At 40.6% G+C, this 144,179-nt stretch overlaps 9 protein-coding genes and 1 non-coding gene across 12 annotated transcripts; 5 read left to right on the top strand and 5 right to left on the bottom strand.

The window, feature by feature from the left end:
* Positions 1 to 60,293: 60,293 nt before the first annotated feature.
* Positions 60,294 to 60,366, top strand: Trnak-cuu (transfer RNA lysine (anticodon CUU)). The gene has a single exon. It is a non-coding gene; the product is annotated as a tRNA-Lys (tRNA).
* Positions 60,367 to 61,004: 638 nt separating this feature from the next.
* Positions 61,005 to 63,629, bottom strand: LOC128737226 (zinc finger protein 260-like). The gene is made up of 4 exons (XM_053831817.1): positions 63,579 to 63,629; positions 63,340 to 63,515; positions 62,475 to 63,286; positions 61,005 to 62,417 (listed from the first exon to the last, which is right to left on the bottom strand). The coding sequence occupies exons 2-4, from the start codon at positions 63,481 to 63,483 to the stop codon at positions 61,376 to 61,378; spliced, it is 1,998 nt and encodes a 665-aa protein (XP_053687792.1). The 5' UTR covers positions 63,484 to 63,515; positions 63,579 to 63,629; the 3' UTR covers positions 61,005 to 61,375.
* Positions 63,630 to 71,748: 8,119 nt separating this feature from the next.
* LOC128737212 (39S ribosomal protein L3, mitochondrial) lies at positions 71,749 to 73,166 on the bottom strand. The gene is made up of 5 exons (XM_053831802.1): positions 73,060 to 73,166; positions 72,914 to 72,995; positions 72,603 to 72,857; positions 72,240 to 72,535; positions 71,749 to 72,186 (listed from the first exon to the last, which is right to left on the bottom strand). Exons 1-5 carry the CDS (start codon positions 73,116 to 73,118, stop codon positions 71,760 to 71,762), a joined length of 1,119 nt encoding a protein of 372 aa, XP_053687777.1. The 5' UTR covers positions 73,119 to 73,166; the 3' UTR covers positions 71,749 to 71,759.
* A 5,042-nt stretch (positions 73,167 to 78,208) lies between these two features.
* On the bottom strand, positions 78,209 to 80,329 carry LOC128736536 (PRA1 family protein 2-like). The gene is made up of 5 exons (XM_053831020.1): positions 80,205 to 80,329; positions 80,111 to 80,131; positions 79,128 to 79,326; positions 78,630 to 79,045; positions 78,209 to 78,551 (listed from the first exon to the last, which is right to left on the bottom strand). Exons 4-5 carry the CDS (start codon positions 79,039 to 79,041, stop codon positions 78,469 to 78,471), a joined length of 495 nt encoding a protein of 164 aa, XP_053686995.1. The 5' UTR covers positions 79,042 to 79,045; positions 79,128 to 79,326; positions 80,111 to 80,131; positions 80,205 to 80,329; the 3' UTR covers positions 78,209 to 78,468.
* Positions 80,330 to 81,285: 956 nt separating this feature from the next.
* On the top strand, positions 81,286 to 82,314 carry LOC128736535 (uncharacterized). The gene is made up of 2 exons (XM_053831019.1): positions 81,286 to 81,447; positions 81,502 to 82,314. Exons 1-2 carry the CDS (start codon positions 81,286 to 81,288, stop codon positions 82,312 to 82,314), a joined length of 975 nt encoding a protein of 324 aa, XP_053686994.1.
* A 6,390-nt stretch (positions 82,315 to 88,704) lies between these two features.
* LOC128737879 (myoneurin-like) lies at positions 88,705 to 89,954 on the top strand. Its single transcript, XM_053832622.1, has 2 exons — positions 88,705 to 88,804; positions 88,864 to 89,954. Exon 2 carries the CDS (start codon positions 89,207 to 89,209, stop codon positions 89,852 to 89,854), a length of 648 nt encoding a protein of 215 aa, XP_053688597.1. The 5' UTR covers positions 88,705 to 88,804; positions 88,864 to 89,206; the 3' UTR covers positions 89,855 to 89,954.
* Positions 89,955 to 90,435: 481 nt separating this feature from the next.
* Positions 90,436 to 91,852, bottom strand: LOC128737508 (PRA1 family protein 3). 2 transcript variants are annotated; one of them, XM_053832160.1, is made up of 3 exons: positions 91,749 to 91,852; positions 91,239 to 91,666; positions 90,436 to 91,157 (listed from the first exon to the last, which is right to left on the bottom strand). In XM_053832160.1, exons 2-3 carry the CDS (start codon positions 91,660 to 91,662, stop codon positions 91,015 to 91,017), a joined length of 567 nt encoding a protein of 188 aa, XP_053688135.1. In that variant the 5' UTR covers positions 91,663 to 91,666; positions 91,749 to 91,852; the 3' UTR covers positions 90,436 to 91,014. The 2 variants fall into 2 exon arrangements, with proteins under 2 accessions (XP_053688135.1, XP_053688136.1); XM_053832161.1 differs by having other exon boundaries at positions 91,239 to 91,687; positions 91,749 to 91,829.
* A 3,830-nt stretch (positions 91,853 to 95,682) lies between these two features.
* Positions 95,683 to 124,943, top strand: LOC128738498 (tyrosine-protein phosphatase non-receptor type 61F). 2 transcript variants are annotated; one of them, XM_053833688.1, is made up of 8 exons: positions 95,683 to 96,343; positions 106,267 to 106,440; positions 107,146 to 107,408; positions 107,654 to 107,879; positions 107,936 to 108,082; positions 108,141 to 108,817; positions 118,091 to 118,216; positions 124,011 to 124,943. In XM_053833688.1, exons 1-8 carry the CDS (start codon positions 96,221 to 96,223, stop codon positions 124,033 to 124,035), a joined length of 1,761 nt encoding a protein of 586 aa, XP_053689663.1. In that variant the 5' UTR covers positions 95,683 to 96,220; the 3' UTR covers positions 124,036 to 124,943. The 2 variants fall into 2 exon arrangements, with proteins under 2 accessions (XP_053689663.1, XP_053689662.1); XM_053833687.1 differs by lacking the exon at positions 124,011 to 124,943 and having other exon boundaries at positions 118,091 to 120,099.
* A 2,787-nt stretch (positions 124,944 to 127,730) lies between these two features.
* Positions 127,731 to 128,337, top strand: LOC128737766 (immediate early response 3-interacting protein 1). Its single transcript, XM_053832471.1, has 3 exons — positions 127,731 to 127,991; positions 128,052 to 128,156; positions 128,213 to 128,337. The coding sequence occupies exons 1-3, from the start codon at positions 127,904 to 127,906 to the stop codon at positions 128,266 to 128,268; spliced, it is 249 nt and encodes an 82-aa protein (XP_053688446.1). The 5' UTR covers positions 127,731 to 127,903; the 3' UTR covers positions 128,269 to 128,337.
* A 140-nt stretch (positions 128,338 to 128,477) lies between these two features.
* Positions 128,478 to 129,158, bottom strand: LOC128737585 (biogenesis of lysosome-related organelles complex 1 subunit 2). Its single transcript, XM_053832257.1, has 2 exons — positions 128,843 to 129,158; positions 128,478 to 128,777 (listed from the first exon to the last, which is right to left on the bottom strand). The coding sequence occupies exons 1-2, from the start codon at positions 129,137 to 129,139 to the stop codon at positions 128,649 to 128,651; spliced, it is 426 nt and encodes a 141-aa protein (XP_053688232.1). The 5' UTR covers positions 129,140 to 129,158; the 3' UTR covers positions 128,478 to 128,648.
* Between the last annotated feature and the right edge of the window lie 15,021 nt (positions 129,159 to 144,179).

The following is a 144,179-nucleotide window of genomic DNA, read 5'->3' as shown; positions in this document are numbered from 1 at the left end:
CGTTCGATTTTGGTTTCGGCCAATCTGAACTCGGTTTTTCGGCGCATGTCAACGCCAGTCAGGTGGCAGCACATCATCACGCCGTTGCGATATTTAGCATTCATGTGACGACAATTTCGCTAACCCATGATGAAAGGTGTAAAAGCGACCGAGGGGACATCGTTGCAAATGTATGCTAGGTTAGATTGATTAATTATCCTTTATTCAGTAGGCATTAAGTAATTTTTAAGCGAAAACAACATTTAAAAAACAAAAATATGATTATAACTGGCAGAGTGTTGGTTTACCCCAATTAACCCTCCCGACAACAGAGTGTATGCTATCGACTGATTCAAGACAGCTTTTGGCCCAGAATTCTTTTAGATTTCTCAAAATAAAAAATTAAATTAGCGGAGGTAAATATCACTATCATCTGATGAAGAGGTTTTATTTTTAATAACATGAATGGGTCGATGCAGACGTCGTCAGTTGGATGGCCGGTCGGTCGGTGTATAGTTAGAGTGTTTACCTCACGATTCTGTGCCGGATGCAAACGGTACGGTTGATACGCTATTGGTACTAGCCGGTGTCCGTTAGCATTTTGCAAAGTGGTTTTTCCCGCTGTAGTTCGAAATTTGCCTTCCGAGAAACGACCACTGACTGGTCAGTGTTTCGGAAAAATGCTCGCGCTTGGTCAGTGGTTTTGCCGCAGCGTGAATCTAAAATGCCAGATAGCGTTTGAAACAATATGAAGATGATGGTTTCGTCGGAAACGGTATGGCAGCTGCAGTTAGTTGGCACAAAGGCTTTGTCATCATCGCGAAAATGCTTGCGTCATTGTACAGAATAATTGCTTTTAGGTAAGCCGGAAAATTTATGTAGGGAAATCAGAACTAGTTAGGCATTCTGATCGGGATTTTAATGTAATATCAGCCGACCCGGGAAATATCATTCTGCCGCGCATTAAATTCCATGTCAAGTTGTTAACATTCACTATTCAGACTTCCAAAAAAAGAAACGTTTAATCATCGTTTTGGCAGTTTTGAGAAGAAAAGTCCATCTTTCTTGTGACTGAGTTTCGAATATTCACGATTCCGTCCGAAATTTATTGTTTTGTTCGAACATTCGTGAAAGATGATAGATGGTACCAAACGATTTTCACTGAGTTATTTAATGAAACGTTTATGCTTAATCCTGTGTTCTGTAGACTGGGACCGTTAGCGGAGTCCTTCGTCGGCGAGTACCAAGCTGGTTTTTGTGAGAGTTGCTCCGGCAGTACAACGTGAGTCTATAGACTCATCACCTGTTTGTGAATTTTAAGGCGGCGTACGATTCAGCCAGACGAAATGAGCTGTGGCAGATAATGCTAGAAAATGGTTTTTCGACGAAACTAGTTAAGCCGCAAATTACGTAGTCATCTATAGTCCCGTAGTTTACAAATTCGCACGAAACTGGCGCTCTATAGAAAACTATTCCTGTCGATGGCCCTTTACAGACATGAATCATGGACGCTAATGGAAGCTGAGTGACGAGTGCTTGGTGGTTTTGAGCGTAAAATTTTGCGATTGGTTGGTGGCAAAATGGCAAATGGAGTGTGGCGCAAACGCATGAACCACGAGCTATATCAAGTATACAAATATATTGATATAGTGAAGATAGTACAATGTGGCAGATTGCGGTGGGGTGGGCTCGAGGCCAGAATGCCCGATGAAAGCGTAGACAAAACGATTTTCAGTAGAGCACCAGGAAGATGCCGTCGACTTCGAGGCAGACCCCGCATCCGCATCCGATGGATGTGCGCTATGGAGGACGGTGCGTGTTCAGCTGGTGTTAAAGAGGATTGGAAAACTGCAGCCCAGGACAGCCAGTACTGGAGGACCATAATTCGGATGAAAATTATTGTAACAGTAGGATAAAAAATACAGTAAAAACAATAAAATTTATCGTCAGAAAAGAGATTCTACCATGAAAATGACGGGTTGTTAAGTATCTTAACAACAAAAAAATCTAGTTTTTGGCGAACAAAAATTTTCTTTTACAGTAGAAGTTATCGTCATTTTATGGTAATTCTTTGAGGCAAAAAAAAACAAACATTATTAAAAAAGGCAGTAAATTTGTGATGAACTACACTCAACCCCCGCTAATATGAAAAACCCGAATTAATCCACCTAGCGGCGTGACTTAGCCTTTCTACTGCCACAATAATCATTATTTAATTTCTCAGGAACATCTATGTATAATTAACTTGACTATATTTTTAAATATCCGTTCCGTATTCCTGAAAATCCTTATTTGCCAGTAAAATTACCAACGTATTGCGTAGAATAATTAAATTTTCTTTCCTTGGGTGCGTAAATACTTGTAATACCTTATTTAGTTTTATAATCGGTCGGCCTTAACTTTCGGGCTTCAGAGCCACAACGAAACTTGTTTTGAATTGACAATATGAAATATGTGGTTATAACAGATTTTTTGATAATTAATTAATACCATGCGTTCAAAAGTGAGCATCTTTGAAAAACAAGAGTTCAGAAAAATTATTATTATACTTCGCTTTTGAAGACAAAGGATATCGACAACAAAATGATTAATCTCAAAATTTTACTATTAGTTTGCTTGGCTTCAATTTTGCAATATATTTGAATTAGAAAAAATAACTGAATAGAGCATTAGATATGAAAAAGAGAAATTGAACTTTTTCTTAGCTGGCGCTCCTTCAGATAATTATTTTGCATGAAAATCAAAACTTAAGCTTCTTTTGAATGTACTTTCATGAAAAGATAGTCATTAGCTTGATCGCATCGTTTTTACAATGTTAGAGGGTTAGGAAAACAAGATGAGGTCGAAAAATAGTGCAAGCTGCGCCTTAAACATGCTTGAGAATGGGAAATATGATCGATATGATTTCCAGTGCTTGTCATTTTTGATTTATTTGTTCAAACATGATACATGACATAAGACATCTGTCCTTTAAAATGTCATTAACGAAAACAAATCCTAAAAAATTACTACCGTGCAAAGTTTACTTCCTATTTTTCATATAACATTTCTAAGCTCCAGTATCTATTGATTAAAAAGAGCGTCTATTGATGCGTAAAATTTGTTTGAAATTTGTATAAATTTATTTGGAAAATTCATTAGTATTTTTAATCCTATACACCACTATACCTACATGCTTAAATTAACTGCTTCTTTTCGCTGTTTGCTTTTCGTGTACAATTGTGAGTAACAGCAAGTGAACAAAATGACAATTGAAATCTGAAATCAAAGAAAAGAAATAGCTTTTCGATTAAATCCCACTATTTAATATTTATTTGCAACAGATACGTAGTTCGTCTACGACGTGCAGGCTTCATCAGTGTCTTATTTCAAAGCGTATACGTATTTGTCACAAATAAATATTAAATTGTGGAATTTAGTCGGTAAAAGTTTTTTCTTTTCTTTGATTTCAAATTTCGTATTCCACTAAGAGGCTTCAAAAGCTTCAGACAATTGATTCACAAAAGTGAGAAACATCTTTTCTTGAATTTCAATGCAAATTTAAAAATTGCAAATTGTCATCCCAAATAACAATTTGAGTTTTATTACACTCCTATGATGGCATTCAAGACCAAAATTGGTCATGAAAACCACCACAAGAGTACAATCAAACTCACATTGTTGCTTGGGACCACATACACACACACATACATACATACATACATACATATATACATACATACATACATACATACATACATACATACATACATACATACATACATACATACATACATACATACATACATACATACATACATACATACATACATACATACATACATACATACATACATACATACATACATACATACACACATACATCACACACATTGACTACAATCAACATTTGTTTTGATTTCACGCGTTTTAACAGTTTAATATACGGTGCTTAAGTGTTAAAGTTTAAATAACTTTTGAATGAACCGTCCGATTTTTAATAACTCGGTTTCGTTTGATAGATCTCAGCAGTAATTTTCAAATAATAATAAAATGTGTGATGTTTTTCATTGAATTAATGTTTATATGTTTCAAAAATATGTTTTAAATACTATTTTTTCACATTTCTTTATGTAACTTTCAAACTACAAGCCCAATCGTCATGAAATTTGGAAGTTAAGGGTTTGCAAGGCTCCTCTTTCATATGCAATCAATTTGGTTCAAATCGGTTAAGGGACCTATGAGATAATGAAGTCCCATATTTTTCATATTTTTATACATAACTTTTGAACTAAAAGTCCGATCAGTATGAAATTCAATAGCGACCAATGGGACACCTAGACCTTTCATTTGACACTAAGAACATTAAAATCGGTCCAGCCATCTCCGAGAAAAGTGAGTGAGATTAAAAGCGTCACATACACACACACACACACATACATACACACACACAGAAAATGCTCAGTTTTCGAAACTAAGTCGAATGGTATATGACATTCGGCCCGCAGGACCTTCTTTCCATTTCCGGTTTTCCAAGTGATTTCTATACCTTTATACTATATATTTATATAGTAGAAAGGCAAAACACCTCGTTCAGATCAGGCGAATAAATAGATAATCTAAATATTTGGTAACTCTATTCATTTTCACATACACGCAAGGCGCGCACTCTGTGAACTTGTTGTTTTGATTTGATGAAAACAAACGTTTTGAAAACATCCAGATTGTAGAATAGGAAATTGGCTCGACAGTTTTAACTAAAATGGTCTATTTAGAGTACTGGAGAGAGATAAGTTGCATATGAGCTATATTGCCAAACCTGTTGAGCAAGAGGAAACGTATTATGTTTTTTTTTTGCTTTTTTTCAATTTGCTCGGTCAACTTAATCGTCAAATAAGTATGACGCTTGATCAGTTTTTAATGTGAACGTATTCATACCAACGGGGTTCGGATTAAAAATGTTCAGATTAAGGAAGGTCATTCCAATTCTATCCCAAAAAATAATTACATTAAATTTCGAAGTAGAAACAATGCATCTACAACAGTTTTTATTGTGAGCATCGAAACTTGTGGTATTGTAAAAGTGCCTCAAATTAAGTTTTATTCATTTTTTTGTATCTTATTTTATGCTATAGAATTAGCCATATTTCATCATAAATTTGCTACCTTTTTTAATTATATTTTGTTTTCTCGCTTAAAAAAATTACCATGAAGAGGACGATAACTTTGGTTGGTAAACGGCTAGATAATGCGGAATATAGACCCCATAGTGGTCGTTAGCCTCTTATCCAGCAACTCCGATCCCGACCTCCTCGTGGTACCAGCCGGAATACGAGCAACCTTAGCGGAGATCGGGTAACCAATCCCGGTGGAAACTAAGGTCGTATACTAACCGGGAAGGAGGTAGTGAGTCTCGGCACTATAAGATGGCAGCCCCATCACGAGACTCGGTAGTGTTGCCCCAGTACGGCTACACACCTAAACAACACAAACTAACAACATTCAAGCATATTCGGAGCGGAATATTCGGCATCGACCTAGGCGACGAAATAAGGACGACGAATGGAGACTCGGGACTTGGAACTGCAGATCGCTAAATTTCGCAGGTTGCGAGCGGGTGCTGATTGAACAGCTGGAACCCCGCAAACTCGGCATCGTAGCTCTGCAGGAAATCTGTCGCAAAGGAGAGAAGGTATGGAAGATCCGTGGCGGAAAGGCCCGGTTTTACCAGAGCGGTGGCGCTACCAACGAACTGGGAACGGGCTTTGTAGTGCTGGGCGGAATGCAGGATCGCGTGATAGATTGGAAGGCGATCAACGAGAGAATGTGTTTATTGAGGATAAAGGGCCGTTTCTTCAATTATAGCATCATTAACGTGCACTGCCCGCACGAAGGTAGACCCGACGATGAGAAAGAAGCGTTCTACGCGAGGCTGGAGGAAACGTACGACAGCTGCTCGTCACGGGACATCAAGATCGTCATCGGGGATATGAACGCCCAGGTCGGTAGGGAAGAAATGTATAGACCGGTGGTAGGACCCCATAGCCTGCACACCGACACAAACGATAACGGCCAACGATGTATAAACTTCGCAGCTTCCCGAGGCCTGGTGATCCGAAGTACCTTTTTCCCGCGCAAGGATATCCACAAAACCACCTGGAGATCACCTGACCAACGTACAATGAACCAAATTGACCACGTTCTCATAGAGGGCCGGTTCTTCTCTAACATCACGAAGGTACGCTCCCGTCGGGGTGCGGATATTGATTCTGACCATTACCTAGTAGCAGTACATGTGCGCTCAAAGCTGTCCACCGTATACCGGACACGTCAAAGCCGCCCTCCTCGGCTGAACATCAGGCAGCTAGATAACCCACAAGCTGCCGAGAACTACGCGCGAGTACTGAATGAGGCACTGCCTTCTTCCGAGGAGTTAGGTGCTTCAAACCTCGAAGACGGTTGGGGCAGAATACGCTCGGCCATCGGAGAGGCCGCTACCGCGGTACTAGGTATTGAGCCTCGGAGTACACAAAATGATTGGTTTGATGGGGAATGCCAACAAGCGGTGGAGGAGAAAAAAAATGCTTGGAGAAATTATCTAAGTATTGCCACTAGAGAGAACCTGGCCAAGTACCCACGAGCTAGGAACCAGTTGACCACGATCCTGAGGAGAAAAAAGCGCCAAAAGGAGGACAGAGATCGTGAAGAATTAGAGCAACTATTCCGAGCTAATGACACGCGCAAGTTTTATGAGAAGGTGAACCAAACTCGGAAGGGCTACACACCGAAACCTGACATGTGTAGGGACGAGGGAGGGAATCTAATTACAAACGAGCGCGAGGTGGTCGACAGGTGGAAGCAGTTCTTCGATGAACACCTCAATGGCGAAGTCGCAGAAGGAGGCGGAACGGAAATTAACCTAGGAGCGCCCATGGAAGATAGTGATGTCCTAGCACCTGATCTCCAAGAAGTCAAACGAGAAATCAGGCTGCTGAAGACCAATAAAGCCGCTGGGAAGGACCACCTACCGGCAGAGCTTTATAAACATGGCGGAGAAACGCTAGCAAAGGCTCTACACTGGGTTATTTCGAGGATTTGGGAGGAGGAAAAGCTACCGGAGGAATGGATGGAAGGAGTGGTTTGTCCCATCTACAAAAAGGGTGATCGGCTAGACTGCTGCAACTATCGCGGTATTACGCTGGTAAATGCCGCCTACAAGGTACTCTCCCAGATCCTGTTACGCCGGCTGTCACCGATAGCACAAGGTTTCGTAGGGAATTATCAGGCGGGTTTCATGGGGGCTCGCGCAACTACGGACCAAATGTTTACTATCCGACAGATCTTGCAGAAATGTCGGGAGTACAACGTGCCCACGCATCACATCTTTATCGATTTCAAAGCAGCATACGATACAGTCGATCGAGACAAGCTATGGCAGATAATGCACGAATACGGTTTTCCGGACAAACTGACGCGACTGATCAGAGCTACATTGGATCGAGTGATGTGTTTCGTACGCATCTCTGGGACACTCTCGAGTCCCTTCGAGACGCGACGAGGGTTGAGACAAGGTGACGGTCTATCCTGCATGCTGTTCAACATCGCTCTTGAGGGGGTGATCCGACGAGCGGGCATTGAAACGAGAGGCACGATTTTTACCAAGAGTAGCCAACTTCTAGGCTTTGCAGATGACTTCGATATCATTGCCAGGAACTTTGCGACGGCGGAGGCAATCTACGCCAGACTGAAAGCGGAGTTTAGGAGAATTGGGCTAAAAATAAATGCGTCGAAGACCAAATACATGAAAGGAAGAGGCTCAAAGGAAACAAATGCGCGCCTCCCACGGACGGTAACCGTTGACGGCGACGAACTAGAAGTGGTAGAAGAGTTCGTGTATTTGGGATCGCTGGTGACCGCGGACAACAACACTAGTAAGGAGATCCAGCGGCGCATCCAAGCGGGAAATCGGGCCTACTTTGCCCTTCGTAAAACGCTGCGATCAGGAAGCATACGCCGCCGCACGAAGCTAACAATGTACAAAACCACTATTAGACCGGTAGTTCTTTATGGACTTGAAGCCGTGACGCTGCTTACGGAGGACATACGCGCCCTTGCCGTATTTGAGTGGAAAGTGCTGCGGACGATATTTGGCGGAGTACAAACTGAAAGCGGAGAGTGGCGGAGGCGTATGAATCACGAGCTACAGGCACTGCTTGGGGAGACTCCCATCGTACATCTAGCGAAAGTTAGCAGGCTACGGTGGGCCGGACACGTCGTAAGGATGCCGGACGACAGTGCGACGAAAACGGTCCTCTTCAACAACCCCACCGGCACCAGGAACAGGGGGGCCCAACGTGCACGATGGCTCGATCAGGTCGAAAGCGATTTGCGACTTCTGAGACGACTAGGAAATTGGCGACGAGTGGCCCAAGACCGAGTTGAATGGAGACGAGTGCTTGAAACAGCACGAGCCACCCCGGCTCTATGCTGCTGAAGAAGAAGAAGAAGGACGATAACTTCTACTGCAAATGAAAATTTTTGTTCGCAAAAAACTAGATTTTTTTATTGTTAAGATACCCGTTATTTTTATGGTAGAATCTCTGGAAACCATGAAAGTTATGGTGGAGAACAATAAGTTTGATAGTTTGATTATCGTTGCGGACGATAACTTTTATTGTTTTTACTGTGTTTTGAATCCTGCTGTTACCATAATTTTTATCTTCGTGTTATGGTTATTTAGGCACTTTTACAATAAATTTACCATAAGTTTCAATGTTCACAATAAAAACTGTTGTAGATCCCAAGTAACAATTTGGGTTTTATTATACTCTTATGATGGCATTTAAGACCAAAATTGGTCTTGAAGAACATCATAAAAGTACTATAAAACTTACATTGTACAAGTTCCAGATTTTATCAGAACTAGAGAAATACTAGTGAAACTTAAAGTTAAGTAGAGATACTCCAATCCAGTCATTTATGGGGTTTTCTGCGACTCGCCAGTCCAGAGTTAGAGATTGTTCTAAGCGTCCAAATTTATTTTTAGCCAGGCTTTATCCATATTCCAAAGCTGATGCTTCAATGAATCATTGATGACTTTTTTCTGCGAGACGTCGCTAGATGGGAAAAGCAATTATGAACACATTCTGCACATGAAAAGCACATTCTGCTGTGAAGTGAGCTGTTCGGAACATACAAGATGTTTTGTCTTGAATTAACAAAAGATATTTTGAAAAGAATTGCAAAAAACTGTCAAAACATGTCCCCTAAGAAGTTTTTGCTGAATCTCATGAAGAACATTGCAAAAAGGTGCGCCAACTTGCATATAATCGATAGATAGCAGAACACTGGACTGATAATATTTTTCCAATACCCATCTATATCTATATATATAAAAGTGAGCGGGAGTATGTTTGTATGTTCCACAATAACTCCAGAACGCCTTGACCGATCTCCACCAAACTTGGCACAAATGTTCCTTGATATAAGAGAATTAACACTGGGGGGTTGACAAAAGGGGGTTCATAACAGAGGGAGGAGCCCTTAACTCCGAAACGCCTTCATCGTTCTTCATCAAACTTGGCATACATTTTCCTTGACATAAGAGAATCAGCACTGGGTGGTCAACGAAAAGGGGTAGAGGTTCCGTAGTAGGTGGGGGAGGGTCCCTATTAGGGGGAGGCCATAACTCTGAAACGCCTTCATCGTTCTTCATCAAACTTGGCACACATGTTCCTTGACATAAGGGAATCAGAACTGAGGGTTCAACAAAAGGGGGGGGGGGGGGGTGAGAAGTTCCTTAATAGATGGGGAGGGTCCCTAATAGGGGGGAGGCCATATCTCCGAAACGGCTTGACCGTTCTTCATCAAACTTCGAACACATGTTCCTTGACAGAAGAGAATCAGTACTGAAGGGGTTGACAACAGGGGGACCGAAATGTTTAGACGGTTCTCCCTAAAGAACAGGACAAAAGAAGGAGCTGATAACCAGAGGTTACTGACGAGAAGGGGGGAGTAACGCCCACATGACTGTAACAATTTATCCGTACAACAGAAAAAATCAAAATACGAAACACTAAACTGCAATGCTCTCAGCTGCAGATTTGTCAAGTGTAATTATGCACCGAATCAAACTTACATGTATAAAAAGTGTTCGATCATTAGTGCTAATTGTTGTTGACCGACTCTGTTTGAGTCCCAGGGGCAATCATTTAAACGACGTGGAGTTCATCTGAGAACACCATGTTTTTCCCTTGGTAAACTTTATGTGGCATGCTGCAGAGTGGGCTCAGCCAATAATTTGTGCATACTTGCTCCTGGTGGTCCTGGTGGTAACACTAAAAACATTGTTTACAAACAAGTTATGTCTTGAAGTGAGATGAAAGGATTGACAGGTTTGTTGTATCCATGGAAGAAACACTGTTGCACTTTCTACTTTTTTTATTAGGATAGCATGTAATACTAAACTAATAAATAAATAAAAAGTTGTGTTTAAAAAAGTACAATAATAAAACTATTCATTTCTATGGGTGGGGTGGCCATTGTTAAAAGCGGAAGGTGAAAATAGGAAAAATGGCTTTGTTTTTCTTTCTTTATAGGGTTTTATAGGGATTTCCGTAAAGAAAACAGGTGTGCAGGTGGCCGGGTAGACAAAAGAGGGGGAGCTGACAAATGGGGAGAAACGGCCGAAAGAGAAACAAACGTTGTATTTTTGTATTATAAGCATTTCGGTTACAATAACCGATGTACAAGTGGCTGTGAGACAAAGGCTCCCCGAGTAAGATCGGGCACTCAGCTAGTATCTAATAAAAAATAAATGTGACATAATACAATTTACCGACTCAGAAAAGACTGTTAAAGTAAGGTAATTAATGTATGTATGTATGTATGTATGTATGTATGTATGTATGTATGTATGTATGTATGGGGTTAGCCACCATCACCTCAAGGGTTTCCCATTGTATGCAAGTAGAATTACTGCAGAATCGATTTTATCTACCCAGCAACTTTCATGTCGGTTCGTGAAGGACCAAAAGGGGTTGGGTGGATTTATAAGCAATGTCGCTTACATGATTCCACGGGAATATAAGACACTCCTTCCAGCATAGACCGCCAGTTTCTAGATACATAACTTCGCCGTGCAAACTTATCTTGCGTGTTGATTTGTGTGCTAGAAGGGCGCGTCAAAATCCTCTCCGACCTTATATAACTTGGGCTGGTTACCACATCCCTCATCCAGTATTTGATTCCCTCCGCTTTACTATAATGATGGTATATGGCAATGTAATAAGGCCATTACAAATATTCTTTAAAGTTTTTGTTCTTCCGATGCTAGACAACTGAAGGTGGGGAGGAGGGGGGGGGGGGGGTAAAAAAACGAAGAGATTTTTTTAATCATGCGTTAACACTCCGTACACTCTTTTTTCGAGTTCTTTAGGCTGTAAAACCCACAGATAATTGATTATATACAAAAAATTTTGTACTCAAGTTTAACAAAAAAAATTTTTGCCCCCCGATTTTTAGAGCCAATTTTGAAGGGCGGGAGTCAAAAACTTTAAAATTAATTTGCAATAGCCCAAAATATGTGTTATATGACTATACAATATATGAAGATATATGGGCAAAAATAGAACAATCTCACCAGCAGTCCTTCGAATGGAATAGAGTTGCATCATTTGAGTTTCCATAAGTGCTTCCATTATAAATTTAATTTTTCTTCTGGTATCCATGGGCACTATTTAAATTTTTTTCGGCCAGAGTTTTTACTGTACAGTAGGAGGTGCTTCATGAGCTAAAACGAAACAAATAATTAAAATAACTTATATTAAGCTTATCTACTAACAAGGTCAAGCGGCTCAGACGTCACCCAAAGCCGCAGTTTTGAGATCAGACAGCCGGGAACAACCCAGCATCGCACCTCCCAGCTTAGCTACTCAATAGAGCATTACCAGGTAAGGCCACGTGGAGGCGCTAGGTAGGGGCTTGGGATGGCTGGAGCTACGTTGGACGCTTCCTCATTTGCATTCCCCATTTTAAACCCTGTTAAAGTAAGGTAATTAATGTATGCGGAAACAACACACAACTGGTTACTCCAAAATTGTATCACTATATGGCAGATAACATCAAAAGTCACTGCTAGCTGGAATCCATAAAACACCGCAAATAGAATCATCACGGTTTTCTCGAGCCGGCTGCTGCTGCACGGATTGTACCGGCACCAGGTTTCGGAGCGCATTCGAATACAGCAAACCTCCCGAATCATTTTCATTATAGTTCATTTACCTATCTTGCTACTACAACAAGTTTCCTCACGGCGTCAAATCTAAAACACATGCCCAAACCTAATTTCCTGCTTCGACAGAGTTCAACAACCCGGTGATGTGTATTTTAAAATAAACATATGCAACAGGCACGCTTCCTGTTCATCAAAACGGTAGTGTATATTAGTGTTCTTTTCCTCCGCTTTCCCATCCAGCTGGGCCTGTACTGTGCTGTGCCATGCCAGTACCACCAACATCGCCACCGGTTTTCATTTTCCGCGCGCGTTCTCTCTGTCCCTCTCACTCTAAACAACACCCCATCGCATCGCCCGCCAGCTAGTGGCTACAACCGGGCGGCGACGGCACTGTGCAACATACATGATGGCAGTGATACCTGCTTCCACACATTTCAACAAGTGATTTCATCGAACCGCGGAGGAAAACGTCGTTTCCGCACCTTATCTTTTATGCTCATTTTTCTTGCATTTCCATGTTCATTCACTAGGCCCTGCCAATGGATGCTTCTGCTGCTGCCGGCTGAACCCTTCTGTAGTTTATCCTTTCACACAGGCCGCTGGCTGGCTGGCTGGCTGGCGTTCGAATGTTACTATACCTATCTAGAGAACAGCAACAGTGCCAGAGCCAGTGGTGGCGATGAGAGGTTGTTGTCCGTGCATTTTTATGCGCTTTTAATAACGCGTAAACTTTAATAGCCGAACAGAATCCCGTGCAGTGAGTGGTGCACAACGTTCCCCCAAAAGTTTGAGAATGGGGTTAGACTAATTAATGTACCACCGAAATACGGAACCTGTTCGCTTGTGCAGCTTATGGATTTTCCATGCAGATGGATGCATGCTACTCGTAGGTACTGGCATGGCACAGAGTGCGGGTAAAGCGGAGCGGTAAACGGAGGTCAACTCATTATTCTTGTTCCGCCTGCTGCCGGCATGTGCCGATGCTTGATGTGCAGCTTATTTTCTTTTAATTTCTTCCTGAGTTTGTGCAAGCGAACCGCGCACGCATGAAAGCAAACAGTCCCTTTAAATTTTTTTTAATTATGTGCAGTTTGGTGCGTGCCACTTCATCTGTCAGCTGTGATTGGAGCAGCGTAGGGTATTGCGTTATTTCACAATGGGGCGTGTGGATATTTGTCAAAACTATCGTACAAATCCAAACTTCCAAATTACCATTTTTACATATTTAGCGATCAAAAAGCATTAAGAATTTTAAGAACTAAGTATTAAGAACCTATCGTATAAACAATACACTAAAACGACATGGTTAGACAAATGAAACAAATATTTTTCGTTGGTGGTGTGAGTTATATCGAGCAACACGACTCGATTCGACTCAGTGATTGTCGAGTGACCAGTAAGGGGGGTTCCGGACAGCATAGCAACTCGATGCACAACCAAAACAAAACAAACTTATCGCCATTTGCTAACAGATGAGTCACCGGCTTCTTTTTAGTGGTCGACTCAGTCGAGCTACTCGATAAAATCGTATCGCATGTGACTTACCTTGAACGCAGGTAGGCTTTATTTCTAACTAGCTGACCCGACAAACTTCGTATTGCCACAAATTAAACTATGTTGTACATAAATCGTGAATCTCGGATGACCTTTGTCAGAATCTCGAGTTTTGCAAGTTTCTGAGGAGTTCATGGGTGTTTTAATATACAAATTTTCCTCATAGTAAAGTAGAAAACAACTCCCCCCATCGCCCAGTCTGATAAAATAAAGCGGATAGCATTTAAATATTCGCCATCATTACGAACCATTTCGCCGAATACCATTTTGCGGAACACCAATTCTCGGTTGACCATAACGCGGAATATAGAGTTTCGTAGAATACCATTTCGCGAAAAACCTTACGCGGGATGTACCATTTCACGGAAAATCTTTTCGTAGAAAGTACCATTTCGCAGGGGTGACCCAACTGAAGGAAAGTAATAGAGGTCAGTAGATCTAGGAAAATAAATAAACCTAGATAGAGGTGATCTCTATGGGGGGCTGCCCCCCGCAGTGGCCGGCGCTTCCGACGGCAGGTCGCCGGCAACATTCGCGGCCTATGGCCGACTCGCGCTGAATTATCTAATGTTACTATTGATAGTTTTTGGTGGTCTTGTTGTTGACTAATGTTTTATGAGTCTAAAATTTCTCGAGTTTGATTAGTTTTTGGGTTACACAAAAATTTCTGTTTTATTTGTATGAGTCTTTATCCCCCTACCACAGGGGTGAGGGGTCTCAAACCATCATTAAAAAAATTCCTGCCTCCAAAACCCCCCACATGCCAAATTTGGTTCCATTTGCTTGATTAGTTCTCGAGTTATGAGGAAATTTGTATTTCATTTGTATGGGAGCCCCCCCTCCTAAAAATGTAAGGGGTCCTAATTCATCATAGAAAAAATTCATGCCTCCAAAAACACCCACATGCCAAATATGGTTCCATTTGATTAATTAGTTCTCCAGTTATGAGGAAATTTGTATTTCATTTGTATAGGAGCCCCCCTTCTAAATTGGGGAGAGGGGTCATTATTCCCCTTCTATAGAGGGGAGGGATCTCAATTCACCATAGAAAAAAACTTGCCTCCAAAAACACCCACATGCTAAAAGTGGTTCCATTCGCTTGATCAGTTCTGGAGTTATGAGGAAATTTATTTTCTTATGTATGGGAGCCCCCCACCTAAAAAGGTAAGGGGTCCTAATTCAACATAGAAAAAATTCATGCCTCCAAAAACACCCACATGCCAAATATTGTTCCATTTGATTAATTAGTTCTCGAGTTATGAGGAAATTTGTATTTCATTTGTATAGGAGCCCCCCTCCTAAGGTGGGGAGGGGTCTCAATTCACCATAGAAAAAAATTGGCTACAAAAACACTCACATGCTAAATTTGGTTCCATTTGGTTGATTAGTTCTGGAGTTATGCAGAAATTTGTGTTTCATTTGTATGGGAGCCCCCCCTCTTAGTGGGGGGAGGGATCTCTAACCGTCATAAGAACCTTTCCTGGCACCAAAATCCCCTACATGCAAATTTTCACTCCGATCGGTTCAGTAGTTTTCGATTCTATAAGGAACATAGAGCAGACAGAAATCCATTTTTATAGGCATAGATTTGTATGGGAGCCCCCCTCTTAATGGGGGAGGGGTCTTTTGCCATCGAGAGAACCTTCCCTAGCCCCAAAAACCTCTACATTCAAATTTTCACGCCGATCGGTTCAGTAGTTTTCGATTCTATAAGGAACATACGGACAGACAGACAGACAGACAGACAGAAATCCTCTTTTATAGGTATAAATTCCCGCCGTAGTAAGTAATTCCATTCTAATTTTCATCATTTGTTGGATGGATTTAATGAATACTCCAAAAGTTCTTGTGCTGATATAACTAAAACACACTTACCTTAAGGTCAGTGAGCTATGAAATCACTGAAAAGCGATTATTAAAGCATATAATTGAAATTACGCAACTGACTTTATTTTTCAAATTCGTCGTACTGTTTTAAAATCCGTCCATCAAAAGTTTTCATCGTCCGAACTAAAAATCATAACAATGTTTACGAAGCGAACGCGCATGTATTTGTGTAGGACGGCATGACAAATGTTATTCTGCAAAATGTCTGCAGGTCAGGCAAGTTTTCCTGGCTGTAGAATAACGATAATGTCTTGCATGAGTTATTTTCATTTATGAATGACGCAAATTGAAACGATTAATCGACATTTTTTTCTTCGTCGCACGAAAAACCGTAGGAAATTTGGCTGGTAGGACTTCTTTAATGATAAAAAGCATTTAAATAGATCTCAGCTCAATTTGATTGATCGCGTATGATAGACAACAAACTAAAATATTAGGGAATAACTAGGTTTGCATTGTGTGTCATAAAAATGCTGATATTTTTAATAATTTGTGTTGGATAGGACGGGAATAGGCAATTACGACGATGTAGCAGCATACCCTATTTCCCTTTCTCAAGCACGTATATGGCGCTGCTTTTGCCTTATTTTTTGATCTCATCTCGTTTTTTAAACCCTTTATCGGGCTACATCATATAAACGATGCGATCAAGCTAATGACTATTTTTTCATGAATGTACATTCAAAAGAAGCTCAAGTTTTGATTTCCATGCAAAAATAATTATCTGAAGGAGCACTGACTAAGAAAAAGTGCAATTTCTCTTTTTCGTTTTTCATATCTAATGCTCTACTCAGTTATTTTCCAAATTCCGATATATTGCAAAATTGAAGCCAAGCAAACTCATAGTAAAATTTTATATACATACTTCTTCTTTAACAGAGAAAAAGGAAATATTCGCGCAATACTTTATAGATGTTCCTGAGAAATTAAAAAATAATTATTTTGGCAGTAGGAAGGCTAGGTCACACCGCTAGGTGGAATAATTCGAGTTTTTTTTTCTATATATTTACTCTTTTTCTCTCTCGTTTTTCCTGTTTCCGTACGCTGTGTCCTCTTTCTCTTCTATGTCTGTCTCGTTTTTCGTCTTTTTCAATCCTGATTTTCCTCTTGTTACTCTCTTCTCTGATCCGTTTTTCGTCTTTTTTCTCCCATTTGACCTCATTTTCAGGCCCATTTTTCTATTTTTCCAGTCTCGTTAACTTCTTTTCTATTTTTGTTTTCGTCTGTTCCGTTCTTTATTTTATTATGTTCGGATCTTTTTCCTTTTCTGTCACGCTCACGCTCTGTTTTCCGTTTTATTTCATTTTCATATTTTCTCTCCATTCATTTTTTTCTGTTTTCGTTTCTCAATTTTCTGTTCCTTCTTTTCTATCCCAGGTTTCCCCATTTTTGTTCCGGTTTTTTTCCTTTTCTGTGCAGTTTGTTCTCATTTTCCTTATTGTTTTTCCTTTTTTTTTCTCATTAGTTCTCTCTCATTTTTGTCCAGTCGCCTCATTTTTGCCTTGTTGTCCATTTTTGACATAAGACTACGTTTTACGGCAAGGTATGGCTGGATAGGGTGTCATTCCAAACAATCACTAAAAGTTGTCAGGTTTTGAACGCTAATAGCTCAGCGGTTTTCCGATCGATTTTCAATATTTTTGCACCAACCGGAAAATCTTCTATGTGTTGGCCCAAATAAAAAACGCTATTAATTCGTAATTGTACACATTTGAAAAATGGAAAATACTAATGTAGCATTGCCCAACTAGAAATCCTCGCATCCTGCTTGGTTGAAAAAGACGTCTTCAAAGTTTTAATGTGTTGTTTTTACAAAAAAGGAACAGAAATTCCCCATCACAACAGGTCGAAGATTCTTTACGACGTTTAAACCTATACCAATTTGATATCTGTGCTTGAGAAGTACCAGAGAAGTGACCAGAAATAGTTCAGTTCCATAAAATTGACATTTTTCTGTGTATGAAAGTCATTACGTAGCATTTAGTTATACTGAGGATCAGTTGATTATAGGAGCACCATTCAAACAAATCATCAAGTTATCTTTGCAGTTCAATACAGTCTGTTATGGATCGTATCAGAAGAAACAAGCATGACAAAGCAGAAATCGTTGGGAAAAATAGAGAATAGCAGTGGTCCGAGATTGCTCCTTTGAGGTACGCCTGATAAGCTGACGAAGCTATATGATTCATTATTTCCCATCCGCACAGTGACAGAACGTTTAGTCAGGTATGATTTAAGCCACTCAAAACGAAGTTAAACGCAGCGCCCAGTCGAGCAAGCTTCGCCATCAAAATAGAATAATCGACTCGATCAAATACAGCCTTAATATCTGTATAGATGGTATCTATTTGGGCGCCGTTTTCCATATGTTTAATGCAGTGTGAGGTAAACTGAACCAAATTAGTAGTTGTCAAGCTGGGAGGATTTAGCTTCGTGTAATATAATTTTCCCTATTAATATTTTGAAAAGTTTAAAGGTAGTGCACAGAGAAGTGCGCGGTAGCTTACGATGTTCTGCTTATTAGCTTTTGATGCTATACTTCTTTGCTTGATGCTAGTTACTAGGGCCACATAATTTAATTCCATTTAACCTTTTTGAATTCATTTTGTTATGAAATATTTTACATCGTTCAGTTTTTAACTAATTAAACTGGCTAGCATACGAAATGCTGCATGATTATTGTCGCTTATTACGAATTGATGTCAGGTTTATGTTGCGCCGGTTCTACGATTGAATAGGTTTGATACATACAATAAATTCTCAATGAATTTTGAGAAATTTAATGTTTCCGTAGAGAGGAAGTTTACAAACAGCCACCCAAACGGTGCCAGGCTCAATCAGTCTCCCCAGCAAAAATGCTGTGGAATTATTAAGTATTGTATCACGTTACCTTCCGCCAACAGCAACGGGCGGAAACAAGTTGCAAGCAAACGGTCATAAATTACCATCCGTCTCCGCTTGCTTTCCGCACTACTACTGGCACTGGTAAGTGACTAACTGTCTGATCGTGCTGCACCATCAACAACATGGCGTGGCGGCGTCCTGAGAGAGCGTAGCGGACCAGCTGATTATTGTCTTGTTTAACAAATTAAATTTCTTTGTGTTTCTTTCTGAGCAGGCAGGCGCCCCCACCCACCATGTACGGTGGTGGCGGTGGATCCGTCGGATGATGGTGGCTGTGCGCCTGTAGGAGAATTTCACATTGCGACAAATGAAATCAAAACAAAACATTTATACTGTGCATTATAGACAATTCATGGGCGGTCGTCGGAAAATACGACACAATATTTGACGGTCGGACATGCGGATGGTCGGTATTTTCACTAGGATGGGAGATGTGTGTAGCCGCTGCTACCGATGCTGCTGCTGGTACTGGTAGGTAAGCCGGCGAGCGGAAATGTCACTTACTGCCACTTGATAGGTTGCGGAAATGCATTAAAGAGATCAAAGGATCAGTTGCGACAGATTGGTTGGTGAAGGATATTGCTTGAGAGAATGTTCCCTAATTTGGTAATAATTCATCTTAGCAATCGAACAATTTACGGCTACTAGCAACTACCTACATAAATCAGATCGGAATAAAAAGTAGATAAAAATACCCATCAGTTTCCTGAATTACCCATCATTATAATTACAACTGACCATTAATGAAAAAAGACAAATTGTTTGATTTAGTCATTTCTTTTAATAATTTTAGAAACATCGTGCTAACATTAAGAGTAATTTCATCGTTTTGATTTTAATGTGTTGGAAATTTGCAAGCATTTGAACGTTACGGCTAGAAAATAAAACTTTGGTAGAAAAACCATTAAGCGCCACAATCTAGCGGATTCGGCCAATTAAAATTCGCCATACGCCGTTCACAGTCCGTGGTGTGCAGAAAACCCACCGTCATCTGTTTGGCACGCGACAAAAATCCTCTTCCACAACCAGAGTGGATAAAAAATAAAACGACCGACTGAGAAGTGTGAAGCATTCTGCTGCAAATGATATCGGATCTATTTTGGAAAGAATAGCAAAATCCCGGCGGGCTACTTGTGATACCGCTTTAAAACGTTCTTTTGAATTTTTCCGGTGCGTCTGCAAAAGTGAGCCTTTCTTTCCGAGAATCGTTGACAAGATGTAGAGCGAGATGAACAATGCTACATGGGAGGGTAAAATGTTTATAGAGCGTACAATTGAATTTTGTGGCCTTTCTTAGTATGTGCCAAATATTGGTTCTATGTTCTATGTTCTATGCCTTCACTTCAATCAAAAAATGAGTTTAGTTTCGAGTCAACACTAACTGTAAACTCTAGATACTTCTGCCAACTTAATAGAACAAAATGTTCATCTTTCCCCAATATTTTTGATGAATTTTTTTAATTATAATTTTTAAATTACAATTTTTAAATTTTTGTTTCTTTTTAGTTTTTATAATTTTCATAAAAATGAGCTATACTGATCAGAGCGAGTTTCCTACGCTTTTTTGTATTTCTGTGTAAAACTGCTAAACATACACAAATTGTGGCATTAATATAATAAATAATAATATACTGTATTAATAAACTGTATTACAAAAATCTCCATCACAATCGTGAAATTATTTCGATCTTAAACTTCACCACTAGGAAAATATATTTTTCATCCCAACCAACCCCAATCCATCACTCGGCAACATTTGCCACATGTAGCGAGATTTGCGCATTTTTTCCCGTCTATGAATTTCTAGAGACTTGATTCGAACCATTGAAAACCCACCGGTACGGCACGGCACGGCAAGCATCGGAAGTCCACGCGAAAAAGAAAATGATGGCCAAACGTTCCCCCCCCCTCTGCGTTCCCTCAAACGGTTCATCCTCCGAAGCGCGGTGATTCAGCTGTGGTCCCTGCGATGCAGTTACCACCACCGCCGGAAAAAGTGCACCATCTGTCTCAAATCGCAGACCGAGTGCTAAGTATTAGAGGACTCGATAGATTCGCGTGATTCGCCGCCCAACTTGTTTCGTCGTTGATGGTGGCAGTCTCGCGGCAGTGTTTCTGTGCACTCTTTTCGGGCCTGCCACTTTTTTGCTGGAAAAGCTAAATATGTATAGATTTATCTTCGAGTTGGCCTTCACAGTCTGGTGTGGTACGGCACGCCACCGCGATAGGCGCATTTCCCGAAACGCTTTCCTTTTCTTTTTTTTTTTTCATTCCCGAAAACGATGTGCATTCTTCGAAGGAGAAACTCAAGATTCAAGGTGATCTATAATTGTTTTTCACCGAGCTGCCTGCAGCATTTAGTCCCACTTCGAGGCGAATGGAAATTTTTGGGAACCGCTAGATCTAAGCTGACACGTTCCAGGAACCCACCAACAAAACACCAAAGTTGTGTCTAATTTTAGCTCGCGGTGACACTCCGATGTGCAGCGAATTCATACTACCCAAAACAGTAATAAATAACGCTTTAATTGCTCCCGAACTTGAACATGATTCCACCTCGGATCACGGTACTTTTGGAGAGAGAGAGAGAAACGAGTCAACCAAAGTGTGAAGAGTGACGAGATTTAGGGAAAGCAGAGGTCCTTCTTTGTTTGCATCCGAACCTGGAATTGCTTGGGGCGAATGATCCCGTTCAAGGGAAAAAGGGTTGCATCCAGCACATGGTGCCGATCATACGAGCGGAAAGTGAGATTGACAACTGCATGCGGAGAAATGTGCCGAACGGAACGGAAAAGGAACGGAGTGGAGCGTAGCGTTGTAGCGAGAAAATGCAAGTGATTATGATTGATGACAACTGTGGCTTCTGCCGGTAGACACGGGGCAAGGATAAACTTCTGACAAATTACTTCTCGTGTCTTTTCGATGGATGAAGTTCCATCATCATTTCCTCGTGAGTGTTGAAAAGTGATTGAACATTCAATATTTTCAATTCAACTCACGCGTACTCGGATTTGTTATAATGAGTGTTACAATGTATAGCACTGATTTTCTTTCAGAAACTCATTATTCATTCAGATTGACAGACAGAAGCAAATGATGGTGCTATGCTATAATGGACTGCCACTGGAAGTAATCGAGAACGAATTATAGAAAATCAATTTTGTTGAATCATTCGAAATTTGTTTCTTGTGAAATAAAAGTAGAGTCAATATACCGTGGACCCCCGTTCGTTTGACCGTTTTTAATCTGAACACTTTTTAATTTGAACCCCATTGGTTTGCACGACGTGCAAACTAAAAATGGTTCAAATGTCATTCTCAATATGACATCATTTGCTAATGCGGACAATGCACATAAACACGATTTGTTTGTACTAATCTAGCGTGTTTAATCTGTTTCACATTGCGTTTTCCCGCGTTTTCCCAACGGTTATGGTAGAAATTCGATCGGAAAATGAAATATTCGCTGCTTGCAACTGCCAACTGAATCACACCACCAAAACAACAACAAAGAGTAGGGCGGCCAGTTCACACAAACTTCAGCATATTTAGGGTTACTAGTTGTTCAAAATAAAAACTAACCCCGTTAGTTTACATGAGGAATCGTCCACTGTATATATATATTGATATATACTGAAATATATATTGATTATACTGAAATAAATAACGGTATGTTCCGATTATTGTTTATCGTCAATTTTTTTTTCCTTGTTGAGTACATTATCCATTCTCAATTTACTATACATAGCAATTCTCTGCGAAAGGTTCCTGAAACAGGAAATTGGATGGACCTTTCTGATTAGGATTAAATTTTATCTATATTTTTGATAGGAAGAATATGCACCACCCGTAGATATTGGCGCATTGTGACTCCAGAAACATTTTGAAAAAGGGCATATTTATATTCTTAAAGAAATCCTTAGTCGCTCGGTGATCAATAAGTTGCTCATTGAGGTAACATTCACGGTCGACGGAGCGTCCATGAAAACGCTATTTGAACGAAACATGTGCATCAATTACCTATTTGGACAAGTTACTGTTAAAAAGTTCAACATAGGCCAAAGTAAAACTCAAACTGAATACTTCAGAACAGCCAACTCTGGACAAGCTGGCAAGACGCATTGCATAGACCTAACGGACTATATCGGAGTGCTAATGAAAACAGAACGGATTACCTACGAATGGCCGAAACACAAATGGCTGAATCATGAATGGCCGAAACACAAATGGCCGAAATAACAAATGGCATAATATATCTAAAGGCCGAATCACGAATGGTCGAATCACACATGGCTGAAACACGAATGGCCGAACGTCATATTCGGTCGAAAATAATCACGGGCTTCAGCCTGCACAAATGTTGGGTATATGCTGCCCTTGCTGTTCGGACTTAACCGGTGACGGCGGGTCACCGTCGTACACTCGCGGCATGCGGCCGTCTCGCCCTGAATCATTTAGGAAATATTTGCTACTAACACGATCAATAGGCCCCGCACCCTGTAATAAACGCAAATCATTCGCGCTTAGGGGAAGAACCAACTATCAATCATCTATACTATATCTACCAAAATAAAAAATAAGACGCAGAGTATGTCTTGTTTTTCTGAAATTAAGGTACAGAATTTTACGAAAAGCTTTTTTCCTTCACTTATTAATGACGCGAATCATCACAGAGCTGCGAGTGGATCAAAAGGCAATAGAGGAGAAAATTTTAAAGGTTTTTCGAGGGGATGTTTCAAATTCGCGGAGAGAAATAGATGAAAAAATTTATTCAATATGTGTAAGGTCTAACAAAATGACCAATAATTTTTTTTTGTTGATTTAAGCATTCCGGGGAAATTCGGCTTTTCGTGATTCGGCCATTCGTGATTCAACCTTTTGCGATTCAGCCTTCTGAGATTCGGCCTTCTGTGACAGTTGTTGGAATTCGGCCGTTTGGATTTCGACCAATTGTGTTTCGGCCATTCGGTACCAGCCCGTGATTGGTACTGCTAGTCGTTTTGCAGGCGTCAGTCTCGGCTATGAATGCTCTAACAGCAGCTCTTATACAGTAATATATTGAATTTATTCCTGTTACAGATTTATCAATAGATCAAATCGTAGAAATACAATTGGAGGGTCCTAAAAAACTGATATCTGACAGATGCTTCGGATTTCTTTAATTCATCGGTTCTGACAGATGCAAAGAAAACAATGATAAATTTTCGTGAACATATCTTTTGTTTCGACCATAAAAACTGCTTCTGAAAACTCATAAATCAGTGACGAGTGTTTGACCTTAACAGGGTATGAAATGGGCATCAAATATTGCTCTAGCTCTCTATAGCCCCTACCTAGCGCCTACTCGTACTCGTCTAAATCAAACGATGACAATCGGTGGCCATACCTGGAAATGATCCATGTAAATACTGTAGCAGCTAATAGACCAAACTCGTGGTTTTTAGTCCTTGACCTTGAATTGCGGTCAGGCATTAATATTAATATTTTTTTGAAACGGTGGTTCTACAATTGATGGAGGGACGGTAGGAGAAAGTAATGAAACTTTTTTGGAGTGGAGGAGAAAGAGCGGGAAGATGAGGGGGGGGGGGCGGTTTGGTAGCTACGCTTAACAAGTAGTCGTTATGACTCCTACCTTTTGTCAAATGCTGGAAGGTGCATGGGTCGAACGAAGTTATAATCTAATATAACCGGATATGAACCCACAACATCCGCCAGGGCATGTGGCTCGCTGGTACCCGTCCCAAGTAACATTTTGGGTTTTATTGCACTCTTATGATGGCATTCAAGACCAAAATTAGTCTTGAAGACCGCCATAATAGTACAATAAAACTCACATTGTTGCTTGGGCGTGTACCTATGAACCGCAGAGGCGTTGGACAAAAGGAGACTGCAAAACCCTCTTTATTAAGGTAGCGACGAGAAATGCCAGCAGATACTGGCTGAGAAGACCGCAGCGTGGGTACAAATGCTGCGTAGAGCCACCCGTCAGAATGTGGAGCGATACAATCAGAAGCGGAAACAGCAAGCCCGACTCTTCAAGGAAAAGAAGCGCCACCAAGAGGAGAAGGAGTGCGAAGAACTCGGGCAGCTGTATCGCTTTCACGACACACGGAAGTTCTATCAGAGACTAAACGGATCTCGCAAAGGCTTTGTGCCGCGGGCCGAAAATTGCTGAGATAAAGATGGAGATATCTTGACCGACGACCGTGCGGTGATCGAAAGGTGGAAGCAGTACTACGATGAACACCTGCATGGCGTGCAGGCGGAAGACCATGATAGCGGAAGAAGTGACCACATTGGTGTAGCAAGCAAGACCGCATTGGTGTTGCGGAAGTTAAAGAAGCCATCCAGCGGCTGAAGAACAACAAAGCAGTGGGAAAGGATGGCATTGGAGCGGAACTTATTGAAACGGGCCCGGACAAGTTGGCCGGCTGTCTGCATCAACCGATTGTCAAGATTTGGGATACGGAACGACTACCGGAGGGGTGGAAAGACGGGGTTATCTGCCCTATCTACAAGAAAGATGATAAGCTGGATTGTAAGAACTACCGAGCGATCACTATCCTGAATGCCGCCTACAAAGTGCTGTCCCAAGTCATCTTCCACCGACTATCGCCAATAACCAATAGATTTATGGGAAGTTACCAGGCCGGCTTCATAGAGGGTCGGTCTACAACGGACCAAATCTTCACCCTGCGGCAAATCCTCCAGAAGTGCCGCGAGTTCCGAGTCCCCACGCACCACCTGTTAATGGATTTTAAAGCCGCATATGATAGCGTTAACCGACAAGAACTATGGAAAATTTTGGACGAAACCGAACGGCTTTCCGGGTAAGCTTACTAGACTTATCATGGCTACGATGGATGGGACCCAGTGCTGGGTGAGAGTCTCGGGTGGATTGTCGGACCCATTCAAGTCTCGTAGGGAACTTCGACAAGAAGATGGTCTTTCCCTCCTGCTCATCAACATTGCGCTTGAAGATGTTATAAGACGAGCGGCGATCGAAATGCGGGGCACGATTTGCAATAAATCCAGTCAATTTATCTACTTTGCTGACGACGTGGATGCTGTCGACAGAACATTTGAGGCGGTGGAAGATCAGTATACCAGCCTAAAACGCGAAGCAGAAAAGACTGGATTGAAGATAAATACGTCTAAAACGAAGTATATGCTGGCGGGCGGGACCGAGCACGGCAGGGCACGCTTAGGCAGTATCGTGGTAATCGACGAAGATGAGTGCGAGGGAGTCGACGAGTTCGTATACCTTGCCTCACTGGCAACAGAGGACAACAATACCCCTGAGCCCCAAGTGCACACTGTACAAAACGCCAATTAGAGCGATTGTTCTCTACAGGCATGAAATGTGGACACTGCTAGAAGAAGACATATGAACATTCGGAGTTTTCAAACCATCTTTGGCGGAGTGCAAGACATCGGTGTATGGAGGCGAAGAATGAACCACGAGCTCTTGCGTCTCTACGGCGAACCAAGTATTCAGAAAGTGGATAAAGCTGGACGGATACGTTGGGCTGGACATGTTGCTAGAATGCCGGACAACTATCCTGCAAAAATGGGTTTCGCATCGAATCCGGTAGGAACAATACAAGGAGGGGCACAGCGAGCTAGGTGGCAAGACCAGGTGGAGTGAAATCTGGCGAGCACTGGGTGCCCGCGAAACTGGAGACCAGCTGCCATGGACCGAAATAGAAAGAGAAATTATACTGCACAGGCCTTGTCGTAAGACGTTAGGCCAATCAAGTAAGTATAGTAAGTGCACTCGGTCCTGGGCTACTCGTCGCCAATTCGTTGCGCGTCTCGAAGCATGCAAGTCGACCTTAACCTGGTCGAGCCATCTAGCACATTGAGCCCCTCTATTTCTGGTGCCGGTGGGGTTCTTGAAGAGAACGGATTTCACCGCACAGTCGCCCGGCATCCTTGCGACGTGGCCGATCCACCGTAGTTTCCCAACTCTCACCAGGTGTACGATGGGAATCTCTCCAAGCAGTACCTGTAGCTCATGATTCATACGGCTCGGCTACTTTTCGCTTTCCGTTTGTACTCCGTCAAAAATAGTTCGCAAAACCTTTCGTTCGAATACGGCTAGTGCACGTATGTTTTCCGTAAGCAAAGTTACTGTCTCAAGTCCGTAGAGGATTACCGATCTGATTAGCGTTTTGTTCATCGTCAGCTTTGTGCGGTGGCGTATGTTCCTTGATTGAAGCATCTTGCGGAGAAAAAAGTAGGCTCGATTTCCAGCTTGAATGCGTTGTTGGATCGCCTTACTCGTATTTTTGTCGGCGGTGACCAGAGATCCCAAAAATATGAACTCATCAACCACTTCCAGTTCATCGCCGTCAATAGTCACTGTCCGTGGAAGACAAGCGTTGCTTTCTCTGGAGCCTCTGCCTACTATATATTTGGTTTTCGACGCATTGATTTGTAACTCTATCCTCCTAGCCTCCGTTTTTAGTCTAGCGCAGATTCTAGAAATGATGTCGAGGTCGTCTGCAAAGCCTAATGTTTCGTTAGCTACTCTTGCTGAAGATCGTTCCTCGCGTTTCGATGCCCGTTCGCAGGATCACACCTTCAATAGCGATTTTGACCGTACTCGTGCGTTATCTACCATAGCTGTTCGCGTTCAACTGTATCGTATGCTGCTCTTAAAGCCACGAAAATATGATGCGTGGGCTAGTTTTACTCTCGACGTTTCTAGAGGATTTGTCGGAAAGTAAAAATTTGACCCGTAGAAGCAAAAAGCAAAGCAAAACCTTGGGCTTGAACGTCTTTTCTAAGACTCTTGACATGACTCTTCTTTATCGACAGACTTCGCAGTCGACTATTAGAGTACAGGACAGTTACGGAGCTAGTGCAATAATCCTACTCACTTCATCTAGCAGCAGCACCGCCTAGTCGAGATTCGAGAACATACGACGATTGGCTTGTTAGCCCAGCGTCGTACCTCGAAACCAACTAAGCGGTTGATCCGTAGTAGTACGGGCCCCTATAAAGCCCGCCTGATACTGCCCCACGAATTTTCTTGCTATTGGGGATAGACGACGCAACAAAATCTGGGAGAGCACTTTGTAGACGGCGTTGACCAACATGATGCTGCGGTAATTACAGCAATCTAGTCGATCTCCCTTTTTGTAGATGGGACAGACTACACCTTCCATCCACTCCTCCGGTAGTTTCTCCTCCTCCCAAATCCTTGAAATTATCCAATTAAGCGCCGTTGCTAGTGGTTCTTGGCCTTTTTTTAGAGTTCTGCCGGGAGTCGATCCTTTCCGGTGGCTCTATTATTCTTCAACTGACGAATTTCTGATCACTTCGAGTGCCGGTGTTTACTGCCGTGAGCTGGCATTGGAGAAATCCTATTTACTACTGGTAGTTACTGCACCAATTTTCAAGCTGAAAACTTCACAATTATGTGCTGAGCTCAGTTTTCACTTCAAAAAGAACTGATAGGCAGGCTTATCTACCTCTGTTCAGATAGCTAGGCCGCTATAAAAGCACATTGTGCGGCTGATTCAAAATCTAAAACAGTCAACGCCTGAAACACCGGACTAGAAGAACATTCAACAAGCATTCTGATTGCCGGCCGTCTGGTTTGGGTTGCTGGCCATTCTGGTAAAACCAGAAATGAATGGGCTGATGAACTGGCAAGATCTTGAGCGCGAAAGTCAGTTTACGGTCCAGAACTTGCATTACCAATTGCGGCATGTCCGATAAAACAGAAGCTTTTATCTTGGTTTTTATCTGAGCATGAACGTGATTGAAAAAATCTTGGAACAAGTCGTCAAACAAAAAATTTCATTGTAAAACCAGGTACCTAGCAAAATTTTATTTGCAGCACTCTAATTGCTTGTCAGATCACTGCAGACTTAATTATCACAAGACAACGATTGAACTAGCTGAATGTGGGCTCCGTAGCCGCAAGGTTAACGAGTCTGCTTTGACAAGCGAGTGGTCGTGGGTTCGAATCTTAGTAGAATTAAGCCATTCGATGTCAAGTGACTTTAGCATGGGTTAATTCTCAGGCCCCTCCATTTACCCTTCCTTCATGCTGAATTCTATATTTACCCTCTGAAGCCTCTTGACAGTGCAAATGTCCCTCCTATAGTTAAGTGTACTGGTCAGAGGTATGAATGAGTCCTCGCTAGGGACGGCTATAATATGGGATAGTAACTGGCAGCGAGGAATAAGTGGGTAAGTAGATCAAGCTTTGAAGGAAGGGTAAACCCCAATACACACAAGCACGCATAAAATTTAATAAGCATATCGCTCATTCAATAGCGATTATAGCAAAAAGAAATGCAGTGCAGGTTTATACAGCAAACACCCGGGCGATATCACAATAGATCAACTATACTGGTCGTAGTGATGAGTCCACACATGGAAAAAAAAACTAGCTGAATGTGGGCCCGTGATGACACGGGCAAGATGAGCACGGCAAAAATCTTCCACACGGATCCTGGTCGCTTTTATTTAAGTTATTATATTGTTCGAACTTCGAACAAAATATACGTCAAATACGTGGAACTGCTCTTTAGGAAACAGAATCAAAAACTTCTCAAGTGTTCAATTGCATTAAAATTCGGACCAAATTCATGCTGTATTACGTCAATGTAACTAATTAGCAAAACAAGTCTAGTGCGTATGGCAATTCACCAAGGTGCAACATGCGCTTAAGTCATTTTCAATCATTTCAACTTATATTGTAGTTTATTTATAAATTCATAAGTATACAATTCTTCACCACAGAGAAGAAAACGGAAACTATGGTATATCCAGATCTACATGGTCTAAAGTTCGTTGTGCGATTAATGACATTTGACAAGTACAAATCTTGCATTTCCCACTAAGTAAGTTTCCATTTCCGCGACACCATACTTGCATATTTCTCAAACGATCATTTCTTATTAATCTTACCTACGATACATGCTAACGACTAACGCACCGTGGCCGTCCAATGCTCCATTCTATATGTATCGTTCAACAGTTCTACTTAATCTTTACAGTATGACTTGCTGTCTAGTGTTTTCCGTTTGCCATTTTTCTTCCAGCAAGTAACGAGAGTAGTCAACAGAAACTACTGTGCTAACCGGGCTGCGTCGTGAACGTTCAGGTAATGAACTCATAAAATGTTAATTTTCCTCCTGAAAGAAGCACGCCGTGCATGACACGCAATGTGACAACTTTCCCAGTCATCATAATGCGTTGATGCTGCTGCAACGCGGCTGCCAATTCCATACCGAACCGACTCCAAAGCATGCGTTCACTAAAAATAGTAGTCGATTCGAATGTGTATGCACTACACACCGAGTTCGAAGTTCTATGTACCGAACAGCCAGCGTACAGGTTTTTGACCTTGCGACGAAAACGACCATGTTTTCGGATTCGAGCGCGACTGCATTGGAGGAATGTTCATTGAACACACCGAGCACCCTTCGGCCCTCCGGAGTCCTCCCGTAGGAGGTGGACTCCGATATCCAGAAGTGTGATCAACGAACTGCACGCCAGCGCAGCGGCACTATCCGGCACTACTGCTGAAGAATGCTATTTTTGGGAAATCTTCAAGTTGTCAGAATGGTGATTGCCTTTCCATGTGGTGGCCTTTCTGCGCCGGACAGTGTATGGCATGCCATAGTTTTCCTTTTTGACTTTTGGAGGATGAAAACTGTTTCGATAGGTGCCACCTAGAACAAGCGAACATTGGCACCAAATTACGAATTTCTCGAGCATGAGTCATCACTCATTCACAAGGTGTCGATTTTGTTTTTTTTAGCAGAAGGGTTTGGTTAGTCATAGAAGTTATCTGATTGCAACTAAAAATAACAGATCTCCTAGCTTTTAGAGTTTTTTCTAAAAGGACAATGACATGAAAAGTATAAACATAAAATAGTTGAGATACTTCCACTCTAGTGATGCGGTTAATCTGTAGTTCGTTGAACGTAGCCATAATTAGAAACGGTTTGGCAACAAAACAATGCAAACATTTCACGTATGCATAAATTAGCGCACAAATTAGTGCATCATAATGGTTTAATATGACAGCAGCGCATTAGCGAAGCTTGTGGAAACATTTACAGCTTCAAGTGTTCCTAGTTGTGCAGTAAAATAATGTGTTAATTCTCCGACAGTTTACACAATTTAAGTTTACACTTTATGGCGTGTTCTTGACAGGTGCCGCGTTGAATTGAGACGAGCCGTTTTAGTCCTGCCGCGGCGCGGCGCGTCGGTAGGCCATGATTCATTTCGCGTCACCGTAAATGGATGTCTAGCTAAATATGCAACAACCCGTTCCTGCTATGATTCCACCATACCGACTTACATATAATTAGAAATCGAATGTCCGGCTCAAGCCGATTACTCGGATGCTCGCTCGGCTGGTGTAGAGTTCGTTAACCTTCCCGATGGGTGCAATAGCCAGTACCCATCTCAATAGTATGTAGTAGGTTCAACAGCATTTCTTTCCGCCTCGGTTCAGTGGTACTATTCTCTGTGCGTTCCCCGTATCACAGCACAGCACAGCAAACCGTCGTTGGCCACGTAACCGTCCGAAACTATTTTTAGCGTCCGATTCCAGGAGTCGATGCACTAAACTCTACAAACATGTAACGCGATTGCATAGTTTTCCATCAGACGCATGGTCGATGGCGACCGGTTGCTGCTACTGCTGCTGCTTTCCACGGGGTGTGCTTTCTAGCACCGTTCTGCGCGCGAAACCGGGAGATGCTCATCGATTGGAAAATGCATTTTTCGCTGCATCTGTGGGGGCACTCTTTTGGCCTCATCAGGCCGCAGCTTTAGTTTAGATTGCAAACAGATTTCGTAAACAAGCAAACAAATCGCGGAGTGCCAAACGAAAAATTCCACGTTCCAATCGACCGGCAACTGCGTAAGTCTTTACCGCATTTTAACGGAATGCTCCGGCTGCGCTGCAGAAGTTCACTAAAACAAGGTCCCATTTCGAGCGCAGTGACTGTGTTATTTGTTTGCGGGGTTTCAATTAAGTAGCTCGACAATTGACTGGTTCCAAAACTAGTTCCCGTATAGATTGTCAGCTAGAAACTCCCAGAAAATAAACATAAATGTAAGCCGATACGAGCCCATTAGGCGACGGTTGACGGATTTCAAGTAATAGGTAGGTAAAGTGGCAATTTTGCTGTCGCGATGAGACATTCGAAATCCATTATCTATACAAACAGTTTAGGGTTTTGGTTGCTAACCAGTTATAGATGTACTCAATGGGGGACCACAAATCAGCTCCATTAGATGCATTTCTTCCTCAGTATTAGCCCAGTGTCGATGATACCTGCTGAGTTGGGTTATCACCAGGAGTTAAAATGTTACCCGCAGGGTGCCATTCCATAATTTTAATTCTAGGTACCGTCACGAAAATATAAAAGATTTTGAACGCTAAAAGCTCTGCCAATTATGATTGAAAACATTTTCTTCGTGGATTTAATAGCAAAATTGAAATTCGATTAGAAATTAGACTTGAAACTGGACTAGAAATTAGCGTTGAAATGGAACTTGGAATCGGACTTGACATTAGATGCATTAGACTTTAGTTTGGATATTTTGGGACTCGAATTTGGATTGATTTGGGCTTAAAGCTTTATTTCAAATTGAACTAGACTTCGACTTAGACTTGGACTTGAAATTAGATTTTAAATTAAAGTTGAAATTGGATTTGAAATTATGTTCTAAATGAAGCATAAAATTGGAATTGGAATTGAACGTAAATTAGATTTAAATTGGGTCCTAAAATTTGTGATAAAAAGACGATTTTTTTAGAAGAAACGATAAAGCTTCCCATTATGACTACCAGAGTATAGTTTTTTCTTTTTTGAAAAGATGCAGAGCACTAAAAAATTAAAAAACAAAGATATTATAATTTATTCTCCCTTGACATTAGAGATCTTCCTTGACATAACGAAAATAACACGTTTCTGGCAACAATGATAACTTTTTCTCACTGGCAACTCTGGTTTGACATTAGAGCAGTTGATCGTTTTGACAGTTACAGCTTCGCAGTTGTCTCTTGTGCTTGTCTGCGTTTTGCTGGTCGTGAGGAAGCGAAACATCAAATTTGTACTAGTTATCGGATAAAAGTTTTGATTCGGGCAATGTATTCTAATCTATCGATTCACGGTGCTAGACTTTGTCCAAATCTAGTTTGCGCTAAGAATGACTAAACGATGTCAAACTGATGGCCAACAGTATAATCTCGATACAATCGACCCCGCAGAACAGTATGAAAAAAAACGCCAACCGAAACTGGCACCGTATTATCAATCAGATTGGTATGTTCTGCTACTCCGATGTGAATCAGCAGTAGGGCGAACGGCAGACCAAAAATTTCTTTGCGTTTCTAACCAAACACGGTCGCATCTCGATGGCGGGTGTTGCATCCGAAAACTGAAGCCATCCACGCTGTGACCAAGTGCAGTCACTACGCTTATTGCTGATTTTGACAAAGGCCTTAATTAAACTGCGATGACCGGAACCGGAAAATGAGCTGTAAACTCAGAAAATGTTTTAGGTCGCGATTGCCAAGCCATTTCCTGACTGCAACTTTTGACTTTTTGACACACTATCACATGAGCGTGAAGGTAAACAAAAAGTTTTCCGTGACATTTCAAGATATACTATGGTTTCTTTTTATAATTCGTATTGTCTAGACACCGCTTGACACAACCATGCACAACTATAGTTTGTCTATATAAGGTTGCCCAAATGTTTATTTTTTGTTCAAAATTTCACAAAATTAAAAAAAAGGTTTTTAACGGCAATAGCCTAAAAATATAAAATTGAATATCAAAATATGTGTTCTCAACCCTAACCTCATCGATTCAAGATAAAAACGACATAGGGCTTTAGCACCCAATTGGGCTTGAGTTTAGACTTAGAATTGAAATTCAAACACGTTTTACTACCACTCGTTTTTACAGTTTCCTTTACTTTTTTTCTCTTTTCCAGTCTTGTTTTTTTTTCACTTTTGGTTTCGCTGAACTTTTTTGAGCGTCTTACGAAGATTGAAATTAAAGCAAAACTTTTTTACGATTGAATTCCACTATTAATTGTGTTTTGATATTTATATACATAAATTAAAAGTGGAATTCAATCGTGAAAAAGTTTTTAATTTCGAGCAACTTTTTGTTTCGTTTTTTCTTCTTTTTTGTACTGTTCTCTTGCGTTTTGCTTACATATTTATTCTTTTTCCTTTCGTCTTTTACTTCTGTTTCTTTTTCTCCTTCATGTTTTTTGTTTTACGATAACGTTTTTTTCGTTTTCTGTCCCATTTTTTGCAAATTTTCGTTTCTATTTTACCTCTTTAGAGGGCTCATTTTCTTATGTTTTCTTTTCTGTCAAGCTTATTCAGGTTCCCTTTTATTCTTTTTTTGTCCCATTTCCCCTTTCTCACCCATTGTCTTTCACCTTTTACATTTGACCTCTTTTTCCCGTGTTCCTGATTTCCCCTCTCTCTCTCTCTCTCTCTCTCTCTCTCTCTCTCTCTCTCTCTATATATATATATATATATATATATATATATATATATATATATATATATATATATATTTATATATATATATATATATATATATATATATATATATATATATATCTATACCTATAAAGAAGGATTTCTGTCTGTCTGTCTGTCTGTCTGTCTGTCTGTCTGTCTGTCCGTATGTTCCTTATAGAATCGAAAACTACTGAACCAATCGGCATGAAAATATGCATGTAGAGGTTTTTTGGGGCCAGGAAAGGTTTTAGTGATGGTTAGAAACCCCTCCCCCCACTAAGAGGGGGGGCTCCCATGCAAATGAAACACAAATTTCTGCATAACTCGACAACTAATCAAGCAAATAGAACAAAATTTGGCATGTGGGTGTTTTCGGTGACAAGATTTTATTCTATGGTAAATTGAGACCCCTCCCCTCTTTATAAGGGGAATTATAACTCCTCCCCTCTTTAAAAGGGGGGGCTTCCATACAAATTTCCCATAACTCGAGAACTAATCAAGCAAATGGAAACAAATTTGGCATGTGAAGGTTTTCGAGGGCAAGAATATTTTCTATAGTAAATTGGGACCTCTCCCCACTTTAAAAGGGGGGGCTCCTGTACCAAAGAAACACAATTTTCCTCATAACTCGAGAAGTAATTAAGCAAATGGAACCAAATTTGGCATGTGAAAGTTTTCGAGGGCAAGAATATTTTCTATGGTAAATAAGGACCCCTCCCCACTTTAGGAGGGGGGGCTCCTATACAAACGAAATACAAATTTCCTCATAACTCGAGAACTAATCAACCAAATGGAACCAAATTTAACCAAATTTGGGTGTTTTTGGAGACAAAATTTTTTTCTATGATGAACTGGGACCCCTCCTCACTTTAGGAGGGGGGGCTCCTATACAAATGAAATACAAATTTCCTCATAACTCAAGAGCTAATCAAGCAAATGAAACCAAATTTGGCATGTGAAAGTTTTCGAGGGCAAGAATATTTTCTATGGTGAATTAGGACCCCTCCCAACTTTAAGAGGGGGGGCTCCTATACAAACGAAATACAAATTTCCTCATAACTCGAGAACTAATCAAGCAAATGGAACCAAATTTGGCACGTGGGTGTTTTTGGAGACAAAAATTTTTTCTATGATGAATTGGGACCCCTACCCGCTTTAGGAGGGGGGGCTCCTATGCAAATGAAATTCAAATTTCCTTATAACTCGAGAACTAATCAAGCAAATAGAGCCAAATTTGGCATGTGGAGGTTTCTGGAGGCAAAAATATTTTCTATGGTGAATTAGGACCCCTCCCAACTTTAAGAGGGGGTGCTTCTACACAAATGCAATACAAATTTCCTCATAATTCGAGAACTAATCAAGCAAATGGAACCATATTTGGCATGTGGGTGTTTTTGGAGGCAACCATTTTTTCTATGATGAATTAGGACCCCTTACCTTTTTAAGAGGGGGGGCTCTTATACAAACGAAATACAAATTTCCTCATAACTCTAGAACTAATCAAGCAAATGGAACCAAATTTATCGTGTGGGCGTTTTTGTAGGCAAGAATATTTTCTATGGTATATTTTCTATGGATTTCCCCACTTTCAGAGGGGGGGGGGCTCCTATACAAATGAAAAACAAATTTCCTCATAACTCGAGAACTAATCAAGCAAATGAAACCAAATTTGACATGTAAGTGGTTTTGGACGCAAGATTTTTTTCTATGATGAATTGAGACCCCTCTCTTCTTTAGAAAGCGAGTTATGGCCCATCTCTCCTTTAAGAGGGTGGGCTTCCATACAAATGAAATGCAAATTTCCTCTTATCTCGAGAACTAATTAATCAAATGGAACCAAATTTGGCATGTGGGAGTTTTAGATGGCAGATATTTTTCTATGGTAAATTAGGACCCCTTCCCCTTTTAAGAGGGGAGCTCCCATACAAATGAAATTCAAATTTCCTTATAACTTGAGAACTAATCAAGCAAATGGAATCAAATTTGGCATGTGGGAGATTTTGGAGTCTTGAATTTATTTTACGATAGTTAGAGACCTCTCACCCCTATGGTAGGGGGATATGGAGAAATTTTTGCGAAACTCAAAAACTAATCGAACTCGAGAAATTCGAGACTCTTCCATAAAACATTAGTCAATACAAGACCACAAAAACTATCTATAGTAACACTAGATCATTCAGAACGAGACGGTCGCGAGTGTTGCCGGTGACCCGCCGTCGGAAGCGCCGCCCGCTTGGGGGCTTGCAAAACTCGAGATTGTGACAAAAATCATCCGAGATTCATGATTTATGTACAACACAGGTTAATTTGTGGCAATACGAAGTTTGTCGGGTCAGCTAGTATATATATATATATCTTTCTCTAAAGTAGACTAAAATTTCATTTTTTTTCAAATTTTGATTCTGCAGTCTTTTCCGCTTATTTTGATACTAATTTTGTAATGATCCGACCACATAAAGTGACCGAAAAAAGATCATACACATACGTGTCCCAGTGCGGTGAGGAACAACCTCGATGGAATAAAACGCTGCTCTTGAAAAACCAGTACTTTTAAACTTTATGTACCGTCATCCGGGGTGAGATTGTGCCAAAAACCAAAAATGTATTTGTGAAAATTTATTATATCTATAGATACTGGTGACCTAAATTCAAAATGATCATGAGCATAACATATTTATTTATAACTTAGAATGGAACATAGATAATAGGCCGTATGAATAAAAGATATAGAGCAAATGCTCCCATACGATTTAAACGGAAAAAGCAAAGTAAACTGTTTTATTCATACGGCCTAATATTAGCTATCTATTTAGCATAAACAAGGTTTCAAAGTTCGCGATCAAAAATACTTGGACGCTTGTAAAAAATGTCCCGCATAAACCAACTCAAACAAGAAATCGCAACAAATTGCTATCTTGAAGGTATATAAACTAATCATTTACAATGTATTGAAAGGTTATTATGCGTAGGATAAGTTTTGATTACGATAATAATATTTTTCGAAACTTTGTACTTTTTGAGCTTCACGGGGGTGAGATTGTGCCAAGCCATAATGATTGATCCAATTTGTGGATTTGACATACACAACAAAAATACGTCAGTATACACCAGTGCGCTTCCATTCTTTACTATTGAGTACAATATTTTGACAGATTAGATTGCATCATCCATTTTGGAGCAAACAGCATCATAGGTCTGCTAAATAATTTAAACTAATTTTTACTTTTTCTCTGGAAATTTCAGATGCTTTGAATAAAGACTGAATATATTATACCGTGTATAAACTGTCAGTTTTAAGGAAGGGGGGGGGGGTGGAATGGGCCACATGTTCGTCGGCCGCGGGTTATCGAACGAAGTAATGGTTACTTTCGTTAAATGATCAAATAGATATGCCCCCTTAGGATACACGCCCTCCATATATCTTCTTCTTGTTAACCCTAGCAACGCTACTGGCTATATAAAGGCTGTTCATTGACTATGAACTCATTTTTAGTTATTTCAGACCTTCCCGGGTTATTTTCGTTCACACTTTTTGTATGATGCGTTGTTATTGGCCTTGCCAGCGTTGCTGATATTGTTCAGGGTTTTGCGTGAGAAAAAAAGATAGGGAAGTATTGTTGCTTTTGTCAACACTCACGCGTTGACAGTTCGGCACGAGATAAGTGATATCCTATAAGATCCTGTAAGTGCGAGCAGCCTACGAAATCTCTTTCAACGCTGGCAAGGCCAATAGTCTGCTTAGTTCATGGACGGCCCCATATGAAGTACTTTATACTGACATTTTTGTGTATTGTTTATAAACATGCTAATGTTCACTGTTTAGGCATTTACCTTCACTTTATGTTTTGGCACAATGTCACCCCCTAGAAGGGGTGAGATTGTACCGAAGTTCATGCACTTCCAGTAAAATCTCTACGGTAGTTATTAATTGAACAATTTAGTATATATGGACAGGTTTGAAATCAACTTAGTTCCTAAATTGTGTGTATACTGAGCTAAAGAACAAAAACATATGCTTTTTTGGCACAATCTCGCCCCGGATGACGGTACCTTTTACTCAGAAACTACACAACGTATTGGAAAGAACTTATTTTTGTTTTGTTGGTAGGAGCTTGGCAAAGACCTTTATAACTTTTGAGCTTTGTAAACGAAACACAGCTGGAGAAAAAAGAAAAAGAAAACAAAAGCTTTTTTAGCTGCTGATGTTTTCTCTGGCGGTTAATTCTCTTTCGTTCTCTGGTTCGTTGTATGAAATGTCAGCTGTGGAAGAATTAAGCAAAATGCTCACAGCTGAATTTGGTTCACATCGCACATCAACAGAAAATTCACGTATAACAGCGAGAGAAATTCATATGTGAGTTCGGTGCTTCTGATCAAGGTTGAAATTTCATGGTGCTTAAAATCTCATTGAGTTTTTTGCTGCAATGAATTTTGCAACACTGGAAGAATGTTCGAAAACAAACACTGCTAGAATGTTCAAAAAGCCTGCAAGTCGTGGCATAGTAGAATTTAATTGGAAAGTTTTTTATTTTTTATTTAATTTCAGGTTTCGTATTCTACTAAGATGCTCCAAAAACTTCAGACTTAAAAATAGACTTGAATTTGAACTTTCCGGTTGAGAAAACGGGACATGAAAAGAAATAAAAGTGGAAAAAAGAAAAAGGAACAGAGAAAGAGGTTGACTAAGCTGCGTCGTCATGGATCTCCGGGGCTGCCTCTTGACAGCGGCCAGAAAAAAATGAAGTCGAGAGAGAGAGAAAAGAGGGAAAACAAAACAAGGAACGGAATAGGAAATAAGAGAGAAACCAAAAGAAAAGAATAATAGCGAGAGAGAAAAAAGAAAACCGAGACTAGGACAACGGGAAAAAGAGAATGGAAAATGGGAAAATGGGATAGAAAAAGAAAAAAAAACGAAATCGACGCACGAAGCCCGAAATCGACGCACGAAGACGAAACGAAGCAGGAAAATCGGACTAAAGAAAAAAGTAAAATGGAAGAGAAAAAGACGAACAACGGGAGATAAAAAAGGAAAACTGGAAATGAAAGGAAAAAAATGTAATCAAAAACAGAATAAACGTGTCGTAAAAAACGGAGAAACATGGCATCAAAAAAGGAAGAACGTAACACACGAAGACGAAAAACAAGAAGGAAAGATGATGAAATGAGTTAGAAAAGGAAGAAAACTGGAAGTAAAAAAGGGGATACTGAGGAGAGAAAACACGACGAACGGGAAAGACTATAACAAAAACGAGTGGAAAACATAAAGAAAAACAGGGTTAAAAATAAGAAAAAACGGTACAGGAAGTGAAAAAACGGAACAATGAAACAGAAAATACGAAGCAGAAAAAAGGGAAAAACGGAAGCCACAAAACAAACCAACAAAAACGGTACAGAAAAGGAGAAAAAAGGAAAAAAAAGTGGAAAATGGGACTGAAAAGAGAAAAATGTTACGTGGTGGAAAAGTGGTAAAACGTGTGAGAGCATAAGATGAAAAATGTTATTTCTAATTGCAAGCAAAACTTCGTGTCTAATGTCCATGTCAGATTTGAAGTAAAACTTCAAATTCAAAATAGTCAAATTAAAGTATATTGTCAAGTTTAATTGCATGTCCGATTTTACGACCAATTTCAAGTCTAACAACAAGTCTTGCGCTTAGAGGTCTTTCTAAGAATTGATTCTTCTTTAACGAGAGACTTCGCAGCCAGCTATAGGAGTACAGGACAATTACGAGGCTAGTGCAACTCTATCTAGCTGCACCGCCTAACCGAATTTCGAACATACGACAGTCAACTTTAAACTCTAATTTCAAGTCAACTTCTAGTACAATTTGAATTGCAGTTTTAAATATAATGGTTAATGGCCTCTTATTCAGCAACTCCTATCTCTACCTCCTCGTGATACCATCCGGGATACGTTCCTTAGTAGAAATCGGACAACCGGTGGAAACTGGGGTCGTATGCGGACAGAGAAGGGGGCACTCATGCGAAGGCTGAAGTGTAAACTCTCCGCCTGCAGAACGGTTCTTCTTGACTTCCAGGTCCAAAGCCCCTAAAGGAGATGGTTGTAATAGCTGTTATCCATGGCTATTATGTAAAAACTTGAATGGATAAACCCCTAATCCAAGGTGTGACGCGACCCGTGCCGATGGATGAATGGTGGAGGAGGTTCTAAAAATTCTCTCAACGCAACGGAGCCTGTGGAGTACCAGGACGCCCACCACAGAAATTTGCCCTTGCTGCATCAAGCCGGTCTGATGCAGCGGATGATTTCTTACCGTGCAAGCTCTCTCTGCCGAAAAACAAACAAACGAATGAGGCGGAGAGGAAAGTAGGGGAGAAGCAGGACTTGAACGATGCGCTAGCGTCTATCCTCAACACGCCGACTCGCTGTGAGTCGACAAACGAAGATGTGGCTCAAACTCTCTACTCACGGGTCGAGAATCACTCTGCCTGATCTCTGACTGTGTGCTAGAGGGTGAGCTGAAACAAAAGGAGAACCGAACAGTTATGGCCAGTAGGATGGCTGTACAAGCGCTCAAACAATCTAAAAACATATAACGTCGAGTATCCGCCCCTGGGTTACTCAAAAGTTGCTGAGTCTCAATAAGAGAGATCTCAGCAAGCTTACCGGTCTTGCGACAGGACATTGTCCGAGTAAATATCATCTTCGGAATTTCAGTTTCGTACAAGATGATATTTAACCTCGGAACACTTGCTCTGCAATCGTGGAGCACAAATAGTACGCAGACTCACAAAGGGGAGATCTTGGCGTCGCCGACCAGAGTACTAAGTTCGTAAACCTAGTCATCCCTGATTGGCACATGTCTCGCTCCAGCTACCAGCCTGTCACTTCCTCAATAAGTGATAGGTAAGCTTCAAGCGTATAGTAAAATAATAAAACGGGGCATACCACCAGTGGCGACTCGTCCGCATATTCAACCTGTTCATAGGACATTCAACAAAATTCAGTCCGACAAAATTGTTTTCATCGCTCGTTCATGATTTCGTTTGCACCGACGCATATGCAATACGAATAATTCGGTAAATTAGTTTAGTTTACGAAGCTGATGAGCAAACCGTTCAACATGACGTTTGAACGTTGCTTCAGAGATCTCAATGCACAAGCATACCAACACATTATTCCTGGTGTTGATTCTTGATACTGAATTAGCACCAGGAACAATGTATTGGTACGAAGGAGATAAAAAGAGAATGTGAAACAGCTTTTACTCGAAAGCGCGGGCACATTATTGTCTCATTAACTCGTTCATCTTCTGCATTGAACAACTTACTACCATATATCCCTATGACCTGCGCTTTGATTCCATTTTATTTAGTTACGAAGCTAATAAGCAAAACGTTCAACACGACGTTTGAACGTTGCTTTAGAGATTAGCACCAGGAACAATGTGTTGGTACGAAGGGGATTTGAAAATAGAGCGCGGTTGGTATGCATTATTCGCAAAATTTTCTCATTAACTCGTTCATCTTTAGCATTGAACAACTTACGCATGTTGCTTGCGGTGTGGGCTTGTGCGTGCATCGCAGTAAGTTGGTTATTCTTGAATTTGGTTCAATAGGTAAATTGAACGAAAAGTTTTCGGTTCGTAGTTAAAATTCAGAGAGTTCTTATTTAAATAGTAGGGGTATTCACGTAGCGCTGGCTATGTTGCGTATACGGAGTATTACGTATTTATACTACCACTACTCGCATAACAGTTCCATTTCCATACAAACCGGAACTGCAATGCGAATTGCGGCAGTATACACGAAATACACCGTTTACGCAACATAGCAAGCGCTACGTGAATGCCCCTAATGTTTGTTTTATGATTAAAATATAGAAATGCCATAATAAAAAAGCTCCGTATTAATTTGCATTTTTCGCTGGTTGAACAGGTAAGCTAAACCACGAGTCGCCACTGCATACCACAATAGTTCAAAATAATGGACGTACCCCACAGAGGGGGGAAAATATAATTACAAATGCAATTTCAAGCTCATTTCAAGTCTAATTAGGGGGGCTCCGTAGGCGCAAGGTGTGCCGATTCTGCTTTGACAAGCGAGTGGTCGTGGGTTCGAATCTTAGTAGAATCAAGCCATTCGATGTCAAGTAACTAAAGCATGGGTTTATTCTCAGGCCCCTCCATTTACCCTTCATTCATGCTGAATTCTTTATTTACCCTTTGAAGCCTCTTGACAGTGCAAATATCCCTCCTATAGTTCAAGTGTACTGGTCATAGGTACGAATAAGTCCTCGCCAGGGACGGGTGTAATATGGGATAGTACTGGCAGCGAGGAATAAGTGGGTAAAGTAGATCAAGCTTTAAAGGAAGGGCAAACCTCAATACACACAAGCACGCATAAAATTTAATAAGCATATCGCTCACTCAATAGCGATTATAGCAAAAAGAAATGCAGTGCAGGTCATACAACAAACATCCGGGCGATATTACAATAGATCAACTATACTGGTCGCAGTAATGAGTCCACACATGAAAAAAAAGTCCAATTAAAATCTAATTTATGTCCAAATTCAACCACAATGTCAATTCTAATATACAGTTCAATTTCGAGCTTAATTTTAAATCCAATTCCAAATCTAATTCAATTTCAATTTCAAATCAAAAATTTCAAGTAAAAACTTCAAATTCTGTTTAGAGTTTATCTAAATTGTTTTATCTAAATCAGGGATGGTTCGATCACTTTGACTCAATTTTGATTCATTTGACACTACCGTCTCAGCCGAGCAAAATTTGACAAATTGATGTATGGGACGTTTGTAGATAATAACTAGATCTACAATTTTGCTAAATAAAGTGTTGCTGTAACTTTTGTAGTTACGGCGCTACAATGCTAGTACCTCTTTAATAACTAAATGAACGTTCATTTAGTTACTAATGAGATACTAGCATTGTAGCCCCGTAACTATAAAAGATACAGCAACACTTTATTCAGCAATATTGTAGATCTAGTTATTATCTACAAATGACCCATACATCAATTTGTCAAACTTTGCTCGGTTAGGACGCTACTGTCAAATGAATCAAAATTGAATCAAAGTGATCGAACCATCCCTGATCTAAATTCCGAAATAAATTAAATAACAATAAGTAAATTACTGTTTTTGTGAACCTATAACTAACGGTACTGTCCACATTTTGTTTTCCTTCCATTGAACACAATAATAAAACGCATAAATCAACAATATCTAATTTTTGCTGACATTGGATATCATCCATGATGGAAGTACCGCATTCTGGCCGCTTAGTTAAATAGTACGCTGACATTTACCCTCGACGGGGTGACGAGTGTTACCTGCTAATAAAAAGAAAAGACTGATACCAAGAGTCGAGTTTCCTAAGACACCGTGATTTGATTTATGTGTGACAGTTCACGCATGGAAGCAACATTTTGCCATTAGGTACGGTATGGCTGAACTATCAAGTGCAGATTTGGTCAGGTCATTTCTAGTATGATAATTTAATTTAATAATAATGAGGCTCCCAATGGATGTTTTGGGAAAAAGCTTTTTTTATTCGTCGGAACAGTGAAAATCAAAGGTTACCGTATCATGTTAAGGTGCATTCTTGATGCGTCATGGAATGATGGTAATTCGCACCGTTAAACTGTAGACTATAACTATGCGTATTTCTGACGAGCCGCCTTAGTTAGTTCGGGTTGAGAATGGCGGATCTGAGCATACTACTGAGGGCAGCATCAAACTGACTCGCGGTACGTTGCCACACACCGTGAACCTAGCGTAGCAATGTACATTAGATTACGTTAACGAGATGACGTCCCGTCTGACGGCGGCAATGTGAAGGTTATTTATGACCGAGGTGAAGGCACTTTAAGATAGATTGAAGGTGGACCACGATAGATCATACTACCGGGTTCCTGTACCTAATTTGGATGAAACTTATTTTTTAACTTAATTACGGTTTTATATTATATTTAGAAATTCATAAAACAAATTAGTTGGCAGTAAATTTACTAACCCAAGAGTGCCTACGCTAGACAACTATCCTCTACCAACTTAAAAGGCTGCTTATCGTGGACTTGTCACCCTTTTCCTGACTTCAAGCAATTTCCAGTAAACGCATAAGATGGGTGCACCGGATTTGAGCGACTCGCGTCAGCTGCAGCTTTCATGAATGCATGCACACGGTCACACGTGCTAAAATTGTATCCGCTCGGTTCGTTGACGGTCGCAAAGGCAAAGGAGTTTCGCGCTGCATCCAGGCTGCGATGTCGCATAAAGCATACGCACCACGCGCGTGTCCTTGATTATCGCATGGCCACCGCGTCGTCCCAGTGCAGTACCCAGCCCGCCTCCACCACGGCCGAGGTCTGTTGGAAGCTTGAGTCGGCCGACTGGCCGACGCGGCGCGGCGATGCGTACGGACTTGCTGGCAAACGACACGAACTGCAAATTGCGAACCAAAGAAGATGCATTGCAGCCGCGTGCAGCCACAACTCATTAAAAGTGTGTTTAATAATAAAACCCAGCCATGCACATTTGTTCTAATATGTTCCAAACAAAGAGGTAAAACGACAACCACGCGGCACCACCATTAAATCGTGCAAGCAGAAAACGGCAGATGATTATTGCAAATGTCAGCTAACTGTTGCCTGTGCCGGTCTTTACATTAAACATCGGACGAACGACGGTAAGGTTGAGAGGAAAAACTTTGCATGCAAATTTCAGTTGCTTCCTTTGCAGCGGATGTTTCAATGTTTTGCTCTACAGCCGCGATTTATTTCAGCTGCCGAGCTGCCTGAGACTGCATAGGAGCAAAATATGCTCCTCTAAAACTATACTCTAAAATGGTGTCCATTATTGTAGCAAATGCACCGGGCGGCGGAAACAATCCACACGATGACACCGATCCGACTTGAGAGACCTTTCCAAAAACAAGCTTTGTAGCACAGAACTTGAAAACTAAATTTAATCCGTTTCAGTTGACCGATATGTGCAGTTATATTGGGAAACTGGGCCGGAATGCTGCCTCTGGGTGGACCAGTGACTGTGCTATTGAAATTTGTTTACTTCTGAATAGTTTTTAATTGTTGAGATTAGCTTTGAAGTTTCAATATTACATTTAACAAACTAAACGTTCATTTTTGTCAAAGTTTATTAGTTATCAAGAGTTAATTGTTGACATAATACACATCTTTGTTATTTAATAAACGAGTGGGATCATAAAAGTTTAGAATTTCAATTTCTGGGTTCAAAAAGTTCGGTTTGAAACTGGTCATAATAGGCTTCCATTATAGCTTGGTTCAATCTGCAAATCCCCCAGCTTGAATAAAGTGGAACGTTATACAGACTTAGTAAGCGGGACTTCATTGACCCTCCCTTACCTAATTTTACACTCTTTACCCTTCACACCTTATCTGACACTGTTTGGATACTATAAAGATCTTTGATTTCATTACTTTCTTTTATTGTACCCTCAGTCTATTGCAAAAGAACACCACTATAAAAAATATTCAATGCCTGATTTGATTATAGAGGTGAAGACAACAAAACAGGTAGGAAGGTCTAAATTTTCCTATCAAAATATCACACATTTTAGGAAAATTTCAATTTTAAAAAATTAATAGACTAAATTCATACTTAAACTTTCTGACCACATTTTTTTTACAAACGTCTCTACTTTGATGTAGAACTAGATTAGATCAATCGACTACCGCAAACCTTTGTAGGGGAATGAGATGGGCTCCATCATCATCATCATCAAAGGAAAAAAAACTACATAACATAATTATCAAGCACTGTCAAAGTTCACCAGTCAACCGTACAACCGCGAAAATACAATAAAAAGACAACGAAAATACGTCAAAACAACTTAAAAAGACAAAAACAGCAAAGAGATGTTCAACAAGTGCCTAAAAGTGACGATAAAATATGCAAATAAGGACGACGAACATATGGCGCATATACGTTAGAAAGACAACGAAAAGGCAATATATTCCTTGGAAAAAAAAGAAAAAGAAAACTTATTCAATTTAATTTTACTATGTATACATAGTAGAATTAAATTGAATAAGTTTTCTTTTTGTTTAATTTCCAGGTTTCGTATTCTAGTAAGACGCTCCAAAAACTTCAGTCAAATTATTTCTTGTTTTGTTGTCTTTACATAATACAGGACGTAAGATGACGGAAAAAACGAAGTAACGGTAGTAACATATGACGACAAAAAAAAGACAAAACAGCAATACAACGACGGCCGCCGAAGCAGCGAAATCAAGTGACAAAAAATGTCAAAAACGACAAAAATATACAATGGAAAGTTTCCATGAAGATTATGAAAAGACAAAAATAATACGACATAAAGGTGCGACGGATACGAAGAAAAGTTAACAAAGATATAACAAAAATACATCGAAAATGCAACGTATATTGTCGTTGCGAATAGGTAACTATAACATGACAAAAAGACGACGACAGAACGATGAAAAGACAGCAAATAAACGACAAAAAGTCGTCGGACCCGCAGTGACAACTAAAAGACGACAGAAATATGACAAAGAAGTAAAGACAGGTAGACGAGAAGACGATGATGCAAAGAAAAAAACTAATGTTGCAGATTCTAAATCGTGAAGACGTGTCATGACATGTCATGTGATTTAAAAACATTCATGTCATTTAAAAACATTCGTTGCTTTATTTTCTACCGCAAAAGTTGTTATTACAAATAGTTCGTATTTGGTACGAGACCACATTCGTAACATATTTTGTACCAGAACGCATTTAATTCACGGTTATTGTATAGGAAAATTAGGAGGCCAATGCAACGATCCTACTGATTCTATCTAGCAAGCACCGCCTAGACGAGATTCGAACCTACGACGACTGGCTTGTTAGACCAGCATCGTACCTCAAAGCAAACTGGGCGGTTGGTTTCACAGCAGTGCTCGCTTTCGCTTCCAATGGCGCACGCTGAGTGTATCCCATTAAGCATACGGGTGATAGGCATACGCATGTTAGGCATAATGAGCGTTAGGTATAATGGACGTTAGGCATAATCAGGGATGGTTCGATCACTTTGAGTTAATTTTGATTCATTTGACAATACCGTCTCAGCCGAGCCAAATATGACAAAGTTATATATGGGACATTTGTAGCACTAGTTCTTATCTACTATTTTGCTGAACAAAGTTTTGCTGTATATCTTGTAGTTACGGTGCTACAATGCTAGTATCTCATCAGTGGCTAAATGAACGTTCATTCATCATAAGATACGAAATCTCACATGCTTCTTGGTTGTGCGGATGACGTCGATATCATCGGAATAAACCGTAGAGGAGTGGAAGAGGCCTTCAGGCCCTTGAAAAGGGAAGCGGCGAGATTGGGACTTACCATTAAGGGGGCATAGTACTTTTTACGCCATATTTTTTGCCTTATTTCAAATATTTTTTTCTCGATAACGCAAAAAGCGAATCGATTCGGGTTTTTTGCATTCTAAACATTGCACTTTATACTAATATTTGCAATTTTGTTTGCATATGTGAATCTCTTCCCCTCTCCCCTACGGCTCCTTGAATATGATCATTCGAAAAAACATGATTTGCGGTACCATGGATTGGCACTGGGGGGCTTATCCGAATTGAAAAATTCCAAAACGACATGAAAGTATATTAAATTATCTCGTGTTTGACCCATCCTTTTTTTTTAAATTCGAACGCATAACAAAATTACGGACATTCAAACATAAAAGTAAGGTTTTTAGTCGAAAAAATTGACTTTAAACATTTCTAAAAAACACACAAATTGTAATATCGAAAAAAGGATGGGTCAAACACTAGATAATTTTGTTGGCTTTGCAACAAAAAAAGAATCATGAGAATTGCTTGAGCCGTTCTTGAGATATTTATGGTACCGACTTTCAAAAACTGGTTTCGAGAAAAACGACGTTGAAGTTTTTATTCGCTGTGTAATCGCTCCAGACATGCGCGGTACAAATAGCTGTAACTTTGTCAATTTTTGAAATTCATCGAAATGACTTGAAACACATATGGTGAAAATGTTAATCTTTCGAAATAATCAATAAAAAAAAATTCGATTTTTTTAAATTGAAAAAGTACTATGCCCCCTTAACACCGCCAAAACGAAGTACATGGTTGCTGGTAGGGATCGTGGGAGCCCAAGTGGTGTTGGTGCCGAGGTGGAGTTAGATGGGGAACGATATGAAATAGTGGAGGAATTTATATACCTTGGTGCACTCGTGACAACGATGTAAGCCGCGAAGTGAAACAACGAGTTGCAGCCGCGAATCGGGCTTTCTACGGATTACATAGCCAGCTGAAGTCCCGTAGTTTGCAAATTCGCACAAAACTGGCGCTCTACAGAACACTAATCCTCCCGGTGGCCCTTTACGGACACGAATCATGGACGTTAAAGGAAGCTGATCAAGGTGCTTGGGGGTTTTGAGCGTAAAATTCTGCGATCTATACTTGGTGGCAAAATGGAAAATGGAGTGTGGCGCAGACGCATGAATCACTATAAATGAATCAAGTATACAAATCTGCTGATATAGTGACGGTAGTGCAATGTGGCAGGCTGCGGTGGGCTGGACACGTGGCCAGAATGCCCGATGAAAGAGTAGCCAAAACTATTTTCAGCAGAGAACCAGGAAGAGACCGTAGACTCCGAGGCAGACCCCGCACCCGGTGGGTGTGTGTTGTTGAAGACGATGCACGTTCAGCTGGTGTTCGTGGGGATTAGAGAACGGCAACCCAGGACCGACGGTACTGGAGGACCATAATTCGTTCGAGATCGGTAACGGACCGTTGCCACTAAATCAAAATCAAGATACTAGCATCGTAGCACCGTAACTACAAAAGATACCGCAAAACTTTGTTCAGCAAAATTGTAGATAAGAACTAGTTCTACAAATGTCCCATATATAACTTTGTCATATTTGGCTCGGCTGAGACGGTATTGTCAAATGAATCAATATTAACTCAAAGTGATCGAACCATCCCTGATTATGCCTATCGTCCATTATCCCTAACGTTCATTATGCCTAACCTGCGTATGCCTATCACCCGTATGCTTAATGGGATACACTCAGCGTGCGCCATTGAAAGCAAAAGCGAGCACTCCTGTGAAACCAACCGCCCAGTTTGCTTTGAGATACGATGCCGGTTTAACAAAGCAGTCGTCGTATGTTCGAATCTCGGCTAGGCGGTGCTTGCTAGATAAAGATGTTACTACGTCGATAACCCATTTTCCCGCTGCCCAGAGATCGATTTCCCGCTGAAATCCCGCTGTCTTGAGTCTATTTCCCGCCAGAAATCCCGCTGAACTAAAAGTCATATTATTCTTTCGTTTCTGTGTCTATCTATGATAAAAACCATGCAGAATTCCAGTAACGCTGGCAAATGCATATGGATGTGGTTTCTGGTGACAAAAGAAGAAATGTTTCCAATATTTATAGGACACCCAAAAATAAAAAAATATTTATAAAGCGCATCGGCTCTTTGTTCCAAATGATATTTTGTTCTAGCAAAAATGTCCCGATATATTTTGGTTTTGTTATCATACGAATGCTGCGGTATATAGCAAACTATGATGTAAGTGTTGTTTGGTTTCCAATTCATGAATCAGTTGGATTTTGCCATTGACAACAAATTAGTTTATGGAAAAATTAGGAGAACGCAGAAAGGGTTGGTTTGGTGGTCTTCTTTTTCAGTAAGTTCTAATGAGTATTCCCATCCCATTCTAGCCAAAAACCACAGAGATTTCTAATCAACAGAACATACTGAACCATCTACCAATGCATGAGCAGACATTAGAATGTCAATAAACGAAGTGTTTTGCTGTCAACCTTTCTTTCAGCATTCTTCTCACCTACCACATATCGCCAAATCGAGATCCCGCTGAGTTATTTAAGAAAACCGCTAGATTCCCGCTAGCCGCTGTTTGGTTTTTAAGTCCCGCTGTCCGAGTTGAAATCCCGCTGAATCTAACGGGAAAACCACTGATCTAGCATCGCTGGATAGAGTCAATAGGATCGTTGCACTGGCCCCGTAATTTTCCTGTACAATAACCGTGCACTAAATGCGTTCTGGTGCAAAATATGTTACGAATGTGGTCTTGTACCAAATACGAACTATTTGTAATAACATCTTTTGCGGTAGAAAATGCAAAATTATGTTCTCAATGTAGTTTTTCCACTGCCCTGCAAAGGATGGAGCAACTGGAGAAGCGGGTGGAAAAAATTCCGAGCTGCTAGAAAACAGTGTGCAGTTGAACGGAACTTCCTGAGCGCCATTCAGCAAAGACATGGTACCTTCCACTCAACATTGTTCAGAACCCGAAAAACCGAACGGGAAAGTACAGCTCGTGTGGCATGCGGCAGACACTGTGCAAGGAGTTTATTTAAATTCGCAAATGTTCAAAATACTTGATATACCGCACTCAATCATCAGTGTCATGATTGAATTGGATTGCTGATGACGCTAGGGCTGTCTAACCGGTAGTACCGGTAGTACCGAAACCGGTAATACCGGCCAATTTTTGGATACCGAAATACCGGTTTTGGAAAGGCAAAAAACCGGTATTTCCGGTATTTTCTAATATCCTAGTTTTTTTTAATTTCCTTATTCAAAGAAGAACTAAGTTTGATAAAAGATTGTAAAACTCATAGAAAAACAACTTCGTGTTAATGCTGACGAGATTCTTCGACTACTATCAATGAATAGGGTGAAACTGTAGGTTATATAATAATAGCTCTTGAACCCGTTTAAGGCACAGTATAGCATCTTTGCTGTATGTTTCATGCAAATGTTTCAGTGTATAACTTGATACATATGTACAAGCCACCAAACTATTCGAAGCTCTCACTTAACGAATTTAGGAAACAAGATCAGGGCCCGTCGCTTACAATAGTAAATAGAATAGTCACTCAACAATGAAGTAATGAAACTTCAGTTTCAACTGCAGCAACGCCGATTCGTTTCAAAACTGACTTCAACCATGAAACCATTTTCACTTCACCATGACGACCGGTTTCATTTGTATATAAAAAAAATACAAATGAAACTTTCAAACCGGTCGTCATGGTGAAGTGTTAATAATTCTGAATATTTGATAAAAATAGAATAGAATAGAATAGAATAGAAGGCTAACAACTTTGAATTTACTCAACATCGATAAATCGTGTCTGACTGCCCGTCGTCGTCATTTGATACAGTCACTAACTTCAGATGAAGTTTGCTTGAAACGTTCTGTTCAACAAGTAACTTCATGTATGAAGCGAAGGTACGAGAAAGTCAACTTCATTTATTTGTCTCGACGATGCCGGTCCGTGATTAGAATATGGGAATTTTCGCGCTTTTTGAGTATTCTTGGCATCAAAAGATCTACCAGGAAAGAATTTGGAATGTTTTTCAAGTCTTTCATGTGACATATTGATTAAACAAGTAGATGAAATCTCCAAGCCACTATCTACGAAGAGTGGGATTAAAAGCAGAGATTAGAAGGTATCTGTGCACGATGATGCAAGGGCTCCGGTTTAGGGATAGAAGAAAAATTCGTGAAGAGACTGTAAGAGACCAGTGCATTCATTATGCTGGAAGCTGCAATACAGAGATTTTTGCAAATAGTTACAAGCGCGTTTCCCTACTATAAATTTGAAGAAATGATACGGAAATTCCTGATGCGCTTAAAGCCGTTCGTTAGACCTCGATGAAAGCGGAAGTTTCTTCAATTGTTAGAAGCGTTGGCAATAAAATTCGTTCTACCAAAGGAAATAAATCGCTAAGCGTATTATTTCTGCCTTAATACTACTTTGCAAAGCAACAATACTGAAGTAATAGTTTAAAAACAAAGGTATATACTGAAAAACATCAACATTTCTATTGATTGGAAATAATCTGCCAATACCGGTATTTTACCGGTACTACCGGTATTTTCTACGCTAATACCGAAATACCGGTTTTCACCAAAAGTGCTCAATACCGACAGCCCTAGATGACGCGCATATCTCAAACCATTTTAAGCTTACCCGCCCACTAGATTCTTCGTACCGTATTTAGACAAATTATTGCATTGTTTGCAGTTGGCTATATATTATGACCAACATAAATATAAGGTGTTGGTTGTTGTTCAGGATAGGAGAAACTTGGTAGCTGACGAAGACGAAAAACTGACGTTGGATACCAACAAAGCTCAACTTACCAGATGTACTGACAATGCGGGGTTAAGGTTCAGCATTGCAAAGTGACGGAGAATGGTTTAAAGGACCAGTATTCTTGTACCGACAGCAAAGCGAGTATCCGGTAGATAAAGTTGCATTCAACAAAACGTAATTTTTTCCGGTTTTCTCGGGAATTTTTTATCATCGAGTAAAATTTTGTGAAAAACTTTACCCAAATGATATGCTTCCTGAATTGCCAAGAAAATTTGCTTACATCCTCTGCACAAATTTTTGTTCTACCATGCTTGGTTTAACCACTATAACTGTTTACAATAACCGAGGTCTGAGAAAATCTTAATTTTTTTTTGAATTCTATGGAAAAATGGAAAACTTTGAATTTTTTAAATATTGTTTTCGCCATAATTTCAATAATGTATGTGGTATCAACATTTCAGTACGAATTATTGAATTCAAACAATTTCACTAATAGCGACTAAGTCGCGGGCGGGATGCTTGAGTAGTTCAGAATTTTTTAATGTTAATATTAGGTAATTAAAATACAAAACCAATTTGTCGATCGATGCGACAGATGCAAATCAGATGGCAAAAAATAGAAAAAAAGAGAAAAGTCATCCAAATTCGAGACTGCCCCGCCTCACAGTGGGGCGACTCCATACAAACGCTGGCCAAGCAAAAAATCTCTTTAAATCAAGGATAATATGTGGTGCTTAAGTAATTTTGGGGTGCTGAGCCCGAATTTCAAGTTTATTTTGCATTAGAACGTATATTTTTTGTGTTAGGGAGAATTTTCAACCATTTTTCAAGTATTTTTTAAGTATAATGACGTATAAGAAATGAGGGTCATTTGGAAAACTATTGCAGATGGATTTTTATAGGATAAAACATTATATAAAACAATTCAAAGCAAGTATGAGCTTTAATAATCAACGCAAAATCCATATAAGTTAATATTAATCAAAAATCAAAACTTTTCCCCTTATTAGTTTTCTTTATCTCCATCTTACTCTTCTTTTTCTTCTTCTTCTTATTCTTCTGCAGAATCACTAGTTTCACGTTTCGTCTTCAATAGTAATATAGCGTTCTCAGAATGATTTTTCTAATTACATTTTTCCGTTTCGAGGAAGCTATAAGCTTTATCTGGAGAAATAAGAAGACGAATAATTCTGTCACGATTTGTATTTTCACACTTATTTTTGCATGTAAAATATTGTCTTATAAGGCAATAACCTTATTTTCGTTAGGGTCAATACCGGTTCAGTGGCTAGCATTCACGCCTCTCACACCGACGACCGTGGTTCAATTCCCAACCCCGCAGAAGTCACGAATGACCCGAGTTGTTAAAGTGACTATAATTAAACAAAAAAACTTATTTTTGTGCTTCTTCTGTCATTCGTCCTATCAGCAATATAGTTGTCTAGATTCATTTATGACAGCGAATTCAAATTCTTTGCATTGCAGTGGACGTATTATATGAGTACTATACCCTGACGTAAAGGTTTTTGGTATACAAACAATAAGTTTCGAATTTTTCTGAAATAATGTGTTCAAGAACTTGCTATAAGAAAATTTCTCAACCTTTTAATTAATTTCATATCAATACCTGTGATTTCAGAACTAATACCAAGATTGGCATAAGATCTTCGAGCTGAATTTCCGTCATTACTATCGCTGTATCCTCGAGATTTCCTCCAGCCTCTAAAATCTGGTCAATATGCAATATGGACCATACATTCGAAGCAGCCTATCCAACAATGTAAAGGAGATATCCCATAATTAAGATATCCACCGTTTACTTTGAGTGTTTGCATTTTGTCTATATTGTTGAATTCTGATATAGTAGCCTTACAAGCGTAACATATGTGCTCTGCGCTACTCTGCGCTTAATGAGACTATATCCATTTGAAAGCTCATATTTTACGCTAACTTTTATCGGTAGTGTCAATAGTGGCGAACCTTGGCTTCCAAACTGTTAAGCGTATTTTACGCGAAAATATGGCACTTTTTTAATGAAAATTAAAATTGTGGCATACTATGATAAAATTACTGCATACTCAATTAATGGGCTTTATTCAGCACTATTTTTTGAAGAACTTTTCTTTGGACGCCGTTGAAATCCGAGCTACCATTAGACCTCTAGCACGTTTTGAAATATTGGGCTATTTTTCAAAAAAACGCTAAAACATGCTGAGATAGCATACTTTCAAGATTCATAGAAAATTCAAATTTTATCATATTGATCTAAAATTTTGGATTTGAACACTTCAATAGTATAGAAGCACAGGAAAAATACAACGGAGAGTCGAAATGAACTTTCATTTTTTGGCTGCTGGCCAGCGATTCCCCACTGTGCGCCTCCTTTAGGCCTCTGCATTACTTTGCATCAGCCTGGGTTCAACAGTGGTATATAATTTTCCAGCAAAACCACAACTTCAATCGCTATTAAGAAATACATTAGCTTTGATCCAATCGTTGGCTTTCTGAAGCGTTGTACAGGAGAATTTTATTTTACTGAATAACAAAACGTAATAGAAAACAATTTTGCCATTTTGCATTTGCAAACCGGTGTCGTACTCCACCCCATTTTATGATCCAAGTGAAGTGTACGCCCAACTCTAACGCTAATGATCCCAAGCATAGGCGAGTCACAAACGCACCCAGCAGCGCGTCTGATCCGGCTGTATCGTGACAGGAAGGAAAAGAAAAGGAAAATCCTGCCGATTGCCATGCTTGTGCACATGCAGCTCATTACCGATCTGCGCCGGTTAACCTCGCCAGATTGCAGACAAAGAGGGCTAAACCGTTTCACCGCGCCCGGCTAGTGGCCAATCTGCATCGCCTGGGGACGGTAATATCAGACACAGCGAGCTGCATATGTTCAGCTTTCATTCAACCGCGACCCACAAGAAAGTGCTCGGCGGATATGGTAATATGTACATGTAGGATGCGGTACGCATCGAGCACTTGCGCGGTTGATCTTCAATGTTGCAGTGCTAGCGAAATGCGGTTCCACGGATGGCTGCCGATGCACTTGGCCCCGCCGCGTTCGTTCGGCTGTGGCTACCGACAGGTTCTAATTTTAATCTTCTCCGTTTATGTGCACTTTCCATCAAACCTCCGTCGGCGGTGGGGTTTTAGAAAAACAACAGTCAAGAAAAAGGTGGCCATAAACGGCTGCCTAGAGGAAAAAGTTGAATATCAAAGGGAAATCCTATACGGTTTGAAGTAAACATTCTGCCGGGTAATTCAGGCTGGACTGCAGAGGCACGCACCAGAGCGCAGTGCCATGTGCCTGTGTAGAAATTGAATTGCAATACAACCCTTGACGGTAGAGAAACTTCACTTTATGTTTTTCAATTTCAATCGCAACAGTGCAGTAACATAGGCGGCCCTATATATCCTGTAAAAAGAAAAGACATACTCCTATGTCTCGGAGTGTAATTAAAGAAACGTTTTATCAAAAGAATCTAACCGTTCTCCTAAGATAGAAAAACAAACGCAATACCAAAGGAAGGTTCGAGACATGAAAACAAATAATGACCGTAATTTGACTGTACATTTTTCAGTGAAGCAAATCGTCATGTTTTAGCGCCAGTTCATCATAATTTACTTCGTCACATATAAGATTTTCTTTCGTCTATCATAAACAGAATGCAATGCTATACAAATATCTATGTATGTATTCGTTTAGCTCAAAATCGCACAAAACCCCTTTTAAAGGCAAGGAAACATCAATAAAGAAACTGATCCCCAATTCAGCTCAGAATCGCTCTAAACCCCCTAAAGTCAAAAAACCCCAAAAAAAGAAAATAATCTCAAATTAAGCTCAGAATCGCTTCAAATGCTTGATTAAGATGATTACAATAGACCGCTATATGGTAATTGAAAGATTTGGCTTTTCGATCACGGGTTTCTTATAAAAACTTTATTCAACGTTTACGACTGACGTTTCGAAGATCTATGGCTTTATCTTCGGAGCAAGGCCAGAAAACGCCAAAAAAGTTAATTGTAACAAACTTGTAAAGTGATCTCACCTACCCGTTCTACTTTTTCTCCGTCAACGGTCACCGTCGTGAGAGACACAAATTTGTTTCTTTTGAGTCTCTTCCTTTCATGTATTTGGCCTTTAACGCATTTATTTTTAGCACAATCCTTCCGCTTCCAGTCTGGCGTAGATTGCCTCCGCTTCGCAAAGTTTCTGGCTATGATATCGAAGTCATCTGCAAAGCTTAAGAGTTGGCTACCCCTCATTTCGATGGCCGTTCGTCTGATTAGCCTCTTAAGAGCGATATTGAAACGCCTAGCCGCGTCTCGAAGGGACTAAAGAGTGTCACCAAGATGCGAACGGAACACATCACTCGATCCAATGTAGCTCTGATCAGCCGCGTCAGTTTAACCGGAAAACCGTGTTCGTGTATTATCTGCCATAATTGGTCTCGATCGACTGTATCGTATGCTGCTTTGAAATCAATAAAGATGTGATGCGTGGGCACGTTGTACTCTCGACATTTCTGCAAAATCTGTCCTTCCATCCTTTCCTCCAGTAGCATCTCCTGGTGCTACCAGCGGCTTTGCTGGTCTTCAACTGGACAATTCAATCTTCCATGGCCAGTGGCCACTCCTAAGTTAACATCCGTTGCGCCTCCGTGTGGAATTTCGAAATCGAAGAACTGCTTCCTTGGAATGGCTATTTATAGTATCTATTTTGTACAATGGAAAATTCGGAAGCACACCTGGAAACACCCCAATGGAGAGGCCTGCTCTCAGATCGACCACGTTATGGTTGTCCAATGTAATCAAATCGAGACTAACGTGGAAGATACGACTTAATATTCGGCGGTTATCAGTGGAAGAAGTTTCTGCAGAGTACTTTCGGAAAACAGATGAGACGACCGGTGAGTAATTTGGAGAGAACCTGAACGAGCAGTAGAAGCACATACACGATGCGATCAGTACTACAGCGCGAGAAGTGTTGGATACTGATGCTGCAGTCACTTCCAGTGACCGGTTTGAAGCAGAATACCAGCAAGTGACTGACGAGCCAGAACTCACATGTTGGCTGCAACTGTGACACGCCAGAGCAGAGAGAGAGAGAGAGAGAGAGAGAGAGATAGAGAGAGAGAGAGAGAGAGAGAGAGAGAGAGAGAGAGAGAGAGAGAGAGAGAGAGAGAGAGAGAGAGAGAGAGAGTTACCAATCTACTAGAGCTACCGAAAAGAGTCGACGGTGAACGTAAAAAACGTCAGTACTAGAATCACATTTAGAAAATGATATTACTCCTGAAAAAAGACACCAACAAAGTGTCGAAACTTCGGAAAAATATCAAACTTCAGTTTTGATAAATTTCTCTGAAAACTGCCCTCCCAAATATTAATAGTTACAATTGAATCCCGTCGATAAAAAACACAACCTAATCATAAAACCATACAAATGAAAAAACCCTACAACCCTGCAAATGCAAGCTACTCTGCAAAATGCATAACAGCGAGAACTACAGATCAGGCACTTGGGAGGCTCCGCGCAGTCCCTTGCTTTATGGCCAGCACTGCCACATCCCAACAAACATTTTATTTGAAGAGCACTTTATTCAACCATTATACAGCTAATATGCAGTAAGCAAGCGCTTGATAAGCTGTTATACAACCAAAATGTTTGGTGGGATCTCCTGCACAATTGGCTCCTATCTGGCCCCTTGCAGTTCCAGCCTTTATGTCCGTGCTCGAAGCACCGGAAGCAAGCCTCCGACTGCTTGAGCATGGTCAGTAGGCATACCGATCACCCCACTTTTAGCCTAGCAGCTTTCAGGGCTTCGTTTTCGTCTGCCAGCGAAAGTCGTATGGTGGCTACCTGGGTACCGGCCAAACCCTTGCGTAGGCGAACAACCTCGGTTTCCACCACCACACCACTTTGCTCTTTGAGGGCTTGTACGACCTCGCACACTTCGGTAATCTCATCCAGATTCTTAAGCTGGAGAGTCACTTCAGGTGTGAGAGCACGTACCTGCACTCCCTCCGCGAGCTTTCCTTCCGCTATGGACTTGAAGGCGGAACTCTTCTTGGTGGCATCATTCTTTAACTCAAGGATCATATGCGTGAGCGGCTGATCCCTGAGTAGGGCGTCTCCTCTCATGGCCTTCAGAACCTCCGAGTATTTCGACTCGTCGGGTTTCAGGATGAGAGCGTCGCCCTTCTTCACTTGCTTCCTTGCCGGTTTAGGTGGAGCAGTTTTTTTAGTGGAGCTTCCTCTGCCTTGCCTTGTTTCTTGGCCTTAACCTCGGTCCACGGGCCACTCGTTTTGGTGCTTCCCGGTGGTTCATCGGTTAGCTCTGCCAACCCGCTAGCCTGAGGGCTGTTACCGATCAGGTGTTTTTTGGTCCACCAGGGATGCTATCCCCCGGGGACTGTCTCAGACGCTTGGCGGATACCTTACCGCTGCAACTAGCGCTTTCCGTGGCATCCTGGGCCGCGCTGAGACACTCCGTCAAGGGGAGGCGTCCGTCTGTACTGCCTTCGACGCCTTCACTCATATGACCGCTGTGTCCAGCGTGGTACGCATACCGCTGCCCTTGACACCCACACTACCGCTTCTAGTTGCATTCTTCTCCACCCTTGGTGGAGAACGCTGAATACCTCCTCTCGCGAACGAGTTTTCCACCGTATCTGCACTTGTTGTATTTTTGATTTTGTTTTCCATAAGAATCCCACGAGCTAGGGGGGGGGGGGGGAGAAAAATCCGCCACATCAGAGCCCCTCATGATGCGGTAAGGGCAGATTACTGTGGAGGGCGCCCTGGTACTCCACAGCCTCCGTTTGTGGCCGAGTATTTGTAAACCCCCTCGCCATTCATCCCTCGGCACGGGTCGCAAGACACCTTGGATTAGGGGTTTTATACATTCACGTTTTACATTATAGCCATGGATAACAGCTATAAAAACCATGCTCCTTTTATGACTTTGGACCTCTCTGATTCCTAGTATTTATAGATTCATTTGAACCTGTTCCTACCGAGATCCGTCTTTTGCAGGCGGAGAATTCACACTCAGCGTTCGCATGAGTCCCTCCTTCCCTGTCCGCATACGACCCTAGTTTCCACCAGTTGTCCGATTTCCACTAAGGAACGTATCCCGGATGGTACCACGAGGAGGTAGGGATAGGACTTGCTGAATAAGAGGCTGTGGACCTCCGTGGTATCTATTCTATAGCTGCATGTATAAAATAGACCGCGAGGTTCTAAAGCGCATTTTCAACCATTTACATGATCACCAGGTCTCGGGAAACCGCAGAGTTGATGCATCGCTGGACGTCATCGTTCGTGTCGGTGTGCAGGCTATGGGGCCCGATCACCGGTCTATCCATTGCTTCCCTGTCAACCTGGGCGTCCATATCCCCGATGACGATCTTGATGTCCCGTGGTGAGCAGTTGTCGTACGTTGCCTCCAGTTTCGCATAGAACGCTTCCGTCTCGTCGTCGGGTCTACCTTCGAGTGAACAATGCACGTTTATGATCGCTTCTCGTTAATCGCTTTCCAGTCCATAACGCGATCTTGGATTTTGCCAACACTACGAAATCCGTTCCCAGCTCGTTGGTCTCTCAATCGCTCTAGAAAAATTGACCTTTACCACCACGGATCCGGCACAACTTCACACCTTTGCGACAGATCTCCTGCAGTGCCACGATACCAAACTTTCGGGGTTCTAAGTGATCGAACAGCACCAACGAAATTTAGCGATCTACAGGTCCTGGTACCAAGTCTCCATTCCATGTCCTTATTGCGTCGCCCTTGTCCATGCCGAATATTCTGAACAGAATTTTCTCGACTCTTTTTAATGGCTATCGAATATGCTGTTCATTGCATTGGAAGGGCAGGCATGCAGAGAAGCGGTAGCATCATCACTAAATCTCACATGCTCCTCGGGTCTGCGAACGACATCGATATCATCGAAGACGGTCTTCGTCCAATTCTCCTGCACCTAGTAGACTTTATTGCAAAGGAGAAAGCATGGCTTGTGAATTGTGGTCGCTTGGTCTCGTGGGGATTTGCGAAGGCGATTTCCATCGCCCGGCTAGCTCAGTCGGTAGAGCATGAGACTCTTAATCTCAGGGTCGTGGGTTCGAGCCCCACGTTGGGCGGAAACCTTTTTTATTATTATGGTAGGTATGTCCAAGTCGTTTTTTACGTGAAAGATACGTAATTGCGTAAATTTCTCATCTAAGAGAGATGTTAGTGTTTTTTTTCAGGGGTTGATTTTGGTAAAAATAAATTCCGTTATCTGCAATTTCAGATGCCAAGCTTTCATTCTATGTCCTTATTTCGTTCCTGGGTACAAGCCGGATACTCCCAGTCGAATTTTCTTCACTGTTCTTTATTGTTGCTTATATTTAGATTGCCTTACCAGGGCCACGCTACCGAGTTTCAACAACAGTCAACGGGAGAGTCAACAACAGTTGATATTTGTCAATAGATGTCGAAACATATATTCGGATTGGTGAATAGAAAAAAAGATTATTAAAATATTGGAGTATCACATAGATAGCCGTTTATACTTTCGCTTCAATTTAATTTGTATTATATGAAAACACGACGTAATCTTACTAGAAATAAAAATTGACAATGTAAATGGAATGAAATAGTCACTCAGAAGAGATAAAAAAAGCAAAAGATCATCACAACAAAAAGTATAATAACTATCTACTGAACTTGTAAAATAAAATAAATAATTGATTTATTTTGAACAGATATTTTTGTAAATAGAATTTTTGTTTGGAAAAGAAAGTTTTTCAGTAGAATATCTTTTGCCTAATTGTTAATTAAATCCTGTAGTTATTGTATTCATTCCTAAAATTTCAGTTCTATTTAAAACAATATTTATATATCGTCATTTAAAAATAAACAGAAATGTCCTTTAAATGATATTTTTAATTCTAATCAAAAATTTTATTTTACCTCCTTTGAAAGAGCGAGATTTCCCTGTAAATCAAGTTCAATATCTCAGTTTACTGGTACCAGGAATACACTTAATCAAATACCTACACAAAATGAACCTACCGGCGTAGAGTATTTTATAACATGTGACTGCATATAACCAAGATTGGTCATGATCATTTATTTCGAGCTTATGGTATCCACGTGAGAAAAAAGTTATGATTTTCGCTCCATAAGCGCCAGCTTAAACAAGCCAAGCTCTCCCTCGGTCGGCAAGCCTTCGAGTCGCTCCACACCCTTGCCGGTGGCCGATTTGCGCTGTTTGGTGCCCATTCCCAGGTGAACCTTCGAGCGGTGCCAGCCGAGGTCACACTTGCGACGGAAAGCTTCCCCACATTCCCCACATCGGAAGGGTGTTTCGTCACTGTGCACGCTCATGTGTCGGCGCAAATCGGCACTGCGTATAAAGCCTTTATCACATTCCGGACACCGAACCGGCCGTTCGGTGGTGTGCTTTCGAATGACGTGCGTTTCCAGTACGTGCGCTTGCTTCGCAAGATAATCACAGTGGGGACATTTGAAGCTTTTATCCGGATCGTGCGATTTCATGTGCTCTTTTAGGTACGGAGCATGAGAGTACGCTTTAGGACAGAGTTCGCACTTGAAAGGTAGTTCAGTGGCATGCATTTTTGCAATGTGTGCAGTTAGGTAAGATTGGTGCTTGAAATGATTGCCGCAAATGTCGCAAATTGCTTTTTTCTCAACCGACCGATGCTCCTTATTTTTGTGAGACCATAAAGAATTTTTAAAACGGTACCATTTACCGCACGTGTCACAGCTGTAGCGATAGCCAAATTTTTCACGCTCTTCACGGGATCTGCGCTTGATAATCGGCTCCTGCTTATGCTTTTCACTCTCCGGCCTGTTGTGAGCTTCCTTGTTATGCTGAAGGAGGAATGGTTCAGTTGTGAACTGAGCATTGCACTGCGGACAGTGATGGAACGTCGCCCCATTAATGGCGATAACGGTAAACCGCTTGGGCTGTGGTTCCTTGCTACTTTCCGTTGAATGTTTCATGCGCTTGTGACGATCCAAAAACGTTTGGCTTAGCGAAGTGCGGTCACATTGATCGCAGGAGAACAACATGTCAGGATGTTTCCGCCGCGTATGCGCAATCCATGTGGCAGTATCTGTAAACTTTTTATCGCAATGCTTACACTGGCGATGCTCAGCCATATGAGCGAAATGATCTTTTTGCCTACAAAAATAAAAAAAATTACAGTAAACATCTTAATCTCAGTTTAGTAATACCTACTCCATAAATCCTTCCCCGCAGTAGAAGCACGTAAAATTCACACCGGAAGTGTTGTGAATCTCTCGCACGTGTGTCATCATGCTGCCCTTAGTAGTGAATGTACGATCGCAAAACTCACATTTCGCTTTTTCGCCGTCATGCAACAACACATGGTTGCGAAAGGAAGTCCTCGATGCCAAAACTCGTCCACACAAGTCGCACGCCCAGCGATGAAACTTTCTCTCGTGGGCCAAATAGAGACCGCGATTACCCAGTTCATACTCCTCATTACAACCAACTAATCCGCACAGCTTAAACCGTGCTCCGTCACGACGTATTATTTTCCCCGATGATTTTGGCTCATACGTTTTCCGTTTGCGTTTTCTGCTAGATAAAACAAGCTCATCCGATTCCGTTTCTGCTTCAATTTCACTGCTTTCATTAATACTATCATCCTCGACATTAGGCGACTGAACATTCTCTTCCTCCAGCTCCTCAACTTTGATCTCCTCTATCTTGGGGATCACTGCTGGTTCATTTTCAGCCAATTCGTCTTCCTTTTGTTCGGATTTGCAGAGGATATCTTCGATCAACTGCTGCAAACAAAAATCGCTCTCAACGACGTTATTTAACGCACAAATGCGTTGCTCCAAAAATTGTGCTCCATGTTTGAAAAGCTCCTGCATGGAACCAAAGTCTTTGCATCTCTTGCCATCCACCAGGGCAATGAAAAATTGCAGGATCAGCGTACTATGCCGCTTAAGCTGGGCAAACTCATCTAGTCTGCGGGCGCAATCGTTGCATAGATGAGAAGGAATTTCGTTTAAAATTTCCTGCGAAACAAAAATCTTTCAATGATACAAAATTATAAAAAGTGCGTTCTTACCTTTTGCGGAACGAATGTTATCTCGTTGAGCAAGGCTTCGTACGTTACGAGGGCATTTTCAGGAACCGGACTTTGAATGCTGCAGTCCTGTGTTGGCTTCATGCAAATACGACACACAGAAGGGAAATTGCAGAAATCATACATCTTTCTAACTTGATTTCTGAACTGTAAGCTTCCTGCAATGTAACATCACCATTATATTGCTCCCCTAGCTGATGCATAGTTTAGAATTAACTTACATAATTATTTCCTTTGAGTGAATTACAGATTTCAGTAAATAACTACATTTTTTTTTTTTTTTTTTTTTGAACGTAGTTTCCCTCGGCTAAGACCAGAATCGATCCATCTCGCCGTCAGTTGTAATGTTGTCTTCTGTGTACCTTTCTCGGTATTGTATTTTTGTTTTCCGCCTATTTGTATTTAACCATTGGTGTTATATATTGTGTCGTCTTTATATTGATATTTGTGCTTCCTTTAGAAAGCCCGTGATTTGCTTTAGTTCTTCTGTTTTGTTTTTCTTAAGGATATCAGACAAAGGTATTTTTTTACTTAATACTTTGTAGTATGATCTCGTTACTATCCATTTAGCGCAGTCGTACAGGATGTGTTCTAAATCCTCGGTTACGTTGCAGACATCACAAGAGTCGTTCGGCTCCCAGCCCCATTTGAATTTTCGATCTTTTGTTGCACAGTGATTAGAACGAATTCTATTCAGTACTATTTTTTCTTCCGTTGTTAATTGGTTTATTGATAATTCCTTGTACCACACTTTTTTATACGGCTCCTTGGCAAAAATGAAATGATTTTTACCTTTGATTTGTGATATTTCCTGATATTCTTTAAGCCAACTATTCCATATGTCCTCTTTGGCCAATCTGATGGTATCTCCTAGTGTTAAGGTTTCAAAATTATTCTGAGGGCCTACTGTTGCCTGTACCGCCAATGCATCCGCAGCTTCATTTCCTTTAATGCCTACGTGACTGGGCACCCATTGAATAATGATGTCCTTGCCTTGTTTGTGTGCCACATTTAATATTTTAAATATTTGTAGTACTAAGTGATTCGTCTTAGCTTTGGAGCTATTCTTGAGCGTCTCACACGCGCTTTTGGAATCCGTGATGATGACTGCTTTTTTGTAGTTATTCTCGTTGCACAACGATATTGCTTCTCGAATCGCCATTAATTCTGCATTTGTGATGCTCGTGTTGGAATTTATTTTGCTTGTTTTGATATGTTTGTTTTGCATTACTATCGCTGCCGTAGCGACGCCGTCTTTGTTTTTTGAAGCATCCGTATATATTTTTTCATAACATGCAAATTTCTTACCTATCGTTTCAATTGCGCTTGCTCTCAATTGTACTGTAGAAATTTTTGTTTTCTTTTCATTGATATTTGGAAGATTTGAATTCACTTTGTCTTTTAGCCTTGTTTTTTCTGCTTCTTGGCATATTTTACTCCAGTCCTCGTCTTGTATTTTCAGCTGATAGAAGATATCAATGTGTTTGACCGCTATTTCCGTCATGTACGTGCCATTTCCTTTTTCTTTATCCAACGCGTCATTTATGAATTTTCGATTTGGGTTTTTTTCGTGTTTGCATTTGATCGATTCCTTTAACGCTCTCCATTCTACTCGTTTCTCAATTGGTATCTGCCCACTTTCCGCTAGCATTACGTTTATTGGAGTCGATCTAAGGTATCTCATCGATAATCTTACATATGCGTTATGTATAGTTTCTAATTTCCGTTTGTTTGTCTTGCTCGCTGTTCCGTAGATGATGGCTCCGTATTCGAGCTTCGAGCGAATCATAGCGTTGCCGATTTTAAGTAAGGTTTCCGGATTGGCCTTGCTTTTTTTGTTTGCTATCATTTTTAGTAGGTTTAGGCTATTTTTGCTTTTGTTTGATATATCCTCAATGTGTTTCCTATGTGTCAATCCACGATCAACAGTGTATCCCAAGTATTTATGTGTATTTTGCAGCTGTATAATATCGGTCCTTATCCGTAATGTAATATTCGCGTCTGCTAACTTACTGAAGTTGATTGCTACACACTTAGCCGGATTTACCGCTAGATTCAGGTCTCCTAGCCCTTTCCTTATCCTTTCCATAACTCGATTGGCTATGCCTATCACTTCAGGCCCTTCCGATGAAACTACGATAGCGAAGTCGTCAGCGAATTGCGTTAGAGTGACACCTGTTTCAACTAAATTGTGCAAGTCTGCGGTGTAAAGGTTAAATAATATGGGCGATAGAGGACAACCCTGTGGCAGACCAACATTAACCTGCGTTGTAAATGTTTTTTCTGAGGATTGCAGCGTAATTACTCTTTTCTTGAGGTATTCATATAACCACTCGATCACTTGTGGTGGAATTCCTTTATTTTGGAGTTTATCTAAGAGTGTTTGGCAGTTAACAGAATCGAACGCGCGTTCTATGTCCAGAAAGATTACGACAGTATATTTTTTTGCATTTTTTGAATCTTTTATAGTGTTTATCACGTGGTTTACACAGCTGATCGCTGAATGGCCCTTCCTGAAACCGAATGAAAGTGCTGGAAGGAGCCGTTTGTCTTCTGCTAGGTTGTATAGACGATCTTTTAGTATCGAGTTTATGATTTTTAAAAACACATTCATTAGTGATATTCCTCTTCTCCCTGAGGGCTCTGTTGGGTCTTTGTTAGGTTTTGGAATTAAGATTAGTTTAGTTTGCCTCCATTTTTCTGGTATTTTTTTTGCCATCCACACTTCATTCAGCTGACATGAGATTTCGCTTAGGATATTCAGTTTTAGGCTTTTGAGAATTTTAAACGAGATGCCATCGATTCCAGGGGCCGAGTGGTCCTTTTTGCGCTTGAGAATTCTAGCGAATTCATCAAAATTTAGGGCTCCTTCGATTCTGTTATTTTCTTGAGCTATATACGTTCCACTGGGGTAAGCAATTGCAGTGTGTATTTCAGCGTAATTTATTTCCATGAATTTCTGCGCCAGCTCCTGAGGAGGGAAATATTCAGAATATTTCTTCTTTCCCGAGATTGCTGTATCCAGTCCTCTTATAATATTCCATATTTGTCTCGGGGGAGTGGATTCATCGATTTTCTCTTTTAGGTCCTGATCGTGTTGCCTTTTAGCTTTTCTCACCATCCTTTTAAATATTGCTCTGGCTTTTTGTAGTTCCAATTGATTGGTTAGATTTTTTCCTTTGTTGAATTTTTTCAGTTTTTGGCGTTTGTTTTCGTAGGCTTTCTGTATTTCTGTATTCCACCACCGTTTAAGGTAATTTGGTTTTTTATTTTTTATAACGTAAGATGCCTCTTTTATTTTCTCTTCAAACAGCTCTTGCAATTCGATAGGGTTATAAATAAACTGGGGTTGTATACTGTTAATTTTTTCAATTGCCTTTTTGATATTTATTTTTGAAATTGACCCCTCTACTACTGGCTCCTCTGCCAAGAGTTCTATTACTACACACATATGGTTACTCCCGAATTCCTGTTGTAGAACATCCCAACTTGCCACGGATGCCAACCCGTTCGTAGCAAAAGATAAGTCTATCGCAGTTGCGGTGCAGTTTAGTCGAGGGATAGTGGTTTTTTTGCCATTGTTCATTAGAACCAGTTTAGAGTTATCTAATTGTTGCACTATTGACTTTGCTTTTACACATGGCCTAGCTCCTTCTTCCCACATTGGGTGTCTTGCGTTGAAGTCTCCTGTCAATAAAATTTCTCCGTCTAAACCTTCAATGTGATTGAATAACTCCTTAATCCTTTCTGCGCATGTTTTCGTCAAATTTGAGTCAGGTGGAACGTACGAGATAATTGTAAAGTTTACTGTTAGATTTTTGGTTTTAACGGCGACTAGCTCCAGAGGTTGAAAGTTTTGTAAGCTGATTTCTTCGAAGTGGATGTCGTTTCTAACAAGTAGTCCTACGCCGCCGAAGCCTTGCTCTCGGCATTTCGTTACTATATTGAATCCCTTAATGATTAGCATATCTTTTGGTTTTAACCAAGTCTCTTGCAAACTGGCAATTGCGATTGACTCACTGTTCAGAAAGACCAAGAGTTCTTCTCTCGTTTCTACCGGCTTAATCGACTGAATATTATTTTGTAATATTTTAATGTTTTTATGCATTTTTGTTGGTGTGTACTTCTTCTGATTCCTCATTTCTGTTTTCATATGTGAGTTCCTGGTCAGTGAGATCATTTATCATTTCTAATAATGCAGTGCTTGTCCTTATCAGCAATTCCTCGTGCGAGATGCTTGATGACTCTTTCAGCAATTCTTCGTTAATAGCCGCTTGGAGTCTCACAATTTTGCCGACCATTTTAAGGTTTTTCCAGTACCGCTCGAATTTATAAATCGTTTTCTCTAGTTCATCCGCTTTATACGGGTTATCCCATACTCTATCCTGTTCTTCTTTTCTGCTTTCAAGACGCTCTTCTGGTTCATATCTGGGACGAGTGATTGAATGCTTCCAAATCGACCGGCGCTGAGGGTTCTGTCTGTTATATGTACTTCTATCCTGTGGGTCCAGAGCAGGGAATTCTTCCTCTTGCAGAATGTCATATCGGTTTGAAGTTTGGCATTGGAGTCTAGCTTCAGTGTATGTGACTTTATTTTTTTGCATGGTGTCAGATATGAGCTTTTGTTTCTGTTTCATCGGGCAGTTTCGGTCTGTTGCTCTGTGGTCTCCGCTGCAGTTTATGCATGTTACTCCTTCGCAGTCCCCTTCGTGGTGTTTTCCACAGTTCACGCATTTCTTTTGTCTTTTACAATTCACACTTTTGTGGCCGAATCCCCAGCAATTGTTGCATTGACGAACCGGAAACAGATACAGTTCAATTCGGAAATTGCATCCGTACAGCTCGACTTTATCTGGTAGTTTGCTCCCACGGAATGTTATTTTGATGTTCCAGGTATCAATCAGCTCGTTGTCCTTTCGTCTCTTCATTCGTTCTACTTTCAAGATTTCTGTATCTGCCCTCAGATGTGTTTTTAATTCACCTTCGCTAAAATCCAGAGGTATGCCTTTTGCCAGGCCGATCGATTCTTTCCACATACCGGGAACAAAAACTTTTAGGTTATATTTCCTTAGATCTGCTGTGCTTGCTTTCTTAGCCTCTCCTGTTGATGGGAAAGTGACCTTGAATCTGAATTTTCCAATCGCTTGGATATCCTGAAATCCTTTTATTCCTGCTTCTGTCAGCGCTTTTCCAGCGTCGACTGGATGTTTCATCGTGGGTTGGTCGTAGTTTTGTGGTTCCAAAAACAGATATTCTCCAGTGTTCCAATCTGTGGACATTGTTGGGTTCTTGATGGTTTTAGATGACTCTTTGTTAGTACAAGTACCACTTGCAGCAGGTTTTTCTGCTGCCTTGTACTGTTTCCTTGTTTGTATTTGAGACCTGGAACTCATTTTCCTTCATGTAGGCAGTTCACACTTTGACTGGTTTAAGCACAATATTTACTTTTGACCCGGCGAATTGAACGGTCTATTAGGCAGGCGGGAGTCGCCACGCGTGCTCCGCCAAACCTAACCTCAAATTTCTCTTAATTCTCACCGAATCACTGATTAGACACACGCGTTAACAATTTAGGCGTTGCGAAACTTACGGACGCTTTTCCTTTTCCTTAATACCGCTCTAATTGACCCAAATTAAACTTTGAAAATTTCTCCCAAAAACCAATTTATTCCTGTATTACGCAAAAAAATGACCCGACTCCGACGACGTCTTTTCGCGAATGAAATAACTACATTTTCTGCAATTTAGTTGAATAAATTCTTGCGGTTTGTTTATTTTGCTCTGATAACAAACACAATCTGTCGAAAATACATGACATGCCAACGGTCTGATGCCTGATTGTCGAATTGAAATAGTCGAAATCGAAAAATACGCAAGGACGCAGCTAACTGGCACCTTTATCTCATTTGCTTTGCGTTGACGAGAGCTAACATCAGGCGGGCTCAGGAGTCGTGCGCCCCACTGACAGCTGAAGAGCTAACTTGCGTGAAGAGTGGCGAATATATGATTTCTCGTTTACGCTAACGCTAACATGTTGGCATCGAAAACATGGCTGCCTACCAGCTACTTGCAAGGACGTGATGCACGCTAAACACTAAAGTACTCAAAGAGAAATTTGTTAAACGTCGAACTGCACCCAATCAACGTGAGGTTCGGATTAAAAAAATTCTTTTATTTAGCATAATCAGTGTGCGCTCAAGTAAATAATTAAGTTTAAGTTTATTTATTGTCCGATAGTGTACGGCAAGCCATTTTGATCTACTATCTCCGATCTTACGAACGCAATCTGGAACCATCTTGTTTTTACAAATCGTTTAAAAACGCGGTGGCCGTACACGTTACATCAGAGACTATAGATTGCAGGCATCGTATTTCAGCCGAAATGCTCGAAGCTGACCCATCTTTGTCAGCCCAGATGATGCATTAGCTTTTCAGCAATATATGGGAAACTGCAACTTTTCCGGTGGACTGGATGCAGGGCATATTGGTCAAAGTCCCTAAGAAAGGAGATCTAACTGAATGCGGTAACTGGCGTGGCATCACGTTGCTCTGTATTACTCTCAAAGTACTCTGAAACGTAATCCTTAGCCGGATCCAGGAGAAGAGCGACGCTGCTCTCCGGCGGCAGCAAGGTGGATTCCATGCTGGCCGATCATGTGTAGACCATATCACAACGCTCCGCATTATATTGGAGCAGATCAACGAATTCCAGGACTCTCTTCTGCTGGTGTTCGTTGACTTCGAAAAGGCGTTCGACCGACTCAACCACGAAAACATCTGGGGCGCACTTAGGCGTAGAGAAATTCCAGATAAGCTAGTTCATCTCATCGAGGCTCAGTACGAGGCGTTCTCGTGCAAGGTTTTGCACGACGGCGTCTTGTCCGACCCCATAAGGGTTACTGCTGGCGTGAGACAGGGCTGCATTTTATCACCGCTTCTGTTTCTCATCGTTATGGATGAGATTAGTCGGAGCAATTGACAGTAGACCACTGAACACTGACAATTCCACCAACTTCACATTATCGGGACAACAAGTTGAGCAGGTACACGCCTTTCAATATCTCGGTAGTCAAACAACGCCCGATGGTGGTACCAAGACTGATAGAGTCACACGGATCAGGAAGGCCAGGGGTGCCTTTGCAGGTCTGCGAAACATTTGGCGCTCAAACCAGATCACTCTACGTACGAAAACCCGAATCTTTAATTCAAACGTTAAATCCGTACTGATGTATGCGTGCGTCTCAGCGGAGACAACGCAAAAACTGCAGGTATTCATTAACCGGTGCCTGCGATACATCATTCGTGCCTGGTGGCCTGATAATTGAATATCCAATGAGGAACTCCATCGTCGGTGTCATTAACGGCCGATAGCCACAGAAATTCGTGAACGTATGTGGAAGTGGATCGGACACGCCTTGAGGAAAGGAGCGAACGAGGTTTGCAGAGAAGCACTCGACTGGAATCCACAAGGACAACGTAGAAGAGGCAGACCCAGAGGCTCATGGCGACGGAGCTTAGCCAACGACATCCGGGCTGTAGACGCGAACCTGTCCTGGCGACAGGTAAAAGCCATGGCGGGTAACCGTCAGTAGTGAAGATCTCTGACTTCATCCCTTTGTTCTGCCGGACCGGCGGACATGGACACATAAGTAAGTAAGAAGTCCGTATGGCAGAGCCGTCTAACCAAAACCGCAATTTTGAGATCTGGTATCTGGGAACCACGCAGCATTGCATCTCCTAGCTCAGCTACTCAATAGAGTATTACCGGGTATGGCCGCGTGGAGGCGCTAGATTAGAGCTATGTTGGTAGCTTTCTTATTTGCTTTCCCCATTTCATACCCGTGAAAACAACATGACATAAGCGATAAGCATTTATTGTTGCTTTTTAACTGCGCATAATTATTTAGCTTGAACTAAAACATGCATAAGAAAGTGCGGAGAATAAGACACCGCGGATAAGTTCACAAATCGAAAAATAGGTACAGTCAAATCTCGTTTTACGTCACTTATTGGGGGGACGCAAAAAATTGGTCTTTCAAAAAAGAGGACGTAAATTCAAAATTTCGGTCGTAAAATGGTGACGAAAACGAAAACACGTAAAATGAATGGACGTAAAAGAGGTTCTAGTGTATAACTAAATAATGTCGGTCAATTTTTAATATTCATATTTTTTATGAGATATAGGCTGTAGCTCTACATGTTTCAGCTAACAAGGTTGTTAATACAACTGTAAAAAAATGTGTAAAACGATGGGAGAGTCATAAAAATGTCTACTGCCGAGAATATGGTAATATCACGGTGTTCCACAAGATGGCCATTTAAAACATGAAGAATATAAGCACGCACTGGTGCACCGATACCAGAAAAGAAAGCAGTTAGATGTTACCACTTGGACCACGCGTTTATTCTTCCTTAAATGTTATAGAAGCGTCTCTAAAGTTATGAATTTCCTCATGCCACATATCATCATCGCCATACAAGTCATTCTCTGATTGAAAATGCGTCGGAAAGGCGGGTGCCTCCTTAAATTTCCTCAAAGGCAAAACGGTGTCATAGATGTAAACTAATCCATTAGTACTGCCTGCGATGTTGCTGCTTTGCACCCACATAACGTTATACTTGGTATTGATGCGCCATATCCGGAGACCTCTGAGAGTACGCCATCTGTTTCCCATGTGCCCAGGCAGCTTGGTACCTGGCCAAACACGAGCTTTGTTACCTCCAGCTCCGATGTTACCGGGCCGACGATGTGTTTTCGTTACACCGTGAGACGCAGGCATTCCCTTAAAGCCATGCCGTTTGACTACACCTTGAAAACCATGATCCACCCTAAAAGAAACATTCAATAAGCAAGAAAGCCTTTCTTCTATGACAATATTTACGTTTTTCCACGAACATCAACGTAATCTCCGACTTTAAAGTGTGTTACGTTGAGCGGTGTACCAGGCAGCAACCGAGCTTCCGGTGAAACAATGAATCTGCACAAATGCTGCTTGGGAATCACACCGGAATCTCTGAACAATCCACAATACTCTTTGGTAAACACGGAAGGATCCCTACTTTGTGCTCCCACTAGTAAACATCCATAAGGCTTTTTCCAATTACGTTGCTGGCGTGGTTCCTGGGCGGGTTTGTACTCCTCAGGGGGAATATATTTAACGACATGATTATCGATTATCTAGAAACACAATAACAATTTGGTTTCAGAGCTGGTAAATACATAAACATTAATCATTGCTACTAACCTGCAATAAAGTCGTTCGAATTTTAGTGCCATCCTTTTTCCACAGGGGATACTGTCCTATCTTCTTTGCGATTACACCTGTCCTCTTCAATCCGGGAGCCCATTGCGCTTGTGGAAGTTCTTCGGTTTGAATAAGCGATTTGTTGGCTTGGTCGAACGATAGTACACCCTTTATCAGCGCTGGGGGACCAAATTTACTGTGCAAAACTTCCTTGACAAATGCTTTATTTTCTGGTGTCAGATGCTCATCGTGTACCTGGCAGGCGGCCTTTTATTAATACCAATATCCTTAAAATGATAAACTTTACTCACAGTTCTCTCTTTTCGGACAAACCACACAGGATTTCTTAATCGGGGCCGGTTCAAATAATTTTTACCTCGCAACTGGTTGAGCCTGCAATATATGACCAAATAAATGTGAAATTGAGTTCTATATACTGCGCAACGTTCTTATTTACCCCGGTAGCAGTATCTGGCGAGTAATTAATCCAGTTTGATAAAAGCTTGAAACAAGCATTTCTTAAAATTTCCGAACTAAACACACGCCTTTACGATAATCACGTAATATCGTAATATTTACAATTACTTCTTATTACTCGAGATGACAGAGCAGAGATGACAACCGCAGCCGCAGCCATATACACTCATAGCACTATTTACGGAAAACAGAGTGAAAATTACTCGGAAAATTAGCACGCTAACTCCAGTAATACAATACAGCAAAGTTTCGTTAATTGGTGGTTCGTTAATTGGGCGGTTCGTTAATTGGGTCCTAAAGCCCTATGTCGTTTTTAACTTGAATCGATGAGGTTAGGGTTAGGAACACATATTTTGATATTCAATTTTATATTTTTAGGCTATTGCCGTTAAAAACCTTTTTTTTAATTTTGCAAAATTTTGAACAAAAAATAAACATTTGGGCAACCTTATATAGACAAACTATAGTTGGGCATGGTTGTGTCAAGCGATGTCTAGACAACACGAATTATAAAGAGAAACCATAGTATGTCTTGAAATGTCACGGAATACTTTTTGTTTACTTTCACGTTCATGTGATAGTGTATCAAAAAGTCAAAAGTTGCAAAAAGTCAGTTTTCGGATGCAACACCCGCCATCGAGATGCGTCCGTGTTTGGTTAGAAACGCACAGAAATTTTTGGTCAGCCGTTCGCCCTACTGCTGATGCACGTCGGAGTAGCAGAACATACCAATCTGATTGATTATACGGTGTCAGTTTCGACTGGCGTTTTTTTCATACTGTTCTGCGGGGTCGATTGTACCGAGATTATACTGTTGGCCATCAGTTTGACATCGTTTAGTCGTTCTTAGCGCAAACTAGATTTGGACAAAGTCTAGCACCGTGAATCGATGGATTGGAATACATTACCCGAATCAAAACTTTTATCCGATAACTAGTACAAATTTGATGTTCCACTTCCTCACGACCAGCAAAACCCAGACAAGCACAAGAGACAACTGCGAAGCACAAGAGACAACTGTCAAAACGATCAACTGCTCTAATGTCAAACCAGAGTTGCCAGTGACAAAAAGTTATCATTGTTGCCAGAAACGTGTTATTTTCGTTATGTCAAGGAAGATCTCTAATGTCAAGGGAGAATAAATTACAATATTTTTGTTTTTTAATTTTTTAATGCTCTGCATCTTTTTTTAAAAAAAAAATTATACTCTGGTAGTCATAATGGGAAGCTTTATCGTTCCTTCTAAAAAAATCATCTTTTTATCACAAATTTTAGGACCCAATTGGGTGTTCGCTAATTGGGCTATGTGACAACTTGAATGTCAAAGTTGTATGGAATTTTCGAGTTTAGAAATTTCTAACAACTGTCAGTCGGCCCAATTAGCGAATCAGCTGGAGTGCAGTCGTGGCCCAATTAACGAATTCAGGCTGTATTGCAAATTGCATCAAAAACGCGAAATGCAAAAATCTTGCAAACAGTTTACAAGTAAAATGCTAGCAGCGAGCTGTCAAATATTTATGTCAACTTATTGCGAGTGTCAATCCCAATAAATTGACATGAATAATAATTTGCTTGCAAAATGTCTGCAAGTTTCTTGTATTTCGCGTTTTTGGTGCAATTTGCAATACTATATTTATTTAGCCATTCTGCGAAATTTTTAACTTTATAGTTAAAATTTAACAGTTCGATGGTTTTTTACCAACTGTTGAAAATAGCCCTGCTCTGAAACCTTTGTTCTGGACTACCAGACGGAATTCGTCGTCTCTTTAATTCTCTACACTCAAAATATTCTATATTCTAATAAAATATTAATAGCAAATTTCTATATGAAATTCCATATGATTATCATGAGCCGCATATAAACACAATCCTTCCAGAAATACACATAAAAATTATACGCGTATGAATAGTATGTGCAAATATACACATAAAAGTTATAGGCGTATGAATACCGTGGACCCCCGTTTGATCGTTTTTAATCTGAACACTTTAATTTGCACCCCGTTCGTTTGCAAGACGTGCAAATTAAAAATGGTTCAAATGTCATTCTCAACATGACATCATTTGCTTATGCAGACAATGCGTATAAACGCGATTTGTTTGTACTGATCTACTGTGTTACCTGACTCACTGCGAATATGCGTTGTATTCGCGGGATCGTGTTGGTTCGAAAGGTTTCAAAAAATATCGCCCTTGTATCGAAAATATCGTTAATTTTGATCACTAAAAATAACGTACTTTAACGTTATATTTCATGTGCCAGTAGTACGCAATAATTGTATTGTGAAACTGAATTGTTATTTATGCAGCTTTTTACAAATTAAATTCAATAACAAAAGCACAACTTAGAATAAATAGTTTGTTATCGATATTAACTTCATATGCGTTATAAACGAATAACACGTATGGTTACGTTTTATTTCAATAATATGCATATTCGTAGTGAGTCAAGTAAAACAGCAGCGTGTTTAATCTGTTTCTTATTGCCTTTTCCCAACGATTATGATAGAAATCCGATCGGAGAATGAAATATTCGCTGCTTCCAACTTCCAACTGAATCAAACCACCAAAACAATAACAAAGAGCAGGGCGGCCAGTTCATACAAGTTTCAGCATATTTAGGGTTGCTAGTTGTTCAAATTACGCCGCCGCACGAAGCTAACAATGTACAAAACCATTATTAGACCGGTAGTTCTTTATGGACTTGAAGCCGTGACGCTGCTTACGGAGGACATACGCGCCCTTGCCGTGTTTGAGCGGAAAGTGCTGCGGACGATATTTGGCGGAGTACAAACTGAAAGCGGAGAGTGGCGGAGGCGTATGAATCACGAGCTACAGGCACTGCTTGGGGAGGCTCCCATCGTACATCTAGCGAAAGTTAGCAGGCTACGGTGGGCCGGACACGTCGTAAGGATGCCGGACGACAGTGCGACGAAAACGGTCCTCTTCAACAACCCCACCGGCACCAGGAACAGGGGGGCCCAACGTGCACGATGGCTCGACCAGGTCGAAAGCGATTTGCGACTTCTGAGACGACTAGGAAATTGCCCAAGTAACCAGTGAGCACTTAAAGCAGCAGAAATCTAGCTTTTTATTAGCCTATGGTGCACACCATATCGTGCAGCATAGTTCAATATGCCTATAAAAAGCTGCTAGAAAGCCGGTTTTGGCGAAATATCCGGCTACATTAGTTCTCGGAGCTTTACAAAAGTCATAAAACGTAACGCCTGTTGCGTAACGGTAAAACGTCAAACATAAAAAAATGCGAAAAATATATTGTACATCCTTTTTTATCTTCCCTCTCTGTTATGCCTTTATGGCGTACTTTGTTGACGTTTCAAGATTGCTTTTTGTTATTTCCTTTTTCGGTTAGAATTGAACCGCCAGCCAATCTGTCGATAGGAATAGGAATAGAGGAGTAGGGCAACGCCTTTACCAGTTGATCTGTAAACGGTAGTTGCGAGTCAGCTGCCAATAGCTCTACTTAAATTACCGAAATTCTTAACTCGGATGTTTGATTTGCTTATCAAAGCGGAATGGAGGGAAAGATTTTGTTTTTCACATATCTTCCATAAGTTGCGCTTTGGGAGAATTACCTACCTTTTATTTTCTTTTTATGTGATGGCATACATGTATAGAAATATTTCTTGCATATTATCCGTATGCATATGCCCTATAGATTCGTGTTGATGTTTATTCAATCGGCGGTGCAGGATTTTGCGTAAGACAAAAAGAGAGGGAAGCATTTTTTCTGTTATCACGCGTACGTTCGCAAGGAGATTTCCTGCAAGTGTGAGCAGTGTTCAAAATCTCTTGATGCCGGTAACGGCAATAAAGCTTGCTTAGAGCATCTAATCAGCTTTTCATAGTGCTTCAAGTAAATATTAATTCAGCATTGAGAATGCCATTTTAAAGCTGCTATGCTTTGACAATGCTGAATTATATCTGGCAGCATGTAACTTGCAAATTTAGAGCAGCTTTCAAGCTTAATTCAGTGCTTAGCGGTTACCTGGGTTAAAGGCTGGAAATATCAACATGACGTGAATAAAGTTGCCAAAGGCATGTTAACGTTTTCCGAAAGTTGTACCCACAAGCCGCCATTACGCACGCGAAAAGGTCGATAATCGATTATTGATAGTTTGTTTTTAAATAGACAATGGCTGTGTCGCCGGAAAGAGCAGTGACAAAAAGCAAATATACCACATTACTTCTAGCTAAAAAGTTGGACGTAATCCGTGACGTTGAATGCAGCGGATTATCCCTAGAAATACTCAGAGGTGAGAGATACGCGGAAGCAGCCATCTTGGGAACCAATCGAGCAGCGAGAATTGTCAAAACGCAGCCAATCGAACACGCATTCTGGTCGCTTAAATGTTTGATTAACAAGTATTGAAATAGTTATGAAATCTACTTAAGCCATGGTCACGCACCTTGAATATTATACGCGGACACAGTGGGTATAAAGCTTTGTGATGCATTTCACATTGATTAAGTTGAAATATATATCGCTCTATTGTGCAAAATTGATGTAAACAAAACAGAAGCGGATCATGTTGAAAACAATCAAGTCACACTGCTGCAGCATTTTGCTCCGCAGCAAGTGCTGGCAGTACAGTGGACCCCCGTCAAATCGCCAAATCGTTGGCTTCAGTTTCTGCGTATCTCTTACTGTGAGTGTTTCTAATTATCCCATAAGCAACAATAAATATGGGGCCCTATTCTCACAGTCACATAACCTCCCCTCACTTCTTTCACTTTCCTGTCACCTCACCTAAAGGCTACCACCTCACTTTACAGGCCCCATTTGATTTGTACAGTCACCCAGGTGACTGTGAGGATCGCAAATTGTCACCTCATCTAAAAAATTTAGGTGAGGTGACTGTGAGAATAGCGCCCATGATCTTGAATCGCTTTTTTAGCCCCTCGAATGATTCATTTTGACATTTCTGCCCAACTAGCGAACGCCCAATTAACGAACCGCTCAATTAACAAACCACCAATTAGCGAATCTTTGCTGTATTCCAAGCAGTAAGTGCGCCGAAGACACCAAAACGATTCAATCTAAAATAGCATTTTTATGACCAATTGCCACGGCAATTGCGCAGTTTTGATGTCGAAATTTTTCTTGTAATCAGCAATAAAATTTTCAAAACAATTATTTCAGTGGTCAACTGTGACATGCACTTATAATTCATGAAATTAAAAGGGTTTTTTAATTGAAACGTAAATAAGTCCTTTGTATAGTGACTACTTGACAGAGAAATCTACGAATCCGTCTTTTTGAAAATGGTAATTTTGGTACTACTTCTCATGACAAAAATCATTTACCCTCCAGACGCTTCCAAAACCTATAAAAATATATAAATCTAAAAATCGTCCCATTGGAGTTTTACTCTACCCCAGCCATTTCGATGGTGTTAGTAGTCCCATTTTCGATAATGGGAACCCGCAGCAAAGCGTGAATAAACATTACTAAAAGACAAATATAAAGAAAATTAATTAATTAAAATTCTGTTCGTGATGTTCTCTGACCGAGGCAAGACGACTTACATGGGAATGGAAGATATAGAGCGAAAACCATTGTCAGAATAGCTTCGAGCGGCAGTGCCACATAAATGCAAAGAAGTACTAATCCCAGCGCGACCCACATGTCGAATGGCTTATCAGCAATATCAACGTACGGACGGCTTGCTTCGGCGGCACAATAGCGTAGCACGTATAGCGCAACCATGATAACGCATACGGCAGGGACGATCTCATATGGACGAAATAATCCAATCAAAACAATAATGGCCACACCCATTAGAAAGTAATTGGTCTGATAGTACAGCAGATTCTTCACGAATCTGTCTCCCAATTGCCTACGATCCTCGGGAAGTTCGAAGCGAGCCCAATCCAGCAGAAAATCATTCATCGAACGAGCAGGAGGCCACTGTATGCTGCTGTCTGGTTGATCTGCCATCACTCTATTCGTTTAAAAAGTAATTCTTATAAGATTTGATTTGAAAATTGTTCGGATATGTAAGTAGCTTTTGATGGGGCACTTACCACCTTCCAATAAGTGTAATTCCGGCGTACAATAATTTGGCTCAATGGTTGAGTAAAATTTGTGAGAAAAACCTTTAGCTTAACCGATCAGAACAAGCTAAATATAAATTCGTTTCGTTTGGGGATTCACTCTTCTCTTATGCAGAAATAATGAACTCTCTGCATCATCTTTGCTCAAGCAAAAGATGCGACAATATTGCTGTTGCAGTTGAAAACCGTAATAATCGACGTGCAACATTCGGTTTTACTCTTGTTCTGCGTGTCGCAACTACGTCGTACGTGGTGCACTGTGTTCGCATATTGCTGCGCTATACAGCGCACCACGTGCGACATAGTTGCGATACACAGAACAAGAAAGTCGCACGTCGATTATTACGGTTTTCAACTGCAACAGCAATAACTACTATAGACAAGTACTGGCGCTGGCAACACTGGATTTTTACAGGTGTGGGTTATATTTGGTCGGTTTTAAGTCAGACTGAACCAAGTGACAAAACTCTAATTTCGAGAAAAACGCGATCAAAGTTTGCTGCTCTGTATGGTTTATAGCTATCAATCGTTCGAAATAATCTCATAAATTTAGCTGTTTGCAGCGTTTATGTATAGTCTGATTATAGTAAAATGTAGCTTAGAAATTTCTTGTTCGTTTGCTGTCATTACTATTACAGTACAGGATAGTTATGGCTCTATAGTGCAACAAAATCCTACTGACTATCTAGCACCACCGCCTAACCCCAGATTCGACATACGACGATTGGCTTGTTAAGACCAGCATCATACCTCGCAGTTAACTGGGCGGTCGGTAGCTGGAGTTATACTTAAAAATACAATGAATTATCGACCATTCGCCTCTAGTTGCGCAGTATCATTAGAGCAAGATAAATGATTCACTTTAAATATGAACAATGAATACACGATACACCAGCGTCATTACTTGTCATTGTATCGAAATTACGCATGCGCAATTGCAGGATCATTCTTACGAAATTTCCTATAAGTGGAGCCTGAAACATATATGTACAGAATAGGTATGAAATTGTGTTCTTTATAGGTATATAGCGCAGCATCCTTATTCACCCTGGTAGCAGTATCCGGTATAAGGATAAGCAAGTAATTCAGTTCGATAAAAGATTGAACAAAACACACTCGTTTACGATAATCACCTAACGTTGCTTACAAATATTTACTCAATCAATAACAATCAATCCAATCAATCAATAACGCACCCATATACACTCATGGCACTATTTATCGAATATGGATTGAAAACTACCCGTCTTCGAAGAGTACGCTAAGGACAACTACGTAATTTATGATTATAAGTAATCCAAACAAAGAAATATTGAATCATTATAACAAATTTGTTATTCAATCCGGGTGTGAATGAATGCATTTTATTTGTCAAAGAGGAGCAAATTAACATCATCCAGTTCCAACCCGGAAAATAGAGCTTTATTGGCTAAAGAAGCTAGCTCGCTGAAGCCCGAAATACTGGGAGACGAGTTCCTTTCGATGAATACTGGGGAACATTACGAGAAACATGTTTTGCTCGAATTCGCCTATAGATCATTTTGTGATGACGTCATTTTACCGCCAAATTACACCACTTGGTGGTTTGTTTATACATTTTTGTCGCATCCAGCGGTTTCGATTAGAGATTTCGTGAAGAATTACTGTATTAATTGCTTTGAAATGCATGTAAGACCAAGTGTAAGACACTTTCTCTTAAATAAAAACTAAACATTTTTATCATAATCTGCCGGGCAAAGACAGAAAACGCAGAAAACCAGAAAACTTAATTCAAACTTTAACGCCATCATGTAAACAAACCACCAAGTGCTGTCAAAAAAGTGTGGTTAGGAGCTCCCGTGTTATGCTCTATAAACGTACCGGCATCAGATGCGTGTGAATTGTGAATTCACTTGATTTTTTTTGTGATTTTCACGTTTTGGTTGGGTGGTTGGGTGCTTGATAGAGTGTAACGAGTGTAACCTTCAAGTTGAAGTACTTTAAATTTTTCGTGCACGATGAAAAAGTAACGCATTTGTAATGTTCTATTTTTTTTTTTATTTTATCATTAATATAATATATAATATTATCCTGTTTCCTGTTATTTAACAGTATATAAGTACATCAGTTCCAGTGATAAGAACAAAACATGTTCAACGCTAAAAATTTAATGAATGTATGCCGTACATGCTTAAATTATTTCGATCATCACTCGTCTGTTCCGGTGGACAGTGTGGAAGAATCGAGCGCGAAGAGTTATCGGGACTTTCTCTCCGAGTGGCATACCGGGTATACCACATTCAACAATCAGGTAAATAATCTTAACTTAAAAGATTACAAATAGCTCACTAATTATTCTGATTAGACATATGAAGAACATTTGCCGCAACAAGTCTGCCAAGATTGTGCCCAACGAATCGATGGAATCCTTCAGTTTCAAACAGAAACCGTTTTCAACTTGCGGTTATTGTCTGCCATCGGCGAAGCCAAACTGACCGGTAAGTGCACCTTGTTGCGAAAGCTACTACGATCAGAAAAATATCGCAAAACTTTATGTAAGCTTGGGCAGATAGAACAAGATAATATATTATCGGTTGATGATCTGCTTAATGTATTTGATCAAAGTTCAGTTTGCCATGCGACTATTAAAAAAGAAATAACTGAGCCACCCAAGGAGGGAGGTTTGAATGAGAAAAACGACATTCCTATTGTTTATGGACAATTGCAAGAGCAGACGCCCCCTGAAGGTGAAAGTGATTTGGAACTGGATATGAAATTTGAAGTTGACGATCAGGAAGGGTGGGCAGCAGCAGAAGGGGACGAACCATCCACTGTTAAGCAGCCAAAGAAACACGCTAGCGGTATTCGCAAGAAACCCTGTTTAATCGAAGGTTGTGAACCAATAGTTGTCGGTCAAGCTGTTCAGCATGTGAAGGAAAAACATCGAACTTACTGCAAGATTTGTGGATTGGTTTTTGGTTCATACACGAGGGCAACATCACATGTGGCAATCCATCGACCAGCTGAGCACCGATTTAGTTGCGAGTTGTGTCCTAAATGTCGTAATTTCCGTAACCGGGCAGCATCTCTGCGCGTGTTACTAACTAGTATCGTTGCCGATATAAGACAGAGGGCTCACCAAGAATGGCTCGCTTACTCGTCAATCGGATGCTGCTAATCGTTGCCGATGTAGGACAGAGGGCTCACCAAGAATGGCTCGCTTACTCGTCGATCGGGTGACGTCCTTCGTCTCGATTGGGCTATTTGGAGGCCCAAGAGTTGCTGCTAATCGTTGCCGATGTAGGACAGAGGGCTCACCAAGAATGGCTCGCTTACTCGTCGATCGGGTGACGTCCTTCGTCTCGATTGGGCTACTTGAAGGCCCAAGAGGTGCTGCTAATCGTTGCCGATGTAGGACAGAGGGCTCACCAAGATGGCTCGCTTACTCGTCGATCGGGTGACGTCCTTCGTCTCGATAGGGCTACTTGAAGGCCCAAGAGTTGCTGCTGCTGCTACTGATGTTCTACTTGGCTGAACTGCTTACCGCTCCCGATGTGTACTTCTCAGCGTCCGACATTCGAATGAGCTCTCTTGCGGCGCGCACGCCTATTTATAGCAAATGACTCTCACGTACTAGTAGAAGGGGCGGGGCGAATATGTACTCTGTCTAATGCAAATTGGCGGACTTCGGACATCAACTTGAGAAATATGTATCATTTTCTTTTTTTCACGTATAATATTATTTAACTTAGAATTTTATTTAACATTTTATTCATTTAATATTTGATTCATCTCAACATTTAACATTCTTATCCTACAATACTATCCTTGTGTACTCTCTAATCAAAAATACTATACAAAACCATATCGTTAAATCTAGAAGGTTTTCTTAATAAACGCTTGGGTCTATCATTTGCCTCGTGCATGTTTTCTGTTATATCAGGAAACTGTAATTCAGACATTGTTTCGCGACTTTCATTTGATTCTGGATTGTTTTCTTCTTGCATCACAGCGGGAACTTTTTTTACATCCTGTACGTTTCTACTGTACTGCACGCCTCGGCTACTCTGAACAATAACTTTCGCACCGTCCCTAGCCAGAACGGTATAACGGTCTTCGGTGAATGTAGGATCTCCTTTTTGTTTCGAGCTTTGTGCCATCAGTACCTTATCTCCTACTGCAATATCCGAACATTTCGCTCCTCTAACTGCATCTGCATACTTTTTGCTATCTAGCTTCGAGGCAGCATCCTTTTCACGTATATCCGTACGATCTACTGGTTCAGGAGAATACTTTTCCCATAAACATGGAAAGGTTCCTCTGTATCTCCATCCGACGAGTAACTCAAACGGCGTGATTCCGAGACGTGATAGTGGTCGAACTCTGTTGTGCATATGCAAGTATTTTTCCAATGCTAGTTTCCAGTTAATATTGTCAAGTTTCGCGGCAGCAAAAGCTTCTTTCAACCCTTTATTTTGCCGTTCTACCGCACCGTTGGATTGAGCACTTAATGGGATCGATTTTCTAATTTTTACACCACGGTTTTCCCAGGTTTTGACAAAATTTTCACTTTGGAATGGCGGACCATTGTCACTGTGAATTATGAGCGGATAACCCCAAACTTCGAAAATTCTTCCTAACGCTGCATTAACACAATCCGCATCTATGTTCTTCATCTCAATTACATGTAGATACCTAGAGTAGGTATCTACTATAACCAAGAATTCTCCCGATCCGAAACCTTTGAACGAAAAAAAATCCACTTGTAAAATTTCCCACGGTCCTTCCGGTAATTCACGATTTGTTAATGGAATGGGTGGGTTTCTTCTCGATAATCTGAAACAAGTCTCACAGCCTTCTACAAAATTTTCAACTTGTTTGGCCATTCCTGGCCACCAGAAATAGTTTCTTAGGATTTTCTTCATGGAACCTATGCCCATATGTCCTTGGTGTGCTGAACTAAGTGCTCTTTCTCGAAGAGCGTAGGGCAGAATAACTCGGTCTCTAGCGAAGATTAATGCTCCAAATATTCTCAGATTCTTTGATTCTGATTCGAATCTCCTCAAAGATTTATCCCATTTGCCACTCTTAATTGCTGATCTCACTAATATCAGCTCAGTATCCTTCTCAGCCTCTATCTCGATATCATCCCACGTGATTTCCATTGTACCAGTGTCCAGCAAATACAATAAATGTTTTTCTTCAGCGTCATCGAACGGCATAGGGGATTGAGATTCCTTCACTAACCGAGATAAGGCATCAGCGACATTAGCTTCTCCTGAAATGGTAGCAACGTTGAAGCAATATGGCTGCAACCGCAACGCCCAAGCCTCAGCTCTCGATACCGCTCTTTTACCAATTCGGTGTAAGCCGCCGAAAATAAAAGCATTCGATTCGGCGTCCGTCCGGATTGTAAAGTTAATGTTTAAAAGATACACCGAAAAGCGTTCAACACCCCAAACCATTGCCAGTGCTTCCTTTTGAGTTTGAGGATATTTCTTCTCCGCAAGTGTTAAAGCTTTTGATGCACATGATATAATCCGAGGTTTCGACGTATGGTCATATTGAACTAGGATCGCTCCTAACCCGTAAGGTGAGGCATCTACGAATAAGTCTGTTTTATCGTCTCGGTTGAAATAACCCAGAGTCTTGATGAATCTCCCTGTATCATTCTTCAGGTTATTGAACTCGTCTTCTAGGTCAGGATTCCAATAGAATTCTTTTGAATTTGCCAATTCTCTCAAATAGCGAGTTTTATCCGCACGCTGAGGAACGAATCGTTCTATAAACGTGATCAAACCAAGAAAACTCTTTACTTCTCCTTGTATTTCTGGTTTGCGAAAGTTCTTTATCGCTCCAATTTTTTCGTCATCTACTTGCCATCCTTTAGTTGATAATGTAAAACCCAAAAATTTTGTTTGTTGCTGCGCGAAACTGCATTTGTCATAATTTATTCGTACGTTGTGTTCTTCGAGCCTTTTCATGACGTTTTGCAGGTTATGATCATGCTCTTCTCTTGTTCGCCCATATACTAAGATATCATCCAGATAATTGACGGTTCCATCACATCCCGAGAGTACTACTGTTTGCATGACCTCCTGAAATATGTCAGGGGCGTTTGTTAAACCAAATGGCAACCGGCAACATCTATAAAGTCCATCTCCAGCGAAAAAATTCGTAAGATGTCTCGATTTTTCATCTAGCACTATGTGGAAAAATGCACTGGTTAGGTCTATCGTGGAGAAGTATGCAGCGCCATGCAATTCCATCAGAATGGATTGAAAAGTTGGCATTTTGAAAGGAGTTCTATGTATGCACTTATTAGGTCCACGCAAGTCGACCACTAGACGAATATCAGTTTTCCCTTTTGGAATAACTAATAGCGATGAACAAAAACTTTTATCTATATCCATAGTCACCTTCTCAATAATACCTGTTGCTTTTAATTCATCAAGTTTCTGTCTTGTCAGCTCTTTGAAAGCTGGAGGGATGTGCGTATAAACGTTCCTTGAAGGGGGTAAAGAGTTATCATAGCTCAGTATAACCGCCGGTACGTTAAATTTTGGAAACTCCTCGAAACGCTGAACGCTCTGCACAGAAACAAATTCACATCTCCAGTCAGGATCGGTCCCGTCAGCGCCGGTAATCGAAACTTCAAGCCCCACTTCAAGTAAACTATATCTGGTTGCAGTGTTGAAGCCAAGAAGCGCTTTAGAACCATCTACCACATAGAACTTTTCTACTGTAACTGACCTATCTTCAGAAACAAAAAGTTCTGCTGAAAAAGTTGCTATCACGTTGATGTTTCCGGCTGTTGCATATGCACGCAAAATCTTATCGGACTCGTAACTCAACTCGTGCAAATTTTGTCTTGCCTTTTCGTCTCGAAGCATAGCGTTGAACGATTCTGGAGTAATAGTATTAACCTGTGCTCCAGAGTCTACAAAAAATACAACTTTTACGCCAGCAACGAACCCTGTAACGTAAGCCTTTGCGTCATTCGTCGTCACAGAATCGACGTTTCCAATATCATCTTTACATAATGGCGAGGATTGAAGTACCTGGAATAATTGCTTCATTCAATTAAAACAGTTTGCTTCATTTTTACTTTTTATTATCATATTATCATAGTAATAATAAATCACAAAAAATAATTATTCATCACTTTGTATTACCTCACTTTGTTCTAAATTTTCTTCTGTTTTCTCCACTGCTGCGATTTTGCTTGGAGGCTCTGTGTCTTCTCCTGTCCAACGACGTTTACGGGATTCACCTTTTATTTGAGATGAACACGCTCGTTCAATGTGTCCCCGGCGATTGCAGCTGTGGCAGACTTTCTCACGGTGAAAACAATCATCTGAAGAGTGATACGTGCTCAGGCATCTCCAGCACGATCGGGCAAATCTTGGGTTTCTCGATGTACCACGAGTAACCGCTCCTCTAGCACGGTTACCTGCTAATCCCCGTGAAGATCCATAATGACTACGGCGAGGTTGTCCATAATTGTTCGACTGATGTGAAACTAGCGCTACCGTTGCTGCTCTCTGTTGATGGAGTCTGCGATAATCATCTTCATTATCCAGTTCCACTTCTCGGATGCGCACTTGATCAATTAACTCGTTGAGTGTCCCTCCATCAGTTAGAACCCGGTAAGATACAGTTCTCACTCGGCTATCTGAGGAACCTCTGGTTACGGTTCTTGAAATGGCTTCGAACATCTCATCCGCCTTGTAGTTACAAAGCTTCGATGCGGCAGCAACTCTTCTCACATAGTCAATATTGAGTTCACCGTTCCTTTGCACCATATTCGATAGCTTACTACGCTGGGATAAAATATACGCTCTTGACGCAAAATAAGCGTCTAGTCGAGCAATTGCATTTGAATAGGGATACATTTGCTCATCAACCATATCAGCTTGCGACGTGGTGCCATCAAGTAGCTCAAGAAGCAACGGGCCTGCTTTGATGCGGAATAAATCGAATCTGGTCGATTCATCGGCCGCTTGAATAAGATTTAATGATGCATTAAACACGTTTTTCCAGTGATCATAGGCTCTCTTGTTGATTTCCGTATCTCCGGTCGCTGGCGAACATTCTGGAATGTTCAAGCTACCTAATGACATGTTGTTCATTGTCATAAGGAGCGTTTCGTTTCCGCTGTTCTGCTCATCGCGTATTGTGCTGGATCGTGCTTCACAAAAATCTGCATTTTGCGTCATCCCAGCCAACACACGGCTAAGTTGTTCCTGTTCCAAACGGGTCTTTTCCAATTCTGCCTTCATTTCAGCTAGTTCCTCCTTTAGCTTCTTCGTACGCTTTCCCTTTGAATGTCTGTAAACATAAAAGGTATAAGTGTTTTTTTTAACTCACGAATTTCAGAGTCACATTACATGTAGTTAAAGTAATTTGAGATTTCATTGTAACTAGAAAACTATGCCTTTTCAATCATAGTTTTCATTAATTTTTATTTTTCGATTCAAAATCCCGCCATTTCCATCGGGATTTGAGATTTCATTGTAACTAGGAAATTATGCCTTTTCAATCATAACTTTCATTAATTTTTAGTTTTCGACTCCCGCCATTTCCATCGGGATTCGTTATATTCCACCTTTCCTATTGAAATATATACAATACTTATTCATTCTTCCATGAAGAACTAACAACTATATTCCACCTTTCCAATTGGAATATATTTCATTACACTAAATGAAATCTCAATTCACGTCTCAACTTGATATCGAAATTGAAAATTTACCTTTTCTCAGTATAATCAGGTCCGGTGTTGCCACCGACGGCGCCATTGTCGTAATTTCCGTAACCGGGCAGCATCTCTGCGCGTGTTACTAACTAGTATCGTTGCCGATATAAGACAGAGGGCTCACCAAGAATGGCTCGCTTACTCGTCAATCGGATGCTGCTAATCGTTGCCGATGTAGGACAGAGGGCTCACCAAGAATGGCTCGCTTACTCGTCGATCGGGTGACGTCCTTCGTCTCGATTGGGCTATTTGGAGGCCCAAGAGTTGCTGCTAATCGTTGCCGATGTAGGACAGAGGGCTCACCAAGAATGGCTCGCTTACTCGTCGATCGGGTGACGTCCTTCGTCTCGATTGGGCTACTTGAAGGCCCAAGAGGTGCTGCTAATCGTTGCCGATGTAGGACAGAGGGCTCACCAAGATGGCTCGCTTACTCGTCGATCGGGTGACGTCCTTCGTCTCGATAGGGCTACTTGAAGGCCCAAGAGTTGCTGCTGCTGCTACTGATGTTCTACTTGGCTGAACTGCTTACCGCTCCCGATGTGTACTTCTCAGCGTCCGACATTCGAATGAGCTCTCTTGCGGCGCGCACGCCTATTTATAGCAAATGACTCTCACGTACTAGTAGAAGGGGCGGGGCGAATATGTACTCTGTCTAATGCAAATTGGCGGACTTCGGACATCAACTTGAGAAATATGTATCATTTTCTTTTTTTCACGTATAATATTATTTAACTTAGAATTTTATTTAACATTTTATTCATTTAATATTTGATTCATCTCAACATTTAACATTCTTATCCTACACTAAACTGTTTTGGCGGGAGAAAAATCTGAAGGATCACTTATGGCTAGTGCACGCTAGAGTCAGTAAAGACCACGTGTGTGCTCTCTGTGAGGAAGGATTCTCTACGTAACAATTTTTCTCCGTGATGAATCGATCAAACGAATTACTTATTTTTTCCATTTTAGGCGAGATGAATTAAAAAAGCATCGGGAAATTCACTTCAATTCTCCATGTCATTTATGTGATAAAAAAGAACCTTTCAATAGCTATTCGAAATTATATGAACATCTTCGGAAATTTCACGCAAAACAATCACATCAATGCGACCTCTGTTCGAAAAGCTTTCTGGGACGCCGGGAATATGAGCTGCACAAGGAAAGGCATCGTGATGGTAGCTTGGGAAACTGCGTAGAGTTTTCAATAAGACTGTGGGCAGACGATTATGGGTGTAAATCTTGCGAGAAGACGTTCTTCAGCCAGAACTTTCTCGAAGAACACACTAAAACTGTCCACAAGAATGGGTTACTTATGGCGGGGACCGTCGAAGCCCACGATGAGAAAGATTACAAGTTCAAATGCCCTGAATGCGACGCTTGCTTCCGTGTCAGAAACACGTTAAATGGCCACATTAGAAGAACTCATCGGTTCGAAAAGGTCGTTTGTGATGTATGTGGAATTTCATGCAAATCTCGCCACGAAGCTAAAGTTCATATGCGAAGCGCCCATATAAACGAATCACGATACAAATGTGACTTCTGCGAGAAACGGTTTAGTACCAGCGGGTCGCTGCGAATTCATCGGCGAACGCATACTAACGAACGACCCTATAAGTGTCGGTACGAGGGATGTGACAAAGAATACAAAGCCGGTGGCGCATTGGTAAAGCACGTACGAGCGGTTCACACCAATGAGCGACCTTTCCGGTGTCAGTACAAGGCCTGTGATAAAGCTTACATCTGCAGTCAACACTTGAAGACGCACCTGCTGTGGCACACGCAGGAAAAACCCTTCAAATGTAACTATTGTGAGCTGTACTTCAATTCGACCAACAACCGTAGGAAGCATTGTAAACGACACCATCCCGGAAGGCCGGTTGGCAGGGAACTGGATAACACTAACACTGAAGATGATGATGCGGTTGCTAAATTTACTGTAAAGAGTAAAATCAATATTTAACAAGGGAAACATTCAAGTTTTGAACGCACTGACTCGTTAATTTCTTCACGGATTGATAATATTTAATCAATCAGATAAATAGTGAAAATTGATCAATAAATTGGTGCAAATTATCTCTACATTTTCCTCACAATATCCCAACTTCAAAGTACGTCTTCAATTATGATCGCAGTATACGTTGATATGGGAAAAAATCATATACCTAAGGGTGACATTTCGGCAAGTCGTAGCTCCCGATCCAATTCTGACCACACCAGTGGTAATCCGACCCAAATGTGGTTCCTGTAAAAAATTAGTAAAAGAAACGCGTTTAATTCTACATCATGCAGCTGAAAATGTGGAGGTCGACCAATCGTACAGCCAAAGATATACCCACGTCTAAATCCAACTTGAAGCCTGTCTAACGTTATCGTAGTAATACGAAGCCATGCAGTCAAGTTTAATACATAATTCTTCTAATTTTTTGAATATTCCTCCAGGCAGAAATAATGATTTTTTCTGTGAGGTATGCCATGGATTCTATAGAAATAGTCTAGGTTCGTCGGATTTTTATACCAAATGAACAAACGTATATAACGTTACCAAAATATTTATTCAAGTTGTCAACTGTGACATGCACACTTACAATACTAAGAATATTTGAGGGATTTTTATTAAAAGGTAAATAAGTTCTTTGAGTAGTGACTAGGAGCAACTAGTGATGTCCGAAATTTTCAATTATTACCGATTAATCGGTGAGCGTTGTCTGCACTAATCAATTAATTCAACTATTCGTGCTAGCGGTGTTCGATAAAAAATATTCGAATATTTCTTTAATTAATTCGATTAATCCAACAATTAGCGAGCTTTATTCGGGGATTACACGTGCTATATGCAGTATTCGATTAAAAATTATTCGAATATTCCTTGTATTATTCGATTAGTTGAACTAATCGAACGATTAACGGACATCACTAGGAGCAACCTACAGATCTTTTTCTTTTGCAAATGGTAATTTTAATGTTACTTTTCATGAAAACAGCATCTAACTTGCAGCCTAATTGTTCAACTGAAATAAAAAGAGCTACTAACCGAGTGTTTTCGCTCGAATCTACTTCTGGTTGCAAACGCGTAGTGCTCAAAGTTTAGCTGCCCATCGACGAACACCGATACAAATGGGTTTAAAATGAAATTGTATCAGACATCAAACCCATGGCATCTAAAAATTGTCCCATTGGACTTTGTTTTACCCCAACAATTTCGATGGTGTTTGTAATCTTATTTTTGATATTACGAAGCCGCAGCGAAGCGTGAATAAACGTTACTAAAAGACAAATATAAAGAAAAGAAAAAAAAAACGAATTAATTAGAATTCTATCGGTGATGTCATTTCCGAGCGACTTACGTGAGAACGGCATCAACACAGCGAACATCACTATCAGAACGGCATCGAACAGAAACAGTACCAGATAACTGCAACCCAGTACTCCTCCCAGTACGGCCCACTTGTTGGGCTGCTGACCAGCAGCAGCACCCAGCGTACGGCGCGCTTCGGCGGCAAAGAACTTGACAAACACATACAGAAGAGCCATGATAATGCTTACGCCAAGGACGATTTTATACGGATGAAGTAATCCAATCAGAACAAAAACAGTCACACTCATGAGAAAGTAATTTGTCTGATAGTAGAGTAGATTCTTCACGACTCTGTTTCCCCATTTTTCAAAGTCCTGCAAATTTGGAAGCTGGAAGCGGGCTGATTCTAGAAGAAAATCGCTGACCGAGCGAAGAGGAGCCAACTGGATGCTGCTGCCCGATTGGGTTGCCATCGTTCTATTCGATTAAAAAGTAATTCTTATGAAATTCGGTTTGAATTTTGTCCGGATCTATAAATAGCTTTTGATGGGACACTTACCACCTTTCAATAAGTAAAATTCCGGCGTATAATTTAGCTCAATGGTTGAGTAAAATTTGAGAGCAAAACCTTTAGCTTGACCCAAGCTTGAGCTTGACCGATCAGAAGAAAAAGCAAAATATAAATTCGTTTGGTGATTCACTCGTTGCAGAAATGAACTCTCTGCTGCAGCTGCATCATCGCTGCACAATAAAATAAAGCAAAAGGTGCGGTTGATGTATCGAAATTACGCAGGATCATTCTCACAAAATTTGCTATATGTGAAAATTGAGTTTTTACGAGATCGTCTGAAAAAGTTAAAATCAGCATGTCGATTTTTTCGGTATTTTAAACGTAGCACTACGTCTTGTGAAAAAAATCTAAAAATGCAACCATCACGAAAATATGCAATGGTTTTGAGCGCGAATTACCCTCTTTTAACAACCAATTTGAAAGGTATTTATGTCACTCGGTCAGAAATACGTATTATACGATACGATGTAGCGAAAAAAAATTATTTTTATTTATTCATTTATAAATGCACAAACGTTAAGCCACAGACTAAGTTAAGCATTGTCACGATTGATTGATCAATGTGCCAGCACATTTTTGCCTCCCAAGTCTCGGACGACAACATACTATAGCGATTATATTCTTTCCCTTTTTGAAAAAAAAGCAACGAGCTATTGCTATTCCACAAAATAACCAAAAATTTCACCTTTTTAGCAAAAACATCCCATCAACTCTGCAACTCTGCTAAAAGTCGAGCGACAGTAACAGCAATGCTAATGTGCCGAGTTAAAGTTGAACTTTCACATACTAGTGTGTGTATATTAGAATATGGATGTACACAAACACGTATGCAATGCATTGCCATGCTCGCATACATATTTTCTCACCAATACATGTACACACAGCTTCAACTTTTGTCGGGAGGGGTGCGCTGTTCCTTCTGTTGCTCGACATTTGTATGGGCGCGACGAAGAGATGCCAGTCTTCTTGATGGAATGTTTTTGTTTTTAGGCTGTGAACCATTTCGTGAAATTTTTAACTTTTTGGTTAAAATTTGACAGTACGATGGTTTTTCGAAAATAACCCTGCTCGGGAACATGGTTAGTTTTAACCAAGTTCTGAGAGCCAATGAGATATGCACAGGTGAGGAAGAGAGCTTCGATGCGTTTCACTGATTTTTCGTTGCATTTTTTTTTAAATTGGTATGGATGCTTATCGCATAATAAATTTGTTCAAACAACCCGGGTTGATATATGAGATGAATTTTGAAACTATTCGAGCTGGTGGTCATGGAACCTCTGCTTTCCCACTGTAAGCAATATCTAAGTGCTGATCAACATGGCTTCACATTCCAGCGTTCTACCACTACTAATCTGCTGTGTCTTACATCATACATAACGGAGGGTATGGCACAACGAGCGCAAACAGATGTTTTGTACACAGACCTGTCGGCAGCCTTTGACAAGATAAACCACGCCATCACAATTGCCAAACTACATAGACTGGGTGTTAGCGGTAACCTTTTGCAATGGTTTCAGTCGTATCTCACTGACCGACAGCTGGTGGTTGCCGTTGGAGATTGTCGATCAGATAGCTATCCAGCCTCATCAGGTATACCTCAAGGAAGCCATCTAGGTCCTCTGATTTTTCTGCTCTATTTCAACGACGTTAATTTGGTCATTAAGGGCCCACGACTCTCGTATGCAGATGATCTTAAAATGTACATCCGGATCCGCTCGACTGACGACTGTCACTTTCTTCAAAATCAACTCGAGGCCTTTGCCACTTGGTGCGACGTGAACTGTATGATAGTGAACCCGGAGAAGTGCTCAGCAATCACATTTTCCCGTAAGAAAGATCCGATCCTGTTTCGTTATACGCTTGAGGGCACAGTAATTGAACGTGTTTCGCATATTAAAGACTTGGGCGTTGTCTTAGATTCGCAGTTAACGTACAAGCATCATATCTCGTATGTTGTCGCTAAAGCCTCAAGGTCCTTAGGCTTTATCTTTAGGATCGCGAAAACTTTTTCTGACATATACTGCCTCAAATCGCTATACTGTTCGCTGGTGCGGTCAGTTCTGGAATACTGTTCGTCTGTTTGGAACCCTAACTACAACAACAGCGCTGAAAGAATCGAGTCCGTTCAGCGTCGATTTCTTAGATTCGCCTTGCGAAAATTGCCATGGAGAAACCCGTTCCGTCTTCCCAGCTATGAAAGCCGCTGTCAACTGATCGATCTAGAACCTCTCCGTGTTCGTCGGGCTAGCTCCAGAGCACTGTTTATCGCGGATAGCTTACAAGGGAGAATTGACTGCCCCGCGCTGCTGGAACAAATTAACATAAATGTTCAACCACGAGCGTTGCGGAACAATGCAATGTTGAGATTGCCACCTCGTCGCACTAACTACAGTATGAACGGCGCTATCGGCGGTCTACAGCGGGCCTTTAATCAAGTATCGTCGTTATTCGACTTTCATCTGCCACGACGGATACTACAGGGCAGTTTCATTCGCTTTTTTCGGGAGAGGTAAACCTCGAAGATACAGTTATTTTAAAATCTGTTTGTATACGTTTGATAGAATCTTACTCAATTCGACTTGACTATTTTTATGTTAACCTGACAATCATTGGGGCCAAATCGAGCCCGTTGATTAATAATAATAAATAAATAAATAAATTTTATTTATCAAAAAAAAAAGCAAATGAACATCAAAAATTCATCCGATTTTAACTCGGACAAAAAAAATAATATTTTCATCCTCACTTTATATGCTCTCATTGAGCAAAAAAACTATCAATCCGTCAAATATGAAATGGTTCACATTCTGAACTGATTTTAACCACTCAAGGAGAAATAACCATCGAACTGTCAAATTTTAACCAAAAAGTTAAAAATTACGCGAAATGGTTCACAGCCTTATACAACCCTAATCGAAATGTTGAGTTTCGCTTGAAGCGGTAATTACCATTGTGACATTCTCCGGGTCTGTGATGCCGCATTTCCTACCGCTACCATCGCATCCACCGTTTTCGAGATTAAATTTATCTAATTATATACTTCCCATGTATTTATATACGACGTTTTAAAAAATCTTGTCTTGAATCAAAATGCTGCCAAAATCTATGGAAGGTGTATTGCATATATTTATTTCCTTCTCACATCAAACACGTAGGTAAAGTTTTATCAAAATGATATAGGTTCAAATTTTGTCATTTACCTTTTTCACATGGAACCAAAAATATATTCAATTTATTTATTAAAACGTGCTTCCATTTTGCCTCACACAAGTGCACAAAATCCAAGAAAATGTTAGCAATTTTGTAGTTGCGAATTAACGTGTATAGTTTTGGACGTTTCTTTTCTGAGTTCATTCGCTATAGATGTGCATCCGCAGTTAAATACGTCAATTTAAATATTCATTTCATTATCGTCGTTTCTTCGAAATCGGCGGTGCCAGCAATACTCTTTTTTCTGTTACATGTTATTATTTTCATCATTTTTACGATATAATCTGTAACATATAGACAAAATACGTAAAGCCGAAATTGCAATACTTATAGGCGAGTGTGCAGGCTGCTGGTAAGCGAATTTATGAGTTGATTTTAAATTCGCCCAGTATTATTGTCTGTACCTCTCTTCCTGCTAATATCAGTTGAATAAAGGTTTAGCAGGGAGTACGTATTAAATAACATATTGTTGACAAATTTTAATGAATAATGACACAGATTTTGATGTATTAATATCATTAATATAGACATATACCAGAGTATTTTCGTCTGACGTTTAGCCGGCATTCTTATTTATTATTAGGGTCGACGATAAATTCATCAATTTTTTTTGTACAAATAAACTTGGCAACTCTGCTCGATGGCAGGCAGAGCGCAGAGGAGAGGTGAGCTTTTGAAAGGACAGACTTTTTTCGTACAGGTTTTATATGTCAGCCATCATCGCGCGGTCTGTTCGTCGTTGCTAGAATCGGCAAAAAAACGCAGTGAAACCATGAGCCAGCACTAGAAAATATCGTCAGAATCTGGCCTGTGCGTGGACACTACTCGGTGGCAGGTTTGCGGACCGCCGAAATCCGTCTGTGGATTGCAATTCTCGTTCGAAGTGTTGGCTGTGAACAGTTTTTCCGAAGAAAAGGGCTTGGAGGCGTAGAAAACAGCGAACGGAAGGAATAATAAGAAGTGCAGTTTTTCTGGTTGAAATTACAGGAAGAGAAGCACAGGGAAGAAGGTTGGCTGTGTGAAATCCAAAATAGTGAAATAAAATTCATTTATTTTAAAGGTGTAAAGTGGTTTGGTAAAAAGCTATTCTTTTTTACCTGAAGGATTTTTTTTTGTGTCAAGTTGGGAGCAAACCGTACAGTTATTTGGTGTAGAGGAACAGGGACAGTGCCAGTTTCCTGTAGGTTTTCAGCATCTCGTGGGAGGAAGTGTGAAGGGTGTTATCTCGAGAAGGAGTAACACCAACCAAAATGAGTTCTAACAATACAACCAGTAGCAGCACTACCAGCAGCAGTAGTGGTGGAGGAACCAATAGCATTGAAGCGGAATACAACGACATAGAATCCCGCAAAGCTTGGTGCACAGTTTTTCAGGTACATAATTTATTTTAACGTTGTATTTTCAATTAATGATAAGTTACTGTACATTTATCTATGAAAAGTATTTGTGCTTTGGACTCATGTTATTTTCTGAACCTGACTTAGGCCAATTGCCTATCGCATGGAAAGGCATGCCTTTATTGTTCTAATTCTGCTAAGGTCGCTAAAGATTGCATATTGTATGTACTGCTCCGTCTGCGATGACCTGTCTGTGTGTCACGGATAAACACGTAGCTGCAAAAGTAGAAATTAGTCATGGCCTTTCGTAATGCTGCCTGTGAGACAGGCAACCAGACAACCCCATGACAGCGATGAAAATTGCTTGTTCTTTTACTGTCCATATATGTAGCAGTTGAAAGGCTTGGTAATCTTACACGCCACAAAACGCTAGAGAAAAGTTGTAATGAGCGCTTTATTGTAGATAAGAAATCTTGGAAGGTTGGCGAGTATGTGCTAGTATGATTACCAGTGTGGGGAAGTTATGGCAATGCTTGTTTCTTTTATTGCTTATTATAATTATTTGCTATTCTGGTAGAAGTTCGGAAGCTTAATTAAACAAGCAAGAAATATAAAAACTATCGAAATATAAGAAGGATACTGTCAAAAATTATGTATTATGTCTTTCAGATTGCCTCAAGGTACGACGCTGGTTTAACAAGCCAGTCGTCATATGTTCGAATCTAATCTGAGAGAGGCTGTTAGAGTGAATGGGATTGTAGCACTAGCCTTCAATTTCCCTGTGTTCTAACAGCTGGGTGCGAAGTCTGTCGAAAAAAAACAGAAGATCGAGTTTCGAAAAAGAACTAGGCAATTTAAGCTGCTTTTTTACTGTCAAATATTATTTAGTGACCTCGAATTTTAAAATAAGTATTGTTTTCATTTGTAGATCAAAAACTTGCCAAATGCCTTGATTTGGCAGTATGGTCTCTGATAGATATAAGATGATCGCCAATCGCTTTCCTGGCGATGATGTGAGGTATGACATATATGCTGCCGTGAATCGCATAACAGTCCCATTTATATAGGAAACTCCATAGAAAATGGGACTGTTATGCGGTTCAGGGCGCGTACCATAACTCGTTACTGCAGCGAATGAACTGCTATGACCAAAGTTAATAGTTTGTTTGAAAAAGTCAACATGTTTCAAATAATAAGAATGAATTTATAAAGAAAAATAGTTGATAATCCTCGGATATTTGGATGAATATATTCTCGGGCAACTATTAAGAACAAGGGAATGTCCCCGGTTGTGAAATAGGTTTTGTTTTTTGGTCATAGCTTTTGATCGGATTATTGTGGAATTTTTTAAAGTATTTGAAAAATTGAAGACTTACGTATCTTTTTGCTAAAGACAGCATATAGGGTGATTTATATATTTTGGACAGACGTTACGCGCACTCTATTTTGGACTTTTACGGCAAAATCAAATGGAAAATGTCCAAAATAGAGTAGGCGTAACGCTTGTCCAAAATAGCTAAATCATCCTGTTTTTCGCTTGAAACAAAAAAGTCATAGCGAAATTGGGAGACATAGTACTTTCTGACCGAAAAGAAAATGTCCCCGGTTGTGAAACACTTCAAAAAATCCATAAAAGAAAACAAAAATAAAGAACAAAACAAAGAAATATAAAATGGAAATAAAATACTGCATTCATTTATTAACGGAAAACACCTTAACGCAAAGTGATTTCTTAATTTAATCATCTAAATCTGAATTGTAACCAATGCATGTAAAAAAAGGAAGTTCGAGATCTCAAGTATGCAGATTTCTCTTTCATGTGCATGAAAAATGTTTTGAAAATGCTTGTGATCGTTGAAGTATCAAATAATTGATTTTCATGATTTTTCATAACTGGAGAACTGCACTGTTTCACAACCGGAGCAGACGCCAGTTTATAAAAACTTGTATGACATTTCTTGAGTCAATTATTTCACTTAAAATTTGTCTATGTGATGAAATTCACGGCAGTGCAGTCGGCAGTCCTATACTAAGGTTATAAGCATTTTACTGCCTTTCTCTATTCTATTTAATACACAAAAAATCAATCCCAAAACATTCGAAAAAATTTTTTGCAGCATTTTTTCAACACATTTCAATACAATGAATACAATACAAGAATAAAATGAGACGAGAAATTGGCAGTAATTTGGTAGTGCTAGTTTAATAAACACGTCAAAAATGTTGGGTGTTTCACAACCGAACACAATCCCCTACTGATTCGGCTCTAACGCTGTTCAGGCCGTTCAAAAGATTAGTGTAGATCCGGATATCTGAATTGGGCTTCCGGATAGCTGCAATTGAGTCTGCCTATTCGGTGAAATCTACCTTTTCCAAGACGTCCACAGGAATATACCTCGACAGGAGTCTTTTTGCAGAGGCCTAATAATGTGATTATTTAATAAGGTGACATTTAATGCCACTGATAGTGTGTGTGGAACTTTGTCGAATGTCTTGCTGAAGTCGATCTAGATCGCAGCAACTTGTCTTTTCTTTTCATTACTCTTGAGCAGCGAGTTATACCAAAAAAACTCGTGGTTATAGACCGTTTTTTCATACAACCGTGTTGGTGTTCGGAAATTATTGGGTGTACTAGAGCCAATATTAAAACGTGCGAGGCCCTGTGCAACTTAAGCAGCGAGGCCTTTTTTATGTCTCAGAAAGGCATTGGGTTAAACGGCCACAGCCTTTATGATCGTCCTTTGGGGCAGGCTCCAATTGTACTACACACTTTACGGACTCAACTATCATTTCTCAAGACTCTCCCTGTGTTCATACTGGAATGCATTCAACTCCACACCGCGTAGGAGGAATCACAACTAAAATATATATTGGTACCCATTCCGTTATTGAAAAATTTCCCTCGAGCCGCGCGGATTACCTTGAAGGGCTGCATGTGGCATGTATGTGGCACGCGAGCCGCAGTTTGGCCGTCACTGAGCTAAATAGTAGTAATCCAGTAGAAATCCGGTGTTCCTTTTTAGTACTATGTGCACTACATGGTTAACGTTAAAAGATATGGCTTTTCGGTCTCGATTTTTTTCCCCTACGATAAAACTGAACCTTGTCGTGGTGTAGGGCTTTTTAACTAATCAGTAAATGAACAGCGGTCACGTTTACTTCTGAATGTGGGTATATATCAAAATACTTTTGTGATTTCAAGTGGGACTCGGGGTAAAAATTTACCAAATGTGATTGTTGCGTTGTTCAGAAAGTGCTTTTATTCCGTTTAAGAATAAGGCCAGTATGGGGATCTCTGACAATAGATGAAGTTTTCTGGGATTCATCCCTATTTATCACAACTGTCACAAATCTCCGAAAAATGTTGGATTGATTGAGTTGGTCGGGGGCTTAGGGTTAGCAAGGGTATGTAAGCGGGATACCAGATCCGATTGGATGTCGAAGGACCACTCTGTAATGATTACGGGTAATAGCACTTCTTAGGTAGCAGATGGGAAAATTAAGTCAATTCGTGTCGCGTGTTCGAGTTTCGGCTAGGCTGTGCTGCTAGATAGAGTAGGATTTTTGCACTGGCCTCGTGGCTGTCCTGAGCTCTGATGGCCGCTGTTTAAGCCCAGAGCTTTACAGCACTTTGGTCTCGAGGGTTGGAAGGCGGGCGAGTCTCTATATTTTGAAGCTTCTGTCGACTACCGCGAACGTCCAGCTTGTGCTGCGCTCAATTTGCTTTGTATCGTGGGAATGCACTGTGAATGCTAAGGGGATGAAAGATTAAATTTGCCCTGATAAGTTGATAACCACTAATGCTCCGAAATTTGTCTTACCTATTGGTTCATTTGTGGTTGTTTGTGTTGGAAAACTGAAAGCGGGCGCGCGGTTGAAGACCGGTGTCAGGCGGGGCTGACGAATCCTCCACTTCTTCACTATACCACATATTGCAATTCGAGTAGTACAAAAAGTCCAAAACACATTTACAAATTCGATCTATTATTTTTCTTATCATCATCATTATCATCATCATCGTCATCATCATCATTATATTTAAAATATGACATTCCGGCCTTTGGCAGAGAGATCTTAGAGTCAGTTCGTGGAGTCCGCGCAGGGACGAAACGCCTCCGCCTGCGGGTATAGGCGTGACGGCTATGCTTGGGGCTCTACCTGTGTTTTAGTGGGCGCCAGTGCCTGTCTCGTCAGGTAGAACTGATGTTTGAGGTCTCCCTGACACTTTGTTGACATCACAAAAGGGCCCAGCGCAGAGTTTTATACGCTATTAAGCGACCAGTTGGATAACCCGAAAAAAAGGAAAAAAAAAGGCTTTTCGGTCTCGATTTTTTTAGGAAAACTTTATTTGACGTTTCCGGCTGATGTTTCGAAGATCTGGTTGTAATGTGCGTGGAAGGTTATAGTGATAGAGGGTCAAACAAAACTACCATTTTCGTATTTACATCCCAACACTTAACTAAGAAAACAATTGTTAACGTTTTGATCCAAGGATGAAAAGCCATATCTTTTAATAAAAATATAGCGGTCTATCGTAATTATCCTACATGGTTGATATGACTTTTTGGGACTATCCAACAGTTGACTATGTCGCAAATTCCTTTTGTACTGCGCAGATATTCACTAACGGAAGTAATGTCGGTGAATCCATGCAGCAGCTTTGCTACAAAGTTTGTAGTACAAACAAAGCCCGTTGAATTTTGCTTCGACGTTCTATCGTTCTAGATCACGTAAGCGACAGCGATTTATGCAGAGTCCAAATTAGGTGTGCATCTTCGAGAAGGAGACGAACTAAGGCACAACACAGTGTTTTTGGGCAGTGCGGGTCATTAAAATCTTGTTCAATTTTGCGATAAATCCTAGCTGGTGAGTTACTTTTGAGATTAGCGGTGTACGGTGATGGCCGTACCTTGAAACTAACTGGGTCAAAAATTATAGGCCTTTTAATTTTGGGAAACGTCATAAATCTTGCATTTAGTGACGCTGATAGTTAAGTAATTCACTTTGCACCAACTCACAAACCTATCCAAGAGAAATTGAAGACGATGGTGATTCTCGATGCAACGAATCATCAAGTAAATGTTAAAATGGTCAGCATATACCGATCTTTAGACTCTTTCAAGGACAGAAGTAACGTCGTTGAAGAACAAAATCCTGTTTGTTCCTTATACTAAACCACAGTAACTGATCTTTTGTTTATTCTAACTATTTTATTCACAACACTTCTCAGGTATATTCGTTTATCTAGGTTTACTTAAGTCCTCGGTACGATTTACAACTGTTTATAGAAGCTTCGATCAATTGGACACTCAGCTCTTTTGAACCAATAAAATCTCCAGCTCCGGATGGTATTCTACGCATTTTCTTAAAAAAAGGGACGGTGTTATAATGTTCGAGCTCATCAATCTCCTTCGAGCCAGTTTCACTTTGGGGTATATCCCGGAGAATTGGCGAAAGGTAAGGGTGGTGTTCATACCTAAGGCTGGCAAAACAGACAAAACCATGCTTAAGGCTTTCAGACCGATAAGTCTGACTTCAACGCTTTTTAAGCTGATGGAGAGAATCACGGATAACTATATCCGCAATGAGTTTTTAAAAAACTCTCCGTTACATGTAAATCAACATGCATATCAACACGGTAAATCTACGGAAACCGCAATGCACTGCTTAGTGACCATAGAGACAGCACTTTGTGCTTTTCTTGATATTGGAGGCGCTTTCGATAACACGTCCTTCGCGTCAATTAATACAGTTCTCTGTCAAAAGAGAATCGACCGCACTACAATGAGCTATATTCAAGCAATGCTCTCGAGCAGAGAAATTACTGCATCATTGGGAGATACGTCGGTCACGATTTCGGTGAACAAAGGATGTCCACAGGGAGTTCTCTCCCCCCTGCTCTGGTCACTGGTGGCCGACGCCCTCTTTCACAAGCTATCACAGCTTGGTTGTGAGACCATTGCTTACGCCGACGACATTGTTTTTATCGTCAGAGGAAAGTTTGACGCAGTATTCTCAAGTCGCTTGCAGGGAGCCCTAAACACCACCATGTTATGGTGCTCACAAGAGAGAGTTAATGTTAACCCCACCAAAATAGTTGTTATACCATTCACTAGGCGAAGGAAACATACTATTACTTCCCCTATACTGAAGCCAAACACCTCGGAATAATTCTCGATAAAAATTGAACTGGGCTGCCCACCTAGATTAAGAAAGCAACTTCGGCTATCTGGGCATGCAGCTCACTGTTTGGCAAAACCTGGGGATTGAAACCTCAACTAACCTTTTTGGTCATATACTACTATTGCACGGCCTAGGATAACCTATGCTGTAGTCGTATGGTGGCCAAAGGTGAATGAGGTGACAGCCCAAGCCAAACTAAACAAAGTTCAGCGCCTGGCCTGTCTTACAGTTACCAGTGCCATGCGTACAACACCTACTGCAGCCATGGAGGTAATGTTGTGCTTACTGCCGTTGCATCTTCATATGAAGAAGGAAGCAGAGATCGGCGCACTATGGTTGCAAAGGAGTAAAACTATACTCGAAGGTGACCAAATCGGTCATCTTCGTATACTTCGCGAGTTCAATCTGACACCTTTAGTAACTTCAGTCTCTGACTGCATGTAAGCCAGGCCCAATATGGACGTTCTATATGAGGTGATTGAAACAGATCGCTCAATGTGGAATAATGGAGGGCCCGATCTTCCATCTGGAACAATGCTTTTTTACAGATGGTTCAAAAATGGGTGCCTGCACAGGCTCCGGAGTCTACGGACCCGGTATCAGAGAAACTATCTCATTAGGAAAGTGGCCCACCGTTTTTCAAGTAGAAGTATATGCAATATACATCTGTGCAACAATATGCTTGAAACGAAAGTAGAGGCATGCGAAAATCGGTATCTTCACGGACAGCCAAGCAGCACTACTGGCACTCAAGTCCGCCAAATGCGTGTCCAAATTAGTTTGGGAGTGCAGCACAGCATTGAGGGAGCTCTCCCGCCAAAACAAAGTTTTATTACTTTGGGTGCCCGGTCACTGCGGGGTATCGAGGGCAATGAATTTGCTGACAACCTAGCAAGACAAGGATCAGCTCAGTAATTTATTGGTCCTGAACCGTTTCTGGGCACCTCCACATCCGCCGTGAAAGGCGAACTGATGACATGGGAAAAGCTAGAAATAGTATCCCGTTGGAATCAAACACAGGGCTGTAGACACGCTAAGCAGTTTATCTACCCAAACCCTGCAGTAGCTAAAAAACTACTCCATTTAACTCGTAGTGAACTACGCACAATCACGGGACTCCTAACAGGACACAGCCACGCCACTTTATCATTTAAAGAATACCGGCAAGGTATCATCCGACACTTGCCGCTTTTATAACTCTGAACCTGAAAGTTCAGCGCATCTGCTCTGCAATTGCGGAGCTCTTGCATTATCAAGACACAATTTCTTCGAAAGTTTCCTTCTTACTCCATATCAGGTATGGAGTCTAAATCCTAAAACGGCCATTGGCTTTATAAACCATGTAGTACTGAATTGGGGCACAGGATTACAACTATCCCGTTCAACTTCATCAATGGGTATGAGCGGTCCGTAAACTGTGTACAGCAATGGAGGCCTACCACAAAAGACAATCATTAAGACTGTCGCAGTGGCCTTTTAACCCAATGCCCTTCTGGCATACAAAAAAACGATTTACAACTGGACAGCTGAGATTCTTCAAAACGCTAGAGTTAGAGCTGAGCTAGTGTTATTAGAACTATTGATATTCAGGCTAGTGACGTTCGTCTAAACAATTTATAAAAATTTGATTTCAAAGAGGTGGTTCATTTTGGGACATCATTTTCTAGGGAATGGTAGGTTTTGGAAAATGGCTGTCTGGAGAATAGGTCATTCTGGTGTATGGAATTCTGGGGAATGGTATACAAAAAGCACTAGTGCAAGTGGTACTTGCAAGAGGCGATACCTGGAGAGGAAATCTTGGCAACTACAAATTTTTTACAACGCGTGAATGTAGGTAAATAATTTTCCGTCTATCGCAGTTGTATCTTACTCCTGTTTAAGCGATTTTATCGATAAAATCTTGATTATTTATTGTCTGCTTTACAAACAAGTTTAAAATATCCGCATTACCTGCAACTTTTAGCATGTTGGAGGCGATTTGCTGGCTCTAAAGTGTTTTTTAAACGCGGCGAATCAAAATATGAGCTGTCCCGAATGGAAAGAATAGGAGTTCACTTCTTATAACTCATCATGATACAAGGAATCGGGAGTTGGATGGTAGAGGGAAGTCGTGTATGGCCGAACAGGCCTCTATGCCCGGACACTAGCGATTTCTCAAAAACAAGATACGATAAAATAATTTTGAAAAAATAGAACAATAGTACCTTTAAAGTACACTCAAGTACTTTTTACACGGTTTGTTTTTTCGATTCTTAAGAAGAGGGCAACTTAGGGACAATTCATTTATATCTTAATACATTTGAGAGAGGCCCGACATTCGTCATGTAGTTTGTAAATGATCCCTCAGTTGTACCGTTCTTGAGTAATCGAGAAAAAAACAAACCATGTAAAAAAAGACTTCATGGACTGTAATTTCATTCTTTCCAAATATTTTTATCATTTTTTGTTTTTGAAAAATCGCCAGTGTCCGGGCATAGAAGCTTATCCGGCCATACACGACTTCCCCCTACGCGTTATGGAACCATCAATAATTAAAAGTGTGAATGACCTCTAGTTCGTTGATTACCGAAACGTGCAAATGGGGTATTTCTTGAGAACGATTAGTTCGTCTGATGCTCGCAATTTGTTTTAATTTTTATTGGCAACCGATCCAATAGATCAATGTAAGTTATTCAATTTCTCAGGATCAAATTCAACTCGTTTCTTTATAAATGCTTGGTAAACAGCAAGGACTTTGCACCTTGCAGTTCACGAGGAAAATCATTTTTAACCGGTTGTGGCAGTATAGCATGCTAAATGTTTATCAGGAAAAATTCATATAGTTTTTTAAATATAAGGTAAACGCAGCGTAGCCATTTATAAGAAGAAGCAATTACAATTTACATCGAAATAATTCTCTACCCTTTGCCACCGCCATCCATCCACTTGGAGTGTGTCCGATGGGCAATTCTGGATAAACGTATATCGAGTCGCTGAGCCGTCAGTAGCGAGTACCGGAGAAAAGAAAGGAGAAAGGAACAGCAGAAACTGTGTTGCAATTTTGCATGGCACAATGAGAACACAGTGCCGGGCGTGAGCTGAAAGCATACACCATCCGCAACAAAACAACACAAATGTATTACTAACAACTAGACGTGCCGTGGCACACTGTTTGCTACTTTGCCCGGAATAGAATGAATAGCGGGGACAGACAGCCAAACGCGCACCCACCCCGCACGTTTCCTTCTTTTGCGAACCCAACCTCCTCCGCCAAACCTTCCAGGCGCGACGGAATAAACAGTCACTCATTCACATTGGATGGAGGAAACGCCGTTCCATCGAATGCAGACACTGGAACAATAAATGCAAACATTGATCCACAAAGCTACGGAGAGATTCGTTTACTACCGTTATAAGGAGTTAATTTGGGCGTTCAGTTGTTTATGCAATCCATCGACATAGAATATTCTCAATAGTGGGATTTCAAATTAGCCCCGTTTTTGTGCATTTCTCAAACTACTCAAGTCGAAAACGTTTTTCTTAGAAATAAAGCTATCCCCTGGTAACGGTAGCCTGTAATGCAATACATGCGATCTGAATTTGATTGAATTGACACTTGCCACTTAAGTAGCTTTGTTTTTGTTGGCCCTCTGTGTCCGACTTATCCGTTTTCATCGACAGTGACGTGACTGCATACCGACACACATTCTGTTCTCCATTCTGCTTCGGTTCCGCTCGAGGTTTCATCTATTGCACTTTTTTTTACAAATCATACTCTGTCTTGCTTTTCATTGCAGGAAATCCGTGAAAAGAGCGAACAGGAAGCACGGCAGAAGGTTTTCTCCACCGATGAGTCAAAAAAGCTAGACAACCGACGGCTAAACCGGTACCGCGATGTGTCCCCTTACGACCATTCCCGAATCGTGCTGAAACGTGGCGAGACAGATTACATCAATGCCAATCTGGTTAAGGTAAGAGAATGGACGACCAGGGAGCATGTATCTAATTGAGATTGCACGTTTGAAAGGAGCGTAAATGTAGCGATGGTAATTATTGAACATTTCCTTGGGATTATTATGATAAATAAATCCATTAATTCAAGTAGATGAAATAGGTGTGTTTCACACAACAATGCAATATAAAGCAGAATAATTCCAGCAACAGTTTAATTTGATAGACCTACTTAGTGACTCTGTATTTAAATGAACAACCATCGATTTGCCATGCGAATGCTCTACAATATTGTTTTCGATTTTTTGTTTCGAGTCCAAAATTTTGAAGAAATGCACTCACACCTACATTAATTTTGGAACTTTACATTATTTATTATGGCAAACTTACGACTTTATCTCCCTCTAAACAAATTTTTCGCATGATTTGGTTGATATAAACTCAAATTATTCACGCGAGAAAAAATTTACAACCATGATAAAAGATTGCAGCGCCACCGTATTTGTTCCACAACATGTAGCATATATGCGCGCGTAATTAGAAAACTCGCTACATTTTAAATCTTTGCCACTTTACAACCTGTGCGTAAAGAAGCCTTACAAATTGTGCCAATGCCATTTGCTAGGTAAAAAATTTCAAAAGAAGAAACAAACCGCTGGCACAAGGTCGTAGCTTTAGCACAAACTATAATAGTTTTCAATTTATTTTCCGTGTTTCACCCCTAGATGGATCGTGCTGATCGAAAGTACATTCTCTGCCAGGGACCGCTTCCGCTAACCGTGGGCCACTTTTGGCTGATGGTGTGGGAGTACAACTCGCGGGCGATCCTGATGCTGAACAAGCTGATCGAGAAAAAGCAGATCAAATGTCATCTCTACTGGCCGGAAAAGATGGGCGAAGAGCACAAGCTGGAACTGCCGGAGGTACAGCTGGCCATCGAGTACTTGAAATGTGTCGAGTACAAGAATTTTTGCAAGCGAACTTTCCGGTAAGTGGTCGGTCGATCGTCCGGCGACCGAGCGATTGCCCAAGCCTAACCTCTAGCGATGTACAACTTAAATTGCCTTGCGTGTTTGTGGAAATAGCGAATTATTGATTTCCCGTTCGTACACGGAAATGATGCCATTTGGTAACAATTGGATGGCATTTCATGCATGAAGTAACTGTCCGGTTGACGTACTGCGACGATAAGTAATTTCACTTTTATTTCTTGTTTATTTCCATTGGCAACAGAGTAACAGACTTGGAATCGAGTAAATCACGTGAAGTGGTACAATTCCACTATACGACTTGGCCGGACTTTGGCATTCCTAGCTCGCCGGTTGCATTTTTACAATTTCTGAAAGAAGTTCGTGATTCAGGGGCACTAGACAAGGATGTTGGTCCTCCCATAATCCACTGCAGTGCGGGTATCGGCCGGTCCGGTACGTTCTGCCTGGTGGATTGTTGTCTCGTGTTGGTAAGTTATGGGAAGTAAAATCTTACGGTGGCGAGTATACCAAGCGTTCGTTTCAGATTGATAAAGAAGGCGAAAATAAAGTGTCCGTTCAGGATGTTCTGCTGGAGCTGCGACAATATCGTATGGGACTTATTCAAACAGTGGATCAGCTATACTTTTCATATCAAGCTATTATTGAAGGAATGAAACGAATGAATAACTCTGTAAGTGCAATGATTTCCTTTCAGTAATCAGACAAATAAAATTTTTCCCTTCTTTTAGTCTTTAGAAGACTTCGAAGAGCTGTCTGTGGTGGTGGCCAGCAGCCAACCAACATCAGATCAGGATACAGAAAACGACGACACCCCACCGCCTTTGCCACCACCTCGATCGCACTCGCTTACAATCACCCAGAAGCCGTTGCCGTTAATTCCGAACAGCGAAAGCGTCCACGAAGATTTTATCACCTGTCAGGAGCGAGATATGGTCAACAATCTGATGAACTTGGAGAAGAGCAAGCAATACGAGATTAGCAAAGATCGACCCTTACCGCCTTTGCCGAAGGAGAGCCCATTAGACAAGGTGCGTGAAGCGAACAGTTCCGATGATAGTGGTGCTTCCGGCAGCAGCGGCAGCGAAGCGGACGATCTTATCGAAGAAATTGACACCGAGGAAGAAAACGGCGAAGACGATGAGCAGAATAATAGTGATAACATTGAAAGTTCGGTGTTGGATGAAACCACGATAACCAGCAGCTCTTCGCCGATGACCACGACGACAACAAGTGCAGCGGCTACGGCTGCCAGCAGTAACACATCGACGCTGGAGTCGAATCGAGGGGGAACCGCAGCCGAGAAATCGTTCGATGCGAATGCGACCCTACCTCCGGTACCGAACGGTGTGGATGGGAACAGTGCCAGTGCCGGTGAGGAGAGCATTTCCAGCCCGGAACGGGAAATGTAAGTATTCAACTTTGTTTTGTTCGCAGGGGTTGTAACTCAACCCGTGAGTTAAGTGATTTGCAACATGAAACAATTTTAACTAGTTTTGTTTTTTCTTTAGTTTTTTTTGTCTTTTACCATTCTTTCGTGTTTCTGTTTTCGCTTCCTCTGTTTTCATTCAATTTTATTTACTCCCTATCTACCTTTACCTTACATTTTTATTTTTTTACCTCTTTTTCTCTCCCAAAAAAAGCCTTTGGTTTATACCATCTTTAGACATTACCCTTCTTTATCGACAGACTTCGCAGCCGGCTGTTAGAGTACAGGAAAATTACGGGGCCAGTGTAACGATCCTACTGATTCTATCTAGCAAGCACCGCCTAGCCGAATTCGAACATACGACGACTGGTTTGTTAGACCAGCATCGTACCTCGAAGCTAACTGGGCGGACTCTCCCATTTTTGAATTCAATATTTTTTTCCATTTCCCCTCTTTAATATTTTTTTTGGCTTCACTTTTTATATTTGTTTTGTATTTGGTTTTGACCTGTTATTTTTTCCCTTTCTCTATGTCGCGTCTGTATGTTTTTCTCCACTTCATATAACCAATTTTCTCAATTTTTTTCGCGCTCTGGTCTTTTTTTATTCGTCTTTCGTCGTTCTTTTCAGTTCCCATGGCTCTGCCAGCTTTTTCTTGCATAATTTTCTTTCGGTTTTCCTTGTTTGCTTAATGTAACTTTTATTTCTCTAATTTAGTTTTCATTAACTGCTAATTTCACTCTCACTCGTGTCATTTTCTTTCCCATTTATCTTCCCTATTTGTTTTATTTCTCCTCCACTTATACATTTTTCCAATTTTGTTTAACATTTGCTCTTCTAGTTTCCCTCGATCGTTCATTTACTTTGTCATCACTTTTCTTTTCTAATGTTGGTTTCTCATCATTGTCGTCATCATTTCATCATTGTCACGAAGCTTATCATTTATGCAATCATTTTCCTTGTTTATGCTCCCTTTGCGCCCTACTCATTTCCGCTGTCTTGGTTTTTCCTATCTTTTTACACTCAAGTCTTTTTTTACACGGTTTGTTTTTTCCGATTACTCAAGAACGGTACAACTGAGGGACCATTTACAAACTACGTGACGAATGTCGGGCCACTCCAAAATGTTTCGAGATATAAATGAATGGTCTCTAAGTTGCCCTGTTCTTATTAATCGAAAAAACAAACCGTGTAAAAAAAGTACTTGAGTGTATTCATATCCCTGAAACTGCCCTTTTTTTAATTCACTTATTTGTTATTCTTTCCAATAATGCTCTTTATAAGTATTTCTTCTTTGCTGTTTCTTTTCCACTTTCCTCTGCTCATTTTAATTTAATTTTTTAGACATCTTTTTGAAATTTTCCCTTATTCTTTGTCCCTTTTCAGATTACATATTTTCTATTTTCTTTCTCCATTTTCAGTTTATACCATCTAACCTCCTTTTACACTTCCTTTTCTTTTCTACACTGGTTTTCCTTCATTATTTGCTTCTCATATGTTTTCTACATTCTCCATGTTGCGCTTATGTTTTTCTGCACTTCGTATTATACTTTTCCATTGCCTATTCTTGCACATTTCCTTTACTCGTTCTGCTTTTCGTTTTATTTTTCCTTCTCTCTTCTAATTTCCTTGTTCGTGTTTCGTTTCTTTTTCCTTTTTTTTTTTTTTTCTCTCTTTATTATCGAGATTTTCAGCCGTGGGCTGGTTCATCTCGTGTTTCTTATATTAAATACAGTTGAATAGACGTGTGTCCTTAAGGAAAGAAATTAGGGCTGCTTCGCTTGATGTCTCATTCTGTAGTGCCTGATTAATGTTGACGGATATGTTGTATAGACTCCGGGAGCTGGTATACTGTGGGCAGTTGCAGATGATGTGTTCCACTGAGCAAGGTACATGGCATATATCGCATATCTTATGGAATCCACTTCTGTTCCCGTAATCGTGAGATAGTCTGGTATGGCCGGTACGAAGTCTCGACAGCACACGCTGGTCCTCCCACTTCGGTGAGTCAGTCCATGATTGCGTTGTTTGCTTAACTTTTCGGATAAACGGTCCTCTGCTGCCGAACCATTCTGTAGACCACTTAGTCCGTATTAATAGGTCGACCCAGGCTTTGATATCTTTCGCTGGGATTTTTCTCGTGTAGAATTCAGAGTTTCTGCCGGTGTCTGCAAGCTGATCGGCTGTTTCGTTACCTGGAATCCCGCAGTGTCCGGGTACCCAGATAAATGTGGTATTAGGGCGTACGTTATTTTGAGTGGCTTGAATCCAAGGATGGGCAGAAGAGGCCGACTGGATGGCGGAGATTACACTAGCGGAGTCGGAAAAAATGGCTAACGGTTTGGATGCGGGCTCAGAGGCGGCAATGAATATTGCAGCTGCTTCTGCCGAAAAGATACTGCATATGTCCGGTAGACGGTACTGAAGATTGCTGGTATTCTCATGGATGCCAATGCCAACTGTTCCGTCCGCTTTGGAGCCGTCAGTATAGCGGCATGTGTGGTCAGAATATTTGTCTGCAATAAGGGCTGTGACGGTACTTCGGAGTGCGACGGAATTAGAGCCTGCGCTGAAATTTCTTTTGATAGTGTTATCAATGTTGATTTGTGGGGCTTGCCAGTCTCTGGGACCAATCCATTAAAGCGCGGCAACGTCAGGGAGCTCATGGTTGACTAGTTCTCTTAGAACATGGTTTGCTTCATTCAGAATATAGACTCCTTCACTGTCTCCAGTGGTCTTTTCGAGAAAGTTGATGGCTCTTTTGCATAACGTTGAAACGTTGAATGGAAGCGTACCTAGTTCGATGTGGACTGAAATTTCTGGTGTGGAAGGCATCAGATTAGATAGGATTCTACGGGAGCGGTTGTATGTTGGATATCATGTTATCGGTTGCGCTGCATGTCAGTTCAATACCGTAGAGAAGTTTGGAATCAACTATTGCTTTCGCTACTTGGAGCCGTGTAGGTCTACTGTTAGTACTGTGGCGGCCGGAGAGCAATTTTAGCAAGCGTAGTCTGGTTCCGCAGTTGGCTTTGACATCAGCAAAGTGTTGGTTGAAGGATAGGTGGCGGTCAATTAGAACCCCGAGAACTCGTAGTGTGTTCCGAAAGGGTATTGCAGTGTCATTGATATAGACTGGTCTAGATGTGGTACGGTGGTTCTCGTTGCATGCATGTAAAATTGCACATTTCTCAGCCGACAATTCAAAGCCGAGGAGAGTTGCCCATTTGACAACAGCTCGCACAGCAGCTTGTGTGGTTCTACGCAGCGATGGCAATTTGTTGCCGACGGTGACAAGCAGGATGTCGTCAGCGTACACGAATATGTGTATGTTTTTTGGGAGTTGCCGGAAAACACTGTTCATTATTACCAGAAAAATAGTGACAGATATGACCGAACCTTGTGGAACACCGGTTTCTTCCGTCTTCGTATCTGACTTGTGATTGCCAATTATAACTTGGAACGTTCGATTGGTTAGGAAGTTTTTAATAAAGTGCAGAATATGACCGGACAGACCCCATTCTCCCAGTTGACGTATTGCCTCGGGAGCCCAGGCACTGTTGTATGCTTTGGCTATGTCAAGCGAGACGATGTCGATATGTTTGTTATTTGTTTTTGCTTCATTAAGGACTTGGCCAAGGGATGCAAAATATGTCCCTGTGCCGTACCCTGGCCTAAAGGCATGTTGGCGGCAATCTAGTAGGTCATGATTGTTCAGGAAATGCACCAATCGTCTGTTCACCATTCTTTCCATGATCTTGCTGATACAGCACGTTAGGGAGATCGGTCTGTATCCGGTAGGATCCGTGCAACCAGGACCGTTTTTTGGAATTGCTACCACCAAGCTATGTCTCCAAGTTTGGGGAAAGCTATCCGAGGACCATTCTTTATTAATAAGGTTTAGCATCATGAGTCTGCCTTTAAGTGGCAGATGTTTTAGGACAGGATAACCTATATCATCAGCTCCGGCAGATTTGCCTTTTCCTTTAGAGAGGGCGAAAACCAGCTCCTCATTAGAGAAGGGTATGTTAATATAATTGTTTTCGGTGTCAGTTGGAATAGCGATGTTGTGCAGGGAGCAGCCGGATGCAAGATTTTTTTGGATAAAATGTTGACTATATTTGGATAGGGATGAGAGTTCCGAAAAATAAGATGCTAAAACATTTGCAATAATGGATGGATCTCGAGTTTGTGAACCTTGGTAATTAATAGAGATTCCAGAGTGTCTCCTTTTACCATTTAGGGCGTTAACTTTGTTCCAAAGTTCCGTAGGGGTTTGGTGTTCGTCGATGCTATTTAGGAAATTTTCCCATGATTTGCGCTTTGCCTCTCTAATCACTTGACGGCACTCATTCCTATGGTTTCGATAATTAGACATGGCCTGTTCTTTATCAGGATGATCCGCGGCTAGCCGTTTTGCTGCCCGGAGTGCTTTTCGTCTTGCTTTGACTGCTAGTTTTATCGCCGGTGACCACCAATGTAATGCTTTTCGACCAGGTTGAGGACTGGTTTTTGGAATCGCGGAGTCAGCTGCTTTATTTAACATTTTCATGAAATCGTCAATGTTTTTTGGTTCGGAGCTGCGTATTTCTGCGTAGATGACGTCTTCGAAAGATGCCCAATCTGCCTGATCGTAGAGCCATCGCGGTCTTCGTGACACGTTTGGAGGTTCATCGTTGGTGGTAATTAGTATGGGTTTGTGGTCGCTTCCCATGGGATCTTCTTCGATTTTCCATTGTAGTCTATTGATAATAACGTTACTTATAAGCGACACATCGATGGCTGTTTCTAGGTTTCCCCGAACGAAAGTGGTTGACCCGTCATTCAAGAGGGCCAAACCGTGACTCTCCGCTATCTCCATTATAATTGATCCCCTCGTGTTAGCTTTTCGGCTTCCCCAAGCAGGGTGATGTCCGTTTATATCCCCTAGGCATAGATATGGTTCACTGATTTGGTTGAACACTGATTGAAGTTTCCGACGCAGGTTCGGGCATTTTTGGCATGGTAAATACATAGATATCACTGATAGAGGGAAAGGTGCAGAGATTCTTGCCGCTACGATGGGCAGATCTGTTTCAAGCGGGATCGGCTCGTATGTGATCGAAGATAAGATGCCTAGAGCTACTGTGTGGTATATATTTGTATTCCGTTTGCAGATCCAGTTGTATTTGCCACCTAGAGTGCGGTTTATGTTATCCGAGTTAGAAAGGTGGGTCTCTTGTATGGCAATGATGGTTGGTGAGTTGGTTTGTGTGAGAATTTCGAGATCGTGAAGATTACGGAAGTAGCCGTTTATGTTCCATTGTAGAGCAAATGGAGTTGAATGTGCACTAGCTGTGACTGAAGGAACGGAGTTTGTTTCAGTGTCGTCAAATAAGGTTCCATCTATTGTCCCAATGGTGTTAATGTTGGTGTTATCCTGATTTACTGTATCAAATTCCTTCCCCAGGGTATGGGTTGTAACACCCTTTTCCGTCCTGGTGGAGTATCCCTCGGAGTCCATTTGTAGTGGCACGTCCATTTCTGTCGATTTTTCCTGAGTAGGGGTACAGGTAAATATACCTTTGTGCGTCCCTGGAGATGTTCCAAAGTGTCGCAGGTTGTCCGTCAGTTCCGGTGGGGGTGTAACGTCCGCACTGACGGGGCCACGACTACTTCGGGTTTTGTCTTCTACTCTAGTCCCATAGTGAGTGAGATCAGCTTGCTGGCGTTGGAGTGGTAACGTGCTTTGTTGTAGTAGGCGATTCGTGTCATTTAGCATGGTGGTTGCTGTTTCATTGTTATCGCTAACTGCCTCTCCAACCGGGGTTGGCCCACCGGGCAGTTGGTCATACGGTCTAGGCTTTTTATTCAGAGTGAGTACACAGGTAAGAGAAGGGAGCGTTTGGGAAATACGGTTCTTTGGTTGATTTGGATCCCCAACAGCGTCAGGATCATCGCAGAGCGGGACTTCCGGCGCCTGAGGGGTTGGAATGGAATTGTGGATGAGTGATATTTGATGGTTTTGCGCAGTTTCGTTGTCGAGGGTAGTATCGATGTAACTATGAACGGGAGTATTTTGTTTATTTGGGAACATTTTAATCGGAGATAGTAACATCATCTATGTCCATACCGGGTAGAGTAGTATAGACACGCCCTTGCGACGGTTCAGGGTTATTACCTCGGTTTCTGGTATTGTGAGTGGTCTGGTTGTTACTTTCTGGCCTATTTCGTCCTCTGGTATTTTGAGTGGGTGGAGTTACGAAGCTGTGTTCCAAATTTGCCGCTTTAGGTATATTACTTTGTGTTCGGGTAGGGAGTCGTCGGACCTCGTTGCTTTCATCGCCCGATTTATTTTCGCTTCGCTTAGCTTTTTTGGGTTGCTGTTGGCTATGGGTATCAGCGGTTAGAGTAATACTATTATTTGTGGACAATTCAGCTTTAATAGCCGCCAATTCCTTAAACGTTGCATGGTAAGCCTCTCTGTATTTGTTTAGTTCTTTTCGAATGGCATCTATTTCCTGGCTGTAATTATTAGTTTTTGTATTGATTATATGTGTTCTCATTTTCAGATTCTCCTCTTTGAGTTTCTTGATTTCTTCTAGCTGCTGGTTCTTCTTATTTACTTCTTCGCGAAGCGCTTTGATTTGGCGGTCTTTGTCGCCGTCAACCTGTGGGCGAATACTTTGAGCTTGACTGGAATATGTGGTACATCGCTTGGAATTGTTTATTTCAGCTCGTGCTTCCCCGTATGTCAAACTTTGGTCAGTTTTAAGCTTTATTACTGCTACTTCCTCCTGGTATACCGGACATTCCCGGTCAGTAGGGCCGTGATTCCCGTTACAGTTCAGACAGAATTTCGGGTTAGTACATGGTTGGTCGTGGGCGGTGGAGCAATTTAGGCAGATCGGGGTTTGATTACAGTTTTTTCGAGAGTGTCCGTATTTCGCGCAACCATAACAGAGCAAAGGCGAAGGGTAGTATGTACGAACAGGGAGCCGGATGAGTCCGTAATAAATAAATGCAGGTATCTTGTGTTCACGGAAAGTTAGGACTAGAAGCGGGGTGTTTTTGATAGTTTCACCCGATTTCTTGGTGATCCTACGTACGGCAACTACGTTTTGGTTGACGAGGTTTTCCAGAATTGTGTCTGTGTTAAAATCGATGGTGTCCGCATCGTAGACGATACCTTGCGAAAAACTGAGTGATGGGTGTAAGACGACTTCGGCTGGGGTGCCATCGATTAGCTGTTTGATCGCGAGAAGCTTGTCGCATGCGCTTTTTGAAGTGGTTCTCAGAACGTAACGATTTCCGCGGGCTTCTTTAGTAGCTGAGACCAATTTTCGAGCCTTGCCATCAAGCGCCAGGTCGACAGTTTTTTCGATGAGAAAGGGATTCAAGGGAAGTTTAGCTTCAGGAGTGGTGGGGGTGGGAGGTATACTCGAGTCTGAACTATCATTGACATCGGAATGACTTACCGCTCTCAAAAGAAGTGTCACGGTATTAATTTGGTCGCCACTAGAGTCCATCCAACAAGGAAGCGTTCTTTTGCCGATATATGTTCCCCCATCGGGGGGTGGACCTTCGGTCCCCATTCGAGCGAATCAAACACTGCACTGCACTTTTCGGCTGATCGTATTCGCACTAGTATATATAAAGATGGTGAGGGTAGTGGTAAATATAATATCCACTACCAGTGGTGAGATGTGATCTGCACTACGAAATTTATTAACCGATTGAAATCTGTGTTCACACTGCTATTGTTTGATTATACACCACTGTGTATTGATGGTTTTTGCGGGGGTAATAATTCTGCGACGCACGGCGGTTGATAATTTATCTAATAGAGAACTATGATCGTAAGATACACTAAGTATCGACAGTAACGTGATTATGCCGTAGGTACCGCTTTGAATGTTAAAGTACGGAGCAGAGTTAAAGAAATGCGTCTACTACGTACCGTGTATCAACGCGAACTGTTCTTTTTCCTTTTCATTTTCGTTTAGCTTTCTATTTCACTTTCATTCGCGTTATTTGTTTCCATTTCTCTTTTCTCTTTAACATGTATCTATACTTTTTTTTCGATTTTCAATTACTCCTGTACTCTCCATTTTTGTCGCCTTTTTTGTATGTTATAGCATATTTGTCTATTTTTGGGGGAGTGAGGAAGTGTCTGGTGCGAAGAATGATAAACTGAATGGATGTTCAATTGCAGGTGGGGCTCTTACCCACGCTTTTTCGGTTGGCAGCCGAATGTTTTAGTAACTAAACTACTGCCTCACCTTTGTATTAGGTAGTCTAATATAGACATTCTCCCAGTGCTATCACTCCACGCACCACACACTCGCATCGACGACGATAATTATTTTTTGTAAGATTGCTCTTTATTTCTACCGCCGAGAAGATAGACTGTTATCTACTCGGTCGGTCTGATAGAAACAGGCAATATGTTACCGGTCGTCGATACGTCGATAAAATAGTTATAACATATTAAAGTTGTATATCAGCAAAGTATTTATTTGGCGAAAGGAACGGAAAATAGGTTTAATTATAATAATAATATGTTTAGAAGTAGTTTGAAAATACCCTGCCGTACCCTAGATTAAAATTCCGTTCGGTAGTTCGGTTGACTATAATAGACGGGGGAAGAGGTATAATTTGTGTCTGAAAATACGTCCTTCTGCTAGTGTTGCTGGAATTTGAAATACGTCGTGCACCTATAAGGGGCTGTAGAGTTCCTTTTTATCCCGTCTACTGTACTTCAAAGATTCATCAATCTCTGCGAATCACAGGGACTGGGGGGAAAAGTTGGGTTAGAATCCGGTTATAATTAGCTTCCATCATAGCTTAGTTCAATCCGCGGATTTTCCAGCTTGTCTTTTCCCTTCATGTCTAGTCCCACTCTATTTTGATACTACAAACAACTTGATTTTATTGCTTTCTTCTACCATTCCCTCCGTCTATTCAATAGACTACTGTTATAAATTTTTTTTTGTTTTTTTTCGTTGTCTATACCTTCTTTCTGGTACCTTTCTAATTTTTCCTTCTCGTTTGTTCTTCTTATTTGCACTTCTCTCTTTTTTCTACCTTATTTTCTTATTTGTATCTTCCGTTCCCAGTTTATGTCAATTTTTTCCATTTATTGTTCGCTATTTTCCTTTTTTGTCTGCTGTTTTTGTCATTTCTCTCATCTCTCTAATTGCATTTTACAAATCTCTTTTAAATTTTAAATCCATATGTTCGTGTTGTACTGATGGTATCCTTCCTTTTCTAGGTCACCCAACGCGGAACTGCGTCGCCGGAAACGTCTCGAGCGTCAGACAGCCATGGAGGAGAAGATCCGCGAAATTAAACGGAAACAGAAGGAGGTGGAAAACAAGGCGTCTCCGAAAAAACGCAGGTCATTATTCCTTACCATCGCGGCCGCAGGTGTCTGCATCGGTGTGCTGTGTGTCTATCTGTACACCAGAAACATGTAATCACACCGAGCACACAGACTGCAGGTTATTGTGCGTATTTCAACAGTTTCTTTTGCGCTATCATTATCGCCGCTACCGCTGGTTTCTGAGCTTTCAGGAAATTTCAAGCGTAGTCTTACCCTATCGGTTGCTCAATTGTTCTCCCAATGCGAGAGAACAAGTGAGCAACTTACTTAGGTTATAGTGTGGAAGTTCAGAACCAGGTTAGCAAACTATAGTTTCGTCAACGATTAGAAACAGCAAGTATATACAACGGTGTTTTTAATCTCTTATCAATCATTAACTAAGATATAATGAACGAATAACCGTGTAGACAAAGTGGTTGATGTTTAGAAGCGAAATGCGCGATAGCAAGATTCTATCATTTTAGAAGTAGCGCAAGCAGGCAGTTCAGAAAACGCTTACTATACCAGTGTATTCTGTTAGTTTTTGAATTTCTATTCATTCCAAGAAGACGACTTGCAGTGAACCAGAACACAATAATAGTGTAGAGGAGAATAGATCCATTCTACAGCATCATACATCCATCGTCGACAACGTTCCATCAATCTTACACACTCATTAATCATTCGAAAAACAAACAAACAAACAAAAAAACAAGGGACTGATTGGAACGCAGGACAACCTGGAACACACGTGTATAGACAGGTGTCCCTCATAGTGAAACGTTTGGGCTTTAGCTTTAGGCTTAGAATCAATTCATGCTTCACTTTAACACGCTCTTGTAACTACCTATATAAACTATTCGGTTACCTATTTACGCGGAACACGCCTACACTTAAAGGCAGTGTTTTCGGAACATATTTGGTTGCTGCGGCACCACGCATAGAGAATATTTTGCAAATTTATCAAGCTAGAATATAGATATTATTTATGTGCATTTGGAAATTTTCGAAACCTTTGGTTCAAGTATTCCGCTAGGTGCGGACTTTTAAACTACTGTATTTATATTGATTGCAACTCTGATTTTTATGCCGTTTTAGAAATATTAATTTCTATACTCGCGTGTGGCTTTTCCAATCTTAAGCATATTTTGCGGGCGGCTTAAACTTTTGCGCGAGAAACAAACGTATTGATAGTGATTCGACTGAGATAGGAAAGCGAGAGAGAGAGAGATACAGATAAATATGATAGGCTACGCGTTTTGAGGCAGTAAAGTATCTGATTTAGCAAAGTGAAGCCATCCAATTACGACGTATCTGAAAAGAAGTAACCTTTGGAAAGATGTGTGATTACCGAACCTATGTTTAACAGCAACGTCTCTTTCCAGTACCACAACTGTAACAACTATCATAGTGTGGAACAGAATGAGTTATCCGGCACAAGACAGGGAAGAGAGCTCTGCACTTTATTTTGTTGAACAATTGTTAACGTTTAAATTACGGTTCAGGTAGGCTTATTAGAAGTGATCGAAATGCAGCAAACAACAAAACTATGCGGGAAAAGAAGAGCCAGAAGTTGTATATCGAGTTACGAGAATATCGTCCATGTTTTAGAGATAGAGATTTACATTTTTCTACCAATGGAATATTTGATTATTTTTTAAAATAAAAATGTGTGGATAACAAAACACAGCACTGTGAAAAAATATTAATATTTTACTATTATTATTTTTTCTATCGAAGATCGAGGGCAGTTTATCGTATTAGATCGTTTTTCGAAACACGAACGAAATATTCAGTGAACATACAGATACAGAGTAGGGAAACTAAGAGAAATAGAATAACTTCAATGCTGAACTATATATTAACAAACACACTGTATAGATGACTGTTTTAGAGAAATTAAAAAAATGAAAGATAAAGATGCAATTGGTAAAACAAAATTACATCGTTTGTTTTATTTTAGCCTGTTTTTATGTTCTGTATCGTTTCGTTTCTTTATAGCAAAGGAAATCAAAATCAAAGAGCATAGTTTAAAAACAATGCAGAAGAAAAGGTAGGACCATTTTGTCATTTCTTACATAGTAGTAGCTGGCTAATAATGTATCGCTATTTGGTCTCTTCCCTGTCGGTGCGAGCGTGTAGCCGAACGAGTGTCAGCCTTACTTTTGAATACTCGGTATCGTAGTATTTTCGATCAAATTCGTTTTCAATAAGTTAGTTGTGCTTTTAACTGTGCAGGTACGGTGCATTCAAGAATAAGGCAGTATGTATGATAGATGAATAATACTAATGAAAGCGCTGAAGTGAAAACTAAATAATGAAATGGATGGAAATTTTTAAATTCCCACAACATGTAAAATAGTCAAAAAACGATATCGAATACGGTGTAGTCTCTGGCCTTAATACATATGCTGTTTAAAAAAAATTAATATAAATTAGAGTTCTCGTGGTCGATCTGTTCCCACGCGGCCATCTGCTGCATTGTTAAAAGAATCCGTTTATGCGGCAAATCTTTAAAATATTAAAAGTGCCATTGCATTCTTTAGCGAAGGAATTTCAGACCTTGCCGAAGAAAGTGACTGGATGATAACCGTAAACATGGTGACTATGTGGGTGTAGCCTTAAAGGTGATTGCCATAATAGAACCCGTAATGTACGATAGCCATAATGTGCGTTTGCCAACACTTGTGTTCTCTGTAAATTACTGTAAACGACTTATACAGTCAATCCACAATCATGGGTTACACACAATTGTGGGTCAGCTACTAATTTTCGTTTAAATATTACCTAATAATTGATCAAATTCTTAGTGCTACTTAAAAGTAACAATTTCATCAGTCAATTAGTATGATATTCACGCTATAATCTGCAGATAAAGATTAAATGACCCATAATTGTGTGTGACCCATGATGTTTCCGGGCAGGCCTGTAACTGATATAACAACTGTTAAACCATTCTGCCGTCGTAGTGCTAGGTCGCAATGTTCCTGGTATCGTGAAGACTGGTTCCTTTGGCCGTAGTCAAGCTATTTCTGCCTACTTCTATTTGTGCTAAAGTTTCAGATCAAGCGAGGGCGAAATCTTCTTTAGTTCTACTGTTCCGTTACGAAATAAGATCGTAAGTAAAAGACGAGCAAAATTAAGATCTGTCGGAATGCGGATTGAGATTGCTAATCAGTACCTCATCCGCAATAAAACTTTTCAAATCTACCCGCTAATTTACTATCAGAACGTGCGTGGACTTGTAACCAAAATCGATTTTTGCTGTCGCCGTAGTTCAATACAATCGTTTTAACGTAAAGCTGCCACGCCGGATTCATTCTTAACAGTTTTCCGGAATGATGCATTTGAGCAAGAATGGGTCGAAGTCATCGTGGCCAAGCGTGTTTTGACCATCGCATCGATGTAATCTATTAACCTTCTAGTTACAAGGACAACAAGGAGTATTAACGAAAATCGTATTTCCATCGAGTTGTGAGTTTCGTGCATATTTCGGGGACACTGTCGTGTCTCTTTGAGACGTGGTGAGGGTTGTCTGTATTTCGACTAATTCTGCAATATTTCTGGCATCGCATGGAAGCAGCCTTTGACCGCTGTTCTTTTTACTTTAAACAAACTGCCAGCTTTCTTTCCGATCATGTCAATTTTTAAGGATAATCCGAACGGACTCTGACTGTATTGGACGGATTTGCCTGGTAGACAGATTTCAAGATTACTATCGTCACTATCTCCAAATGCATCGACACCTTCTTTCACAGAATATATATTAGTTTATTATCATACTTGGCGGGACAATTGCTAGCACGTGTCTGTCACATTCGTAAGCTCGGTTTTCGTTCTGGATAGTGCTCTTACTCCAGAACTTAACAGTTTCTCTGGCTGGTAATGGAAATCTCCAAGGAGTTTCGAGTCTCTTACTATCTTTGGCTCCTACGTTATTCTCTGGTACGTTGGGGCGAATGACCATTCAGCGATTCAACCTCACCCCCTCCCCTCCGAAATCCCTGGTATGTTCACTATCTTGTCCTCAGCGTAGCCTTCCATGGCGTGATCCCCGAAACCAATCGCCATACGAGGAACCCTGTCGCTCGCTTTACTTGGAGACGCTGAAAAAGAGACCAGACGTGCCAATGTTCAAGCTGTGTTTGTTGGTAGAATTCGCTATGACGGCGTCGCAGTGGAGACACCTACATTAGTTTCGAGTATGGGTGAAGCAGAATAGCGATTTGTTAAAGAGTGCAAAAGACAGAAACATGTCGGAAATAATTTTCACGCATTCAGCTACGGGCAGTTCTGTAAGTGGAAAAGAGGTCGTGCGGTGCCGTCATTGCGAATGTTAATGGAGGATATTGACAATCCTGCCGTCCTGAGACATAAATTTGTACACCCCTGAAAAAAAAATTCGAGCTAGAAATTTTTCACTTGCAATCACGAACTGTACATTATAGACTCTAAGATCCCATTCGATTCATGGCAGTGCGGTTCAATGAAGTATGTTCTTATTTTCGTCGTCGTCAGCATAAATCCGGGGTGGCACGTGCTGTTTCAAATCGATTGGGCCAATCATTGTCAATATCCCAGGTGTATCAGAAGTCGCACGACGCTTTCGACCTTGTCGAGCCATTTCGCACGTTGGGCCCCTGCGTTTCTTGTGCTGTGCGGCTGTTGAAGAGAACCGTTTTTATCGCATTGTCTTCCGGCATCCTTGCGCTGTATCCGGCCCACTGCACCTTGCTGACTTTGGCCAAATGGACGATGGGAATCTCTCCAAGTACTGCCTGTATCTCGTGATTCATACGCCTCCGCCTCTCTCCGCTTTCAGTCTGCACTACGCCATATATCGTCCCCAGCATCTTCTGCTCGAACACGGCAAGGACAGCTATGTCCTTTGTGAGCGGCGTCACAGCTTCAAGTCCAAAAAAAACTACCGGTCTAATGAGAGTACTCTTGGTAGGGTCATCTTGGTACGGCGGTGTATTATTGTTGGTCGTAACGTTTTGCAAAGGGCACAGTAGCCCCGACTTATTGCTTAAATGCGCCGCTAAATCCCCTAATAAGTGTTGTTGTCTGCGGTCACCAGGGATCTTACACACGAACTCATCTACCATTTCTAGTTGGTCACAGTCAAAGATTACCATCTGTGGAAGGTGCGAGTTCGTCTTCTTTGCGCATCTACTTTTGATGTATTTGGTCTTCGAAATCTTTGGAATGAGAGTGTAAGTGATGTCAGAAGTATTCAAGGAAAGAAAGAGAGAGAAAAAGATAGTAACAAAAATTCAATATTATCCGAAATCTCTTCCTCCAGACACGATACAATCCTCTTACAGTCTGCCGCTTTCCGCTTTCAGTCTACCGTCGCAAAGTTCCTGGCTCAAAGCCATTTGTGAAACCTAAGAGTTGTCAATCTATGCTAATAATCATGCCTCTCGTTGCGATGACCGCATTTTGGCGACGATAAAAAGCTTGCAGGATACGCCGTCACTTTGTATCGACCGTCGCCGCGTCTCGAGTGTCCCCGAAATGTGCACGAAACACTTGATTCTATGATAGCTCTTACAAGTCGCGTAAATTTACGAGGAAATCCATCTTCGTACATTATTTGCCATATCTAGTCTCGAGCGACTGTATCGTATGCTGCTTTGAAGTCAGTAAAGATGTGGTTGTACTTGGTTAGCGGTTGATCATCATTGAAGATATGCTTTGATATTTTCATTTCACCTAAAAGTATCAAGCTAAAGTATGAAGCATTAACACCACTACAGTTTATTATTCTCATCGTACATAGCAGTCAAACTATTTGTATCACTCAACTTTTCTCCCCTACTTCCAGGAAACAACAGGAAACGGAAAAATGATATTTGCAAATCCCATGGAAAATTTACTTCATCTGTTACATTTAAGTCACTCGATGTCAACACACCGGAGAAATGTTCAAGCGGGTTTAGAGTTAGCTGTAGAATCCATCACCACTATCCACGTCAACCACAGCCGGCCATTAGAACAATTATATTTCTCACAGAGGAAAACCGTTTGACACAACACACCAGTTAGAATTGCATTAAACCCATAAACCTAACGAAGTATGTTAAACATAAAAAAAATACATAAAGAAACTGAAATCAATTATTTTTGTAGGAACAGTACGTTCTTACAGCACACCTTTCACAGCAAACCAAAATAGAAAAACAAAGACTGCATTATTCACTAACAATTTATACGATAGTAAAGAATAATAGCTTCAGGCTAGCGAAATAAGATACAATATCATCCTTACAAACAAGCTTAAATTTTCTACTGGCTTAAAATCATCGATCGTAGACAGACTCGGACTAAGTAGCACACGGCTCTGTCTACAATATTCCTACACATTCAATTGTGGCACTAACACTAGCAATCAGGTATTGAATTAACAATAGCAGTATGTATAAGATCAGTAAACACAGTAATGGGACATTTAGGATTTGAACACTTGTTTCTATTTTACGGTTAGTTACTAGAATGATTAACTAGATCAGATGATTTTACTCGATATTTCGATTATTCGTTTTCATTATGTTTATGAAAATACCTAGTTGAATTTCTCTCAACTGTTAAGTTACACATGTTAACATAATTGGTTGACTGTTTTTCTCACTTCTTAACCGTTTACGTATGTAGTTGGTTGTGGAATAAGTACATTAACATTTTATGATACATCGCCAGAATCTGTAGCGCTTAGGAAATAGATTTTTTGTAGCGCCTTTTTGTAATGTAAGACAAGTAAAAGGTGACAAGTAAACTGATCCGTTTGTCAGAAGATTTTATAGTTTCATTACATCTTTTGTGAAAATCCTATTTAGTGTTGCTAGAAATGGCCCAACAAATTACATTTAAAGTCAACTGACCGAAATTTTTCAATATTTTTTTAAACTGTTGTTCAGGTTACAATTTTGTCCAGGTCAAATCGTCACAGAGCTGCTATCATACTTCCCCAAACGTGCAATATTAGATAGCATTTACAGTAGCGAGTTGGTTAGAGAATGATAGGACCCAAGGCCCAATACAGTTTGCACTTAGAATAATACCCAGGTAAACAATAAGCATTTCCAATGCAATTTAAATGCAAGTCAATAAGCATTTAGGCTGCCTTAAATGCTATTTTGGCAAAATATGCGGCTACTTTACTGCTAGCCCTGTTATAGTGCTAACAATGCTTATTTGCAGCTAGTTACTAACAAGAAGAATTTAAATAGAATTGTGGATGCCAGTTTACAACAGTTATGCAGTCAAAAGGCTGATAAACAGCAACCTGCAGTATAAAACGCCGGGCATGCTAATAAACGACTGATTTACTGCTTATATTAATGCTTATTGGTTACCTGGGTAGCCTTCCAGCTACCCAGCCTCGTGGTACCAACTGGGATGGGGTGGGAGTAACCATTAATCAACAAGATAGGACTGCTGGTCGTATGCTGACAGAGAAAGCAGGTTTTCCAGGTATCGCCAGGTATCCAGGTAAGTCCAGGTATCGCTAGGGACCTGAAACAGCATTGCGTTGGTCCTCCTGATTTACAGTGGGGTGATCGTGGGCCTCGTAACGCAACGGAACTGTCGGTAAAAACCCTGATGACGAAAATAGACTTTGGATTGCAAAATCGGTACATGGAATTGTAGATCTCCAAATTTCCAAGGAAGTATCCGTGTGCTTCTCACAAGTTCAACGTCGTAGCGCTTCAGGAAGGTCCAATACTTCCGTCGATCATTTACCAGAGCTGTGGTAACAAACACGTGCTGGGCACAGCTTTTATTGAAAGGCGACATGCCGAAGCAGGTGTTCAGGTGATGGCGAAGCAACATCTGAAAGGCCAAATTAAGGATTAAGGGCTGATTCTTCAATATAAGTATTATTGACGTGCACTAACCTCACCCTTCCATTGGTCGCGTGGTACCGAATCGATATTGCATGACAAGAACGCAGCGCGGGTATTAGGAAAATGCATGTGTTTTGGCCAGAGCGTTACGCGTAAATGTTATTGGCCACTTTCGACTAAATCAAATGGAAGTGGCCAGTAACATATACACCTAACGCTCTGACCAAAACATATACGTTACCCTATACTACTACGCAGATCCAACCGTTGGAACGCGCAGCCATACAAGCAGCAACAGAAACAGCAAACCACCCAGGTAACCAATAAGCATTAAAATAAGCAGTAAATCAGCCGTTTATTAGCATCCCTGGCGTTTTATACTGCAGGTTGTTGTTTATCAGCTTTTTGACTGCATAACTGTTGTAAATTGCCATCCACAATTCTATTTAAATTCTTCTTGTTGGTAACTAGCTGGAAATAAGTATTGTCAGCACTATAAGAGGGCTAGCAGTAAAGTAGCCGCATATTTTGCCAAAATAGCATTTAAGGCAACTTAAATGCTTATTGGCTTGCTTTTAAATTGCATTGGAAATGCTTATTGGTTACCTGGGCACTCTTTAAAGAGAAAAAGCGCCGCCAAGAGGGAAAAGATTGTGAAGAACTCGAACAGCTATCGTTCTAATGGTATATGTAGTTCTACCAGAAATAACGTATCTTGCAAGGGTTTTGTGCAGATATGAGGGAGGAGGTATTTTGACAGACGACGGTGTGGTGATTGAATGGCGGAAAAATCACCATAGGAAAGTAGTAGGAATACCGTGCCGACACCATATTCAAGACAACTGTTTGGTCTATGGTATTTAAGCAGAACTCATTGAAATGGGCAGAAATCATTGAAGAGTGATTTTCAAAATTCGGTATACCAAACGTCTGTTGGAGGAGTTGTTGAACGCGGTTTTCTGACCTATTCACAAGACAGACGACAAGCTGGATTGCGATAACTACCGACTAAATCATTTTCCATGGATTGTCGACCCGATCCAACAGATTCACGGGTAGCTACCAGGTCGGTTTCCCCGACGGTAAGTCTTCAAAGGATCCAATCTTTACCTTGCGGCAAGTCCACCCAAAGTGCCTCAATTTCTAGGTTACTAACTACCTAATGCATCACCTGTTCATCGATTTCAAAGCCGCATATGATAGCATTAACCGACAAAAGCTATGGAAAATTTAGGACTAAAATGGCTTTCCAGAGAAGCAACGCAGACTTATCACGGCTATCTTCTACGATGAATGGAATTCAGTGTTGAGTGAGAATTTCTGGTGGTCTGTGCTGAATTTCTTGCTGAGGGAGCTCCACAATGTGATGGTATTTTCTGCCTGCTTTTTAGTACCTATTGCGTAAGGTGTTATATTAAACGAGCGGCGATCAAAACATGGGGCACAGATTGTGCACAATTTTCAAGTGGGCCAAGATCTAACGAGCACTGGATGCTCGCGGAACTGGAGACTGGCGACCAGACATTGAGTTGACTGAAGATGGGGCTTACGTTAAATAAAAAATATTACAGTTCAACATCAAACAAACGTAATGTGACGGTATTGAAAGAAATATACACAACGAGGGTACGAGGCGTTACTTTGCGTTACTCTATGGTGACAGAGCGCTGATGACGTTTTAACATTCTGCCAAAGTTTTCACAGATCCTGGCCGAATCTGAAAAACAGAAACGAAAACAGACTTGTGCGACTTGTGTGAGATGGATTTCTATTTCTACCTTTTGTAGTTAAAACGATTGTTGAAAGGAGCAGTTAAAGCATTTAGTTATCATCGCAGTTCTTTTAGTTTGGCATTAACAATTTCCTTTTAAAAATGTTTACGTTGTGGGCTCTCGTAGAAGCATCACTGTTGTGCCTGAATGCGATATGCATCCTGCATGAGGAGCGGTTTTTATCGAAATGTAAGTTGAAAATGTAATAAAATACTACAGATTAAATTAAGTCACGCTGATTTTTTCCAGTTGGTTGGGGCGCAACTGCTGCTCAGATTCAAGGTTTTGGTGAGGCTCCTACGGTGAAAGCACAAGTGTTGAACCTGGTCCGGTCGATACGAACGGTGGCGAAAAGTAAGTTTGTCAAAATGTATCACATTCAATGTTGCCTCATTTCTATTTATTTCCAGTACCATTGATATTTCTTAATGTGGGAGCAATATTGTTCAAGCTCGTGCTAGGATAGTCCGTAAATCAATGTAAACTCTTTTGTATTATAAAACTATAAATTGACAACGGTAGGTTAACTTAAATATGAGAGAAAATTCCACAATTTTGTTAAAAAACAAAGTCTATAGGCTACATTCCGTTTTTATTCAACGGACTACGTAGTCACTTGAAGTACATGGTAGTTGTAAGGTTAACGATACGATTGTATTGACAGTTATGGTTATTTTTATTCATTTAATCAATAGCTTATGATACAATCGTCTCTAATTTCTTGCACTAGGTACATTCGATATTTTACATCGGTGTATTTAAATTTTACAAATTATGAGTTTAACTAAAATTAATACTAAAGGACAGTATTTCCTAAGGTGCTCTTAAACATATAATATTTTTCACTTATTTCTTAGCTTTAACTGCTTTGAATTTATTCTCTAACCGAATTGTATATGCATCAAGCTGGTATGCCGCAGCTTCTAGCTTATCCACTGTTGTTTCGATATCTTCTACCTTTCTCAGTAAAGGTTTCTGCAAAGAATCATATCATACTAGATAATAAACAAAATTAAAAGCTAACAAACATATATGCTTACCAGCTCTTCATATTTTTGATTCAATTCACTGTTTTTAACTGCGATCGATTCCGACATTTGCCTCATTTCGGACACCTTTCCCATCATTGCTTTGTTCATGTTTTCGATCAATTTGTAATCCTCCACGGTGGAGCTTAGCTCGTGGGAGATATAATCGCCAGTTTTTTGAAACATTTTGGTTGCCAAGCGGGACAGGTTCGGATCGTGTGCATCGAACGGTTCGAAGCTAGACGTCGACGTGGACAACGTTGGACCTCGCTTTGGCGAATCCGTTACTCCGTCGTAGTCTTCTTCCATGTTTGGCGCACAACTGGTGGAATTAGGATCAACAATCACTTGCTGAAAGTAGAAAATGCAGACAATTCTGGTCAAAATGGTTTCGACATCGACAATTACAATAAATAATTTTATTTATTGTTACTAGATTGTAACAAGAAAAACTTACGGTTTTGATTTAATCAATATTAAATGTTTACGAATCATGCAAAGGCGCAGAGGCAGAATATAAATCAGAGATGCCAGATACTTTAAAAAAAATTGTAGAAAACTAAAAGTCGTAATCGTCTTAATATTAGACCATATTAGACTACCGTGGACCCCCGTTCGTTTGACCATTTTTAATCTGAACACTTTTTAATCTGAACCCCGCTGGTTTGCACGATGTGCAAATTAAAAATGGTTCAAATGTCATTCTCAATATAACATCATTTGTTTATGCAGACAATGCACATAAACACGATTTGTTTGTACTGACCTAGCATGTTTAATCGGTTTCACATTTCGTTTTCCTAACGATTAAGATAGAAATTCGATCAGAAAATGCAATATTCGCACTTGCAACTGCCGACTAAAACAAACCACCAAAACAATAACAAAGAGCAGGGCGGCCAGTTCACAGCGGTTTCAACATATTTCGGGTTACCAGTTGTTCAAATTAAAAAGTAACCCCGTTAGTTTGCATGAGGAATCGTTCAAACGAACGGGGGTCCACTGTATATGGCGTAATCTGACTCCAACGTTCCTTTTTTGTCACAAACTGTAGCTACAAAGGTTTGAATGTTTAAAAAACCTGAAAATCAACTTTGGACTAAGCTTTATTTCCAATATCTAACGTTGTCCATGTATTCTCTGGGCTTTACATGTTCTATTCCTTCCCAGTTTTACAAAATTACAAATTATTTCATACAATTGTACATCTCAAGGGTAAACGATCTAGTTTGACCAGTGTGTTCGGGATATAATTTCGGGAATTTTCATTTGATCTTGCCTTGGATCTTGCCGTAATTTGTAAATACGGCCAAATGCACTGGCTAAAAAAATCGATTACCCTTAAATAGAATATTCTGGCAACCGTTACTACTCTACTTCTACACGTTACATTTTTTTCGGCAAAAAAGGACAAAATGTGGCCTTGTTTTGAGTATAAAAAATCAAAGCCATCTTTACATCTAGAGGCGCTCAGTATGCATTTGCTATTGCTATTAGTATTCGGACATTCTTTAAATTTTCATTCCTGGCGAGATGGACCAACCATGGTCTTAGCCAACAAAACCCCAAAACAAAAAAAAAAAATTTCATTCCAGAAATCCCAGAATTTTATGAAATTTATTTTATTAGGATTTTGCAGAAATTTTTTTGATTTTTCCGACCCTCGCTTATGTCAAAAATCAAAACTCTTGAACTAAGCATATGTATTGTCAATTGCAAGGAAAATTGTACCATCCAAAGTGCGATATCGCTCATAAAAATGCTATTTTGCGCGACGGCTGTACGGAAAACCAAATTGCCCACATCTACCCCAGCCGAAAGTGGAGAAGAACGCATCCTGATGTAAGTAACCATCGCAACGTCGGCATTGAATACGAACATCACCAAGATACGCTTACGTGTCGTGTTCAATGTCGGGAGAAGAAAGTTGAGTGTCGCTACGATGTCCGCCGATTGGAGAATCCTGAGGTGAAATGTTGAACAACTTGACTCCCGAGGTTTAGATTTTCCACCTGGTGGAACTGTCGCAGACAGGCGTTCTTACTTCATCACGACAAGTGCATATCGTGCGACAGGAGTGGATTTCGGATGCCCTACTGGCTCTCAAGTGCACTAAATGTGCATTGAAATTAGTTTGGGAGTGCAGCACAACTTTAAGGAAGTTCTTCCGCCAGAACAAAGTTTCATTATTCTGGGTGCCTGGACACTGCGGAATCGAGGGCAACATGAGCTTGCTGACAGCCTGGCGAGACAAGGATCTGCTCAGCAGTTCATTGGTCCCGAACCGTTTCTGAGCACTTCCATATCTGCTGTCAAAGGCGAATTACTGACCTGGGAAAAGCTGGGAATAGCGTCCAGTTGGTGATCCAGTTGGGCTAAACTGCGCACAATCACGGGTTCCTCGTCGGATATCGCCCCTAGCTTTGCCATTTATAGAGAATTGGTAAGGTCTTAACTGACATTTGCCGTCTTTGCAACTTACAACTAAAAATTTTAGCGCTTGCTCTATGGAGCTGCGTCTCCCAGGTACAGCTTCATCGGAAGCTACCTAATAACTCCATAATCTGTACGGAAACAACCTAGCTGAACAGTCTTACAACCTAGCTCAACTCCTTCAATGGGTATGAACGAATTGCTCAACTGTGATACAGCAATCGAGGCCAGCTACAAAAGACAGTCTTCGTGACTGTCGCAGTGGCATTTTTGAACCCAAGGCCCATCTGGCATACAAAAAAACGATACGCCAAACTGAAGAGGGCTGTCAAACGAGTTTGGAGGCGGGTCAAAAGAGCTTGGATTAATTCCCTAGCCGAAGAAAGAGAAACCACTGCCGACAATGGTGATATCCGTTTGTTGTACGATACTTCTCGCTACCTTAGTCCTGATAGAACAGAGTTGGTTAGTTACTGACTGACCATATAGAACAGCTTAAGCGATGGACTGAACATTTTGAACAACTGTCGAGTTTTAAATGACAAAGTCGCGTCAACTACCGTGGACCCCCGTTCGTTTGACCATTTTTAATCTGAACACTTTTTAATCTGAACCCCGCTGGTTTGCACGATGTGCAAATTAAAAATGGTTCAAATGTCATTCTCAATATAACATCATTTGTTTATGCAGACAATGCACATAAACACGATTTGTTTGTACTGACCTAGCATGTTTAATCGGTTTCACATTTCGTTTTCCTAACGATTAAGATAGAAATTCGATCAGAAAATGCAATATTCGCACTTGCAACTGCCGACTAAAACAAACCACCAAAACAATAACAAAGAGCAGGGCGGCCAGTTCACAGCGGTTTCAACATATTTCGGGTTACCAGTTGTTCAAATTAAAAAGTAACCCCGTTAGTTTGCATGAGGAATCGTTCAAACGAACGGGGGTCCACTGTACTAGGCGTCATCATTGGATGAAATTAAAAGCAGCAATTAAAAGTATCAAACTCAACTGCGTTCCAGGGATAGACTGCATTTCAGTCGAGATGCTGAAAGCTGACTCATCTTTGTCAGCCCAGATGATGCATCAGTAATTCAGCAATACATAGGGTAACCAACCTATTTTGGACCCCATCAGCAGCTGTACATAATTTGGACACTTGCATTTGATTTTGCTGTAAGTGTCCAAATTATGTACAGCTGCTGAGGGGGTCCAAAATACGTTGGTTACCCTATATAGGAAACCGCAACTTCCCGGTGGACTGGATGCAGGGCATATTGATCAAAGTTCCTAAAAGGGAGACGTAACTGAATGCGGTAACTGGCGTGGCATCACGTTGCTCTGTATTACTATTAAAGTATTCTGTAAGGTAATCCTCCAACCGGATCTAGGAGAAAAACGACGCTACTCTCGGGCGACAGCAAGCTCGATTCCGTGCTGGCCGATCAGAGGTAGACCATATCACAACGCTACGCATCATATTGGAGCAGATGGAGATGGAAGACTCTCTTCTGCTGGTGTTTGTTAACTTTGCAAACATTTCATCGACTTAACCACGAAAACATGTTGGGCGCATTTAGACGTAGAAGAGTCCTAGATAAGCTAGTCCATCTCATCGGGTTTCAGTCAGTACGAGGCGTTCTCGTGCAAGGTGTTGCACAGAGGCATCTAGTTCGATCCTATAAGAGTTGCTGCTAGTATGAGACAGGACTGCATGTTATCACCATTACTGCTCTTCATCGCAATGGATAGAATACTAGTTGGAGCAATTGACAGTAGACCAAATGGAGGATTGCCTTGGAAATATGGACGTCGGTCTAGGTGACGACATTGTGTTGCTCGCACAACGCCGAATCGATTGCAATCATCACATCTCATAGTCAAAGTAGCAAAGACTAAAGGCCTGCGCAGCATTGGTACGTCATGGTAGTAGTTGCGTAAATCTGATAGATAATTTGTCAGATTGTATGAGAGAACTGTCAAATTGCTGCAACCGCTAACATGAAGTCCCAATTCTGCGCGGACCTTAAGCCTATGGTAATGAATATTGACAATTCCACCAACTTGACACTTGACAGTAGCGGGACAATAAATTGCTAGATAGCGCCTGATGATGGTAGCAACCCAGCTAGCATTTTCATATGTATAAAAAAAATATAAATTAGCATTACGTACATATATAAATGCTAAGAAATCGTATTTGATGCGCAAAATTGGCATATCCGTACTATTTTGGAGGCGATATGCGAGATTACGATAGTTTTGAGTGTAACGACTATATAAGTATTTATAGACGATAACATCGAATTAAGATACTCCCAACGACTACAATTTGTAATCTGTAAATTAATCAATATCTTCAAAGGAAGCGTTTGGTACGGGAGGTCCACGCTTTCTTCCTTCCCCTTGATTTCAATGAGTTGAATGGAATTAAGTATCATTTTTAATTCCACTTAATTCTTTGGAATTCTCTCTGCGGTACATGCTGCGCAGTTGGCCTGGCCGTTGACAAGAAAAATGATCGATTTAAGCAATCGGCATTTTCCAGGATGCCTTCAAGTATTGGCTGCGTTAGTGTGAGATAAGATAAGATAAGATGAGATAACATCGAATTAAGCGCGAGTCGCTCCGTACTACTATACTATATTTTGTGCTGAAAATCTTATGTATGCCAGTTATTATCATTATATACGATAGAAAATCAACTTGGTCCCACTTTATCCAGCTTTAGTTACGATTTCGAATTTGTTAGGAGATATTTACGATAATTTTCGTACATTGATATACGAGTTGGTGTTAGCTGGGAAAACTGATATAGCCACGCGGGTCAGAAGGAACAGGGGTGACTGCAGATCTGCAAAACATCTGGTGTTTATCCCGATCACTTTACATATCAAAATCCGAATTCTCGACTCAAACGTTAAATCTGTATTACTATACGCCTGCGAAACGCAAAACTGCTGGTATTCATTAATCGGTTCTGATTTATGGGTTATTTATTAATATGGGTCTGACCTTATTTATGGTCGGGGAGTTTGACAACTGGATATCCAACGAGGAACTCCATCGTCGATGCCATCAACAGCCGATAGCAACGGAAATACGAGAACGTACGTGAACGTAGTGGACCAGACACGCCTTGAGGAATGGAGCGAACGAGATCTGCAGAGAAGCACTCGATTGGAATACGCAAGGACAACGACGGAAGAGACGGATCCAGAGGCTCATGGCGAGTAACCGTCGGCAGTGGAGATCTCTGATTGCATCCGTTTGTTCTGCCGGACCGGCGGTCATGGACCAGTAAGTAAGTAAGATTGATTTTTTATAAAGCTTACAGATGTGTCACAATTATCAAGTTGCAACCAATAACCCCACTTTTACGTTTGTTTTTCGTGCTGCTGAAATAAGAATTAAATGTAAAGACAGATCCAAATTGAAATGCAACAGTAAAACCAGCAATGGTAACAGCATGAATGTTATCATAGTTGAAAAACCAATATCCTACCAATAAACCTAAGTTAATTGTTTCATCTTCTTACGGCATCGCCATTCGTGGCCCAGCAGAGTGCAATCAAACGGATTGATCTAACGCAAATTGGTGGCTATCATCCGTGCTACCGTGCGTACAAACATACACACGAACATATACACACGTACACACCTACACAGATCCGTAGCTACCGGCAACGAAAATGCAACAATGTATGTATCAGCTTCTGAGAATTGATTGTGAATGAACTATACAGATTCAATCAATTGGCATACGAAGATGCGGTTCCATCACGCCTCAGCAATTCGACTCGGTACCTAACCTACTACCTACCTACCTATATGTCGTTTGTAACACCCAAACATGCTTTTGCATAATAACCTAACGCCTTTCATTAGTTGGAGTGTTGTGCGAGCTTCTGGTACATCTGGCGCTGCAGGATGTTTTGGTAGTTAGTAATTCACAATAATATCGGTTGGTATCAATCATGAAAAGACGATAAAATTGATAGTTTTTCGGTACCTATGTGGTAAATATTGTTTACGTGTACATCTATTCGGTTAAGCGAAATTCAAACAAACAGCATTGTTAGTTACTGGTAAGGAGATATGCCACGTGCTGATGGGTTACAGATTGTGAAAATAATTCTCAAATTTTTCTCAGGAATATTACAAAATTGTGCTGACACGGATAACACTTTTATACTTTGTAAAGTCTTAGAATTTAAGAACACAACATGCTTTCGATCAATTAGCATTCATGGTATTCATGAGTAATGAATATAACCATATCGGCTGTACCTGTTTGGATTGCATCTCAAGCACTTCACAGCGTTGAGTACCCTTTACGGCAGGTATTATTTATTTTTTGAAGAACGCGCAATTGCACTTGATCGCACTAATTTCCTTATTACTAATGAGCAGCTGCATGCAGCTGCCAAGAAACGTTATTTTACTCCTTCCGAATGCTACTCTGATCCATCGTGAGAATCATTGAGTGCTAATTATATAATTACATAATTATAAGAAGTATGGAAATCGTAAAATATCAAAAACCGATGAAATATGCACGCAAACCGAAGCACATGCCGAAGTACATCAAACATAAGTCAAAATGAGCTTATGGTACGGCGCGCGCTGTCACGTCTGTGGAAGCCATCGTCGTCGTCGTCGTCGCCGTCGTATCGCATGAACTTGCAACCAGTGAAGCGAATTATTACGGTGCTGTTGTTTCTTACTTCATGAAAGTAGGTAGTAGTTTACCTATTACTACTGTTTCCACTAAGAAAAAAATAACGCCGCTGGTGCTGTGGTGCTGCCACTTCAAATTGTCGCGAAAATTCTTCCGGAAAAGTCCAATTGGTTTCCGCCGGGAAGATTGCAGCAAAAAGTGACCTACTATTTAGGGCAGTTGAGCAATTTTGTGTCCAATGTGGACGCTGCTGTGAAATAATTTTTTTCCCGGCCGCACTTGGAATCTAAATAAGTAGATATGCAATCTTATTTTTACTAAAAGCAGCAACTACTGTCAAGGAAAAAAATCGTCCATTTAAAACCTCAATTTAATAGTATCATAAGGAATACGTTTTTTCCTGAAACTTGCATGCATTTTCAGCTAGAGTGATTGTTCAACTGTTTGAAACATACCCACAATTTTGCCCTGTGCTGCTTTTTTGTTACTATTTCAACAATGTTCATGCCGGCATGAAACATAAACAGAGAATTTAACAAACGAAGCAAGGTCGGTCACCAACGCAGTACTTTTTTTTGCAAGACAAGTCCTACAAGGAATGAAAAGATTCACATTCACTTCATTTGGAGGTTAAGTTTAAAAAATGAGCTCTTAGCAAAGGTTAGCATGAATATTTGATAAACGAGCTTGAGGACTCAGCTAACTTCCAAAATTTTCTCGTTAATGGTAAAATATTAAATTATACATAACAGAGTGTTGCACTATGTCCCAGACTATTCTAGAGACTTTACCAGGATATATTAAAAGAAGAATTATTGCTGTTAAAGCTTTTGGTTAAACATTACGTATAGGAGATACGTGTTGTCATTACTATCACAAATTTTTGCCTTGAAACCCATTCATTCAAATCGTTTCCTAAAAAGATTAAACCAGCAGCGCTAAAAGCAATGACGAGACGATATTGACGATAAATATATTCATAAGGATATTAACGGACCTCATCAAATGCATCTCGCTGATGGAAAGCTATTCCACGTCTTGTTCCCTTTCGTCCTGAGGCAGTAAATAAGATTAAACATGGAGACGGTTGTCGAGAATCGATATAGAACGGAATTGAACTTTATCGGCCCAACTTGGCACTGCGGTACAGCCAACCGATGCAAATTTTTCAATTACACTTTCTGTGCGACTTCGGAACTGCACTCTGTTGCACGTTTTTCCTTTAAGGATTACTGCACTTGAATTTTTTATCCTCTGCCTAGGTACTATACTAGTTAGGTACTGCCGGACTTATTTAACGTGAAAAGCTCAAGGCTAAACTTAACAAACCAAGCGAAAAACTATGACAAGTACCTACCGGGCGCAAAGTTGGAATTGTTCCGATTGGTTCCGGCTTTCTTTACAATTGTTTGTGACAATGGAATAATGGAAGCAGCCGTACTGAAGGCAGGCAAGTTCAAGTACTTATTTCCTTCCTGCCTCACTCGGAGCAAAAAAAGCGTGGATACAGCAAATTTGTGTTGCCGGGAAGTAGAAGGTAAACTACCTACGCGTGAAATTTTTTTAAATGGATTTCCTACATATACATTTAACAGTTGATAGTATGTATACTTGCTATCAGAATCAGAATCATCAGTGATGACCCAACAAACAATTTTATCGTATAACAGCTTATAAGCGCTTGTAACTCGGTAATTAGCTATTCAATATTTGAATAAGCTAATAGTCATCAACAACGTTTCTAGGGAAGCAATAGGTCTAAGGAAAACTTATTCTGAAATAATTGATTGCTTCCCAAGGAACAATTTTTGTTTAATAGACGTTTAACCGGTAAATTTTGTTCAGCATATCTGCCGCTACTCGCATATAACAGCCCCATTTTCCATGGTGTTCCTTATATAAATGGGACTGTTATGCGAGTAGCGGCAGGGCAGATATGCTGTATAGTGCTTTTAAAGCATGCCTAAATACCTCTGTTCAATGCATGTACAGTTGGTTTTGAAGAATTTAAACAGCACAGTGCTGCTTATGTGTTGATTTAAGAATTTAAGTCATTGGTGTTATTGGTTGCCATCAAGCGACTTTTATTGTACATTTGCTCTTGATGGTGCGGCTGATACGTTTGTACAACGATTATTCGACTCTTATTCTACACTTTATCTTTGCAATGCCAGTGATATGTTTGCACAACGTCTATTCGACATGCATTGGTTTGATTGCTTTAATATATTCCACACTTGCTCTTAGCGGTGCTGCTGATACATTTGCGCAACGTTTATTTGACTTTTATTCCACACTTGCTTTCAACAGTGTTTCTGATACTCTTTTAAAGACATACAACAACAGTTGAGATAGAGTGTAGATGTTGATTAGAAACTATTGATTAGTTGATTAGTTGATTAGAAAAAAAAATGAATATGACGTTTGCACAACATGTACTTCAGCAATTTCCCTTGTTCAGCACTGCATGCTACTACACACTACTTATTCCACATCTGCTTTTTTAGGTTTGTTCCTTGGGTTTGGACTGAAATTATGCAACTTAAAAATATCGAAAAAGTTCTAAAACAAATACCCACCTCAAACATTCATTGGTCAAATCTAATCTTCTAATCTTCCAATGAAAACATTTTCTTCATTACATTTTTGCTGTTTCTTAGTTTAATGGCTGAAAAACTCGGTTAAAAAATTCAAACCGCATGACCCAAACAGTACGCTGTACAAAGTTTCTTTCGGGAATGTAAGCAAATTTTCTCAGCATATTTACCGACGGATCTTCGTCTAGCCCGTCCTCTGCTGCTCCTGGAGATAAAAATGAAAAGGAGCATGGGAAAAAACGTTACAAAAATTAGATAAACAGGATAGAAAAAGAGGAAAAACGTAGGAGAAAAAAAGAGAAAAACTGAGCAAAAAAGAGATAACGAAAGAAAAATCGTGACAATGGCAGGGAAAACGGAACGTGAAAAGAGATAAAAGTGAAACAGAAGAAAACGGGAGAGAGAAATAAAAAACGAGGCAAAAAAGACGAGTTTGGGCAGGCAAAGAGGGAGAACGGAAAAGAAATGACAACAAAAGTGATGAAGAAAATGAGGACACACTAAACAGAAAGGCAGAAAAAACAAAAAATAACGGAACCAAAAAGGAATAAATGTGGCAGAAAGAGAGAAAATACGGGTACTGGAAAATTAAGAAATGAGAACACAAAAAGAGGAAAATGTAGAGAAAAAATGAAAACGGAAGATAAACGGAAGAAGGAAGTAATGTTTTGGTATAATAAGAGGAAGAAATGAACAGACGGAAACCAAAAAAGGACTTAACGGGACAGAAAACAAAAAAACGAGACTGAAAAAGAGGAAAAACAGCAAATAAAAGACGAAAAACGAAACAGAAAAGACAAAAACAATTTAAAAATGGGTCAAAATAAGGAGAGAAAGTGAAAATAGCGGATAAAACAAGGAAAACCGAAAGAGAGAAGAGGGAAAGCTAGACAAATAGTAGAAAGATGAGTCAGAAAAAGAACGAACGTGACAAAAAAGGTGCGAAAACGGAAAAGCCATTCAATCGATGATTGTAATGTGAGATATATTGACTCCACTGCATCGAGCACCGTTTCGTCATCTGTTACCGTGAAACCATTCATCTTTAAGTTACCGCTGCCGGGATGCAGACGTGGGAGCGTTTTGGAAGCCTCTGATTCCCTCAGTCCTGCAGCTGTCCCGGACTTGTACTCGAGAGGGGGTCTTTCAATACATCCAGACAGGCATGCAGGCAGGTTAGTGTGAGTGTCATCTATTTGCCCCCGGATCGTCGTAACGATATTAGTAGCATTCATGAGAACGTACACTCTACCGGTGCTGTTATCTCGAACGTGGAACTCAGTGATTATGCTCTGCAGTTTGGGGATTATAATCAATCTCAGCTACGGTGGTGTAGGGGAAGTCCAGTATGGTCGGACAGGCCTCTATGCCCGGACTCTGGCGATTTCTCAAAATCAAGAAATGATAAAAATATTTGGAAAGAATAGGACAATAGTAGTATTAAAGTACTATTGTTCCATTCTTTCCAAATATTTTTATCATTTTTTGTTTTTGAGAAATTTGTTTATTTATTTATTGACTAACGCATTGACATTGACTAACGAAACCGCAACACCCGTCTGCACCCTATTAGATCGCCATACGAACCATTGTTTTTCAAGAGATGGCGCTTTTCTAGTGGTAATAAAATCAAAATTTCTCACTTATTTATGTTTGCCTACCTGAAAAACAATCACTAATCATATTTTATTTGTGGTACAGTTACTCTGTTATACTTAATTTTCATGACTTCTGCCTAATTTTGATAAAAACAAACATTTCCTATACCTCTTAATAGCATCTTACTACCAGTTATCCGAGAGCCCTGAAAAGCTAAAGCCCTATAAAGATACATTTATAGGGCTTTATGAAAAGCCTGGCCGAGAACCAGGAGCTGATATATTTGCGACATTTCAATTCGAAAAAATTAAATTTCGCAACATGAACGCAATAAATAAAAACAATGTTTACCAATTATTTAATGGTTCAGGTGTCAAAGGTTATATTGCGATTAGCGATAAAGCCAAAAGAAACTGAGATGCATGAGGTTGTAAGGTTGTTGTGTTCAGTGAATTTATTGTCACGCAAAATTCAGCTGCTACGCAAACTACAATATGCGTTACGAAGTAACGACATCTGTTGTATTCAGCAAGGAAACATTGCTAGTTTCAAGCATACTCTCACGCATGGCGTATGATGAAACACTTGCGCCAACTTCTGTTATTTATTATCAGAAACTAGAGGCGGTGTTCTATTGAGCTTTGATCACTCTCGACGCAGACCATCCTGCTTTGGACGTTCCGCTGAATCACTCAACGCCGATCGTTTTTGAGGATGCCTTCGGAAATGATGGTATACGGGACTTTTACCGTGGTGATTCTGACGGAATCAGATCCGCTATCTTTCGCGTTGACTATCAGACAATAAACTCTGCTACATGTATTGACGACACCGTCCATTATTTCTAGTGAACAATCTTGAACGTGATAAGGGAATTTGGATTCGACACCCACCCGTCGTCAAAGCCTCCTTCATCTACGCAGACGGCTACGGCTGAGGGTTAGACCTCTACGAAGATACTGCCGGCATCGTTCTCACCTTACAAAACAGGAATTCTACCGTCTGAGTAACCAACGATTTGTTCTCCGTACGCAGGCATCTCTGTGCAGGAATCCAAAGCGATTTTGGCATTTCGTAAATTCCAAGAAGAAAGAGGCTGGTCTGCCATTGTCAGTTCAGCTTGGGGAACAAGTTGCCAATTCTGAATTTGAGAAGTGCCAATTTTTTCGCCCAACATTTTAGGAATTCGTTCAACGAACGCTCTGACTCACTTACACAGGTCGCCATCGCCATCAATGACTGTCCTAGTGATGCTTTAGAGTTTGAGTCACTGTAAGAGAGCAAATTTCCTGAACTGTGGAAATCCTTATTTATGTTCCCTGTTCACAAGAAAGGTGACAAAACACACGTTCGGAATAACAGTGGCATCATCTCCTTATGCTGCTGTTCAAAAGTTTTTAAGATTATTATCAATGAGGCGCTTTCTGCTCGTCTAAGAATTACATTTCAACTGGCTCGGGACGGATTCTATCCCACGCGGTCTTTGCCACAAATTTGACCGCATTTGCATCACTATGCGTTCGCACAATGGATAACGATGGACAAGTTGATGCTGTCTACACTGATCTTAAGGCAGCATTTGATCGAGTTGATCACGAAATTTTCTCGCTATTCATCAACGAACTTTATGTCATACTGCCATCTGGATGCCGCCTATTTTACGCCGACGACGGGTAAATATACAGCAATCCCCCCAATAAGAACGCTAAACGGAACCGCCTTAATGAAATGGAGTTCCTAATGGAGTCTACGTAGTAAATGGGAATTTACGTATATTCGGCAAAGTTGTTCAATAGATCAACGGGTTTTCATTGGAATTGGCCCACTACGTGACGCAAGTATATATGTAATATTCTTATAAAGGCTGTATCTTACGCTGCTTACTATCTAGAATGTTGCGATCTTCGGGAAGGTTACTCAAATGACTGCCACCTTCAAGATGGTATGGAAAATAGCCCAAAAAAATGGGCGTAAACCGAAAGAGTGTGGGTAAGGGTTAGAGTCCCACTCAGTAATTGAACTACGCAATATATTTTTGGCCTCACATGCTGAATCAAGGTTTGATGTATCTGTTGTAGTTACGATGCTACAAAGCTAGTACATCATTAGTAACTAAATAAACGTTCATTTAGTCACTAATAAGGTACTAGCATTGTAGCACCGTAAATACAAAAGATACAGTAAAACTTCACTCAGCAAAATTGTACATAAAAACTGGTTCCACAAATGTCCCATATATACCTTTGTAAAATTTTGCTCGGCTGAGACGGTACTGTCAAATGAATCAAAATTGAACAAAGTGATCGAATCACCCCTGCTCTGCAGCATCAATACGCATTGAGGTTATAGGGTACGGGAGAGTATTCCCAGCACTGATGATATTCGCTCTTGATGATGGATTAAAAAACACACAATTATGATCACGTTTACTTATTCTAGAAACTAAACAGCTGTGAATATGCTATCACAGAACAATTCTACTTTTTTTATCACGCAAGAACACAAAAATTCTCCTCTGAGATGAAAATATAATTCAATTTTCATTCACTAGCCATTAGCTGCATTTTGTTTTTAATTCTAGCATATGGTGCGTTATTTATACTACTACCAATATGTGAGGCCTGAAGCGCTTCTATCGTGTTGACATAGCTAGTATTTGAGTGACAACCACTTGCTTCTGGTCCTAATGTATATGAACGATTCAATGATACACTAGCGCCAGCAGCAAGCTGTTGTCACTGCAAAACTAATTATCTTCAATGAACCCGGAATGTAGGCAATAGCGACATCGGTCTCTCTTTTGATCTGTTTTTGCAAAGCATCTAATCCCTGTGCAGGCTATTTCGGGCGGTCGGATTTAAAAAACACAGTCACCACTATAGAAAATGGGCCCAATTTAGCCGCAGCGACTTCATCATTTCTTGCGACTATAACTCAAATTTAGTAGCGTTTCATTAGGACCAAATGACACGTCGATGTTCAGTTAATAATATTCCATCAACTGGTATAAAAATCTTGTCTCGAATAAATATAGTTTCAACGTAATTCCTGAATATTGTTCAGGCTACCGCTTAATGGGCTGGAAGTACCCTCCCGTACCCTTGTTTTTATATAAGGGCAATCGGCTGGAACCGCTCTTCGTACCATAGATCGAAAAAAAAACACGATTTTACAACGTTAAGACGCATCACTTATTTCAAACTACAATTAATTCCTTACTGTCGGTAATAAATTTGCAACTACTTAGTATGAAATATAACGTGCATACTACCATTTACGATTGTTTCTTCTGTGGCCAGCTTTAAAGCAAGTATTTAGCCATCTAGGAATCGAGCCGAGGCAGATACATATTTTGTTCAGATTATCGCAGTATTTCTTCACCGGTCCCAGAATACATAACTCAACTCACATATGTCGGCTAGAGCAACACACATAAGGGGCTCTCGAGGGTACTGTCAAGATGAGAATCTCTAGACTCTAGAGAAATGCTTAAATGCTGGTTTCTATTCATCTACTAGCCGCAGTTGCACATAGAAAAAAAATCGGTTTTCTACTGGCGGTATCAGCACAGTAATAGCACAGAGGACAGGCATTTGTTTAAGTTCAATTACCTCTCTGTTGTTGTATATTTCAGGATATTTAATATTGTAAAAATAAAAAAGGGTAGTTTAATATTCGATCGTTGAAGTAAGTTAAAGCTCTAGCATTCAGATGAACCTTTGTCGACGTTGGTTTTCTAGTCAACTCCAATTGAGTGAATAGTTTTCTTTCCTATTCATATTCAAAAATATGACCTGATCTGGCCTGAACTTGCCGGAATTGTTTGCAAAATTGTTGACTGCTTTTTCTTTTGTTAAAAAGTAAGACAGAATGTAAATCCTAAATGCTACTTAAAAAGTAGTTTAACAAACTCTTCTATAGAGCTGACAATGTTTATTTATGTTGATTACTGGCAAGAAGAATTTTGAATAGAATTATGTAGTCAAAAAGGTAATATATAACAACCTTGGTAAAAATACCACAAATGCTA

This window comes from Sabethes cyaneus, chromosome 2 (genome assembly GCF_943734655.1).
Source record: "Sabethes cyaneus chromosome 2, idSabCyanKW18_F2, whole genome shotgun sequence".
Taxonomy (NCBI): Eukaryota; Metazoa; Arthropoda; class Insecta; order Diptera; family Culicidae; genus Sabethes; species Sabethes cyaneus.
The sequence above is the reverse complement of the archived record's forward strand: the minus strand, read 5'-3'. Positions and strand labels throughout refer to the sequence as shown.

Coding starts and splice junctions, on each gene's coding strand:
- LOC128737226 (XM_053831817.1), bottom strand. CDS start 63,483: ATGTATGATTTCTGCAATTTCCCTTCTGTGTGTCGTATTTGCATGAAG. Junction 63,287..63,339: donor TAACATTCGTTCCGCAAAAG/GTAAGAACGCAC, acceptor TTTGTTTCGCAG/GAAATTTTAAACGAAATTCC. Junction 62,418..62,474: donor TGCGGGGAAGGATTTATGGA/GTAGGTATTACT, acceptor TTATTTTTGTAG/GCAAAAAGATCATTTCGCTC.
- LOC128737212 (XM_053831802.1), bottom strand. CDS start 73,118: ATGCTTGTTTCAAGCTTTTATCAAACTGGATTAATTACTCGCCAGATA. Junction 72,858..72,913: donor TTGTCCGAAAAGAGAGAACT/GTGAGTAAAGTT, acceptor GCCGCCTGCCAG/GTACACGATGAGCATCTGAC. Junction 72,536..72,602: donor TTCGAACGACTTTATTGCAG/GTTAGTAGCAAT, acceptor TTGTGTTTCTAG/ATAATCGATAATCATGTCGT.
- LOC128736536 (XM_053831020.1), bottom strand. CDS start 79,041: ATGGCAGATCAACCAGACAGCAGCATACAGTGGCCTCCTGCTCGTTCG. Junction 78,552..78,629: donor TCTATATCTTCCATTCCCAT/GTAAGTCGTCTT, acceptor TTTGTCTTTTAG/TAATGTTTATTCACGCTTTG.
- LOC128736535 (XM_053831019.1), top strand. CDS start 81,286: ATGTTCAACGCTAAAAATTTAATGAATGTATGCCGTACATGCTTAAAT. Junction 81,448..81,501: donor ATACCACATTCAACAATCAG/GTAAATAATCTT, acceptor TATTCTGATTAG/ACATATGAAGAACATTTGCC.
- LOC128737879 (XM_053832622.1), top strand. CDS start 89,207: ATGGCGGGGACCGTCGAAGCCCACGATGAGAAAGATTACAAGTTCAAA.
- LOC128737508 (XM_053832160.1), bottom strand. CDS start 91,662: ATGGCAACCCAATCGGGCAGCAGCATCCAGTTGGCTCCTCTTCGCTCG. Junction 91,158..91,238: donor TGTGTTGATGCCGTTCTCAC/GTAAGTCGCTCG, acceptor TTTGTCTTTTAG/TAACGTTTATTCACGCTTCG.
- LOC128738498 (XM_053833687.1), top strand. CDS start 96,221: ATGAGTTCTAACAATACAACCAGTAGCAGCACTACCAGCAGCAGTAGT. Junction 107,409..107,653: donor TTTTGCAAGCGAACTTTCCG/GTAAGTGGTCGG, acceptor CATTGGCAACAG/AGTAACAGACTTGGAATCGA. Junction 107,880..107,935: donor TGGATTGTTGTCTCGTGTTG/GTAAGTTATGGG, acceptor CGTTCGTTTCAG/ATTGATAAAGAAGGCGAAAA.
- LOC128737766 (XM_053832471.1), top strand. CDS start 127,904: ATGTTTACGTTGTGGGCTCTCGTAGAAGCATCACTGTTGTGCCTGAAT. Junction 127,992..128,051: donor GGAGCGGTTTTTATCGAAAT/GTAAGTTGAAAA, acceptor GATTTTTTCCAG/TTGGTTGGGGCGCAACTGCT. Junction 128,157..128,212: donor GATACGAACGGTGGCGAAAA/GTAAGTTTGTCA, acceptor ATTTATTTCCAG/TACCATTGATATTTCTTAAT.
- LOC128737585 (XM_053832257.1), bottom strand. CDS start 129,139: ATGGAAGAAGACTACGACGGAGTAACGGATTCGCCAAAGCGAGGTCCA. Junction 128,778..128,842: donor ATCAAAAATATGAAGAGCTG/GTAAGCATATAT, acceptor GATTCTTTGCAG/AAACCTTTACTGAGAAAGGT.